Genomic DNA, 129,457 nt, shown 5'->3' on the forward strand with positions numbered 1-129,457 from the left:
CCTGTACAAGTGTTTACATAAACCGTTCCCTCTCGGTGAAAATGTAAACGATTTAGATGGGTGCTGTGTTATCTCACGTTGCCTCCTTGCCGGACATTTACAGTCGAAACAGCTACCAATAAAACTATTATTCAGACCTATAATATTGCTCTTGTGATGAATCAGTGAAGCAGAATTCAGCAAGTCTCTATACTGCAGCTGTAAAATGTTACGTGTGATGGGAATATTTAGAAGATTATTGATCAACCAAAATCTAACAATCTCCCATTTTATGTATGTAATTATTTGTTCATTCGTTATGGAAGTCAGCCTAATTTTGCACTTTGAAGGCGTCTGCAACAAGTGGCTTCAGGTATGATAAAAGGAGTTTCAGTCGGTTGATTTAAATGTGCTGTACCCAAGTGTCTGTGTTGGTGGTGTTGCAGGTATATCAAAAGACCTAGGTATCTCTTAGGTCCTAGATAACCATATTTAATCTTTCTGTTGCTTAGCTGTCCGTTTTGTTGCATAGAATGCATTTCAGCCTCAACTGTAGATGCATAAATGTTTGGTGACCAGAAAGGAGCTTGAAGTAGAATTACCTGGCACAGCCTCAAATCGAAGCCTGAATCCTTCCAAGGTTACAGAGCCATCGCTGATGAAAGTCACCACAACCAAGTTACTGCTGCTCGTAACAGACGGTGGAATCCAGCTGCCACAAATCCTTCCCCTGGAAGAGACCTAAGTATTACAGAGGTTATTCACCTTATTATGTGTATCAGTTATCCCTTGCATTGACTTTTTTACGTTTTTTTTCGTTTTTTCCGTATTTTAATTGTTATTCCATTGGATTTACCCTAATTCCTCATTTTCCTTTCTTAAAACAGTTCGTTCATTCTTCTTAGTAGAAAAGCCTGTATTTTTTCCTTTTTCTTTTTCGTATTGTATTGGTTCTTTTGTTTTGATCAGCTATTATCAGTAGAGCCTATTAGGCTGGAGTATTCTGTTTTGAATTTTGTTTTTACTTATTTCAATACCCTGATTGACTTACGTCAAGCTCTGTCCAGTTGCAAAGTCTGAGATATCGACATAGTCCCAGGGACATCCCGGACTAGGACCCTCGATATCAAAGAAGTCCCACGTGAAATGAATGAAGGACCCCTGGGGCACCTGGATCTCCCAGACACACTGTTCGTTATTGCTGTAGTTTCCATTCTGGGATCCTATTCCTATGACACCTGAGGACGCCAGCACTCGACCTGGTAGGAGAGATTTCGTAGGATTATCTTAATTCATGGTTAGGAGAGCATTAAGGATACACTTATGATTGTCTTTGCATTTTATTAGTTTTCGTTTGTTTTATTAATAAAAAATTATTTACCCAAAGATATTATTTAATGCGCAATAATTGCTTTTTCATAAATTCTATAGAAAAGCGTTGCTTCCAGAAAATGAAACATTCGTACGAACTATGATAATTAATTTATTGTGGTAGTGCGATTCTCTTTCTACCAAGTGAATATAACGAATACTTTTTTTAAGCAATTTTGCAGGCAATTGTGAACCACACTTGTGGCGGATTTTAAACAGACTATATTTACTTAATTGTTGATTTATTTATTTATTTATTTTACGAGATATTTGGACAGCCAATGAAGAAGTTCGAAGATTTTCACGAATAGAAGGCAGAAGTATGTGGATGGAAATGGGCTAAAAGAAAGGCTACGTCATCTTATAGGAAAAGTTATCTTAAGAGATGAAGTAGCAGGTATTTCAAGAGTACAGAAAAAGGAGTAAAAGAGGCAGCCTGGAACGAATATCAGTGACACTTGGAATGAATATCAGTGAGACTTGGATTGAATATCAGTGAGACTTCATATACTTGGAACAACATCGTGGATTAGTAGTGACATCCCAATTTGATAGTCCTCTTGATAATGAAGTTTATAGTCACAACAAAAAATCTGAGATCAGTTACCTGCATCGACACTGCATCTCCTCATGTAGGGTGGCTGAGTTGGTACATCCCAATCCGTTGATGGTACAGTTGTTTCATTTTGATCTGAAATGGTTTTTGCTTGTTATAGAGTCGATTCAGAAATAACCTGTGTTCAAAAAAACTTATTTTTATAAGTACGTTATTTTATGCATTTACATTTGCCTCAGTAGATCTTGAATATATTAGAGGTTTTGTCAATTAATGTAGATAAACACAAGCATGTGAACGAAGCTGTTTCGTGAAGAGAGCGATTTACTCTCTCTCCTGTACAAGTATCAAGGTGAAAGCCCAACCGCTCTCTCTTGGTGAAAAGGTAAAAGATTTAGATGGGTGCTGTGTTATCTCACGTTGCCTCCTTGCCGGACATTTACAGTCGAAACAGCTACCAATGAAACTATTATTCAGACCTGTAATATTGCTCTTGTGATGAATCAGTGAAGCAGAATTCAGCAACAGCCTCTACACTGCAGCTGTAAAATGTCACCTGTGATGGGAATATTTAGAAGATTATTGGTCAATCAAAATCTAATAATCTCCCATTTTATGTATGGAATTATTTGTTCATTCGTAATGGAAGTCAGCCTAATTTTGCACTTTGATGGCGTCTGCGACAACTGACTTCAGGTATGAGGAAAGAAGTTTCTAGCGGTTGATTTAAATATATTGTAATCGAAGTATCTGTGTTTGTGGTGTTGCAGGTATATGGAAAGACCTTGATTTCTCTTAGATCCTGGATAACCATATTTCATCTTTCTGTTGCTTGGCTGTCCGTTTTGTTGCATACAGTGCATTGACTCACCTGTAGATGTATTCATGTTTGGTGTCCAGAAAGGAGCTTGAAGTAGAATTACCTGACACAGCCTCAAATCGAAGCCTGAATCCTTCCAAGGTTATAATGTCATCGCTGATGAAAGTCACCACAGCCAAGTTACTGCTGCTTGTAACAGACGGTGGAATCCAGCTGCCACAAATCCTTCCCCTGGAGGAGACATTACCTTTACAGAGGTTATTCGTGATATTTTGAATAACAATTATGTAGATTAGTTAGCAAAATATTCATCTGGCTATAAGGTGTTTATTTTCGTCCACATCAGAAAACAGCTATAATAATGCTGTGCTTTCTTGTGCGTAGCCAATAGTTCCTTTAATATTTATTTTCATTTAATTGCACAAAGCCTTTCCCGTGAACAAGTGTTAAAATGTGAAATATCGTGAGATAATTCTAGAAATTGAGTTGATATATGTATATATACATATATGTATATGTGTGTAACGATTATCCCTTGCATTGACTTTCTTGCCGTAATTCCTCATTTCGCCTTTTTTAGAAACCTTTTTTCGTTCTTCTTAGTAGAAAAGCCTGTATTTTTTAGTTTTTCCTTTTCGTATTTTATTGTTTCTTTTGTTTTGATCAGCTATTATCATTAGAGCCTATTAGGCTGGAGTATTCTTTTTTTAATTATGGTTTTATTTATTTCAATATCCTGATCGACTTACGTTAAGCTCTGTCCAGTTGCAAAGTCTGAGATATCGACGTAGTCGTAGGGACATCCCGGACTAGGACCCTCGATATCAAAGAAGTCCCACGTGAAATGAATGAAGGACCCCTGGGGGACCTGGATCTCCCAGACACACTGTTCGTTATTTCTGTAGTTTCCGTTTAGGGATCCTATTGCTATTAAACCTGCGGACGCCACCACTTGACCTGGTAGGAGAGATTTCGTAGGATTATCTTAATTGAAGGTTAGGAGAGCATTAAGGATACACTTATGACTGTCTTTGTATTTTATTAGTTTTCGTTTGTTTTATTAATAAAGAATTATTTACCCAAAGATAACATTTAATGCGCAATAATTGCTACCTTCATAAATTCTATAGATTAGCATTACTTCTACAAAATGAAACATTCGTACGAACTATGATAATTAATTTATTCTACCAAGTGAATATAACGAATACTTTTTTCTTGAAAGAAATTTTGCAGGCAAATGTGAACTACTCTTGTGGCGGATTTTAAACAGACTATATTTACTTATTTGTTGATTGATTGATTTATTTATTTTACGAGATATTTGGACAGCCAATGAAGAAGTTCAAAGATATTTATGAATATAAGGCAGGAGTATGTGGATGGAAATGGGCTAAAAGAAAGGCTACATCAATTTACAGGAAAGGTTATCGTCAGAGATGAAGTAGCAGGTGTCTCAAGAGTACAGAAAAATAAGTAAAAGAGGCAGCCTGGAATGAATATCAGTGAGACTTGCAATGAATATTAATGAGACTTCATATACTTGGAACAACATCACGGAAGAGTAGTGTCATCCCAAATTAATAATCCTCTTGATAATGAAGATTAGAGTCACAACAAAAAATCTGAGATCAGTTACCTGCATCGAAACTGCAGCTCCTCATGTAGGGTGGCTGAGTTGGTACATCCCAATCCGTTGATGGTACAGTTGTTTCATACTGATCTGGAATGGTTTTTGCTTGTTATAAAATCGATTCAGAAATAACCTGTGTTCAAAAAAACTTATTTTTATATGTACGTTTTTTTTTATGCTATTACATTTGCCTCGGTAGATCTTCAATATATTAGAATTTTTGTTAAAGGAGGCTGCTAAAAATAAGATCACAACCACTCATTAATGTAGATAAACACAAGTATGTGAACGAAGCTGTGTCGTAAAGAGAGTGCTGTGTTATCTCACGTTGCCTCCTTGCCGGACATTTACAGTCGAAAAAGCGACCAATGAAACTATTATTCAGACTTGTAATATTGCTCTTGTGATGAATCAGTGAAGCAGAATTCAGCAACAGCCTCTATACTGCAGCTGTAAAATGTCACGTATGATGGGAATATTTAGAAGATTATTGATTAACCAAAATCTAACACTCTCCCATTTTATGAATGGAATTATTTGTTCATTCGTTATGGAAGTCAGCCTAATTTTGCACTTTGATGGCGTCTGCGACAGCTGGCTTCAGGTATGATAAAGGAAATTCCTAATGGTTGATTTAAATGTATTGCAACCCAAGTGCCATTGTTTGTGGTGTTGCAGGTAAATGAAAAGACCTTGATATCTCTTAGGTCCTAGATAACCATATTTAATCTTTCTGTTGCTTGGGTGTCCGTTTTGTTGCATATAATGTATAAATTTGATATACATTGCAACATGAATCTTGGACATATTTTATTTTGGTGTCCAGAAGGGAGCTTAAAGTAGAATTACCTGGCACAGCCTCAAATCGAAGCCTGAATCCTTCCAAGGTTACAGAGCCATCGCTGAGGAAAGTCACCACAGCCAAGTTACTGCTGCTTGTAAAAGACGATGGAATCCAGCTGCCACAAAACACTCTCCTGAAATAGACACTAACTTTACAGAGGTTATTCACCTTGCTTTGAGTAATATAATTAGGTATATTGATTAGGGAAATACTCATCTGGCTATAAGGTGTCTATTCTCGTCCATATCAGAAAACAGCTATGATAATGCTGTCCTTTCTTGTGTGTAACCAAGAGTTCCTCTAATATTTATTTTCATTTAGCTGCACGTAGCCTTTCCCGTGAATTATCAGTGTTAAAATGTGAAATATCGTGAGATAATTCTAGGAATTGAGTTGATATATACATATATATATATATATATACTGATATGTGTGTGTATCGTTTATCCTTTGCATTGACTTTCTTGCTTACTTTAACTGTCCTTCTATTGGCTATACCCCAATTACTCATTTTGCCTCTTTTAGAAACCTTTATTCATTCTTCTTAGTAGAAAAGCCTGTATTATTTACTTTTTCGTTTTCGTATTTTATTGTTTCTTTTGTTTTGATCAGCTTTATCGGCTGAGCCTGTTAGGCTGGAGTATTCTTTTTTTTATTCTGTTTGGAATTTGGTTTTTTATTTATTTCAATATCCTGATTAACTTACGTCAAGCTGTGTCCAGTTGCATTGTCTGAGATTATGACGTAGTCGAAGTGACATCCGGAACTCGAACTCTCCACATCCAAGTAGTCCCACGAGAAATGAATGACAGACCCCTGGGGCACCTGGATCTCCCAGACACACTGTTCGTTATTGCTGTAGTTTCCATTCAGGGATCCTATTCCTATGACACCTGAGGACGCCATCACTCGACCTGGTTAGGAGATCATTAAGGATACACTTATGATTGTCTTTGTATCTTATTAGTTTTCGTTTGTTTTATTTAGAAAAAATTATTTACTCAGAGATAACATTTAATAAGCATAAAGAATTCCTTAAAAATTCTTTAGGTGAGCATTACTTCCACAAACTATGATAGTTGATTTATTGTGGAAGGGCAACAAGAAATATGAGATCAGTTACCTGCATCGACACTGCAGCTCATCGTGTAGGGTGGTACAGTTGTTTCATACTGATCTGAAATGGTGTTCGCTTATTACAGAGTCGATTCAGATATAACCTGTGCTAAAAAAATTTAAAAGAAACTTATTTTTATATGTACGTTTTTCATGCGATTACATTTGCCTCATTAGAACATGAATATATTAGAGGTTTTGTCTAAGGAGACTGTAAAAATAAGATCATGACCAGTCTTAATGTAGATTAACACAAGCATGTGAACGAAGCAGTGTCGTAAAGAGAGTGATTTACTCTTTCCTGTACAAATGTTTATATAAAATCCCAACCTATCTCTCTTGGTGAAAATGTAAAAGATTTGGATGGCTGCTGTGGTATCTCACATTGCCTCCTTGCCGGACATGTACAGTCGAAACAGCTACCAATGAAACTATTATTCAGACTTGTAATATTGCTCCTGTGATGAATCAGTGAAGCAGAATTTAGCAACAGTCTCTACACTGCAGCTGTAAAATGTCACGTGTGATGGGAATATTTAGAAGATTATTGATCAACCAAAATCTAATAATCTTCCATTTTATGTATGGAATTATTTGTTCATTCGTTGTTGTGGAAGTCAGCCTAATTTTTCACTTTGATGGCGTCTGGGACAACTGACTTCAGGTATGATAAAAGAAGTTTCTAGCTGTTGATTTAAATGTGTTACATCCAAGTATCTGTGTTGGTAGTGTTGTAGGTATATGGAAAGACCTTGATATCTCTTAGGTCCTTGATAACTATATTTAATTTTTCTGTTGCTTGGTTGTCTGTTTTGTTGCATATTATGTATAAATTTGATATACATTTCAACATTAATCTTGGACGTATTTTATTTTAGTGTCCAGAAGGGAGCGCAAAACACTTAGCTAGTTTCTTATAAGATTCTCTGTACGGTACTTTCTACCTCATTATCTACGTATATGCTTGATTAATCCGACCTTAGTTGCAGTGTGTTAAAGTAGAATTACCTGGCACAGCCTCAAATCGAAGCCTGAATCCATGTAAGGTTATTACACTATCGCTGATGAAAGTCACCACAGCCAAGTTACTGCTGCTTGTAACAGACGGTGGAATCCAGCTGCCACAAATCCTTCCCCTGGAAGAGACCTAAGCATTACAGAGGTTATTCACCTTATTATGTGTATTGATTATCCCTTGCATTGACTGCATTGACTTTTTTGCTTTTTTTGCGTATTTTAGTTGTCATTCCATTGGATTTACCCTAATTCCTCATTTTTCCTTTCTTAAAACAGTTCGTTCATTCTTCTTAGTAGAAAACCCTGTATTTTTTGGTTCTTTTGTTTTGATCAGCTATTATCAGTGGAGCCTATTAGGCTGGAGTATTCTGTTTTGAATTTTGTTTTTACTTATTTCAATACCCTGTTTGACTTACGTCAAGCTCTGTCCAGTTGCGTAGTCTGAAATTTTGATGTAGTCGTAGGGACATCCCGGACTAGGACCCTCAATATCAAAGAAGTCCCACGTGAAATGAATGAAGGACCCCTGGGGCACCTGGATCTCCCAGACACACTGTTCGTTATTGCTGTAGTTTCCATTCAGGGATCCTATTCCTATTACACCTGAGGACGCTACCACTCGACCTGGTAGGAGAGATTTCGTAGGATTATTTGAATTCTTGGTAAGAGGAACATAAGGATATACTTAACATTGTCTTTGCATTTTATTAGTTTTATTTTGTTTTATTTAGAAAAATAATTTACCCAGAGATAACATTTAATGATCATAAAGAATTCTTTAGAAATTCTCTAGGTGAGCATTACTTCCACAAAATGAAACATACATACAAACTATGATAGTTAATTTATTGTGGAAGGGCAACAAGAAATCTGAGATCAGTTACCTGCATTGACACTGCAGCTCCTCATGTAGGGTGGTACAGTTGTTCCATATTGATCTGAAATGGTTTACGCTTGTTACAGAGTCGATTCAGAAATAACCTGTGTTAAAAAAAAAAAAACCTTATTTTCATATGTACGTTTGCCTCATTAGATCTTGAATATTTTAGAGGTTTTATCTAAGGAGACTGTAACAATAAGATCACAACCACTCATTAATGTAGATTAACACAAGCATGTGAACAAAGCTGTGTCGTGTAGCGAGTGATTTACTCTTTGCTGTACAAGTGTTTAGATAAATCCCAACCGCTCTCTCTCGTGAAAATGTAAACGATTTAGATGGGTGCTGTGTTATCTCACGTTGCCTCCTTGCCGGACATTTACAGTCGAAACAGCTACCAATGAAACTATTATTCAGACCGTTTATATTGCTCCTGTGATGAATCGGTGGAGCAGAATTCAGCAACAGCCTCTACACTGCAGGTGTAAAATGTCACTCTTTTATGGTGTCTGCAACAACTGGCTTCAGGTATGATGAAAGAAGTTTCTAGCGATTGATTCAAATGTGTTGCACCCCAAGTGTGTGTGTTTGTGGTGTTGCACGTATATGGAAAGACCTTCATAACTCTTAGATAACCATATTTAATCTTTCTGTTGCTTGGCTGTCCGTTTTGTTGCATACATTGCATTTCAGCCTCTACTGTAGATGCATAAATGTTTGGTGTCCAGAAGGGAGCTTAAAGTAGAATTACCTGGCACAGCCTCAAATCGAAGCCTGAATCCCTCCAAGGTTACAGAGCCATCGCTGATGAAAGTCACCACAACCAAGTTACTGTGGCTCATAACAGACGGTGGAATCCAGCTGCCACAAATCCTTCCCCTGGAAGAGACATTACCTTTACAGAGGTTATTCGTGATATTTTGAGTAATATAATTATGCATATTATATAGGAAAATAATGTTGTTTTGCTTATGTTTAGCCATGAGTACCTTTAATATTTATTTACATTTATTTGCGCTTTGGCTTTCCCGTGAACAATTCTGGACCATCAGTGTTAAAATGTGAGATATGAAATAATTCTAGAAACTAATTTTATATTATATATATACATATATGTGTATCGATTATCCCTTACATTGACTTTCTTGTTTATTTTAACTCTCATTTTATTGGATTTACCGTAATTCCTCATTTCATCTTTTTTAGAAACCTATATTTATTCTTCTTAGTAGAAAAGCCTGTAATTTTTTACTTTTTCTTTTTCGTATTTTATTGTTTCTTTTGTTTTGATGAGCTATTATCATTAGGACCTATTAGGCTGGAGTATTCTTTTTTGAATTTGGTTTTTACTTATTTCAATACCCTGATTGACTTACGTCAAGCTCTGTCCAGTTGCAAAGTCTGAGATATCGACGTAGTCATAGGGACATCCTGGAGTAGGACCCTCGATATCAAAGTTGTCCCACGTGAAATGAATGAAGGACCCCTGGGGCACCTGGATCTCCCAGACACAATGTTCGTTATTGCTGTAGTTTCCATTCAAGGATCCTATTCCTATTACACCTGAGGACGCCACCACTCGACCTGGTAGGAGAGATTTCGTAGGATTATTTGAATTCATGGTAAGAGGAACATTAAGGATATACTTAACATTGTCTTTGCATTTTATTAGTTTTCGTTTGTTTTATTTAGAAAAATAATTTACCCAGAGATAACATTTAATGATCATAAAGAATTCTTTAGAAATTCTCTAGGTGAGCATTACTTCCACAAAATGAAACATACATACAAACTATGATAGTTAATTTATTGTGGAAGGGCAACAAGAAATCTGAGATCAGTTACCTGCATCGACACTGCAGCTCCTCATGTAGGGTGGTACAGTTGTTTCATATTGATCTGAAATGGTTTTAGTTTGTTATAGAGTCGATTAAAAAAAAACTTGTTTTTGTATGTACGTTTGTTTATGTGATTACATTTGCCTCATTAGATATTGAATATATTAGAGGTTTTGTCTAAGGAGACTAAAAATAAGATCACGACCAGTCATTAATGTAGATTAACACAAGCATGTGAAGGAAGCTGTGTCGTGTAGAGAGTAATTTACTCTTTCCTGTACAAGTGTTTAGAACTTTAGATAAATAACAACCGCTCTCTCTTGGTGAAAATGTAAAAGATTTAGATGGGTGCTGTGGTATCTCACGTTGCCTCCTTGCCGAACATTTACAGTCGAAACAGCTACCAATGAAACTATTATTCAGACCTGTAATATTGCTCTTGTGATGAATCAGTGAAGCAGAATTCAGCAACAGCCTCTACACTGCAGCTGTAAAATGTCACGTGTGATGGGAATATTTAGAAGATTATTAATCAACCAAAATCTAACAATCTCCCATTTTATGTATGTACTTATTTGTTCGTTATTTAAGTCAGCTTAATTTTGCACTTTGATGGCGTCTGCAACAACTGGCTTCAGGTATGAGGAAAGAAGTTTCTAGCGGTTGATTTAAATATATTGTAACCGAAGTATCTGTGTTTGTGGTGTTGCAGGTGTATGGAAAGACCTTGATATCTCTTAGATAACCATATTTAATCTTTCTGTTGCTTAGCTGTCCGTTTTGTTGCATAGAATGCATTTCAGCCTCAAGTGTAGATGCAATCATGATTGGTGACCAGAAGGGAGCTGAAAGTAGAAATTACCTGGTACAGCCTCAATATAATGCTTGCAATGCTAGTTTGTTTGGCGGCCGCTGATTGGCTGGTACCGGGAGGTAGGCAGCTCCCAGCCAATCAGCGGCCACCAAACAAACGTCTCTTAGGCGTAAGGCTCACCCAGGAATCTACCTTCAGTGAACCAGCTATAGTTAACCCACATAACATTGCTGTCGCCCGTGCGTCAGTTTCACTCCACATGATATGCTAATATGCTTCTGCATCTCGAGTTGCGAAGCATTAGTGTTTAGGTTAAAGATGGCAACTTGAAATTGATATTACCTGATCTGGCTTTAAATTCCAGCCTGTATCCACGTGAGGTCACTGAAGCATCGGTGTTGAAAGTCACCACGGCCCAGTTGCTGTGGCTTGTGACGGGCGCTGGAATCTCACTGCCACAAAGCCTTCCGCTGGAAGTCCGAGAAAGAGAGGTTTGATGGGTGGGAATAATTACATGTGAGTGGTGGGTACAAGATATGGGAACTGGAAGAACCCACTGGTCAAGATGAGGAAACTTTAGAGGGGGGGGGGGGGGGGGGGGGGGGGGTGGGGGGGGGGGGGGGTACAGATCTCAGAAGAAGTGTTATAGTAGCAGCAAAAGTGTGAAGTAAGTTTGCTGCCAGTAACTACAACAGAAATTCAGCAGCTGAACTGGACATCTGAAATATGGACAGTGAGGTCATAAGTAAGAAGTGTAAATTACAAAGCCCAATTGGATAACATTTTAAAAGAGGTATTGCTAGTGTTTGTGTATATTGTTTATTATATGTAGATAACCATTTACTTACGTCAAGGTCTTTCCAGTTGCGCAGTCTGTAATGTCGAAAAAGTCGTAAGGGCAACTTGGACTTGGCCCCTCAACGTCAAAGAACTCCCATTTGAATTGAATTTTCAAACCTGCGGGTACTTTAATCTCATTGACGAAACGTAAGTTATTGGCGTAAGATCCATTCTGGGAATCCGACTCTATTATACCTGAACTCACCACCGGTTGATCTAATGGAAGAGATAAGGTTAGAAGAGCATTAGGATTAAGCTTACATGCGCCTCCGCATCTGTTCTCGGTTGCACTCGTTTTAATGTAACCGAAATATTTCGATCAAAGGGCTCATTTGAGAAAGTTATTTCGAATTCTTCATATCTCTCTTTTTATCGATTATTTGGGGAGTAAGCTTACAAACTACTTTTTAGGTTCTTCCTTAGATCTTTCCTACCCGCAACAGGAACAACAGCAACAAAGTAGTTTGTAGGCTTACTCCCTGTGTTAGAGAAAATATGAGATAGAGTACTTTTAATTTTGCCAGTAAACAGAAGCTGAAGGGAAGAGTCGGGGAAGGTTTGAAGTAAGGCTTTCAATTGAAGTGTTGATCTGCAGTGGGAAACATCAGCTAAGGTTTTGAGTGATTTCGGAAGTCAAGCATATTATGATATTGGGATGACGGTGAAGAAAATGAAGTGTTAACATCAAGAAAGTGTAATAACAGAACTTTAAAGCAGCAGCACTTCCTTGGGTCAAAGGAAGTATAACGGCATTTACTTATGACTAGTGTCTTTCCCGTAGGTGGTTAATGTCGTCAGCGTACCTCACGTGGTGCACTGTGGGTATTACTCAAAGTTCTTTACAGCGTTCTTTCGGCCCCTAGCCGCAACTCCTTTCATTCCCTTTACTGTACCTCCGTTCATATTCTCATTCTTACTTTCCACTCCCTCATAACATTTGTTTCACAGTGCATCTACGAGGTCTTCCTCTTGTTACACCTTTAAAACCTCCTTTGATCTCAATTTACCTTTCAGCGCTGATTGACCTCATAAGTCCCAGCGCTTGTGTTTTGGCCTAAATTGTACTATATTCCATTCCATTCTTGCGTTTGTGGAAGTATAACAGCACTTACTTGCATCCATGGTGCAGTTCCCCCGTGGCAGTATAGTTGATTCATACCACTCCTTTATTGTAGTTACTTGTGGTGGAGTTGATTCGTAGAAATCCGGTGTTGTAGTTATTGGTGGTGAAGCTGATTGGTGGTAATCTGGTGTTGTTGTATATGGTGTGAATGTTTCCCACCAGTATTTAAGAAGACCTTTTTTCTGTCGGAGTAAATAGGATACTATATAGATAAATATTCGCGTAGGGTATTATTTTGAATTTTGTCCAAAAGTATAGAGGCTAAAAATCGTTGGGTACACTGAATTTTTTTCAAGAGTATAGAGGCTAAAACTCGTTCGTAACACATCTTTACGATTACGGACGGATATTCAAATCAGTAACCTTACACGAAATGATAAAAAGTAACCCGGCATTAGAGAATATGATCATTACAAATAATCACGCAAATGAGCAATAGTACGTGCGTCAGACTTGTCTAAACAGGATGTTGAGTATTTGTGAATATATTAAGATCTTCCCCGGCCCTCAATCTTCAAGCGACCTTTACAAGTAGAGTGAATGAAGTGGTTCCATTAAACAGCGATAGCTGCGATACAGATAATGTATTGGAACAGAAAAATTTGCATCTTTGCATATATTCTGAAAAGGACGTATTTGGATTTTTTAATATATAAGGTTAGTGCTAATCGGGTACTGCCAAGTTGACGCTTAGTGATCAAGTCCTTATTTATATAATTTCTTCAAAAGATAAAAACGATTAATTAAAAGAGTCGTAGAGAGAAGTAAAGGCGTGATCCGAGCTCCAGCTTACTCGTGGAAGCGAGCTAAAATCTACAGTCAAGTAGAGCGTTGTTTCACCAACGAAAATTGAAATAAATATGCTACATTTTATTAGAAATCATTTTTCTGCACTGTTTAATATTCCCGTTATTTATTGTTTTACAATTTCGTTCTATTACATAAATCATATTTACTTTTTACAATTTCGTTCTAATAAATAAATCATAAATATCCTACCCTAAAATTCCTGTATCTTTAACTCAACGAAGCACCTTTTTCAGGCTTTCCTAACCTCCCAACAACAACAACAACAACAACAACAAAGAAGTCTGAAGGCTTACTCCCCGAGTAAGCGGAAATTCTTGAGCCGTGCAAGAAATGCTTACCTTGGCCTGTGGCTTCCCAGGTGCACACTCTGTGCCAGCCAGCATCAGCAACAGCATTGCTGTAGAGAGAAGCAGCGCCCTCCGAATCATGGCGAATTCGATTTCTTCATTCAGCGCTCCGGAATGAAACAGCTCTTAGACTGCAGTGATGTTGTGGTACCCTTTTCTTTTATAGAATGTCTCGGTGTCCGTGAAGCGTAAATCCAAATCCACGGGTCGTGAGTTTGCCAGGTGCGACCTACTACACTTGTCTCCTCTTGATTAGTATAATTTCTTCTTTTCGTCTATAACTCTATGACGTAGCCCGAATGGAATAGTTTTACAAGGGATGATAAATGTTTATTTGTGCATTTTTATAGCCTGTTCGCCTTCAAAGTGTCGTTTTATTGGTAATGCATTCATCATTATCATCTTCATTTCTGGAGGTTCTTTCGGCTCTCATTTGGGCCCCATTTGTTTCTCAATTACAGTTTAGAATTATTTTATGAATAAATAGGTCTTCATATAAATGGTTTTGAATAGACCTCATTAGTTACTTCTTAAATGTCTCTCTCGCATCACATTTTATTGGTGATATCTATACAGCTTTGCTTATGTTTATTTTTTGCTTAAAAAAAAAATACCCGGTGAAAGTCGGTAATAGGAATGAAAATGTGACTATACCCAGCAATTTCTTTTTCAGTATTTATTTGCTTCCTTCTTATATGAAAAACCTCAAGACTTGAACGTGTTATTCGGTGTACCTACCATTCAGGAACTGACACAATAGTCTAGTCTTGTGATCGCTAAGTTATGTACAAACAGTTTCTGCGTATCCGTGTTGAATTATATATATTTTTAAAGGCTGTGCTGCATGTCTCCGTTAACAGCTTTATATTTTCATTAGATATATATATATATATATATATATATATATATATATATATATATATATATATATATATATATATATATATATATATATATATATATATATATATATATATATATATATATATATATATATATATATATATATATATATATATATATATATATATATATATATATATATATATATATATATATATATATATATATATATTATATATATATATATATATATTATATATTGCTACTTTCAAAATGCATGTTTCCCCTCTTTGAAACGTAATGTAGAATTATGCAACATTTTTTCAGATTCCTAGATAGCTTAGAATAGGATGTTTTAAAATGTATGTTCAGATTTCGCATTACATTTTGTAAAAGAATAAATATATAACGTAAAAAAAGAGAGATTTTTTGTCTGTTCGAAACTACGAATGTTTAACTTTTATGTCAACACTTTGAGATTAGAGGAACTCAGAGATCTCCATTTGCTTCCCTAATCTGTCAACGCATGTGATAGCGAGAGAATTGAGTCTTGCGTTGTTATCAAAACATGTCAATCTTAATTGTCCCTCAGCCTCCGTTTCAATCGAGTAGAGTACGTCTTTCTTTTTTTTTAACCCTTAAACGCCGAAGCGGTAAATAAAAAAATGACTCCCGTGTGCCGGAGGGGTTTGAGAGTGAGCGCGGAAGCGGAAAAAATATTTTTTTCAAAAAATCACAGCTTTTCAAGATTAAGAGTTTATTTTTGGCTCCTTTTTTTGTCATTGCTTGAAGTTTAGTATGCAACCATCAGAAATGAAAAAAATTATCATTATCATATATAAATAATGCGATATATGATAGCGCAAAAACGAAATTTCATATATAATTGTATTCAAATCGCGCTGTGCGCCAAACGGTTAGAGGTAACAAATTACTTTTATCGTTTTACACATTGTAAAACGATAAAAGCAACACAGAGAAAATATTATCACAAAATGATGCATGAATTCTTAGCGCACGGACGTAAAAAAATAATTTTAAAAAAAATTCACCATAAATCGAAATATTGTTATAGACTTGCAATTTGTTTCAAAATGAAGGAAAATGATTGAATATTACGAAACTGTAAGAGTTTTAGCTTACAAATGCAGTTTTCGACCATTTCGAACGAGTTAAAGTTGACCAAATGTCGAATTTTTTTTTAAATTTTTTTTATATGCAAATATAAAAGAAATGATAAATGCTACAACCTTCCAATATTTTTTGTTATATTGTGCATGTTTTTGCGCACATTTCCATATATAAACCTCTAAAAAAAAGCGTAATATGAAAAGGCACAAATATTAGGAGAATGTGACCTACGCGTTTCGGAGATTTTCGGCCGAGAATCGTCGCGCGGAGGGGGAAAAAATATTTTTTTCAATAATTCACCATAAATCGAGATATTGTTCTAGAGACTTGCAATATGTTTTAAAGTGAAGATAAATGATTGAATATTACTAGACTGTAAGATTGTTATGTTATAAATGCGTTTTTTGACCTTTTCGGTTGAGTCAAAGTTGACCGATCGTAGTTTTTTTAATACTTATCGTACTTTATATGCAAATATTTATAAAATGAGAAATGCTACAACCTTCCAATATTTTTTGTTATATTGTGCATGTTTTTTCGCACATTTCCATATATAAACCTTTAAAATAAGCGTAATATGAAAAGGCTCACATATTAGGAGAATGTGACCTACGCGTTTCGGAGATTTTCGGACGAGGAATCGTCGCGCGGAGGGGAAAAAAATATTTTTTTCAAAAATTCACCATAAATTCGAGATATTGTTCTAGAGACTGCAATATGTTTTAAAATTAAGATAAACAATTGATGGATACTTACTAGACTGTAAGATTTTTATGTTACAAATGCGTTTTTTGACCTTTTCGGTTGAGTCAAAGTTGACCGATCGTAGTTTTTTTCGTACTTATCGTACTTTATATGCAAATATTTCAAAATTGAGAAATGCTACAACCTTCCAATATTTTTTGTTATATTGTGCATGTTTTTGCGCACATTTCCATATATAAACCTTTAAATAAAGCGTAATATGAAAAGGCTCAAATATTAGGAGAATGTGACCTACGCGTTTCGGAGATTTTCGGCCGAGAATCGTCGCGCGGAGGAGGGGAAAAAAATATTTTTTCAAAAAAATCACCATAAATCGAGATATTTGTTCTAGAGACTTGCAATATGTTTTAAAATGAAGATAAATGATTGAATATTACTAGACTGTAAGATGTTTATGTTTATAAATGAGTTTTTTTTTACCCTTTTCGGTTGAGTCGAAAGTTGACCGATCGTAGTTTTTTTCGTACTTATCGTACTTTATATGCAAATATTTCAAAAATGAGAAATGCTACAACCTTCCAATATTTTCTGTTATATTGTGCATGTTTTGCGCACATTTCCATATATAAACCTTTAAATAAAGCGTAATATGAAAAGGCTCAAATATTAGGAGAATGTGACCTACGCGTTTCGGAGAATTTTCGGCCGAGAATCGCGCGCGGAGGGGAAAAAAATATTTTTTTCAAAAATTCACCATAAATCGAGATATTGTTTCTAGAGACTTGCAATTTGTTTTAAAATGAAGATAAATGATTGAATATTACTTAGATATACATACCACCGGTCCCACGCACCTTAACCTGTTAAGATTGTTATGTTAAAAATGCGTTTTTTGACCTTTTCGGTTGAGTCAAAGTAGACTGATCGTAGTTTTTTCGTTCGTACTTATCGTACTTTATATGCAAATATTTCAAAAATGAGAAATGCTACAACCTTCCAATATTTTTTGTTATATTGTGCATGTTTTTGCGCACATTTCCATATATAAACCTTTAAAATAAGCGTAATATGAAAAGGCACAAATATTAGGAGAATGTGACCTACGCATTTCGGAGATTCGCTGCCGAGAATCGGCGCGCGGAGGGAATAAAAATATTTTTTTCAAATATTCACCATAAATCGAGATATTGTTCTAGAGACTTGCAATTTGTTTTAAAGTGAAGGTAAATGATTGAATATTACTAGACTGTAAGTAATTTGCTTACCCAAAAAAAGAAAATATTTATAATATATATATATATATATATATATATATATATATATATATATATATATATATATATATATATATATATATACATATATATATATTTATATTATATATATTAAATATCTATATATCCTTAATAAATATATATATATATGTATATATATATTTTATATATATATATATATATATATACGTAAAATATATATATTACATTCTTCGATTCTGGTACCAATACATAAATAAAAGGAATGCAGGTGACACTTCTCTTTTCGCATACAATGAAATGTCTTATTATTATTTTATCATGCACACATTCAGATATATAAAAAATTGTAATAAATATAAAACTAAATATAAAATAAATGCAGAATACTCACTCGTAATCCTGACTCTTCGTTCTATTCTTGTTTTCTCCCTCCTCCATTGAAGAGTCTTGCATTTTTTTCCACTCGACATGACGAGGTACAGGTGGAGGAGGGAGACGCGCGCCCTTACTGCTGATGGACCCAGCGGCCCCGTGCGCCCTCCGCTGTCGGTTTAGGGGGCGCGCTCCAATACATGACCTTAGTGTGGTACTTTCGGTCACACTCCCCTATCCTGCAAAGAGCAACTTTGCAGAGACGACAGAAGAACCGGGTGTCTCTCCTTCTGCCATTCATATGGCACACCCGGCACCGTTTCTGCCTTCGCCCTTGTAAGGCCTCCAGTATGTGTTCCCCTGGCTGCAGCCGACACGCAGGGTCCACTACCCGACGAGAAGCGGTGATGGCGGGGCCGGCAGCAAGAGGGGCGGCGGCAGCAGGGGCGGCGGCAGTAGGGGCGGCGGCAGCAGGGGCGGCGGCAGCAGGGGCGTCGTCAGCAGGGGCGTCGTCAGCAGGGGCGTCGTCAGCAGGGGCGGCGGCAGCAGGGGCGGCGGCAGGTCGAGCGAAGTTGGCCCTCCTATCTGCCCTTTCCTCTAGGGGCAGATCTGCAGCTCGGGGCAGGGGGTCAGTTATGGAAGGCCACTCATCGGGATCGAAGTTGATGAGGGCATTCCCGGCTACCTCTAGGAACTGTATGTGGGTCAACCTCGGAAGATTGTCACCGCGGTACCCACAGTACAGTATGTAGGCATTTTGGAGGGCCAACTGAAGGATGTATTTGAGGAGCTTCTGTGTCCACCTTCTGGTTCTCCTGGCGAAGGGATAGTACTGGATGAGCTGATCAAAGAGATCAACTCCTCCCATGTGCCTGTTGTAGTGCCCAATGACGGTAGGCCGCTCGGTACGAAACTCCTCAAACACAACTCGGCCCTGTCGACGTGTCTTCTTCCGCTGTACGATCTCTTCTTGGATGGGTTCATGACTCGTCGTAATCATGAGGACGAGTCGGACACCCTTCCAACAGATGACGAAGACAGCGCCCTTCCGCCGCCACTCTGTCTCTCCTCTTGCCAGGTGTTGCGGATGACTAGCGAACCTCTTGAGGACATTCGGGGCCCCACGCACCAACCGAAGGGTACCACTGACGTGAACACATGCTTCATACAGTTCCTGGGCCAGGGATACCGAGTTATAATAATTATCCATAAACAGGTGATATCCCTGGTTACGGAAACGTCCCACAAGGTTGAATACAGTGTCATGCAGCGTGGAGAAGACCCCGGTATACACTGAAAAGTCCACAACGTATCCAGTGTTGGCCTCGGTAATGAGAAAGAATTTCACACCATATTTCTTTGGCTTCTTGGGGTTATACACTTTTATACTAAGACGTCCTTTGTAAGGCATCATCCCCTCATCCAAAGACAGGTTCTTTCCAGGAATCACGAGATTACTACACCGCTCACGGATATAATCCAACACTGTACGCACTAAAATGAGGCGATCACTGTTATTCCGGGGTATGGCCCTTCGGTTGAAGGCGTTGAAGTACCTGTCCAACGCCAGGAAATTATCACGGGACATAACGCCAGGCACATTCGGCATACATAAAAATAATTTCTCCTCCAATATTGCCTGACGTCGACAGCAGGTGTCATACCAAAATAAATGTGGAGCCCCAAAAAATGCGCCATGTCAATGAGGTTGCAACCCCGCCAGTAATACGACAAGGTCGTCCTCAGCTCAAACCGGCAGTACCGAGCGTAGTCCACCGTCTCGTGTACCAGGTATTCCAGCAATTCCCGTGTCAGGAAAAGCTGGATGAACCCCAAAACAGTCAGGGGTACTGGTACGGTCATCCCAGGGGTTGCCGTGAAGGGGTGCATGTTAGGAGGGGTGGGGTCCTCCGTCCACCCCTCGTCACTCTCCGACGACCGACCTTCACCTTGGCTGGCGCGACGAGCCGACCTTCTACGTGCCCATGCGCGCGCACGCGCACGGGTGCGGGCACGATATTGCACACTACCCACCCCGTTGGCCCATCACCCTCACTTAGGCCCTCACTTTCTGTATCGTCCTCCTCTGCGATAAAACTTGAGCCCGTATCCCCACCCTCCCCCTCCTCAGATTCCCCCTCGTAAGCACTGAACCCACTGAATTCGAGCTCACTTTCGGGATGTGAGCCTCGAACGGACATTGGGGGCATATATTCATCCTCACTTTCATCGGGACTGATGTCCTCATCACTCGATGACCATCCGCCATCAAAATGAGGACTTGCGACATGTTCCCGATCAAGCTCCGAAAGATACTCGTCTATGTCCCTTGGTTGGAGGCCTCCCAAATGCCTACGAATGCCCCTAAGGACGCCCACATGCTTCCTAGGGGTAACCAAAGGCATACGATGTGTTCCTGAAACACTTTCAGCCACATGTGGCCGCACAGAACGGCCTTGAGGCGCGGGGTCATGCTGGGTGCTTGGCCCCTCGCCAGCATCTAGGTCCAAAACTTGCCTTACATGATCCCTTCCGACGGGTAAAACGCGCCTTTCACGGTTCACACGTCGTTGAGACATATCTATGAATGTCCTGTAGCAATACAAATGCTCAAAGTCTCGCACAAGTCCAGAAAAACACGCTTTTCACGAAAGATCGCTCTCGGATGGTGCGCTACTGATGCTGGCTGGAGCGAGAAGAAGGGATATCGCGCATGCGCACCTGGGTCACGCTTCAAAACAAAACAAGGCCTTGATCCGTGAACTCCCAGCATCCCCCAAGGCGCGTGATTCAAAAGTTTTAGGCTGGTAGGCCTATAAGTATTTTTCCGCGAATTTTTAAAAAAAACTTTTGTATGTCGACGTAAAATACGTCCAGTCGGCACCCGACAGACAATTTATCTCGACGTAAAATACGTCCAGTCGGCACCCGACAGACAATTTATCTCGACGTAAAATACGTCCAGTCGGCGTTTAAGGGTTAACAGACTCGTCTTGTACGTGTATGTCTTTGTCAAGTCCCACGTGGGAATTGCACATTTTGTATGTGAGATTGCATCAGATTCGAACTTTCTGGAAGCTTTCGTGCCAAAAACGTTTTTGACATCTGCCCTCTCCAGCTTCCGTCAAGGAAGTGATTTTCATTCTATCTTAAGACCTCGAGGCAGTCAGATCTCTCTCTCTCTCTCTCTCTCTCTCTCTCTCTCTCTCTCTCTCTCTCTCTCTCTCTCTCTCGACATCGAGATTATATTAACGTAACGTAAATTGGTCACTCGTAACTTGTGAAAATTTCATATTTGATATTTCTTGAAGTTTATTTAGTGTTATTTAATTTCTTTTGTGGAATCTGAACAAACATGATTTTCTAACGGCGCCTGGTTTTTGTGAGTGTGAATCAAGACTGCAGCAAATTAAGAAGTTGGTATACCAAAAAGGTAAAGTGTGTTATATTTTTATTAGTTGCAACTAATAATTAAATGTTAATGGGAAAAGTGTTTGGTTAACTAATAACTAATAACGGTTAGGTAATAACTAATAACGGATAGGAACTGTGGTTAACTAATAACAGATGGGAACTGTGGTTAACTTATAACAGATGGTTGTGAAGGTTTGGTAAAAACTGTTGGTTACAGAGTTTTGAGTGGAAAATATTTACACTTTTACACATTGCTGATTTTTTGTGTTTGTGATTGTTCCATTGTTTGTGCACTATTTCATTTTCTTATTGAAGTGTGTCTTTTTATTTTATATTTTCATTTGCATTCACAATTTAACTGACTTAGTTTTTTTTATTGCTTTATCATTGCACATTTAATTAAATTTAACACTTGTGAATTAATTTGCATTTACTTAGAATTCTTTTCAAGTTTTGTTGTTGTTTAGCACTTGTGAATTAATTTCTGATTTCAATTATTGCCTAACACTTTTGAATTTCAATTGAATTAATTTTCTTGAATTTTGTGATAAATTAATTTTGATTTAATTTTACTTAATTTGATTCAAGAATTAATTAAACTTTACTTTGTTTTCAAGTAACAGTAATTTTCCCTGATATTGTGAATTTCACTTATAAATTTTGAATTTAATAATAAATTTTTGTATTTAAAATTTTTATAAGTATTTTCATTTATACCAGTATATTTAATTATGATTATATTTATGTTAGGTAGAAACATTGAGTGGTAATCGATTTGCTTTCCTTCAATTTATTTGAAGTGACTTAGAACCAGGGAAGTACTTAGACTTCTGAAATCAGGGAAATACTTAGACTTTTAAAGTTGTTGATGGAGTGATGCCCTTTGATTAATTTAATTACTTACAAGATTACCTCACACCTGTTTTGATGAACTTAGTCTGATTTTCTGCAATACTGGTAAGTGTTAAGGGATCACTGTTACCTTTATAGAGTATTCAGTCGTTTAAACGTGTTATGAGGGTTCAGGTGTCTGGCTTTTGGTGAGGTATTATTTGATGCATGGTAACCAGATACTTGGCACTTCGTAACAATATATATATATACTAAATTATGCAAGTAAATGAAAACTAGGAAGATATGTAAATAAATTCCTGCATGGATATTGGGAGAAAGGAAACCTTTAGTGGTCACCGGTTTTTCAGAATAAATGGAGTATAATGGTAGGATACTGAAAGAGATGAGTCGCAGGATAAAAGAAGTAAGGAAGACACCCGGGGGATCAGTGGAAGCCAAATTTATAATCCATGAAGGGATTGCCGAGCGTCAACTTTAATGAAAGTGGAGTGTGAAGGTTATTATATTGGGGAAAAATATTGAAAAAAGTTAAAATTTTGGGGTTAGAAAATAAAAAAGCGAAAGTTGTAGCGCAGAAGTTTTGGGTAAAAAAGAAAGCTGAAGTTGTAGCGAAGAATTTTTTGGGTAAATTAAAAAGCTGAAGTTATAGCAAGAATTTTTTTGGGTAATAAAAAAGAAAAAGAAGCCCAGTTGTTCTCAGAAATTTCTTTGGGTAAATAAAGCTTAAGTTTTAGCGCAGAATTTTTTGGGTAATAAAAAATTTAAGAAAAGCTGAAGTTGTAGTGCACAGTTTTCTTGGGTAACAAAAAAATAAAGAAAAATAGCTGAAGTTGTAACGCAGTATTTTTTGTGTAAAAAATCAATGAAACAAGCTAAAGTTGTAGCGCAGAATTTTTTGGGTAACAAAAAATATGAAATAAACTAAAGTTGTAGCACAGAATTTTTTGGGTAACAACAAAAAATTTAAATAAGCTAAAGTTGCAGCGCAGAATTTTGGGTAACAAAAAAAATAGCTTAAGTTGTAGCGCAGAATTTTGTGTGTAACAAAAAATGAAATAACCTTAAGTTGTATCATAGAATTTTTTGGGTAAATAAAAAATGAACAAAATCTCAAGTTGTAGAGAAGCGTATGACTAGAGATTAGTAGTAGAAGTGGTGAAAATTTACCGTAGATGACAAGGTGGATCATATCACCTCCAGGGTTTGGTCATGTGGAATATTCATAGGATCGTAGGCTGATGAAAAGAGTGTATAATACGGCATTACTGGGATGAAGGCAGAGAAGTAGACCTAGAAATATCTGGATAGATGGAACGGAAGAGGCACTGGAGCGGTAATGACTTGATAGCTCTTTAGTGAGAGAGGTCTTGCACAATGAGGGTGTATAAGAAATTGATGATCTATAAGTTTTCCATTCCAAGAGATTCTGATATTCTGGAAGTTTTCCATACCAGAAGAATCTGATATTCTGGAAGTTCCCCACACCAGAACAATCTGTTATTCTGAAAGCTCTCTGCACCGTAAGAATCTGATATTCTAGATGTTTTCTACGCCAAAATGATCTGTTATTCTGGAAGCTTTCAGCACCAGAAGAATCTGATACTCTGGAAATTTTCCAAACCAGAAGAATCTGATATTCTAGATTTTTCCACACCAGAAGAATCTGATATTCTGGAAGTTTTCCACACCAGAAGAATCTGATATTCTGGAAATTTTCCGCACCCGAAGAATCTGATATTCTGGAAATTTTCCACACCAGAAGAATCTGATATTCTGGAAGTTTTCCACGCCAAAAGGATCTGGTATTCTGGAAGCTTTCTGCACCAGAAGGATCTGGTATTCTGGAAGTTTTCCACTCTAAAGGAATCTGATCTTCTGGAAGCTTTCAGCGCCAGAAGAATCCGATACTCTGGAAGTTTTCTGCTCCTGGGATTTACCCACGATTCAGATAGTAAACCTATGAACATTATAAGAAAATTAATGTAAATATGAATTCACATTGAGTTTCAGAAACAACCCCGTTGTTGATTTAGTAATGAAAAATGCAAGTGATTTAGAAAAATGACTGAAGCGGTAGTTCGCTAAAATTGATATGAATGTTCAGTTCAAATAATAAAGAATTTTGTGGCATTTGTTATCCTAGCCGATAAGATAAATCGAGTCCCTCTTAAGCACCAGAGCGAGCATAAGAAATGACCTAATCTGAATTCACATCAGGACTTGTGGTTATGACGGAGTTAATTTTAGGAGTTAGACTTTTGAACCCTGTGGATGAATTTATTTTATATTCATCTGCCTCTCTTTTCGAAAGAAGCGCCGATGCGATTTTAGAGAGTAAGGATGGCTATTCTGGGACTTGTGCTTGCATATAGACACGTGTGTCATCTGCTTTTGGTGTTTGAGTGAGTAAGGTATTCACGAGGGAACCTCATTAGTCCACATTCTGTTGGTCAAGTTCTCAACAGACCAGTGACAAGGTGCATCTGCAGTGCATACAGTCATTTTATATTTGCCATAAAAGTATGAATAGATAAGTTTATGATTCATTCGTGGGTCGATTAGTTTCGCATTTAATGTTTTCTACTAAGTGGCTTGTGTATGTGCTGAGTGCAAGAATAGCATATATAGCGTTATGGCCAAGATTTTTAGTTGGTCGAACTGATATCGTGTATTGTCAGTTGTATGTATGTTTGAAGGAAGGTATTTACCACAGTTTTGGTGTCTTTTCCATTTGCGGACTTCAGCTTCTCAAAATTACTATCCTTTTAAATTCTCAAGAGTGATAGAGAGACCGCAGTGATTTGCTTTTTTTTTTTTTCTCAAATCATTCGTGTCTTTAACGCTATATTTCACTACTAATAAAAAAACATGTTTCTGTTGCCAATTGATGTTTATGTAGATGCAATACTTAGAGTGTTTGATTTGCTATTAAAATGAAACACTAAATCAGGTTCTTATGAAATTTTACGTTTTCATCCCTCTAAATCAGGAAAAAAAAAAAAATAAATAACCGTGAACCAAGAACACTACCCTGTGGAACTCCTGACAAGATAGGTCTAGGTTTGCTAAAGATCCTATCAGCAGCAACTCACTGCTGCCTACTTGTAAGGAAATCTTGAAGTAATCCTGGAACATACCCACCCACTCCAAGATTTTGAAGATTATAAAGAAGTTCCATATGATTTACTAAATAGAATACAGCACTAAAATCTATTTGATTTAATCTGCACTCAGGGTCTTATCAAGGTTCCTTTGCAAATGGAATGTCAAGTCTAAAAGAGCCCTGCAGGTACTTACCTAACTGCTTCCTATATGCATAATGGCTATCAGTAAACAATCCTTTAAATTTCACATGCTTGTATAGTGGCTTAAAAATAAGTTTTTCTGCAACTTTTGAGAGCACAGGGAGATTAGAAGTTGGCCTGTAGTTACTGCAGTCTGCAGGTATTCCATTCTCTGGAACAGGCACTGTATTGCTAATCTTGCGTTCATCCACAAAGATCCTTAAGGACTTTAATGGGAATGCCATTTAGATTATCGAAGGAAAAAGTTGAGTCCTGATTTTATTTCATCCATCCCCACCTACTCCTCCTCATCATGAATTTTTGGATACAGGCCGTTCTAGGTATGTTTAAATTGTAAATATTAGGTTTGGCATTATCAGTAACTTCGTTATTTGATACCTGTTAGAACCAGGTCATAAAACCACCCTGTGGTAGGGGTGTAAGAATACTACCACCGTAGGTCCTGCGTGTCGTAAAAGGCGACGAAAAGGACAGCTGCTGCCTTGCAGTCTTACTTTTTTTTTTTTTTTTAGTAAAAGCTGGGCCTACCGCCAATAACTGAGGAAACTGCTGCCTTGCAGTCTTACGTTTTAGTAATATGCTAGGCCCACCGCCCTGTGGAAACTGCTGCCATACAGGTGGACTTTTCAGTCAAAGGCGAGTCCCACCTCCATAACTGTGCTTGATGGAAGCAAGGGCATGTGGTCGTAAAAACCCCAAAACACATAATTAACTATGCTTGATGTAAGAAAAGGCCGATCAGGCAACCGACCTGTTAGTGTAGGGATAACGGTGCGAAAGAAGAAGACAACCGGGTCATAAATTCCTCAAGTGCAGTTGATTATCCATTAATCATGCAGGACGACTTCAAATAGAATATAATTCCTGCCAAACCCTCCATTTATATCAGGTTCAGTGGATTAATCACTCCAACACTCCAAGGCTCAGAATAGCAAGTACCGGTAGCTCAGTTGCCGCAAGACTCCTTATGATATTCTGCTTTGGGAGCATTTCAATGAATGAGGCGATTCATGTATTGGGTGCTTTTCATAAATAAAGGAAAATAACACTTAAGAACAAAGACCAGGGTTTTTAAAAATCACACTTGCAATCTTTCACGAATAATCTTGTAAGTGAAAAATTGTATATACGCTTGTGACAAATAAGGTTATTATAGTAAGATAATTTTCAGTAACATTTTTATTTATTTATTTATTTATTTATTTACTTATTATTTTTTTGTGTAAGGTGGGCAGGTGTTTGCAATGAACCAGCAACATGATGTAGTAGATGCCATTAGCCGCTTACTTTGATAATGAACATTTATCAAGGTTTTGTAAGGGAAGATATGTATTAGGTGTTACAGATAGATTTCTAATATTTTGATTTAGAGCTCATAGTACTTTAGTCGATCTAACTTATGTTAACATACTAGTCATCTTATAAGTGTACTTTTATTCGGAATTGTTCAAGAGTAGGGACGTATATATGTGCTTAGGCCATATGTAACATGAAGATACCAGACAGAGCTTGGCAATGTTTCTCAGTGATTATACAAATTTTATACAAATTTCCAAGTAAGCCAAATAAACCTACGATTGAAATGTGACTCCATTAAGTTACTTTCAGCAAATGCGAGTCAAATATCCAGCATATAAATAAATCCAAGAGATGACCATGCCTTTATATTACGATAAAACAAAATATTCCTTCGTCAATTACTATGGTCGTAACGGCGCCAAATTACATAAGTCAGTTGATCAGTTCAGTAAGAATTTGTTCTTGGTATTTCTTCAGTTGTTAGATTCCTCTTGTGGTAGAGAGTTGGATGTGGTCATTGTTAGTGAATTTTCGTGTTCTAAGTCTTATACATGAAATGTAAACTTAGTCATTATAGTTCTTCAGGGATTATAATTCAAACTTAGTCATTATAGTTCTTCAGGGATTATAATTTAAACCTAGTCATTATAGTTCTTCAGGGATTATAATTTAAACTTAGTCATTATAGTTCTTCAGGGATTATAATTTAAACTAGTCATTATAGTTCTTCAGGGATTATAATTTGAACCAGTCATTATAGTTCTTCAGGGTGATTATAATTCAAACTATTTCCAGTATTATAGTTCTTCAGGGATTATAATTTAAACTTAGTCATTATAGTTCTTCAGGGATTATAATTTAAACCTAGCCATTATAGTTCTTCAGTGCATAATGGTTACACGAACCTATTGAAAATAAGGTGCCAGTGAAAGTTAAGCCGTCTTGAATCAAATCATTTCTTGTTATTTCAAGCAGCCATTGTATGCAGTAGCAGCTCAGGTGTGACGTCAGGCCTTAGAAAGGTGTTTTTCAGATCTCCAGTTGTTATGAGACCTCTCGCGTCCACCAGCTCCACCAAACGGTTTTTCTTGCTTGCTTTACTCGTGTGTCGACTTGTCAGGAACAGTTGACTTGGGAACTACAGTCTTTTTTTTCCGTTGCCTTACGACATTACAAATACACCACCTGTCACGAAACAAAACGGAAATTATTGTAATTATATCGAATATCCGACAGATCAGCAACGTACTTGTGTGAAATGATGACCAAACTTTAAATTTCTGTCATGCGTGTGCAGTTTAAGACGGCAATATAAAAGTAGACTTACCTAGAATAGCTTGGAAATTAAGTTTGAATCCCTGTAACGTCACAGAAGAATCGCTGCTGAAAGTCACCCTGACAATGTTACTGCTGCTTCTCAGAGACTCTGGAATACTGCTGCCACAAATCCTTCCGCTGGAAGAGACATTGATATAGTAGAATGATCCTCTGACTTCCCTTTAAATAGTGATTGCTCCCATTTTCTTCGTGCATAAGCTGTATCGAACCCAGTAAAGATATTGTGTTATCTAGTAAGATTGGTCTTGATGACTACGATTCATCTGCTGGAAAGTGAATTTCTGGAACAGCAGTTCGGTATAGATGAAATAGGAATAGTGCCAACAATAAGAACTTCCAATTTAATCATGCGAATACAAGTTGTGTACGTAGGTTGTATATTTATTAATGAGGACATTTGCTGAAATTAGCAAGTATGCCATCCACCTCAGTAGTTTACTTTTTATCATAATCAACAACCTTTTGCTGTAAAAATTTACAATGAACAGCGCTTAACGAAAAATTTTCTGTTAGAAATTTAGTCTCTTTCGATCAGGTCAGACATAATCATTCATATAAAGCTAAAGAAACAAACTTATTTAGATGAAAAATTGGTAGAGAAAGGAGCACAGCATCTATAGTTGCTTCCATTAACATAAACAGAGGCAAGTGTACCAGGAGCAACTATTTTTAACATTCATTGTGCCTCCTTCCTAGTTTCCATGTATTCCCATAACCTGTCAACGTGTTGCTCTTTCAAACATTCTTAAACTTACAAGTCTCTGCAATCTCGGTTCACTGTCCCGAATCATTAACATATCATCTGTAAAAATCAAACACGCTAAACTCCATATATCAAGTCTACTCTCCTTTCCTCTCTTTGGGTTGTTTCATTAATACGTCCATAAAATTGCTATAGATTACATAGTTTGTCCTTAATTCGGATATGCATTTCTTCGCCTTTTGCTTCTATGCAGTTCAAAGGGTCATTATCGTTACTTAAAAGTTATTTTTAGTCACTATCAGTAGTGTGTAAATTTTATTACTAGAACTGCTGTGTGCAGAGCCTGTTAGATAGATATTTTCTTGAGTTTCAGTATAGTTCTTTAATATAATGAAACATTTAACAGTGATATCGTTTCATTATTTGAATATGTGAGCTGGCTTTCATGAGTCAATTATATTTTAATGGGTGTTTCTTATTTGTTTTGGTTTATGATTTTCTTGTAAAATTGATATTTCATAAGTTTTTCTTTCTTTGGCTCAGGGATACTGGGCATGTAGCATTCGCCTTTTCCATCCTGGGTTCCATCATCTTTTAATAATAATAATATAAAACACCTAAAGATGAAAGGATACTATCAGGAAAGAAGATATGTAGAGATTTAAGGCGATACTCAAGTCAAAACTCAACACCGGAAACATGATGAAAGCCATAAAACACATGGGCAGTACCAATAATCAGATACAGTGTGGGAGTAGTTAAGTGGACGAAGGCTGAACTCCAAAGCATAAACCAGAAAACTAAGAAACACATGACAATACACACTACACTCAAGAGCAAATACAGAACTCTTGCAGAAGACCGTGCTGTTAGAACCAGTACACAAAGTGAGAAATGGACTCCCAAGGACCCAGGATGCAACCCGGAACCCTACACTATGAATACCACCCTGTCGAATAGGATGACTGCGATAGAAAAAAAATATATTATAATAACAATAAAGAACGTATACTTACGTCAAGCTCTCCCCAAATACAGACGACTCGGAAATGTCAACGTAATCATAAGGGCATCCGGGACTTGGACCCTCAACGTCGAAGTAATCCCACGTGAATTGAATTTCCATTCCCTCAGGAACCTCGATCTCCCAGACGCAATTTTCGTTATCGTTGTAGCTTCCTCCAACAGATCCAATCCCTATTTCACCTGAGGTCGCCACTATTCGACCTGATGGAAGAGATTTGGTATAGCGGCGATAGTTCTCGGATAGGTGAAGACTATGATAGATTGTTAATTGTGTCTGTTTATACATTTCCCCTTTCATTTGTGTCAACCAGAATTCAAACACGATGTTTTCAAACATGGGTATTAAATAAGAAAGTGTTATTTCCACAAATCAGAGCTAAATTATGGTATTTACAAACAAATTTTGTTTGGTATTCCAATTTCTTTTCATCTGTGTACGTTGTACATGTTTTTCTTTACCTTTATTCCTTTATAGAATCATTACAGGAAAGTCCCCAAGTTTTCTTTGTGACAACTTAAAAGATATCTCTTATCAAAAAGAGGAAGCTTATAAGAATTGGGATCACAGGGAAAACTATAGTGGAGTTTCACTCTCTAGGTAATTATTATGGCATATTTATGTCATAATGATTTTAGTGGAAAATTATTTTGAAATGAGCCTTACCATCACAGAGAAGTGTCACTCACATTCCAGGTGATGGAAATGAAGTCTATAAATGTTAATCAAGTCAAGCTTCAGATTGATCAAACTATATATATAGAGATATTAATATTTCGAATCTCTATAATAGCCTTTGGGAAAAATCCCTCCTCAGAAACTCAGTTATGTTAGGTATGATGAGTACTTGATGGCTACTTCAGGAGCAGTTTTGGTTGATGCAAGACTTTTCATGGTTTTTCAAAGTTCCACATGGAGTTAAGGTCATGAAACGTTTCCACATATTAAAACAACAATTGTATAAAGTTTCCAGAATTGTCAAAATAACAATATCTCGTTGTATCGCAGTGATAAATAACTTTATATCAAATCAACTAAACTAGATCTGAATAAGTGATGTTACTGCTTAACTGTAAATTACTTGACTACATACATGGTATGACGACTATTTGTATTCAATGTGCCAATGACAGTTATTCAAGAGCAACATTACTAAGTGATAATTTTGTAATTCAGGGTGACGTCGTTTGAAATATTCTGATGAGTTAGAAAATATAGCTGTGCTAATGACAATTCACAATAAGACATTGCAATTATTGTTTGAAAGATGGTCAGAGGGAAGAAATATTTAATTTAATGAGAAAAGGACAAGAGAGTAAATAAACGAATATAGACTAACTAATATAGAAATCACACATACTTGGCAATATTAGTATGTAATAGGAAGCAAAATTTACTTACAAGTGATTTTTTTAAAACGAATATATAGAAAATATTGACGTTTACCTGTTGAAAATATGAGAAAAACATCAGGAATTCTGATTACAGTGGTAGTGATCTGAACTAATTTCGTTCGGCAGTTACCTGTATCGACACTGCAGGTCATCTGTGGAAGTTGAGTTGATGTTGTCTCTGTTGTTTCGGTTGTTTCATATTGATCTGAAACGGTTGTTGCTGTCAATAGAGTTGATGCATAATGTGTACTTAAAGGTTATTTTTTTCATGTGCTCCTTTTCCTTTAAATACTCTTGCGGTAGTTTAGCTAGAATTTATCTCTGTAAAAAGTAACTACAGAAAATAAGAAGCTAGAATTTATCTCTGTCAAATGTAATTAAAAAAAATAAAATCATGGCCAGTCATCTATTTAGATAAACACATGCCGACAAAGATATCTCTTAATATGGTTTCTTGATTTATTCGGGTAAAACCCAACTTTCTGCCAACTAGCCTTTAGATCGATATCAAGTGATTTATTTTACCCTTTGTAGCCCATTCCATTTAGTCAAAATAGCTTCTAGCATGCACATTGTAATATAGTTCTACATTGAAAGGCAGGTAATCAGTATAAGAAACAGACTTTTCAACAAAATACACTTTGGGTAAAAAGCAATGTCACTGGGCTTACCATAGTAGAAAGGCTTAAGAAGTTGTATGAAATATTGTTATTCTTTGGACAACTGGCTCTCGTTGTCATTGCTTATGATTCTAATAAAATAAATTTCCAATTTAACCCTTAAACGCCGAAGCGGTAAAAATCAAAAACTCCCCCGAATGCCGGAGTCGGTTTTGAGTGAGCGCAGAAGCGGAAAAAATAGTTTTTTTAAAAAATCACAGCGCACTTAGTTTTTAAGATTAAGAGTTCATTTTTGGCTCCTTTTTTTGTCATTGCCTGAAGTTTAGTATGCAATCATCAGAAATGAAAAATGATATCATTATCATATGTAAATAATGCGATATATGGTAGCGAAAAAAAAAAATCATACATAATTGTATTAAAATCACGCTGTGCAAAAAACGGTAAAAGCTAACGAGTTTCTTTTTTTTCGTTGTATTGTTCACTAAATTGCAATCATTTTGATATATAATACATTGTAAAACAATAAAAGCAACACCAGAAAAATATTATCACAAAATGATGTACGAATTTGTAACACGCGGACGTAAAAAAATGTTTTTTTCAAAAATTCACCGTAAATCTAAATATTGTTCTAGAGACTTCCAATTTGTTTCAAAATGAATACAAATAATTGAATATTACGATACTGTAAGAGTTTTAGCTTACAATTGCGTTTTTCGACCATTTCGGTAGAGTCAAAGTTGACCAAACGTGGTTTTTTTTCTATTTATCGTGATTTATATGCAAATATTTCGAAAATGAGAAAAGCTAAAACCTTCAAATATTTTTCCTTTTATTTTACATGAAATTGCGCACATTTTCATATATAAAACTCTATGAAATGCCTAATATGAAACGGAGCAAATTTTCCGAGAATTCGATGTACGCAATTCGGAGATTTATGGCGGAGAATCCGCGCGCGAAGGGAAGGAAAGTTTTTTTCATAAATTCACCATAAATCGGAATATTGTGCTAGAGACTTCCAATTTGTTGCAAAATGAAGTTAAATGATTGAATATTACTAAAATATAAGAGTTTTAGCTTACAATTGCGTTTTTCGACCATTTTGGTAGAGTCAAAGTTGACCAAACGTGGTTTTTTTTCTATTTATCGTGGTTTATATGCAAATATTTCGAAAATGAGAAAAGCTACAACCTTCAATTATTTTTCGTTGTATTTTAAATGAAATTGCGCACATTTTCATATATAAAACTTTATGTAAAGGCTAATTTAAAATGGTGCAAAAATTACCACAATCGCACGTATGATTTTTTCGGAAGAGTTACCGCGCGGATGTAAGGAAAATGTTATTTTTTTCATAAATTCACCATAAATCGAAATATTGTGCTAGAGACTTCCAATTTGTTACAAAATGAAGGTAAATGATTGAATATTACTAAAATATAAGAGTTTTAGCTTACAATTGCGTTTTTCGACCATTTCGGTAGAGTCAAAATTGACCAAAGGTTGAAAATTTGTCACTTATCATTTTTTATATGAAAATATTTAAAAACTGATAAAAGCTACAACCATGGGTTGTTTTTAGTTGTATTGTGCATGAAATTGCGCACATTTCCATATATAAAACTTTATATAACGGCTAATTTTAAAATGGTGCAAACATTACCACAATCGCATGTATGATTTTTTTCGGAAGAGTTACCACGCGGACGTAAGGAAAAAGTTTTTTCATAAATTCACCATAAATCGAAATATTGTGCTAGAGACTTCCAATTTGTTGCAAATAGTTGAATATTACTACAATATAAGCGTTTTAGCTTACAATTGCGTTTTTCGACCATTTCGGTAGAGTCAAAGTTGACCGAAGGTTGAAATTTTGGCACTTATCGTTATTTATATGGAAATATTTAAAAATTGATAAAAGGTACAATCATAATTGTTCTTTTGTTGTATTTTAAATGAAATTGCGCACATTTTCATATATAATACTTCATGTAACGGATAATTTAAAACGGTGCAAAAATTATGTGACGAAATAATTTTTGAGATGTGTCACTGATACCTTTTAGTGCGATAAGAAAGAAATTCGCGCTTGCGCGCCTGCGTAACGATTGTAAACAAAACAACGCCTTGATCCGTGAACTCCCAGCATCCCCCAAGGCGCGTGATTCAAAAGTTTTCGGCTGGTAGGCCTATAAGTATTTTTCCGCGAATTTTAAAAAAAACTTTTTTGAGTCGACGTATGGTACGTCCATTCGGAAATCGGGGGAGATTTTGACTCGACGTTTAATACGTCCATTCGGCGTTTAAGGGTTAATCTATAAAGCCTTCTTGTTTCCTTTGAAAGGGAAAACTTGAAAATGGAATTACCTGACGTTCCTTCAAATTGAAGTCGGAATCCCTGTAACGTCACAGAAGAATCGCTGCTGAAAGTCACCCTGACAATGTTACTGCGGCTCCTCAGAGACTCTGGAATACTGCTGCCACAAATCCTTCCACTGGAAGAGACATTTATTTTGTAGATTGTTCCTCTGACTTTCTTATGAATATAGATTGTTCCCATTTTCTAGGTGTGTAAGCTCTATTGAACCCAGTAAAGATATTGTGTTATGTAGTGAGATTTTTCTTGATGACTACGATTCATCTGCTGGAAAGTGAATTTCTGGAACAGTAGTTCATTATAGACAAAATAGGACTAGTACCAACAATAAAGACCTCCATTATAATCATGCAGAAGTTTGGTAATCATTCATGTCGATTACAAGTTGTGTATTTAGGTTATTTACTTTTTAATGAGGACATTTGATGAAATTAATAGGAGTTTATATCTTCCACCTCAGTAGTTTACTTTTGATCGTTATCAACAACTTCTCTTGGTTGTAAAAATTCACAATGAAGAGTGCTTAACAAAATATATTCTGTTATAAATTTACAGTCTCTTGAGCAGGTCAGACATAATCGATCATATAAAGCTATAGGAACAAACTGATGAAGATGAAAAACTGGTAGAGAAAGGAGCACAACTCGCATAGTTGCTATTAGTAACACAATAAGGAGCAAGTGTACCAACAGCACCAATACTTAACATTCATTGTGCCTTCTTCCTAGCTTCCATGCACTACTCTAGTTCATGTTTAGTGTCAATTTGTTCCTCTTCCAAACATCCAGAAACTTCCTCACAAATCTCTGCAGTCTCTCTTCACTGTCCTGACTCAGTAATATATCATATGTAAATATCAAACACACCAAACTCCATTCATGATTCAGATGTAGAGGACGTGTTATGATACTTGAGTAATAACCGGGGCTGTTTTCGTCGACCAAACTGTGGCGTATGATACAGTTAACCACTGCCTCTTGTCACTAAAGTTAGCCAAAATCATTAAAAACTCTACAATAGTCCAAATAATCCAATCTCTTTTGACTATCAGATAGTTTTTTTGTCCAACTATATAGAAGGGAAAGAAGATGAAGATCGCAGAAAAACAGACTCCCACAAGGCTCCATGCTTGCACCCACCCTCTTCAGTATTTATACAAATGACCAACCTCATTTTTTAAAGATGCACTCCTTTTTATATACGCTGACAATCTCTACCTCGCTACTCAAGTCATTTGAAGTCATTGAACACCATCTTACCAATGTCCTTCATGGACTCTCAAGTCACTACAAATCCAATTTCCTGAATGCCAACCCAGGAAAAACACAAGTCTGCGTATTCCATCTTAAAAACCACCATGCACAATGAGAGCTGGAGATAATCAGGGAGGGTAAGTGGCTAGACAACAACCAGTACCCAGTTTACCTTGGTATCACTCTCGATTGGACTCCCTACTTCAAAGGGCATTTAGAGAAACTGAAGGAGAAACTGTCAAAGAGAAATAACCTCATAAAAGTGTTGGTGATTTTACAGTGGGAGACAGACCCATGTACATTGCGAGCATCAGCACTAGCACTTTGCTACACAATTGCTAAGTTCTGCTCCTTATTTTGGGAACAATCGTACCACGCAAGCAAGGTGGGCTCTGAAGTGAATGAGTCATGTCAATTCATCATAGTCCTGCTCAAGCCAACAATGCTATCGCTGGTCTATAGACTGGCAGGTATTGCACCACTGCACATCCACTGCCACTGGCAGTCAAGAATCCAGAAATACCCACTAGAAACTGATCAGACACCCGCTCTACCACCACCAATAAGTGATTAGAAGTCTCCAGTTGAGAAAAAGCTTCATGATGGCTAAAAGCCTGCAACCTAAGGATGCCATGAATTGCAGGGTAGATCAATGGAAGTCATACGACTAACTTCCAGAAGCTATCACCATCCAACAACCCTGCGAGTCATTGCCCTTAGGTACTAACTTACCAAGCTGGAGAACACTGAACTGGGCTCGCAGAGGCGTTGGGAGGACGAGGGATAACCTCCACAAGTGGGGCTACATTCTCTCACCCAATTGTCCTTATGGCCACCAAGTCCAAATCGTGACTCCCATCCGGACCAACTGTGGCTTTGGCCCAACACGCACTGTAGAAGAGCTGTACGATGCTAAGGAAGGACTGTTTTTCTAAATTGTCTTAAGTCTACATTCCTTACCTCTCTTTGAATTGTGTCATTACTCCTTCCATAAAACTGCTAAAGATTACATAATTTGTCCATAATTTGGATATGCACTTATTCGCCCTTTGCTTTTATGCAATTCAGATAAGCATTGTCTTCAATTAACAGTTTATTTTGTCACTGTCAGTAGTGTGTACGTTTTTATTAATGGTACTGCAGTTACTAGAAACTGTTAGGTAGATTTTCATTATAGTACTTCAGTATCCTCTTACATTAATATCGTTTCATTAATTGAATATGTGAGCAGTGGTTGATGAGTTTTTTATATTTTACTGGGTTTATCTTATTTGTTTTGGTTGTTTAGTTTCTTTTATATTTCATTTTTCATTTATGTATTTCTTTCTTAGGCTCAGGGATACTGGGTATGTAGCATTTGCCTTTTCCATCCTGGGTTGCAACATCTCTGAATAATAATAGTAATAATAATAATTATTATAGTAAAGGATACTTACGTCAAGCTCTCCCCAGATTCATACTCGGAAATGCTAACGTAATCATAAGCGCATCCGGGACTTGGACCCTCTACGTCTAAGTAATCCCATGTGAATCTAATTATCAGTCCCTCGGGAACCTCGATCTCCCAAACACAATACTCGTTATCGTTGTAGCTTCCTCCGATAGATCCTATCCCGATTTCACCTGAGGACGCCACTATTCGACCTGATGGAAGAGATTTGGTATGGTGGCAATATTTCTATTCAGAAGTAAAAAATAATTATGAGGGATTATGCGCAATAAGAAAAATTGCAGTTAGATTTTGAAAGATGGTCAGAGGTAGGAGATATTTCATTTGATGATCTATTTTGATGAGAAACGGACAAAGAAACTAGAATAGAATGATTAATAAGGAAACTCAAAGCCTTGGCAATATTAGTATGTTATGGGAAACAAAATCTTTTAATTACTTGTGATTATTTAAAGCGAATATATAGAAAATGTTGACGCTTAGCTGTTGAGAATACGAAAAAAACATCAGGAATTCCGATTGCAGTGGCAGTGATCTGAACTCATTTCATTCAGCAGTTACCTGTATCGACACTGCAGTTCATCTGTGGAGGTTGAGTTGTTTCATACCATTCCGTTGATGTTGTCTCTGTTGTTACGGTTGTTTCATATTGATCTGAAACGATTGTTGCTGTTAATAGAGTTGATTCATATGTACCTAAAAGATGTTATTTTCTTCACGTGTTCCTTTTTCCTTAAATACTTTTGGTAGTTTAGTTAGAATTTCTCTTTCAAATATAACTGCAAAAAATAAGTGGATGTCAAATGTAACAGCATAAAATAAGCTGATGGCCAATCATTCATGTAGTTAAACACATGCTTACAGTTATCTCCTAAACTTGATATCCTTTCTTGATTATCTAGATCGATATTAAGTGATTTATTTTACTCTTATTGCCCATTGTATTTAGTCAAAATAGTTCTATATTGATGGACGGGTAATCAATATAAAAAGCACTTTTGCAACAAAATGTACTTTAGGCACAAAACACTCTTATGTATTAATTTGTTCATTCAAATTAGAATTCAACCTTGGTTATTTCTTTTGATGTTCTCTGATATAAGAGGTTAACATATAATGAAAATTTTCTCCAATCATACATTTATATCAACTATGTCTGGGCTCTCCGTACCAGAGAGGCTTAAGTATTTGTGTGAAATGAAATTGGTAACCTTCTGCCATGTAGCCGTCAGTATCATTGCATAAAATTGTTACTAATATGCATTTCCAGTTTAATCAATAAACCATTCATGTTTGCTTTGGAAGTGAAAACTTGAAAATGGAATTACCTAACGTTTCTTCAAATTGAAGCCGGAATCCCTGTAACGTCACAGAAGAATCGCTGCTGAAAGTCACCCTGACAATGTTACTGCGGCTCCTCAGAGACTCTGGAATACTGCTGCCACAAATCCTTCCACTGGAAGAGACATTCATTTTGTAGATTGTTGCTCTGACCTTCTTATAAATAGAGATTGTTCACATTTTCTTGGTGCGTAAGATATATTGAACCCAGTAAAGATATTGTGTTCTAGTGAGATTTTACTTGATGACTAGGGTTCATCTGCTGGAAAGTGAATTTCTGGACCATTAGACCAGTAATTCAATATATAGATAAAATAAGGCTAGTGCCAACAATAAAGACCTCCATTTTAATCATGCAGAAGTTTGGTAATCATTCATGGCTTTTACATGTTGTGTATGTTGGATAATCACTAATTAATAAGGGCATTTCCTGAAATTAATAGGAGTGCCTTCCACATCAATAGTTTACTTTGATCAGTATCAGCAACTTGTTTATTTAAAAAAAAAATTGTTAGAAATTTACAGTCTCTTTCAAACAGGTCAGACGTAATCATTGGTATAAAGCTAAAGGAACAAACTGATTAAGAAGGGACAAGTTTACCAACAGCACCTATATTTAACGTTCATTGTGCCTTCCTCCTAGTTTCCATTTATTTTCATAACCTTACTCTAGTTCATGCATTTACTGTCACCTTGCTCCACTTGCAAATATTCTGAAACTTCCTCACAAGTCTCTGTAATCTCTCTTCACTGTCCTGAATCAGTAACATATCATCTGTAAATATCAAACACACCAAACTCCATTCCTGATTCAGATCGGGGAAGTCTTGATGTGGTCAGGTACTAAACCTGACACAGTTCATAGAGAACGGGTTATGAGACTCAATTGATATCCGGGGCTGTTTTTGTCGACCTAACTGGAGAGTGGGATACAGTTAATCATCGCCTTTTGTCACTAGAGTTAACCAGAATCATTAAAAACTCTACAATAGTCCAATTAGTCCAATCACTTTTGACTAACAGGCGGTTTTTTGTCCAACTAGGTGGGAGGGAAAGCAAATGGAGATCATAGAAAAACAGACTCCCACAAGGTTCCATGCTTGCTCCCACCCTCTTCATTATTTATACATAGGAAAAACTTCGTTTCGAGACTTACCAATGCCATCTTACCATTGCCCTTTACAAACTCTCAGGTTACTACAGATACTATTTCCTGAATCCCAACCCAGGAAAAACACAAGTCTGCATATTCCATCTTAAAAACTACCATGCGCAACGAGAGCTGCAGATAATCAGGGAGGGTAAGTGGCTAGACAACAACCAATAACTAGTTTACCTTGGTATCACTCTCGATTGGACTCCCTACTTCAAAGGGCATTTAGAGAAACTGAAGGAGAAACCGTCAAAGAGGAAAAACCTCTTAAGAGGGTTGGTAACTTCGTAGTGGGAGACAGACCCATGTACATTGCGAGCATCAGCACTAGCGCTTTGCTACACCACTGCTGAGTTCTGCTCCCCTGTTTTGGAAAGATCATACCATGTGAGCAAGGTGGACGCTGAGCTAAATGAGTCATGTCAACTCATCATAGGCTTGCTCAAGCCAGCACCGCAACTGCTGGTCTATAGACTGGCAGATATCACAGCACTGCACATCCGTCGCCGCCACTGGCAGTCAAGAACTCGGAAATACCTACGAGAAACTGACAACAGACACCCACTCTACCACCACCAATAAGTGGCAAGCCGTCTCCAGTTGAGAAAAAGCTTCATGACGGTTAAAAGCCTGCAACCTAAGGATGCCATGAAGTACAGGGTAGATAAATGGAAGTCATACGACTAACTTCCAGAAACTATTGCAATCCAACAACCCTGCAAGTCATTGCCCTTACCAAGGAAGGACTAGAGAACCCTGAACAGGGCTCGCAGGGGTGTTGGGAGGACGAGGGATAACCTCAACAAATGGGGCTACATTTTCTCACCCAATTGTGCGCCACCAAGTTCAAACCATAACTCCCATCCAGACCAACTGTGGATTGGGTCCAACATGCACCGTAGTAGAGCTCTACGATACTAATGAAGCTGCCCAAAGAGGTCTTATGTGCAAGCGCAAAAAGATATAAATGAATGAAGGACTCTTTTTCTAAATTTTCATATGAAGTTTAATTTCTTTACCTCTCGTTGAATTGTGTTATTAATCCTTCCATAAAAACACTAAAGATTACATAATGCATAAGTTTTTATTACTGGAACTGCAATTACTAGAAACTGTTCAGTGGATTTTCATTATATTACTTCAGTATCATAGAACATTTACATTAATTTCGTTTCATTATTTGAATATGTGAGCAGGGTTTCATGAGTTATTTATATTTTACTGGGTTTTCCTTATTTGGTTTGTTTTTTATTTCCTTTTATATTTCATTTTTTTTTTTTTTTGCATTTCTTTCTTTGGCTTTTCCATTCTGGGTTGCAATATCTCTGAATAATAATAATAATAATAATAATAATAATATAATAATAATAATAATAATAATAAAGGCTACTTACATCAAGCTCTCCCCAGATTCATACTCGGAAATGTCAACGTAATCATAAGGGCATCCGGGACTTGGACCCTCTACGTCGAAGTAATCCCATGTGAATCTAATTACCAGTCCCTCGGGAACCTCGATCTCCCAGACACAATACTCGTTATCGTTGTAGGTTCCTCCGATAGATCCTATCCCGATTTCACCTGAGGACGCCACTATTCGACCTGATGGAAGAGATTTGGTATGATGGCAATATTTCTTGAGTAGATGAACATTATGGTATATTCCTGTTTGTGCCTGTTTATCCATTTCCCCTTTCATTTGTGATAAGTTAACCAGAATTGTTGGACAAGAGTGCAATGCAAACACTATGTTTTCAACATGAGTATTATATAAATGCTGTTGAGAATATGAGAAAAGCATCAGAAATTCCGTTTACAGTGGCAATGATCTGAACTAATTTATTTCAGCAGTTACCTGTATCGACACTGCAGTTCATCTGTGGAAGTTGAGTTGTTTCATACCAGTCCGTTGATGATGTCTCTGTTGGTACGGTTGTTTCATTTTGATCTGAAACGGTTGTTGCTGTCAAAGAGTTGACTCATAATAGGTACCTGTACGATGTTATTTTCTTCATGTGTTCCTTTTTCCTTAAATACTTTTGTGGTAGTATAGTTAGAATTTATATCTTTCAAATATAACTGCAAAAAATAAATGGATGTTAAATGTAGCTGCATAAAATATGTTGATGACCAATCATTCATGTAGTTAAACTCATGCTTACAAGGTTATCTCCTAAAATGAATGTGCTCTTTTGATTTATTTAGATGAAATCAAACTTCCTAACAACTCGTGAAGGATGTAGATCGATAATAAATTATTTATTTTACTCTATTTGCCCATTGTATTAACTCAAAAAAGCTTCTAGCATGCACATTGTATAGTTCTATATTGATGGGCAGGTGATCAATATAAAAAAAGACTTTTGGAACACTCTTCATTGTAAAGTTGGTGAGCCCTTATTTCTATTGTTATTGGTTATGCATTTATTTGTTCCTGTTGGAATTCAACCTTGGTTTTTTTTGTGTGTGTTCTCCGAGATAATACCTAATATATGATGAAATGTTTCTCCAATCTTATATTTATCTCCACTATAATTAGACTTTCTGGAGCAGAAGGGCTGGAGTAGTTGTTTGAAATAATACTGGCACCATTTTTTTCCTGTGGCCGTCGTTATCATTGCATATATAGTTTTAATAATATGCATTTCCAGTTAAATCTATAAAACATTCATGTTTAATTTTAGAATAAAAACTTGAAAATAGAATTACCTGATGTTTCCTCAAACTGAAGCCGGAATCCCTGTAGTGTCACAGAAGAATCGCTGCTGAAAGTCACCCTGACAATGTTACTGCGGCTTCTTAGAGACTGTGGAATACTGCTGCCGCAAATCCTTCCGCTTTAAGAGACATTTATTTTGTAGATTGTTCCTCTGGTTTTCCTTTAAATAGTGATTGCTCCCAACTTATTCATACATAAATTCATTGAACCCAGTAATGATATTGTGTTATGTAGTGAGATTTTTCTGAAGGTAGCAGACCCTCATTCAAACAAGTCTTGTTGAAAAGGATGGGTGTATTTTGCAAATTTATCTTATACCGGATCTTTTTTATTTTCCATATAATTTACTTTTCAGTCTCAGTGATGTTGGTAGTAACTGGCCAATATTCATATTGGCAAAGGACAGTGTGGAATGCAGGAAATATTTTTACTGAAAATATTTAATTTAAAATACATACATTCCTTCATGGTCTCGTTCTGTGGTCTGGATTCTGGTTTTTCTCCTAGTTCATGTAGTGGTACTATTGACATGTTTCGATCAGCACGATGTTCATCCTCAGGACATGTTTGAGAAGGATCTAGAGAAACAAGGTGCTCAAATAGGTATTTATAGGTGGTCTTGTTTAGTGCTGAATTATGATTGGCTGCCTGGGTTGGGTCACCTCGGGCAAAGCCTGCTCTCTCCTGTGTTGATGTTCGGGGCTTGTCTTGTGTGAGAGCATCATTGTAGTGCTGGGGATTAGTAGGAGTATTTCGATCCTCAAATGCAGAATTTTGAGTCACTCGTTTGCTATGTGGGTAGCTCATTTGGGAGGAAAAAGGTTTCCTGTACAATGTTGAAGGTTGGTTTCTCCTTCCCATTGTGAAATGCTTCCAGGAGGCACAGCTGGTGATACTCCGAAGTCCAGTCAATTATTTCTATATTCAGGATTGTCTTTTCTTGTAATTCTTTGGTTATGGGAAGTCTTGGCATGGTTAAAGATGGCTCCTTCTTGTACATGGCAGGAAATACTCATGGGAAAACACATAGTGGTCCTGGTGAGGGGTGGCTGGATTGTTATGCATCACAAGGCTGTTTGTTTTTTTTACTTTTGTAGTAAATAACCAGATGAATATTCTTAATGGGATACATCTACGGGAACACCAAAATGTATAAGCGAGGCAACCCTCTGCACCCTATCATTAGTTAGAGTCCTCTCCTGAATTACCAGTTGGCCAGGAGGCTCATTGCCACTGTGACCCCTTAAGTCCAGGACAGCCACAGCCTGAAGTTGTCAGCAGAGTTCCTGGAGGCTTGTAATAGCGACACCCCTTGGAGGATTTATTGCTCTGATGGATGTGGAGTCCCTCTTCACCAGTGTCCCTATCAATGAGACCATCCAGATGATCTTGGACTGTGTGTACAAGGACCCCATCACCCCATCCCTGAGGTCCCTTACTCCAACCACCGTGGCCATATGTACCCCCAGATCGGTGGGGTGGCGATGGGTTCTCCCCTTGGAGTCCTCTTCACCAGTTTCTGTATGGGCACCATGGAGCAGAGTGGCTTCAAAAGCATTGACCAGCCAAGGATGTTCTTCCACTACATCAAAGCTACCTTCATCAGCACCAATTCACAAGAGGAAATCGAGAAGCTGAGGCGTGCTTTCCACATCTATAGCTGTCTCAGTATCACCATCGTACATAGTCAAGATTGCCGCCTCCCTTTCCTTGATGTCCTTGTTGAGCAAAAGGAGGTCCTGTTCTCCACAAAGGTCTACCTGAAACAGACGAATCTGGGCATGTGTATGAACTGAGCAAGCGAGTGACCTAAGAGGTATAAGTGCTCCACCATCAGTTCCCATGTCAAGAGGGCCCTCTCACACTGCTCCTCCTGGAATGACACATGCAAAGAACTGGAACGTGTAGCCCGGGTCCTTGTTGACAATGGATCTCCAAATCGGAATATAGAAGAGTCTATCAAGAGGAACATCTATAGATGGTACCGGCAGGAACCTCGCCCCAATGTCCCTGAATGCATAGAGCTCTTCTATAAAGGACAATTTCATAAAAAATATAAATAAGTTGAACATGCCCTCAAGAACGTCATTGAGGATAATGTCTGCCCTGCTGACTTCAACAAGAATATTCATCTGGTTATTTACTACAAAAGTAAAAAAGACAAGCAGCCTGGTGATGTGTAACAATCCCCTCAGCAGGACCCCTTGAAGGAAACCAGCGTAGTCTACCAGTACCCATGCCTCATCCGAGGATGCCTTGAATCATAAATCAGTATGACCACCATGTGTTTCTCCAAGGGGATTTCCTGCCATGCCCAAGAAGGAGCCGTCTTTAACCACACCAGGATTACCCATGACCAGAGAATTACAAGAAAAGACATAATCCCAAATATAGAAATAATTGACTGGATTACAGACCACTGTCGCCCGCACCTCCTGGAATCATTGCACATTGGGAAGGAGGAACCAACCCTCAACATTATGCAGGAAACCTTACTCCCCACAGCCAACAGGAGACCTATACGTAGCGCCCCCATAGTGAGCGAGCAAATCAAAATTCTGCATCTGAGGATCAAAATGCTACCTTTCATCCCCAGAACTATAATGACATTCGCATGCAAGAAGACCCCCGACCATCAACATGGGAGAGCAGGCTTCACCCGAGACGATCCACCCCATGCAGCCAATCATAATTCAGTACTGATAAATACCGACCCGAGCACCTTGCCTCTTCAGATCCTTCCCTACCACGTCCCAAGGATGACCATCAAGCTGGTCAAAACGTGTTGACGGTACCACAACCTGAACTTGCAGAAAAACCAGAACCCAGACCAACGAACGAGACTACAAAGATATCCACAGGTTTCTGATAAAATATATTTTAAACAAAAACATTTCACGCATTCCAAGCTGTCCTTTTCCAATATGGATATTGGCCAGTGACTGACCAACATCGCTGAGCCTGAAATGCGAATTATTATGAAAATAGAAAAGATCCTGTACAAGATAAATTCGCACATTACAGCCATCCTTTTTAACAACAATATAATAATAATAATAATGATAATAATAATAAAGTACATATACTTACGTCAAGCTCTCCCCAGATTCATAATCGAAAATGTTAACGTAATCATAGGGGCATCCGGGACTTGGACCCTCTATGTCTAAGTAATCCCATGTGAATTTAATTATCAGTCCCTCGGGAACCTGGATCTCCCAGACACAATACTCGTTATCGTTGTAGCTTCCTCCGATAGATCCTATCCCGATTTCACCTGAGGATGCCATTACTTGACCTGATGGAAGAGGTTTTGTTTGATGTTGACAGTTATTAGTTAGAAGAACATTAAGATTTCTTTTAAAATGTCTGTATATCAGTTTTCTTTTTCATTGCTTTCATGTAACGAAAATTGTTTGAGCAGAGCCTTCATTTTCAGGCTGATGTTCACTTATTGAGGTTTGTATAATAAAGTATTATTTTCACTAATTAAAGCAAAATTATGAAATTTACAAACTATTTGTCTAGGAGATTGCTTTCTCATTTCGTTACTGAAGGTTCAACACATTTGTAAGTAAACATAGCTGACAATCGGCGAGTTATAATGAAAATGTCTTGAGTTATATTGTAAATTGAACTCGAGAAGCCTTTAAGAAAGGGGATAACTGAATATAGGGAAGGGAGTTCCAGTTTTATGTTGTAAGGAAAAGAGACGAGTCGTTGTATTTGGACTCTTCAATTCCCAGAGTGCTTGTGAAAAGTTAGGCAGAAAAGTATTGCGTGTGAAAAAAGTTTTTCAAAGTTTGTTATAAGGCAGGAATTAGATTTTAGTTCGTAAAGATATTTAACTCTCAAAATTCAATAAGATTAGGAAAAAGACTTATGATGAAAAGTGGGAAGTATTTCACGGCCTTGTTGCAGAAAGATTCGTTTGGGTATGGCTAGTTTCCATACGAAGGAAATGAGCTATTGAATAGTTAGGTGATTTACAGTCATAAAACATGGACTAGGCATCAAGCGATAATTATGTAAAGTTTTAGGAATTGTGGTAATAATGTACTCGTCTGTTTTCAGACTTAGATATATAACATTAAGCAAAACGATCTGAACTAGTGATAGTTTTGTATTGCAAAGTACGATTTATCCCTTCGTATCTGCTTATTGTTTTGTGTTTTGTGGTAATTTTTCTATCGTCAGCTTTCATTCAACACCTTTAGAAGAACTCGTGTTCCTTAGTTTCGTATTGAATTATTCTCTGGCTTCAAGGTGTGTTGTTGGCCTAATGGAAGATTATAACCTCGAATGATACATTTAACGAATAAGAAATATGAGTATGAGAATAGAAATGTACCAAAATGAGGACTTCTTTAATATTTTTGAAAGATGAGCAGAGAGATGAAGGAAAACAGTGACTACTACTATGAGACAAATGGAACAATTGTTGATAAGTAAAGGAAGACGAAACTTCTGGTGTAAGTGACTTTGAATTTCAGTTTTGCCTAATGATAGTGAAGTGTAGATATTAAGATTAAATGGAAGAAAAACAAGCATATATGAAGTTCATAGGATGAAGAAAGAAGTACAATGTCACTTACCTGCGTTGACGACGCTGCAGTTCATTCCCTGTCGCTGTTGAGGTTTTTCGTGCCATTTCTCTGTTGTCTTTGGAGGGAAAGTAGATTCAATGTGGCCCGATGTCTCTGGATGTTTTTCCTATCATATGAAATGAAACAATTTGTAAGAAGGTGGTTATATAAACACTGATATTCTTCTATCATTATTTTCCCTGTTATGTAATGTAACTACAGATGCCAGGGTACGACAAAAGGAGAAAAGACACTAAACATAATCATGGAATGAGGTCTGTGGATTTTCAAATACATAACCTGCCAGTAACTGAAAAATGAACTTTCGTTGCTCAATGATAGTTCTTGGAAATAGTTTAGTGCTTTAAAGCATGTCGTACGAAAAGCCTCCTCAGAAACTTGGGGATTGACATTTTGTGAACAGTTCTTTAAGTCGCAGACGTAAATCTGAAGCACATAAGCTAAAAAAAGCTTCAGTCTCGAATGTTGAAAGATGAATAAGATTTTATACCAAAAATAATTTTTTTAATATTCAACTTAATACATGTCAAAACCTTATATACATTATGACGAATAGGGGATTAAGAATCAAGTTACCAAACTAAACCGCTGAAGATTAAATGAACCTACATTAGACATTTACAGGTGTAGAAAATGTATTCATAGTCAGTTTTTAGACACACAGGTATCGCCATTTGCATAAATTAACATATATTGCTATCATTGTCATGCTGCTCACATAGTATATGGTAAGTCAACTAGTACCATTAAAAGGTATCGTATATTCCTCAAAAATGGTATAATAAGACCAGAGCAGGAAACTGCTTCCTGACTTTTTCTTTTCAAAATGGCACGTGTATACTCTGGCCAGAAACTCATCGTTTACTAATATGGAAGCATTGGAAAGTTTACGAACTATTTTCCCTTGATATTTTTATTTGTTTACATATCTTCTTCCTGTTGCCACTAGATGTTAGGAAAGGACGTATTTGAGAATATAGTTAAGTTTCATAATTACATGCTTAGTAACTAGATGGCTTAGCGACAGCAACCCTCCCTAAAGGATGTGCATTCCACCCCCCAACCCTCCCTAAAGGATGTGCATTCCATCCCCCAACCCTTCCTAGAGGATATGCATTCCACCCCTCAACCCTCCTTGGAGGATGTGCATTCCACCCCCCAATCCTCCTTAGAGTATGTACATTCCACCCCCAACCCTAAAAATTACATTCCTAACTCTCGCGAAATCCAGTCTCTCGTTGTCATTTACGGCGTTTCGGAATTTTGGTCAGTTTTTCGTAAAAATCCCCAATGATGAAGGCCTTATAACAACTCATCGAGCAAAATAGTAAAATATAAATAATGAAATGCTAGGTTAATGATCGTGGTATAACAGCATGCTTGACAACAAGGAAATACGTAATCGGTGTCTACTATGTACTGTACAAGTTCCGTTTGGACGGCACATCTGAGTGTGAGAAATTCCCTGAAATGCTTACCGGTGCCTCTGTCGTCTTTGGAGCACACTCAATGCCAGCCAGCAGCAGAAGAACCAAAATGCCGGGTAAGGCAAGCAGCATCGTCATCCGAGTCATGATGATGAGTTCTGCCCAGAGCCTTGTGGACACGAACACTTCGTGGACTGTAATGACACCCGTTTCTTTTATAGAGGCACTGAATATCCTATAAGAGGAGTTCCACGTCTGCAGGTCAATGGGTAGCCAGGTGTGACCTGCACTTGTGTTGGCTTGACCTTTCAGTTTCTTACATAAATCCCTTTGGTTATGTGACCACTTGAATGGAAGAATCTTTTGATGGTGCCACGAAAGGTGTGTCGATTTTTGTACCTTTAATCTTCATGAGGGCCATTATAAAGCAGGCTTATCGCCCCAACTTTCACTTCGAGTAATTGGATGGGCCGAATGTAAATAGACTATTGATAGCAGGCTACAACTACTTGAATATATTACTAGGTTTCAATTAGTCTGATATCTCCTTTTCCAAGTATCAAAACATGAGCAACAAGTTTTGGACGAAATTTCCAAGGTTTTCATTTGAAAGTTTTTACTATATACGCATCCCTTTGTATTCACATATGTAATTTATTTTCACATAATTAATAGTTCGTTTGTTGCTATATTTTTTAACTCACTGCCTCTTTCGTCGTGGTTGATTTGTGTATGGACATCACATAAAATTATTTTTTCCGTCTAATGTTGGTCACAAGAAACCACGCTTGTTGATTAGGTATGAGTTTTCGTATCTGATGTTAATCATGATCTTAATTCATTTTTTTATATGGCCTTGAAATAATCCGATCGAAAACTGATGTTTGAAAAAGAATTATTGTGGTTTTCAAAAATAGGTCCTTCTTAATGAATCCAGCTGTAGTATAGTTAGAGTAGGATAAAGTTTTTTAACTTGAAAGTAAGTAATTTGCAGCATTATTCTAACCGAACTACTTCCATAAACAGTAAAAGATGATAAATTTTCAACTACTGAAGAGAAGCTTTATTTCACTGATTTTACCTATTAGCTTTCAACAGTAGCCAGATTTTTTGTTGCCGATGCACTTACCCCTACAACTCTCCTCTTACTGTAATTGGTTTTTTTTTTTTTTTTTTTTTTTTTTTGCATAATTGTTTAGTCTCTTTTTTTTACGCTTCTTGTAGTAATAAGTGTTCGATGTTCGCGGAGAGAATTGTTCATTGATCTTTATATTTTGGAAATTTCATCCTTTAGTCGTTTTTGTCATAAATCGGTCTTCAACACTGAAATATGAGCCCCTACTATACTCTGTTCTTTTCCATCTGTCCATCCGCCTGTGGTGTTTTTGTATGGTAACACTGCGTCCCGGGCTTTAGATAGTTACATTCAGCTAACATTCAACGATTATAATAATATCCTATTTCGAATATTAACGGTGTAATTCGCATACAGTAAATTATTAAAACACTTTTCAGTTGCAAATGTACACCCAGATTTCCTTTTATTTACCTAAAACTTACACATAGCTTAACTCTCTAAAGCCCGGGACGCAGTGTTACCATACAAAAACACCAGAGGCGGATGGACAGATGAAAAAAAACAGAGTATAGTAAATAGTAGGACTGGTCCCTACCAGCTGAGGGGAAAATGCTCATGAATTTTGGTTTGAAATGTGGCCATTATAAGTTAATACATCTGCATTCCACCTGATGGTATGTTGATGTCGTTGATCCTTCATCATTTAACTTTGACATTATGAAAGCTGAGATCAAATGCTTTTAACCAGAATTCAAAAAGTTCTGTAACATTTGCTGTCATTGGTGGTCCTTTCAGCAAAGTGCCCAATTTCAGTAAAGGGAATCATTTCATTATCAGAAAAATGTGTGTCCCTTATTTTAGAAAACTCAGTAAAAACCCAAGGTTTTGTTCAACCATTTAATTTTTGTATATTCTATACATTACGTCACAACAGCAGAAAAATTCTTATCCCTATTTGATAAAAAAAAAAAAAGAAATTTTGAGAGTTTTCTGAAGTTTTATCAATGTTGTGATATTTCCCATGTTATTCTGTCAGGTCACACCAATCTTTAGCTTTAGCGAAAGTTTATGGAATTGAGATCATTCAAATTTTGTTTGTCACTTCAATTAACATAGACCCTGTACTTTCAAAACCTGTTAATAATAGATTTCCACAGCTTCCACATTTTGATCTTGAACACTACTTATATGGAGGCTTTTCCTCTGGGAGGCTCATCTTCTGAGGAGAGCGAAGGAGGAGACACAAGGCATACCTCTTCTTATCAGAGGTAGAGCACCATGGATCCTGGTTCTTATGCGCTGAGGAGCAATTTTCAATATATGATTTCCAAACTGTTGAAAACTCTCTAGTGTTGTCACAATGAATTTCCAGAAAGCCTTTCCACAGGGCTATCAGGTCATGTAAGAGAGGACTTTATAGCTAATTGCTCAGCTTGTAATATTTCAAGTCAGTGGCCATGTTAGTCACATGGTCTGTGGAATGTTTTCCGTAATCCAGGATGTGAACCCTGCCTGTGCAAGTTTCATCAGTGCTTCATTGTAGCACTTGTAGTTCATTACAGCAATATTGGACTGATTGACACCAGGAACTCCACTTATGGACTCGGCTATGAGAATTCCATCATCTAGACAAGTCTTTTAGACCATCCTGAAGTCGCTTTCCTAGGACGACAATGCTGTAACATATGATGTAGAATAACCCTATCTCAAGAAGGTTGATGAAAGTACACTTTGTTTCCTAACAGTTTTGGTGACCTCTTCTAGGTGGTGGGTCCAAATCTGCCTCAGTTGTTTCTCTAGATGAAGACCCTTCCTGATTAGATCTGGTTGAATATTTTGAATATTACTGTCAGTTTTGTGACTGAAGAATTGAATATTGGCAAATACCCTAAAGGTATACTGAGATATTGGTTCTTGGTGTCTGGTGATGATATTAAAACCAGTCCAGCTTGATACTGTCTGATTCTCAAGATCTACTTTTGCCTTGTTGGTGTTCTCATCCAATTTAGGTTTCTAACTGAAGTATGGCAATAGGTTACGTGGTCTCCTAGCGGGTATTTCTTGGCTGTGAGAGGCAGCTGGCCCACACCAACACCTGCCACATATATTTTCAGTTCTTGGTCCTCAAAGGGATTTCAGTGTTTCAGTGGAAGATCAGCTCTTGAAGATGTGGCCCATGATAACTTCAAATGCTGCCATGTTACTATTTCAAGTGAGAGTTCCGCAAGTATGTCAGTGTTGCCTCATGCAAGATTGGTGAAGGTGAAGACAGGCTTGATGGAGTTTGGAAGTACAGTTCTTTGGTAGTAAGTTGCTATTAAGTTTTTGGCACTACATATAACAGTGTTGTCATACTAGCCTGTTGATTGTTTGGATGTTATCAGTATTTCCCATCAGTGTTGTTATTGCGTAAGGAAATAGGAAGTGCCTTCGTCTTTGATGCTGACAATGTGCCAACATATATCCTGGCCTAAACAAATGATTGAATAGAGCAATGGCCCTCAGTGTTGTATCAAGGTTTTGAATTTTCAGTGGACATTACAACAAATCAACCTTATCAATCCAATATGAAGGTACGAGCACTGTCTTCCACATTAGATGGATTGAATGGCCGTCCAATGAGTCACATTCATCTGTCCAATGCTTGATCTTATTATGTGCTGAAGTTTTGATGTATGATCGCATTGAGTGATTGTTTCAAAATACAACTTCTTTTATGATGCACTTTCAGGAACAGTCAACAATTTTCCTTTGTCGTATGGAAATGCTTTCGCTGCATTGCCCAGTCAGATTCCATTGTCCTGTGAATGTGCAAACCTGTAAAATCTGTAGGAGTGTAATTCCATCAATTGAAAATTTCATGACCAAAGGAGAACTTTTAATCTTTCTGATCTACTGCTAATGGTCTATATGATCCTCTTTTATCCCTTTTATTCCATTCTTACCTATCTGTCTCATCAACATTTTTTGCAGGCAGGTTTCTTTTTTTTTTTTTTTATTCTGGAAAAACTATCATATCATGAAATACGTCTGTTATTTATGCTAGAATATTCTCATCACTCTTTTGGGTTGCACATTCTCATACTGTTTAGTCAGCTGTAATAGTAGTCCTACACTTGAGCATCTGGTGATTATCTCATCCTTGACAATTTTGGATGTAAAAGTATTCTTTACAGCTTCATTACCAATGATTTCCTTTTCTGGTCCATTCCATCTGAAGTTTCATTCCATGTTGAAGTGTCTAGCGTTTGTTGTGACTTCTTTTCCACCAAGTTGTTTTGTAGCGTCTAAATGAGTGGCCTGGTTTCTCAGTTTAGCAGCCTCAAGTCATGTTTTCCAGAATGCATAGTCTGCATGGCCATGTAAAAGGTTATCATGTTTCCAATGTATGATACGCTGGTTCTCAATAAATTTCTTGCTCTTAAGGTCTTCATTCAGAATGAAAGGGATTCAAGTTCTCTAGCTATAAATCCACTCGACTCTTCTCTGTCCTCTAGTGTGCAGGACTATCCCACCACCAGAGTGCTTTACACACAAAAAATCGCAGTAACATTGCTTGTGAAAAAGCACTTGCTACAGAGAAGGTACTATGTGTATATATATATATATATATATATATATATATATATATATATATATATATACTATATATATATATATATATATATATATGTATACTATATATATATATCATATATATATATATATATATATATATATATATATATATATATATATATTTCTTCTGATTGAAAGTGATGCTGATAAATTTCAGCCTCATTAGCAGCTTTATGGATTTCATGAAGGAAGGGGTCCTGAATTTATTGCCTAACTGTCGATGCTATTAAACTCCCATCATAATATAGTACTGGATGTCGATGCTATTAAACTCCACGTTATCCCATCGTAATATAGTACTGGACTGGATGTTTCCAGTTGCTGTATATTGCATAATTTCACTGCCAAAGATAAAAACTGTAATTCATATTATGCATGACTTGCTCATAGCAATGATTAACTCGTGTGATTTGTAATGAATATAACCGTTGAGCTGCTGTTCCTTAATAGGTTGCAGATTAAAGAAACAAATGTTGACTTTGAGTATGAAGTGCAATATATGCAACAGAAAGATATTTAAGAAGAGTTGGTATCACGAAAATATAACATATTTTTTTTTATGTACCCCATCATCATACAGGGTATTATATATTTCCAGTTTATACTAACTTTTGAAGTCATGCATATTAAATCACTAGTTCTTGGCCCAAAACGACATACATTTTTCCATCTATCTGGTAATTGTTTTCTCACAAACATTTTTCTTCGCCTATATTTAGGCGTAGTTCAGGGAGGATTTAACAAGGATGACTTGAATTCACAGATTCTGTAGTTAGTGTTGTTAAAGGAATTGCGTGTAACCCAGCAATACAGCGGTAAAGGCAATGTGTTTATAACAGCGGTTCAATGGCGTGATCGGTATGGCCTTGGCCTGCCACCTCGGTGGCCGCGAGTTCGATTCTCGGCCATTCCATTGAGGGGTCAGAGACGTGTATTTCTGGTGGTAGAAGTCCACGCTCGACGTGGTTCGGAAGTCACGTAAAGCCGTTGGTCCTGTTGCTGAATAACCACTGGTTCCATGCAATGTAAAAACACAATACAAACAAACAATGTGTTTATAACTCCAGTTGCCCAAGATATGAATGAAACCTTAGAAATGAACCGACTATCTCCTCTTGTTGAAGAGGGTTCTGTGTTTCAAATAAGAATAAGAAAAAAATATTTACCTTTTTTTCTTGATAGATTTAATCAAAACCTAAACTTAATACTAATATCCAAACATATGATGACTTACAATATATAAAAGTGTATCTGTACAATACTTATTCAGGGAAGCGTTCATCAAAATTATCATTTCAAACCCATATTTCGTAACATCTGTGAATAAGTTTATTAGTCTTTTAGTGATATTAAGCTCAATAAAAAGAGCAATAAAATAGATTACTTGGCCTGAATTTCAAAAGCATTTTACGATACACATGGCATTTAATATTAATTTTTGAGTGTCGAAGTAATCCATAAGTCAGGACCCGAATTATGGGACGCCAATACCACCTGGCGGAATAATTCTTTTCGTGATATTTTCGAGTTATACAGCCAGTAGTCTGTGGTGGCATTTATAACCGCCCGCCAAAATTCACTTTTCAGAATTATACATCGTTCAAAACAAAACACTTCTACTTCCAATTAATTTCTCTCTCTTAATAATGACGTTTTGTCTGAAAAGTTGTAGATTTTAACATCTATGCAACAATGATCTATTTGGCAGTTTCGACACAATGACCATACATTACACAGGATGAAAATTTGTACCTTGATCGCCATTCATATATATGTGTGTGTGTGCGTGTGTATTACGTGGTCAAAATGACTGTTTAACTAAAAGGAGAGAATTCCTAATTTGGTAACGTGACCTACATTCGATGTTCGCATTGCCTTCCATCTCTGCGTAGCTGAAATCAATAATTAAATCTTAGGCTAATTCAAGCTCTTGAGATGCGAAAAACAGAGTTTATTTTCCCCAAAATTGCTAACATGAAAATTAAATAAAATGAGTCTAAAATCCCAAACCATGAGATACCATTAGTGTTCTGCGTAATCATATTGAATAGCACTATCACAACTTATTCTCACTGTCAAATAACCCCCATCATTCTTTCACAAATACAAGTCTAGAGAATTCGTTTTAGATAGTGACAATCCGAATCCATCAGAAAAAGAGACCACAGTTTATCAGAAAATGAAATGTTAAAGTTCGTCAATCCTGTTAAATGTGTCGCACCACACTTCCCCTTTCAGAACCTCTGAAATAAATGTCACTGTTCAAAGTTTCAACGTCTTTTTCTCTTCTACTTTACCTTATCTGATAGATCTCCAAGTGCCGTTCCGGCCTTGTTTCTCACTGAACGTCTGTCGTATAATTGCCCCATAAATTACCACACTAGAGATTTTCCACTCATTAGCTCTAACAGACATATGCACTTAGACATGCTAATGGATATACGAATGCAAGCACGCTAGTCTATTCTGATGTACGTGCGTTTTCCCAATGCTCATGTACACGTCCTATTTAGCGCACTGACGTCACAATCATCCAGGTCATTTGCGCTCAGCGCCTCAGTGGCGTGATTGGTATGGTGTTTGCGCCCCACCTCGGTGGTCGCGGGTTCGATTCTCGGCCATTCCATTGAGGAGTGAGAGGTGTATTTCTGGTGATAGAAGTTCACCCCCGACGTGGTTCGGAAGTCACGTAAAGCCGTTGGTCCTGTTGCTGAATAACCACTGGTTCCATGCAACGTAAAAACACCATGCAAAATCATTTGCGCTACCGCAATCTCGCCACTGCGATCGGAAATGTTATGTCTTTTGTCTCGTTTGAACATCCTGAGGAATTGTTTCTAAATTTTCTATAGTTCCAAAACCCTCGAGGCTGTCCTATTTTCGCATCAAACTGCTTGTCACTATAGTTATCGCCCTGATATTTGACTTATTGCCTGCCAGTGCCTTTAACTCGTACACAGACACTTACATATATATAATATATATATATATATATATATATATATATATATACTATATATTTGTGTGTGTGTGTGTATCCTTAAATCCACGGTAGAAATGTGAGCAAAAAAGTGAGGACTTGGCACAATTACTTTCGTAGTATATTCTACATTTTCAAGTTCACTCTGAAAATAATAGAAGTTGACAGACCTTTATAATACAAAAAAAGAAAGATGGGGCAGGGTTACAGTTTGTTAATCTGGGCGGCATGTTCTTTAAGCAAAATAGATGAGGAGAAGAGATCAAGGAACAATTCAGGATGGAGATTTGAAATCCTTGTTGACGTGGCTTCAATAAAGATAGATTCCACCAGATTTCTTTTGCGGTGATCTTTGACCCTGGAGATTATCAGTGAATCATTCCAGTTAATAACATGACCTGTCTTAAGCCAATGATCCCCAATGCCATTATTCGTTAAGCATCTTGATATGGCATATTTGTGCTGGGGGCATCTCCCCTTTAGATCTTTGGATGTTTGACCTATGTCAATTTTATTACATTCTTTACAAGGAATACTGTGTACAATATCGTTTGAATTTGATTGGCTATTTTTAATTAGTATATTTCTCAAAGTATTATTATATTCAAATATAAGTTAATATCAATAGTTTTTAAAATGGGTACAACAAGAATGAAATTAGATGAAATGATATAGTTGCCTCAAATTATTCCTTTGCCCCCTACCCGTTTGTTTCATGAACACGGTAGGGTAACACCGCAATGAAGCCTATTTGTCTTGTAATGACTGACGTTAATGGTCGAGCTCTTTGTATGCCAATGCTCATATTTTCTAAACATTGCTCTAGACAATATGGTTATGGCATAGTTCGCATTACAAATGAAATGAGTTATTGTTAAATAAATAAAAAAAATATTATAGTAAAGAATAATAGAAATAGCAATGTTAAAAATCATATTCAGTCCTGAATAATCATACATCGTCAACCTTCGTTACATTCAGGTGTGGCTGCTGCAGGCGTTTCCTGAAAACCAACTTAGTTCAAAGTAGAAATTTGGTGTCAATTTCAGAACATAATTATTTGAATGGAAATACGCTTCCGATTTACATAATCCATAAATTTTTTAAGTAATGAGATTATAAACCACAAATTTTAAGAACTTTAAATATAATTTCATAAAGGCAATTATGAGAGGTTATGAGACGGAAGGCTTGGGAGACGTTAGTAGACATCCAGATGTATAAAGGAACAACTATATCCAGTGTATTACTCATCTTTTTTTCTTTTTTTTTTAGTCGAGCCACGTCTCACCAGAGTAGCCTAGATGTCGATTTCTCGAGTCACCCGAGTAACAAGACAGCCCCCCTGATGGTCTTTTTATCAGTGGTAGAAATGGCTGCACGCTGATAAATTCAGTGCTTAGATATAATGAGAGATTGAACTATGGTTGGGTTTATTTCCAGTCATTTTCGTAGGTATTATTAAATAATACTGAATTGACCTTTTATACTACCTTGATAATGACAACAGGAACTCTATTAAAATTGTGTAACAGAACGATAGAGAGAGAGAGAGAGAGAGAGAGAGAGAGAGACTGAACTATTGTTGGGTATATTTCTTTCAATTTCGTTGGCATTATTAGACAATACTATATAGACCTTTTATGATACCTTGGGAATGACAACAAGGACTCGATAAAAGTTCTATAACTAAGAGAGAGAGAGATAGAGGCGGGGCTAGTTCAATTATTTTGTATTTCCACTTATAACTGAGAATATATGAACGTGTTTAATGTGTGTCCTTTTCATTTGATCCTTGTTGTTAGTATGAGTAGTACTAATTAAGAGTATCAATTACGAAGACCACTTCACGGTAAGTTAGTACTATAATGTCAGCAACTTATGCGTCAGTGATAAATCTTGCACGCGTCTAGAGTAAGCGGGAGGTCGGATCACCATTCCTTTTACTCCTTCAATAAATTCGACCACAAGAGAGTCTGTGCTGGATATCCTCCGCTTTGAATATTTGAAAGACAAACTCATTTATACTTTCTCTGTCTAGTGTTTTTTCATCCATTTGTGAATACTCAGTATTGTTTAATAATACCAACGAAACTGACTGGAAATAAACCCAACCATAGTTCAGTCTCTCATCATATCTAAGTACTGAATTTATCAGCGTGCAACCATATCTACCACTGATATATAGACCATCAGGGTGGCTGTGTTGTTACTCGGATGGCTCGAGAAATCGACATCTAGGCTACTCTGGTGAGACGTGATTCGAATAAAAAAAAGAAAGATGAGTGATACACTGGATATAGTTGTTCCTTTATACATCTGGATGTCTACTAATGTCTCCCCAAGCCTTCCGTCTCACAACCTCTCATAATTGCCTTTATGAAATTATATTTATAGTTCTTGAAATTTGTGGTTTATAATCTCGTTACTTTATAAACTGATGGATTATGTAAATCGGAAGCGTATTTCCATTCAAATAATTATGTTCTGAAATTGACACCAAATTTCTACTTTGAACTAAGTTGGATTTCAGCAAACGCCTGCAGCAGCCACACCTGAATGTAACGAAGGTTGACGATGTATGATTATTCAGGAATGAATATAATTTTTACTATTTTTCTATTTATTTAACAACAACTCATTTCATTTGTAATGCGAACTATTATTCGTATACCATTAACATGTTGTCTAGAGCAGTGTTTAGAAAATATGAGCATTGGCATACCAATAGCTCGACCATTCACGTCCGTTGTTACAAGAGGCAACTGTACCCAGAGAGTATTCTTAAGTTCTTTGTTAACACTGGTTGGATTGTAATATGTCTTTTTTTGCTTCATTTGTACAAGTTCAAAAAAAATATGGAGGGTAACATAGTGAATCTCCTATTTTACCAATAATTTTAAACTTATCTTCCAAACATTCAGGATTGCAAATTGTAAGAGCTCTAAGATGCATACTGGTAAATGTTGGCACCTTAATTTGTTTAGCATGGTTAGAGTAAAAATGGATATATGACAAATTATTCAAGGGTTTCCTATATACCTTAAAACAAAAATTGGTGTTATTTCTAATAACTATGACATCCAAAAATGGTATACAATTATTTTCTTCATATTCTATTGTGTATTATGGATGGTACAAGATTATTAATTGTATGCAAGAAATCAGGAATATTTACGTATTCTTTTACAATACAAAAACAGTCATCTACATATCTAACCCAAAACACCTAAGTTGTTAGCTTGGAATTCTTCCATTTTCTTGAAGTTCGTATTGTTCCTACTTAGCAAATAATTCAATGAATGTAATTCATCCACATAATGAACCAGTCTACATCTATTCAGGGCAGGAATACAAACAGGCAGTTCGGTTTGTTTTACCTTAGGTTTCGATGCTATAGCCTTCTATTTGCTACAGCAAGAGATGAGTGTTGCCAAGTAACTATAACCCACTATAGAAATAATTATCTATTCACGGGTTTTCTCGCTCTTGCCACGAGTCTTGTTTGTATACAGTGTGGCAAGCCGTAGCACAAACGCAGTCTTCCAGGCAAGGGGATAATTCCATACCCTGCTGGCCATTCTCCAATTTGTTGAAGCCTGCTATGCATTCCAGAGACCATGAAATACTGTTTTTCGTAAACAACTTTTAAACCTACGTATGGATTTCCATGATACTAAAAACCCTGAGTGTTTCTAACCTTTCCATAATTTATGATAGTACACTGAATTGACAGATGTGCTTAATTTAGACGTTTAGTCTTAGAAAAAAAAAAGACCAACTTCTTGACTTACTCAGACAGTTTCAAATAAGAGGTGCTCTATGACGTATATTATTTTTTAAAATTTATATTCATCGTACAATATATTAATTTGCTTTAAAAATAGGTAAAATAACATTTAACCATAAATGAAACAAGCATTTGATAAGGTATTATATAGTGGAGGTTATGCTATACCGATGTCACTGATACACGTCACCACTTTGCTGATGGTTGGGTGGGTAAGCACAGCTTCAACCTCATTTTCTCAAGTAAACAAAGTTAATGAAACGCATTTGGCAATGCACAGAACTTCCGAAAATTAGGACGAAGTTTGAAACAATCAGTGCTTTGGTGACGTGGAAATGCATAGTAACCTGTTATCGTTATTGACTTACTACCTACCTGGTCGATGGGCGGAGCCTCATGACGTCATATTATGTTTAAGTCACGAATTGTTTTAGAATCCTATTCAGTGATTTTCTCGGTGGCATATCATTTTTGGAGGAACAGGCAATTGAACATATCTGTGGTATAATTTCATTAAGCTTAGAAAGAGCTTATAATGAGGGTGTAAGAGAGATCTTGCTCTCCAGTGGTGATGACCGTAAGTGGTGGTCTACCCTCAAGTCGTCGCTTTTTGGAGTTAATTCAATTATACCTCCCCTTATAGGAACAGAGGTAACTGCTGTATATTGCCCTAAACAGAAGGCAGAATATTGGAACGAGTGTTTGTGAGCAAACAGTGTGGTGAGCCCTTGTGTTGACTCAGTCATATTCTCCAGGGCTTAAGTGTAGTGTTCAGTGGCCAGAAAAGTCAAAACATTGCTCTTGGGTCTTGACAGTTATGGCAACATAGACTCTATGGGATCTGTCCCATCTGTTTTGAAAAGAGAGTTGATTTCATTGCTCCTAGGATTACTACTCTTCTTAGAAGATTAGTTGGACTTGTAAGTTTTCCTGTTGTTTGGAGGAAGGCCAACATTACTTAAGGGACTAAGTCAGTCATCATACCCACTCTTATTTAAGGTTTTTGAGAAGCTGCTCTCTAAGAGCCTGTAGATTTCTTGAAGATAATAACATGTTGCCATCGTTACACTTTGGGCTTTGTAATCAGTTTGTAATTGTGATGTACTCATATCAATATCTATAATCTTGCACAGTGGTCTTGATGAGGGGGCAGAGGCATGTTTGGTCAGTCTAAATTTTAGTGCAGCCATGTGAATCATGCAATACTTACCTTCAAGCTCAAATTACTGGGAACTAGTGGATCTTTTATTAATATTTTGAGTGATTTTGTGATATGAAGAACCCATGGGGTCTGTGTTGATGCCAGTGTAGTAGCTTTAGTAATGTCATTGCGGGTTCTCCTCAGGGTAATATTCTTGGACCTTTACTAATAATTATCGATACCAGTGACATGTGGCAAGGCCTGGAGAACAAATTGATTGCATACACCAGTGATGCTACTTTTCTCCATACCAAAGGTCTGTTACATTCAAAAGAAACAAATTATAATGCTGAGTGGAAAATTTAGTGCTTCTGTGACAGAACCCAAGCAATTTTTGACAGACTACAAAATTGAGTGACATTAGTTTACCCCGTAGCAAAGAAATACCTGGGCGTCTATTCATTCATTTCAATGAGAATTCCTCGGACTGACTGACAAAATTCCCTGGTTTTCCATGAATTTCCTAAACAGCCAATTAATTTTCCTTGATTAAATTAGACATTCATATTAGGAAAAAATATAGAAGTACAGAATGTTGACAAATCTTGAACACTTATTTTGAAAGATGAAATGTCACGTAACAGTAGGACATGAAGACAACACCTTTAGGATAGTCTCTCTCAGAAATGGTAATATATGGCCTCTTTTGTTTAATTAGGAAAAAACGTTGAAAAGGTAACATTAAAGTATTCTCTGCAGTTAATTTATTCTCATTCTCAGAAATCATAATAAATGACTTTTTTGCTTAATTTCCATAAAATAAACATGAAATTGCCCCTTTCAGTTTGGTTATTTTCAACACTCACAGGTCTTACATTGCACACAAAATAGCACAGCTTTCCCAGTCACCCTCTTCCTTCGACCAAGATTTGAAGGCAGGATTTGTCAAGCAAGTTTATCAAAAATTTTGTTCAAATTTCATTTTTTCTTCTTAATGTTGCTCTTTATCCATTATCATAAGCATTTTCCTCATTACTGCTCTTATTTGTTGCCATCTGAAAAAAAAAAGAAAACCTGATAAATTTTTCACCATATTGCAAGAAAATATTACCATGTTCAGTTATATCATAGCAGTGCTCATTAACAATAAACTGAATCATATAGCTAATAGCATGGCTCAAATTATCCAAAAGATTCATATTTTATCAATAGTAATCGTGGCTGCTTCATTGCGTTTGGGATTACCTGGGATAGAGATTGGAGAAGTTACCTATAATAATTACAAAACCTTATCCTTTCTGAAAGAAGCAAAGACTAACTGGACTTTACACAGTCTATACATTGCTTTATTTTTGTGAAGTCTTAACATATCATAAAGAATAGCGGTTTCTTTGAATCACTGAATTTGGATTTTCTTGACACCTACGCTATTTAGTACTGATCCTAAATATTACGTTTTTCTCAACTACTGGGGTCCATGATTAGCATTACAATGGAATGGGGGCTATTATATCATCCATAGATAAAGTCAGTTTGAAGTGTTTGTCAATTTTATCGAAGTGAAAATCAGTTTTGCTCCGTAGCCTTAGTTTCTGTGTCTTCGTACGTATTGTACACACTCAATTTCACATAGGCTTACATTTATGGCTTGTAAAACAGGAAAACGGCACGTGAGTCTCGTTTTACCAACTGAGTTGCGTTATACGTGACCTACTTATCCAAATTCTTCTATCCTCCGATGGTACTCTCCACCTCTCCAACATTCCCTCCAGAACCTCCCTGCCCTTTGCACACAACAAAATGTCATCTGCATTATGAGAATAGTGAAAAATAAAAATTAAAATAATAATAAAGCTCTTGGTGCTCACCACTAAGTTGCTCCAACCATAATGATGACGATGACGATGACGATGACGATGCCGATGACCGATGAAGATGACTATTGGGACGATGACGATGACCGAGGACGATGACGATGACGATGACGACGACGATGATGATGGTAACGTGGAATAAGAATGAACAGGAACAGCTTCAAACTGAAGCCCGAACCCTTGGAAAGTTACAGAACCATCGCTGACGAAAATCACTTCAACCATGTTACCAGGGCTTATAACAGGCGGTGGAATCTCGCTGCCACAAAGCCTTCCGCTGAAAGAGACATTAGGAGGAATTCCGAGGTAATGTACGAAATTTTACGCAAAATAATGATGCATAAATTATAACAACTACAAAAATACTGGTCCTGCTTGGGTGTAGATATGCATACCATTATGAACAGGGTTTTTAGGTTGTGGTTTTCTTTGCTTTGAATTGTGTATATTTGTACTTTTTTCATTTACTGATGCATAATCATTCACTTACGTCAAGCTCTCTCCAGTTGCATAATCAAGAATTTCAACGTAGTCATAAGGGCACCAAGGACTTGGACCCTCTAGATCAAAGAACGCCCAAGTGAATCGAATTTCGCAGGTACATGGCACATGGATCACCCAGACATAATATTCGTTATCGTTGTAGCCTCCTCCAATGGATCCTATCCCAATTTCACCTGAGAACGCCACTATTCGACCTGATGGAAAGTGATTTGGTGTGATAGCATTTCCTGAATAGAGAAGCATTAGGAGTACCCTGATTTGTCTGTTTATCATTTCCCTTAAAATTTGTTTCAAGCTAACCAATGCTGTTTGACCGGAGGCGTATTCCTGAACTGTAACAGAGTACCGGTGCCTTCCCTGAAAAAAGCTGGACGCCATATCTGAAAAACTAACCATAGAATCCTCTTAAGAATAATCTCATCAGATTTCACACACCCAAATTAACTTATCCTAACTTTCCCTGAAAAAAGCGGGACGCCATATCTTAAAAACTAATCATAGAATCCTCTTGAAAATAATCTCATTGTGCTCCACACACCCAATTTCAATATAAGTTATGACGATGAACTAACCTAACCTAACCTAACTTAGGGGCATGGCAAAAAAACTGGGGCTGGTGCAGTACTAGTATACATTTCGGGAATTTGCTGACCGGAGACCGTATTAGACACGGCATTTACAGCCTTGAGCTACTGTATAATAAAGTTATATTCCCACAAATCGGTTATGGCTTTCTTTCCTTCTCTGTGGCATCTACTTGTTTCCCATCTTTATGGAATCATTATAGGAAGCCCCGAACTTGTGTGTGACAACTTTTTAACCTTTTTGGGGAGTTTTGACGTTTTTCAACGTCAGATCTTCCCAACATCAGAGAGTTTTGAGGCTTTTTTTATCACTGAATTTATCGTAAATTTAAAATTCATATCATCGCAAAGAAATTTTCGTGTGACGTCACGAAATGCAAGTTTGTGTAGCATATTGTGGATTGTACTTACGGCACAGGACATCCTATACATTTTGCAGAAACTCATGCCAGTCACGCAGGCAACCAGTTGATGCCCATATAAGCCTCAGTTCTTATAATAACCTTTATTGATTGTACAGTACAAGTACAAAGATTTAAAGTAACGTAATTGAACATTTTGTAGGTATGTATGTGCAGCATTAAAAAATGTGCATTTAGTCAGTCTGTGCCTTTATGAACCTCGATATTCTTATGATGATAACCGTCATCGGTTATGCATTACAAAACATAATAGAAAAAACTATTGAAGAGTATTTCATATAGCGCACAAATAAGAAAAAAATATTAAGTAACGTAAATAGACAATTTATGCTTGTAAATGTACTGGTCTGAAATAAAAAAAAAAAATTTGGGCTGAGAGCGATGTAACTAGTGTTATTTATTTTTACGTTTTTCGTCTTTTTACAAAGTGGACATTATGGCAAATTAAGGGGAAACGAACAGTGATAAAGGAGAGGAGGATGGTGGTGGTGGTGGTTCGTGTGTGTATGTGTGTGTGTGCGTGGGTGCTGGCCCATGCGCAGGCGCGCGGGCCTCATCTATTAGGTATATAGGAAAGTTTCTTGTGTGATATGAGAAGGACTCTCTCTTCTCTCTCTCTCTCTCTCTCTCTCTTTGACATAATATCTTAACAGTGAAATTCAAATAATGTATATTATTTGGAAAAATATTAAATACGTAGAAAATGAGATAATGAAATTGTAAAAAATTCCCCGTCACCCACCGTTATGGTTCTCCGACCATGACGATGACGATGATAACGATGACGAAGACGAAGACGAAGACGATGAGGATGACGATGATAATGCGATAGCTTCAAAATGAAGCCAGAATCCTTGGTAGACTACAGAAGAATCGCTGCTGAACGTCACCACAACCAAATTACTTCGGCTTCTTACAGACGGTGGAATCTCACTGCCACAAATCCTTCCGCTGGAAGAGACATTCGCATTGCAGAGTTATGAAGGACACTTTGCGTAATGTATTTATGTTTAATATTATAACAGCTACAGTAATACAGGGTGTCCATAAAGTCCCAGTACCATTCTAGGCAATAAATACTTTTAATGGTACTGGGACTTTATGGACACCAGGTAACCCGGTACCGCTCCTGCTTGGGTGTAGACAAGCAGACACTTCAATGTTTATTCCTATTTGTGTGTGTAATACTTTTTCCCGTGAACTGTTATTTTGCAGAAGAAGAAGATATTAACTATTAAAACAGGAAATCTTACGGGATGGTTGAGTTTTCTTTATTTTAATTTTGTATTTTGATATTTTGTAACTTAAATATATATATATATTATATATATATATATATATCTATATATAGATATATATATATATATACATATATATATATATATATATATATTAACTTACGTCAAGCTCTCTCCAGTTGCATATTCAGAAATGTCAACGTAGTCAAAAGGGCACGAAGAATCTGGGCCCTCTAGGTCGAAGTAATCCCAGGTGAATTGAATTACCAGCCCCTCAGGAACCTCGATCTCCCAGACACAATACTCGTTATCGTTGTAGGTTCCTCCAATAGATCCTATCCCTAGTTCACCAGAGAACGCCACTATTCGACCTGATGGGAGAGGTTTAGTTCGATGACGACTGTTCTTCGTCAGAAGACCATTAAGAGCGATCTTAAAATGTGCCAATATATCATATATCTGTTATTATTTCATCACGTTCAAATCGTTTTACCAGAGTACATTTCAGAATCTGCCAATATATCATATATTTGTTATCATTTCATCACGTAATTAAAATCGTTTTACCAGAGTACACTTCAGAATGTGCCAATATGTCATATATTTGTTTATATTTCATCACGTAATTAAAATTGTTTTACTACATAGTGCATTTCTTCAGAGTTAATGCTTGCTACCGTGAGGTATTGCGTAGTAAAGCTTAATTATGAATTTTACATTATTTTTGTATGTATATTGCTTTCTTGTTTCATCATTTTTGAAAATAAACATTACAATCAAACACCCATTTCTCATATTGAAAATTTCATAAGGCATTTCTTTCTGTTAATCAAATAAAACTTATATAAATTGAGTTTACAAACGAAAGCCAAAGAAATTCCAACCCTTTATTGAAAGGGAGAGGGAACCAATGTCACGGTCTGTCGACCTTTAGATTTCCAAAGCGCGTTTGTAAAAGTTTTGCTGAAATGGGCTTAATGAGACAGAAGTGATTTAATGTCATGAAACAATGCAGAAAGTTTGAAAACAGGATTTTCTAAACTTTTAAGAACTGTTGCATTTTAAGTCTGAGATATACAATATTAAACAAAAATAACTGAACTATAATTGAACAAGTATCTAACGGTACTGCTTAATGTTGCATGAAATGAATATTGCAGGTGCTTTAGACAAAAGAGGAACTATAAGGCTTCAGTGGATAGCACATCGCTACTTGTTACTGTAACGAACAGTTTTCATTGTGCCAAAGTCAGGTCTTGAGGCTGGAGCTTGCTTGGTGCGTGAAGGTTTTGTATCACAAAGTACAATTTATGGCTTCGTTTTCTTAACTTACCAATTTGAGGTTTTTTCTTCCATCAGGTTAATATATTTTCTTTAGGAGAAACTGCGTTTCTGAATTTCATATTTTATTCTTTGCCTTTCATCAAAAGTTGGTTACTCTACTCGCATTTATATTGAGATGCCTTAGTGCAGGTTATAACTTCGTTTGAAATATTTATATTAAGAATATGAGTATGCGAATAGAAATTTGCGAAAATGAGGACTTGATCAATATTTTTGAAATATAAGAGGTATGAAGAAGAGGACTTAGTAATACTGAGACAAAAGGAACAACAAGTGTTGACATTGAAAGGCAGACGAAAGATTCTGTTAGAAGTGACTTTTTTAATTCAGTTGCGCAGCTTAAAAGTGAAGTGAAGATATTGAGATGACAAAAAAGAAAACTATTCTCTGTTTTTTTCCATCTGTCCATCCGCCTGTGGTGTTTGTGTATGGTAACACTGCGTCCCGGGCTTTAAATAGTTACGGTATGTGTAAGTTTTAGGTAAATAAAAGGTTATCTGGGTGTACATTTGCAACTGAAAAGTGTTTTAATCATTTACTGTATGCGAAGTACACCGTTAATATTCGAAATAGGATATTATTATTATTGTTGAATGTAAGCTGAATGTAACTATCTAAAGCCCGGGATGCAGTGTTGCCATACGGAAACACCGCAGGCGGATGGACAGATGGAAAAAAACAGAGTATAGACGCAGATGAAGCTCTCGGGATGAACAAAGTACAACATCAGTTACCTGTGTCGACGCTGCAACTCATCAACTGTCGTAGTCGAGGTTTTTCGTACCATTTCTTTGTTGTCTGCGGTGGGAAAGTGGATTCATTGCGGTCCGGTGCCTTCGAAGAATTTTTGTATCATATCAAAAACTACAATTTGTTAGGTCATTACAGAAATATCATAATCCTGGTCATTATTTTCAGTATCTTACGTAATGTTACTACAGAGATGTGAGGGTATGACAAACCATAAGAGAAACAGGCATAGCCTGAGGTCTCTGCATTTTAAAATACATGACTTGCCAGTATCTGCAAAATACTCAGTTTTGACGAGAGATAAATTATTGCTTACTGACAGCTCTTGGAAATATTACAGCGCTTTAAAGCAAGTAAAACGCCGTGTTTGCATGTCGTATGAAAAACTTCCACTGAAACGAAGTGAATGACATTTTGAGAATATTTTTTTAAGCCTTGAAAATACATCAAGATTAACAAGATTTTTCTCAACATCCTGGAGCAAAATGTACCAGGGAGAGGGACTTCTTCAGCTGATTGCTTGGCTTCCGAAAGCTCGATGAAGCAGTTCAGCCTTTTCTTTAGGGATAGTACTTACAAATCCACCATCATCTACTATAGTAGAATCACATCAACCGTGCATTTGATGGCTAGGCCAGTCCCTTACGACGCTCCTGATTGGCTGTTGATAAGCCAATCACAGGGTTGGAAACTCTGTCTCTCTCTCGAGAGTTCATATAGGCAGGATGTATGTTCCACCTCTCCTGAGGGATACTTTTGAAAGACGTATTTTTCAAGAGAGGTGGAACATACATCATGCCTATGTGAATTCTCGACAGAGACTGAGTTTCCAACCCTGTGATTGGCTTATCAACAGCCAATCAGGAGCGTCGTAAGGGACTGGCCTAGACATCAAACGCACGCTTGATGTGATTCTACTATAGTAATGGTTGGATGAAAGATGAGCTTGGCCCTTAGATAAGTGATACCAATTTGGTCTACCACAGATGAAACTCAGTAATTTTTTTTTTCTTTTTTTATTTTTATAATTTCATCTCCATGTGTAGAATTTGGTCTGTTTTGTCATGGTACACTCATCTACATGTATTATCAAAACAATGGCTGGTCATTTGTCCTGATCTTGATGACCTTTCTAGGGATATAGTACCTTACTAAAATAGCCATCACCATTTCATTCAACTTCCTTTTAGGGTCTGGATCAAATATAGCATCTGGAACAGTAAGTGATCAGACTAACTTCAGTAATGTAATCTTAAATGACTCTATATTTGACCTGTTCCATTTTTTAGTGGTGGTATTAGGAATATACAGATTGGCATAAATGTCCAAATCAATGGAACAGTGATTGGGATTGCCTACATGCACACAGATCTTGGAATTGCACAGCTGGAAAATCTGTGAATATGAGTTCTAATGTATTACCAAAAATATGAGTGGGTTTCTCAGTGGTTCCTCTGTTGGCTGGACAAAATCAGAGAATACACAGACAGAAGTCGACGAGAGCCGACTGACCGTGTTGATCAGTGGAATTTGAATTAAGCTACTCACTGTTCTTTGCATTGCAGTCTCCACAAACAGTAAATGAAGCTTTTAATTCGCCTGATTGAACCGTACTGATCCTCTCAAAGAGACAGTCTTCAATATCTGGATTATAGTAAAGAGCAAATACATAATCATTGTAAAATTTACTGAAAATTTTCAAACAAATAACTTCATAGTAACTACACTCAAGGGTTTTCTGACGATAAATAGTTCATCCAGACCTAGTGTAAACAGCCATACCATGCTCATGTAGCATGTTACGAAGACAAATTCAGAGCCATCAAACTCTTGGATTAAAAATTCAATCTTCGGCTTGTTATTGCTTACATTCCAGATGGATTCCGGAATTATGAAAAGCTGAGAAGGAAACGATGAAGTTAAGAAAAAGTGCACTCCAGATATTCCAACTTTTGCTTTCTCATCAGCCTGCCCTACACACTTTTCGAAAGAACAAGAAAGTTATCAAAAACAAAAAAAAATGCCTGATTGTGCCCACGAGGAAGGGAACTCAAAGCCATGGAAGGCTGTGATATACAAGGTTATGGAGCAGTCCAAGGTTGGAGAACAAGGTTTTTATTCAAATTAACTTTCTCTTGATAGGGTTGCCTACCTACGCAGGCTGAAGGGTCCCTTCCACCTTATGGGTTGATTTCGGAGTGTCCTTCTCCTTGAAGAGTTGCCTGTCAAGGTAAAGTCTCTTCTACCCTAACTCCTGTAGGTCATCACACCTCAAATAAGTGTTCTTTAGGAAAAGATAATTGCATAAAGAAATGCTCCCTGGCCCATTTTTATATTTTTTAAGCGCGTGTATGCTCTCTCCAATCGCTCCCTGTTTATTATTATTGAAGCATTGGAAATTCTACGAGCTACGATGTGTTTGCCTATCATCTGTGTTTTCCACTAGATGTCTGGTAAAGACTGAATAGGCGGCAAAATTACTTGTATAGAAGTTGATCGTCAATCATACGATCATACGAATATGCTGCTCAGTTACATGCACAAGTTCCTCGTCGGACGAGTTGTTAACGTGCCCGGCGCCTGTTTCGGTAGTCGAAAGGTCGATTCCCCGCTCTGCCAACGTGGAATCAGAGGAATTTATTTCTGGTGATTAGAAATTAATTTCTCGATATAATGTGGTTCGGATCCCATAAGCTGTAGGTACCGTTGCTAGGTAACCAATTTGTTCCTAGCCACGTAAAAATATCTAATCCTTCGAGCCAGACCTATGAGAACTGTTAATCAGCTCAGAGGTCTAGTTAAAATAAGATATACTTAGTTACTGCCAGTAACAAGACGGTTTGGACATAGCATTCCACCCCATCCCCACCCCCAAAAGTTACATTTTTATCTCTTGCGAAATCTAAACTCTCGTTGTCACTCACGAAGCCTTTAGATTTTAATCTACAAATAGCCTTCTGAGGAAACTGAAAAATAACCTCTTCGGAAATAAAGTTTTTTTTTTTACCATCTCATCGAGCACAAAGAAGAAAGAAAATTTAATACGTAAATACTGAAATTACAGTGATGGTGACGAGATCGGACAACAGCGACGTATTAAAATATCACGTTCCATTCGGGCGACACAAACGGAGGGCGAGGAATACCCAGCAACGCTTACCGGTGCCTCTGTCGTCCTCGGAACACACTCGGTGCCAGCCAGCAGCAACAGCAGCAGGAGCCATATGCCGGGTAAGACAAGCAGCAGCGTCAAACGAGTCATGATGATGATGAGCTCTGCCTAGATCGTTCTGGACAGAAACACTTCGTGGGCTGTAATGACACCCGTCTCTTTTATGGAGGCACTGAATATCTCCGAAGAGGAATTCCACGTCTGCAGGTCATGGATGGCCATGCAAGTGTGACCTGCACTTGTGTCGGCTGGAACCTTTTAGTTTCGTAGATAAAACTCTGTGCAATAGCTCGAATGGAATCGTTTTATGATCCCACAAAATGTGTGTGTGTGACTTTTTAGCCTGTGCTCTTTTTAGAAGGCCGTTTTAAAGATATCATATCGCTCCACACTTACAAATTTTAGGTGATTCGATGTTTCGAAAGTAAATAAACGAATGGTAACTCTTCAAACGATTTTATTAGCTCTCCATGGGCTTTTTCTAGTACCTATTAGTTTCAGCGAATATCTTTCAAATTTTCACCTTTCACAGTTTGGTCTAATTTTTCCGTTTACAAATATCAGAATCTAAGGAACAAGTTTTTTTTATCAAATGTTTTCCTTCTTTTAAATATTACATTGTTGGAACGATTATATTTTTACTCTTATTTTCTATGGATTAATTTGATAGTTTTGAATATTCAGTTTCCCTTATTTTCATATGAATAATAGTTCGTTGGTTGCTGTTTTGGGGTTCACTGCTTCCTTCCCTTGTCATGGTTAATTTTTGTATGATAATAATATGATATCAGTTTTTTTTTCAATTACTGAATACAAGAATCAATGTGTATTGATTAGATAGGACTTCTGTTTTCTCATATTTGATGTATCATCATTTCGATTTATTTTTCAATGTTCGTTATGGCCTTGAAATAACTCCTTCGAAAAATGTTTGATGCACACAAAAAAGGCAGTTTTTAAGAATCCAGCTGTAGTACAACAGAGTAGGATACAGCTTTTTTAACTTTAAAGTAAGTTTCTTAACATCATTTTCATCGAAGTGCTTCCATTACTACGGTAATTGCTCAATAGTAATGGACTTAAATTTTGACATACTGCTGAGTAGATTTTTTTAACCGATTTTAGCTTCTAGCCCCTTAAGTTCTTGGTCCTCAAAGATGATTAGCCCTGTTTCAGTTTCTTTATGAGTGGAGACTTAGCTCTTGTAGATGTGGTCTGTAGTGACTTATAACTGCCATTTTACTCTTTTGTAATGAGTGTCCACAAGTGCATCTATTGCCCCATGCAAGATTGGTGAAGACAAAGGCTTGATGGAGGAGGTTGGAGGTTCACTTCTTTAGTAGGAAAGTGCTGCTAACCTTTGGATGCATATTGTAGTGTCCTTTTATTTTTAAGCGAAAATAGGACTCGCTGTGCTGAAGTTTGTTTAATGTTTGAGTGCATGCAGTATTACCCATCTGTGTTCGCATTGCTTAAGGAAGTAGTCAGTGCCTTGATCTCTGATGTTGATAACATATCAGCGTATAACCTGTCCTGAATAAATGACTGAACTGGGCAGTGGCCCTCTGTTCTGTGTTGCATTTTAGTGTTTAGATTTTCAGTGGGCATCCCGATAAGAAGCCACCCTAGTTAATCCAGTATGAAGGTACGAGCACTGTCTTTTACATAAGATGGATGGACTGCCGACCAGTTAGTCACGTCATGTGTCTGTTGAATTTGATATCTGATGAAGGTTTGACATACGGTCTTAAAATTGAACACTTAGGTTCTCCAGAGTCTTTAGAGTGTATTTTAAAAGAAAGCATCCTCTAATGATGCAGTTTCCCTTTAGTGGAAATATATTCAATGCATTGCCTATGCAGATTCCAGTTTTCTGTGAATGTGCTAACTTGCAAAAGCCAGTAGAAGTAACTCCATCAGTTACTATGAAAGATTATAGCTTTATGACCGAAGAAGGAATGGTAATTGTTCTGATATACCGAAAATTGTGTATATAGTCTTCTTTTAATCTTGTTTACAGTTCATAACAGTCTGTCTCTTCATAGTTCTCTTTGCACCAATGTTTCTTTTGTTTATTATGGAATAAACTTAATATTATGAACTCTGTTTCTTACTGGTAGAATACTTGCATCATACGCTCGTGCCTCTTATGAATATCTCTTCCTTGTCATTTTTTGTCAAAGTCTTCTCACCAGCTGCGTTACAGTGGCTTTCTTGCCTGCCCATTTAGTCTTAAGTATGTTTTCAAGGTAGAGTCTAGCATTTGCAATGATAGAAGATTCTTGGCACTTCTTTTAGATGAAGTTGTTTAAGAACATGTAATCATAGTTTTTTTACTTTGACAGGCTCGAATAAGGTTTTCCAAAATTCACACTCCTGAGGGCCATATAAGAATGTATGGGACACTGCTTATTAATAGAATCTTTATTCTCAAGGTCTTCATTCTGAAAAGCAAGTGTTTCAGCTACTCTGGTATCAAGTTGAATTGCTAGATACAAATCTACTGTACTTTTCTCTACCCTTTATTGTGAGGGACTATCGCGCTACCAGGATACATGATAAGAAAAATACAGCAACACTGCTTTTGAAAAAAGAAGCTATTGCAAAGAGTGTACTAAATACTAAAAGACAAGCTATAAATGTGAAACAGTGTGTGAACAAAAGTTTATCCTGTTTAATGTATAGTCAATGTATCGAAGTAGTCAGTAATGATAATATCTTTGCACAGATGCTAATTTGAACTTCTCTGAAAAGCATACTGACAGGGTTACAAGCGTCAGTGTTAAGAGAGAACCAACAGTTTGTAGTGTTTTGGCATCGGAACAAAACTGCTACCACGTATTTCCTGGCAGTATAGGATAGTTGTATTGCCCCCCACCCCACCCCCCCCCCCAAACAAAATATCCGTTAACAAATTATTTTCTCGGGTGGTGCTGATGTATCATAATTAGGATCCTGGCTCAAGGTCACTTCGTCTTTAAAAAATGAATATTAAATGCTATTTGTACCGTACGTTAAGCCTTGTAATATTCCGGCGAAACCTTGCTATCTGTTACTCTTTTTTTTATTATTGAGCTAAACGTCATAAAAATACCAATAAACATTTTTTTGACCTATAGATATCGCCAAATATGAGTTTGAAATGGCCTTTTTTAGGACCGATTTCCTGAAAAGGTTCTTGTGCAGAAGCGCGCGCGCACGTACACACACACACACACACACACACACACACATATATATATATTAGATATATATATATATATATATATATATATATCTATATATATATATATATAATATATATATATATATATATATGAGAGAGAGAGACAAAATCGTGTTATGTTTGGATTATTGATAATAAAGTTAAACTCTTATATATCAATGTTACAGCTTTACAAGAATTTTGTAAATGTGCCTGTTGAGAATAATGCAGAAGCAGACAATATTTCTTTATTTAACTCGTTTCCAACACTTGACATTCGTTTGCCTGTTAGTATATTTTGGACATTCGCCCGGATAAGGTTTCACTTTTAATGTTATTCTGCAGTTTGCATATCTGGATTGTATCATATGGACTGTTCATCAGATATCTCTAGGTCATTATGACAGCTTCTTAGCCACGAAGTAAAACTGTAAAACGTTTACGAGAGATCAGACACCACACAGATGGATGGGATTATGTATTTGGTTTTATGGTAGGATGATAAAAACAAAAATTGACATCTTGTCATAACACCCTTTATTACTAAGACTTTCTTTGACATATATCACACTTTCAACATTTGGTCTTTGAATATGCGACCTGATTAAGAAAAGCATCTTGACTGTTATATATGAGAATGGAATAAATCACAAGTAATGCATAATATGAATGACAATTTTCATCTAGGTGTACTACAGATTGAAAACATTCAATGTATCGCAACTGAAAAAAAAATATACATTATGATACAGTATTAGGATGGGATAGTGTGGATTTTATGGTGTTGACAGTCAGGACACAAAAAATTTCGAGCTTATCATTTAAATCTTCCCTCACTAACATAGCACTTCAGATTCATTAAAGCCAACTTCGGTTTTCTTTCACTTCTCCTGCTCTTTATTTTATTTTATTTATATTTATTTATTGCAATTTGGTCCTCTCAGCGCTCATTCTCTTATCTGATTCTTCCATGATAATGTCTTAAGTTCCTAAGAAAACGTTCACCGAATATTAACAAGGAAACGAAAGAAATTTGATCATCATAATACTTAAGAAACGTTCAAGGTATATTAACAAGAAACCAAAGAAATGACATCATCGTAGTTCCTAAAAAAATTTCAAGGTATATTAAAAAGAAACAAAAGAAATGGCATCATCGTAGTTCCTAAGAAAACGTTTCAAGGTTTATTAACAAGATACAAAAGAAATAACATCATCGTAGTTCCTAAGAAAACGTTTCAAGGTATATTAAAAAGAAACAAAAGAAATGACATCATTATAGTTCCTAAGAAAACGTTTCTAGGTATATTAAAAAGAAACATAAAAAAACACCATCATAGTTCCTAAGAAAACGTTTCAAGGTTTATTAACAAGATACAAAAGAAATAACATCATCGTAGTTTCTAAGAAAACGTTTCAAGGTATATTAAAAAGAAACAAAAGAAATGACATCATCATAGTTCCTAAGAAAACGTTTCAAGGTATATTAAACAAAAGAAATGACATCATCATAGTTCCTAAGAAAACATTTCAAGGTATAATAACAAGATACAAAAGAAATGACATCATCGTAGTTTCTAAGAAAACGTTTCAAGGTATATTAAAAAGAAACGAAAGAAATGACATCATCGTAGTTTCTAAGAAAACGTTTCAAGGTATAATAACAAGATACAAAAGAAATTACATCATCATAGTTCCTAAGAAAACATTTCAAGGTATATTAACAAGAAACCCAAGAAATTACATCATCATAGTTCCTAAGAAAACGTTTCAAGGTATATTAAAAAGAAACAAAAGAAATTACATCATCATAGTTCCTAAGAAAACGTTTCAAGGTATATAAAAAGAAACCGAAAGAAATGGCACATCATCAGTTCCTAAAGAAACGTTTCAAGGTATATTAAAAAGAAACGAAAGAAATGACATCGTCATAGTTCCTAAGAAAACGTTTCAAGGGTATATTAACAAGAAACAAAAGAAATGACATCATCATAGTTCCTAAGAAAACGTTTCAAGGTATATTAAAAAGAAACGAAAGAAATGACATCATCATAGTTCCTAAGAAAACGTTTCAAGGTATATTAACAAGAAACAAAAGAAATGACATCATCATAGTTCCTAAGAAAACGTTTCAAGGTATATTAAAAAGAAACAAAAAAAATGACATCATCATAGTTCCTAGAAAAACATTTCAAGTATATTCAAAAAGAAACGAAAAGAAATGACATCGTCATAGTTTCTAAGAAAACGTTTCAAGGGTATATAAAAAGAAAACGAAAGAAATGACATCATCATAGTTCCTAGGAAAACGTTTCAAGGTATATTAACAAGAAACAAAAGAAATGGCATCATCATAGTACCTAAGAAAACGTTCACCGTAAATTAACATGGCAACAAAGGACATTACATCATCATAGTTCCTAAGAAAACGTTTCAAGGTATCCTCCACCTAATTAAGAAAAGCGTCTTGACTCTTATGTTTATGAGAGTGGAATAAATCACAAAAGTTAATGATAGCCATGAACAAATATTGCATGATATGAAAACATGCAGTATACAGCAACTGAAACTAGACAGTATGTCACTGTATTATGAAGGGATAAAGGAGATTTTAATGGCATTGACAGTCAAGACATAGAAAATTTCGACACATTTTATCAGGACACCATTTATGCTTGTAAACTTTCCGCTCGCACATATTACACTTCAAAACCAGCGAAGCCTGTCTCAGTTCTCTTTCACGCCTATTTTTCCCTATTACACTTAGGACATATTTGGCCCTCTCCATCTTCATGTTTTCGTCTAATTCTTCCATAATAATGATATCTAAGTTGCCAAGAAAGGTTTTACCAAATATTAGAAAAAAAAGATGAATAAAAAATATATACGACATGGTCTGAGTGTCATCTTGACCAAAGTCTCCTTTCAGATTTCGTACGTTAGCATCGAGAACTAATTTGATTAAATACAATGCAACAGTCACAAGTATAGACCCATCAAAAAAACTGAGAATTCTTATGTAATCTCTTCCAAATAAAAAGCCATCGTCAATATGAGGAGGCAGTAGGCGGAGCGCTAAGGCTTCATTCAAGTCCTCAACAGTGGGAGTTATGAATACATTGCGGTAACTTCTGTCCGTTTTGAATTGTATTACTGAAGAACATGTAATAAGTATTAACAACGTTAACTGAAATTCTATGAAGAAAAACTTTAAAGATTCAAGCACACTTGGAATGTTATCAGCAAATGACAGAGACTTTTTTAAAAGTGACCTGACGTCTTTGAAAAATTTCTCATTGATGCCCAGTACATTACCTCCCTTTGTTTTGACTTCAAGTGGCGGCTCCGAGCTGTCTGCCTCTTTATTTGCCTCATATTTCTCTCTCTCCTTTGCAAAGGCTTCCACCTTATCTTTGTCTTCAGCATACCTTTTACACGGATCATTTTCTTCTGCCTCTTCTCGAACCTCAGAACAAACCATTTTTCTGCCCACTTTGACGGCCATATTTCCAGCAAAACGGTTGAGAGCTGCGTATTCCGCATTGACCCACTTTCCGGCGCCGTCAAAACCACTTACACAAAGTCCTACTAAATCATCAGTAAAGTTTTTACACATAATGTCAATTGATTCCAGTTGCCTTTGCTTGTACGGGTTATCGTCAAAGGCCTTTCTAAATGCTTCCGTTTTCATGAGTAAGTGCTCCAAGATATATCCCTCCTGCTCAATGAAACAATCTTGTACATTATTAATTTCTGAGCCAATGTCAGCGTGAGCCTCTTGCGATTTTCTTAAACCTTCTATCGATTTCAACAAAAATTTTGAACTGTGTATAACATTCTCCTCCATTATTATGCGTATGTCTGTGAAAATTGGAGTCACTATAAAAGTCAGGATGCAAAACTTGAAGAGTTTTGCTTCGGTTTCTCTACACAGTGTTCCAATACAAAGCAGGGGGATTGTTGGAACAATAACCCACAGTACAGTGAAAAAGATGCACTGCACGATGAAGATGTCCTGCACCTCGTACCCTAGTATGACGTTGACAGTCAGCAACAAAGCAATTATTGAAATTAAACTGACCATCGACAGAAACATCATCAGCCTCTTCTTCTTGAGCGTACCTGTCAAAAAATAAATGACATATGAATCACTTGTTAGCAGTACCGGTGGGTTGTAGTTCCTCGTTGGACGAGTGGTTTGCGTGCTCGCCCACCGATTCGGTAGGCTTGAATTCGATTCCCCGTTCTGCCAACGTGGAAGCAGAGGAATTTGTTTCTGGTTCCTATAGCTGCGGAATATATAACCCTTCGGGCCAGCCCTAGGAGAGCTGTTTATCAGCTCAGTGGTCTGGTTAGACTAAGATATACTTAACCTGTGAGTTGTTGACGTGTACTCAACCTGTCTGTGACGTGTGTGCATATGTGTGTGTGTGTGTGATTGATAAGTAATCGATGTGTGTTTAAGACCTGTTTTACTGCGATGCGGACGCATCCTAAGAGAAACCTAAGCAAGCATGTAGCCATCTATCTGGCTTTAATTATAGTATAGTTGGTAGTGTGTAGGCCTGGTAATCTCGGGGCCAGTGTTCGCTCCCCGTTAAGGAGCGAATAGTAGGACTGTCAGTATACTGGATAGTTACTGCCATGAGTGACGTCACGGTAAGGTTGAGGTTACCTGGCTGATGTCCGCCCGAGAGGCAGTAGCCTGTGGTAGGACTGAAACCACCAAACTTCAACTTTTAACTTTAAAACGATAGCCGACCTTCCCAGTGGGTGGAACCAAGGTATATAGAATAAGGGAGACTCCCTCATTCTATATACCTTGGGTGGAACCTCTTGAACAATCTGACTTCGGTCTCCTCTAAATGAGGAACAATAATGTTCCACACATAACAACAGGGACAAGCAAGATCACAAAACTAATTGATTTAGTTCTCACAGGGATGGCTAAGGTATTTGTCTTAAATAATGATAAGGTGTAAATTTTATCTATGAAATAAAGCTTTAGAAAATTTACAATTGGAAAATGGAGCCATACAAAACTTTCATTAACTGATTAGTTTCCAAAACTGGATATTCGCTGTCTATTATACGTATTTTAGACGTTCACACAAAAATGTTTTAACTGTTAGTGTTACTTCATATTCTATCTTGTAGTCTTTTCATCAAATACCCATGAGTTAAACGAGGGTGGCCAACTCCAAGACGAATCAAAATTACCTGTCCTTTTTTAGTTTTCTGTAAAAGAAAATTATTGAGACGGCTTTGTCTGTCGTCCGTCCGCATGTTTTCTGTCTCCCCTCAGATCTTCAAAAATACTGAGGCCAGAGGGCTGTAAATTGTTGTGTTGATCATCCACCTTCCATTCATGAAATTTGGCAAATTGCAACCCTCTGACCTCAGCAGTTTTTATTTTACTTAGGGTTACAGTTAGCCATAATCGTTCTTCTTACACCGCCATATGTATACCAGCAACACAGGCCACCACTGGACCCTGGCTGAGTTTCATAGGCTCTGGCTGAGACCACTTACGGACCTTGGCTGACTTTCATGGGCCGTAGATGTACAGAAAACTCAATTGCGCCCAAGAAACTTTGGCGCATTATTTACTTGTTATATGATGAATTCCATATTCAAACATTGGACCTGATTGGTTTAGTATTCTATGGTTTTGCCGTTTCATTACTAGTTTCTTTTTTTCTGGATCTTTCTTTTGAATTGTCTACAACATTGTATGTTTTTCTTTGTAAGTATATTAAAAGGTTGATACTCTGTATTTATACCAGGTTTACAGATGATCAAAATTTACTTTGTAACTATTGATGTGTAATATTTCACATGTCGATACTACTTAGAGCTGTCAAAGTGTTTTAGAGCATTATTATGAAAGTGGCAATGCTCTTGCATTGCAACAAGGCCTGAGGAAGCCACATTGCAACTAAAAGCAATGGCTCCTTTTGGGGGTAGAAAATGAGAATTAGCCTGGTCTTGGAGGACCCCACGCTAAACGTGCACTACCCCGAAAGACACAAAGCATACGAGAGCATACCTACAAGATGCAAAATTCAAAAGGAGTAATCTAACATTTCCTATTAGTAATTACTTTGGGACACTTGAAAGACCTTTATAAATGGTGCCCCTAAAGTTTGTCTTGCGCAGAGCGGTGTGCTAGGTTCTTGATAGCATCCATCTGACAGCTAGCTGCCTTACTTTCTGCTGTATTAACTTTTTGTTTTTTTTATCTCTTCCGACATACCTCTCGAATTCTCTGATTTATCCTAGCTCCTTTAGGTACAGTTCCTTTTCTAGAAATGTGACTCGGTGGTTTCATTAAACTAGCATTTGATAATGCAATAATAGTAACCATGGGATAAGTGAGCTACAGGTTGAGCACTGCTAACTAAATCCAAGTGTGGAACATTACTCAGTGAAGTCATATCAGGAATGGTGCTAAAACTTATGCCTTAGATGTTTAAGGTGTATAAGGTAAAAACAAAACATATTTTTCCATCTAAAAACAAAAAGAAAAATATAAATATATTGAAATGAACAGCCTTTAATTTACTCGCATGCAAGAGAGACTTAAAATAAAGTAAGAACCTTTAATCACAGTAATATGATAACGGTACTAAATAATCTGTTTTGTAATTTATTTAACCTAATTATCTAATATCTTAGCATCAGTACCAGTAAATTCCAGCCTGTCAGTCCTCTCATGAGCATTATCCTTTCCAGGCTGCACACATTTATATAGTAAATGATGAAATTTGATCTTGTCAGTATATGGCATGGAAAAATATTATGGATGACCGTTGTTACCTGACTAAATTGAGCTCATGATCACAAACCTGATGAAGAACTCCCTCCGAAAATTATGTATTTCGTTATGTTGATGAAGAAGTTGAGTATCTGGTGAAAGAATAAAGTATACATTAAAATAAGTTTACCACCGTGAATATTGTAGTCTCATTGTCAACAATTTACTTGGCCGATTCTTGAAAATATCTAGAACTCTTCCTTCAGCTGATAAAGTTTAACCAATAATTTGAAACAGTAATATATCTGTTACCTCCTGTGATTTATAAATACACGTACAAAATTAATGGCTTTTCAAATTATTTGTGCCATCAAAAGATTTCTGGATAGTAATAAAGGAAACCTCCATGTTTTCTCTGACCTCAGAAGCATCAACTAAGTCCAAGCTTTTACATGTTTTCATTTGCATATGACGAAAAACAAGACAGCAATCACAACCTCGCCCTTTTCATGCACCTACACAGAAAACTCACCAATAGCTCGTTAAAGCCCCTTCTATACGCCCAGTTGAACCATTCAAATCTGACTTGCCCACATTCTCACACTAATTGGATGCTGAGGTCCCTTCATCCCAAAACTTCACTTCCCAGGTCTTTTCTCCTCAGTCTCACAATAAATGTTCTTTCAAATGTATTCTTTTCTCACTCGTAAAATACTCCTCCTTTCCAAATAACCAAATTATCTAAACAATGATTTGTCCCGATTACTGAATGATAGATCATCAATATATCTGACTGTACCTCTGTTTATATCCAGCTTCTTCCATCTACTTTCCACCCTGCCCTAACAATTGTCATAGTGCAACTGCTTTGTTTTTATCTTGTTGCATCTTTAAAACCTTTTCACTCTCAATTTCCCTTTCAGCGCTGAATGACTTCATAGATCCCAGCACTTGGCCTTTGGCCCGAATTTTATATTCCATTCCATTAATATATCTGAAGGTGTTAACTGCCTTCAGTATGACTGAGTTAATATTTTTATGTATGAAAATACAAATGAATATATAATGGCAATATTATGACTTTAAGTAGCACTCATCAGAGTCAGACTGAGACTGTTCAGAAAATTTGTGCACTCTCTTGAAAATAAATCTCTGATTTGTGATAATCGGCAGCAAACAAGCATATAATCTTTCTTAGGATATTCTGAATACACATTTGGGATTTCTGTAAGTCTGACAACTCATTTATTTACAATTAGTAATCACAGTTTTTTCTAAATATTTATTGTGTAGTACAAACCCATCAGCTTATCTTTGCAATCAGCACTCCAGTTGATACACAGTTTAATGAAGAACAACAACACTTTTGCAATTGACCTGACGTCTGTGAGCCCTAGCGACACCTACAATTGACAGTCATTCCACTATGTTGTTTGTACCAGCTGCAACCCGTGAGAGAAAGAAATCGAGAGGAGGGCCTTTTATAAAGACTAGTGAGTTTATATTAAAAAAATTAATTTTGATGTTTCCACACAAAAATTTTATTCAACACAGATCCCAGTTTATGCAGGACTTAATAGCTATTTTGGAGGATGGTACACTGATGGATAGCAAATTTTTGTGTGAGGGCCCTGAAGAAGGTGAACTGCTGAGTAAATTTGATCCAGAGACACATTTTTCAGGATAACAAGAGTTCGTGTAGTTAAGAGGGCTGCACTCCCTTCAGAAGGCAATACTACATGGTATGTGGACACCTCAGGGCCAATGGAGTACCTCAGATATGAGCTAACTCTCTCAGGTAGAATTTTACAGTGGCTTCTATTAGGTAGAATTTTACAGTGGCTTCTATGTAGTGTTCCTCTTATAAGCTGATGATATAAAAATAGTTTGTCTCATAACCCCTAATTTTAACCTCAGATGCTTGATCTTCTGGTGTGTTCCTATATGCAGCCTAAATCATCTCTCCCAACTTAAAGGAAATTGTTTTTCTAGCAACTTCAGATTTTGAAGCAGCTGATGTTAAAAATAGTCCCAGACCTGATTTTCTTAAAGATGTATGTTCTTAAAGTCCTGAGCAGAAAGTTGATAAGATCTGCTTATATTTTTGCTTCCACTGACAAGGCATGTATAAAAAATAGTGGAGCAGCCAGCCACTGAAAGGAAGTCTCTTGAGTCTTGGCAGTGAACCTGGGAACCTGAATATGACATATCACTTTAGATAGTATGGATCTCGCATTCTTGAGGTGGTGCACGTGCAAGAGCACAGACATTGCACACAAGCAGTTTTTTGCTGGGAACAAGCATAGATAGTGTGCAAGTATGTGCAGCATACAGGCACAGGTAATGCACGCTTACAAGCAGCAAACAGAAAAAAGTAGTATGTGCATGGCACTAGCAAGGAAAGGACATGAGCATACGCATGCCACTGAGATTACTGTATGAATCGTAACTATTTTATAGAGAATCCAGATTGTAGCCTAAGAGATTCTAAACAATCTAAGGTATGCTCTCAAGGGAAGATCCACTAGGCCCTGTGATCCCAAGGGTATGCAAAGGAGGAGTAGTGACTGCTAGCATAATGACCAGTGTATTAGTGGAGTTCTGGCTCGTGGTCACAGGCTTTACTTTCTTGTCAGCAGAGGAAGAACTGACGACAGGAGGAAGGGAGAAGACGGAAATAAGATTTCCTACTGCATTCATCCCCCACGGAAGTGATGAATGTGTGGATGATAATAGCCACTAAAAGACTTTCTAAAAGGTGCCTTATTGACAGATAAACAAAAGGGATGGAGAGGAGCAAGGGAACAAGACCCTCTGTGAAACTGGGAGTAGCAGGGACAGGTGTTCTCAGACTGAAAACACACAAAGGAATGACTGGCAATCATAGGTCTTGCTGGAGTTCCCAGATGTGTGGCCAATCAAGGGAGTGTTGTTGATGTTTTTCATTGTATGGAGCGTCTCTTGGAGCACTGACTACAAAGATAGGCTCATGCTACCTGGTGGGATTTCTATTAAAACAAAATCACTTTACTGACCTTAACTATGAGAGCCACCACCAATAAGCCCAAGATAAAATATTTTAGTATTTCTTGCAGCCTGGGGAAGTTTTGAGCTGCTTGCCCATCCATCGCTGGAACTGTCATTTTTTTACTGCACTGTGCGCTAAACTCTACCTGCAAGAAGTAATGCATGAAATTAGTTTTTCTAAAACTTCCCTGGGGTCAACAATTATTGCACATAAAAATGTACAGAATTTTAAAGATGATTTTTATTTTTCTTAGATAAGCAAATCGGAGCCTTTTATATGGGAATATTCCTGATGCAAGCGGGAAATAGTTATTGAAGCTGTGGAGCAATGTGGTTATAATTGATGAAAGCAGGTGAGTGGCACGGCACAGCCAGTGTACATGTCTGTAACCTGTCATTTTTTGTTATTTGGCAAACAAGGACTCCTGCTGGGTTGGTTCAGGTGAGGTTGCAATCAGAAGACCTGGGCTGTTTCTCTAGGAAGAGTAACCAAAAGGTTTACAGTAATTTGTATTTTCGTAGGTGTACAAACGGGAGCCTTTTATGTGTGAGTATTCCTCAGTGGGAAGTCCCTGCTCATCAGCCGGCATGAGGCGCTTTTTCCCTCGGCATCAGTGACAAAATGGTGTTGGTTGAAGTGGGAAATATGATAACCAACTCTTAAACTATAAAGGTAAATTGCTCAATGGCCTGCTGCATTTTCTTGTGCTGTAAAATAACTTTGGGCGTTCTGGAGATTTTCACCATGCGAGTACCCTCTGCAATATGACATTAAGCAAAAAATGGAATACCTATATTATTAATGAACAAATGGGCTCTTGTAGATACACTTCCAACTTTAGACGATTTTAGTGTTCACGAATTTTCAGAGGTTGTAACTTCGCAAAGTCATGATGCGATTGAAACTGGGATAACGTGGCCCACATTAAATGTTGCTACCACTTGCGTAACCTAACGCAAGTGTGATCATGTAAGATTCATTTAATGCTTTGACATTTTTCATGTAATTACCTTACCAATGAGGTCTTGCAGTATCTCAGTAGTAAACATTTATTACATGAATCATTTATTGACATTTTTAAGAACTGAAATTCGAAAGTAAAAATTTATTAATATATAAATCAGAAGAAAAAATCCCTAAATAAAGCATTAGACTGCAAAGAATAGTTGCGTATCTCAAGAAGTATTTCAAAGTTAAAATATCCACCAGATGTGTCTCCCCATATGGTACCGTAAATGGCTGATATATTAACTAAACTTTTTTTAAAAATTACTTCAAGGTCACGTTCATCCTCACCCAATGGGGGATTCAGTGTGTCATAGGGAATAATCCACTAAGTAAAAATTTCAATTGCTTTCAGAGCTGAAATAAAATACATCAACAGTACTAATTCTCTATCCTGTAACTTGGAGGAGAGAGAGAGAGAGAGAGAGAGAGAGAGAGAGAGAGAGAGAGAGAGAGAGAGAGAGAAAGGTATTGTTTTAACTTAGGCACCTCGTTAAAGGGAGTGAAATCGGACTCCCAAGGGAACAAAACCAATAACTAGTACTACAAGGCCGCCAAAATCAACCATAGCAGCAACTATTCATTGATTTATCCCAACGTTTAGTTTAGGCCAAAGTGCAAATAAGACCCACCAGATGCTGGCTGATGCTTTGGAGGGAATGGTCCAAGAGGAGACATCATGAAAATGGCTCAACAAAACTTCCATCTTGAAAGGTTTGACAGTAGTTCTATCTTAAATGAAAAAGCCTACCAAAGGCTGAGACAGGAAATGGAGAAGGAAAGGGTATAAAAGCCAAGAAAAGAATATCAGTGTTTTAAAAAGACACTTGAGAGACTTTTGGTGAAAAGAAGCTCCTGAATACGGCATGCGTCAGGGATCGTAGTCTCATGGCTTGAGTGTGATTGCACAAAACATTGATAAGAAGAGATCTGATGTCAGTGGCAAAGAGACACACTGAGGCCGAAAGTCCAAGGAGTTAACTTGCAAAAGAAGTGTTTCGAATTGCATGAAAATTGCCTCCAAGCGCCTTCATTAATAGAACAGTGAATTGGGTCATTGATACAAAAATGTAATAAAAATACTAACAAATCATCCCACATTGATTAGTGAAAAGTAATGAGAAATTGAAAAAAATACATCAGTTAAACTAAAACCCGAAGGAAATATTCACCTTCTCCAAAAATAATTAGGAAGTAAGATTATCTTATCTGTTATGGTCTTAAAATTACTCTCGGGCACCTGTCGATCACAATCTTATATCTGTAATTTGGACCTGAACTCGTAAATGAACTCTTGACATTTCACTCAAACTGCCGTAACGGCTAACACCAACATTGCAAGTTTGTTATTCAAACATAGCAAACTGTAACAGTTAGCCATATTATATCAGACTTCCAAAAAGCCCTTTTGAAAATCTAAAACGTTATGCATTGTTGAAATTTGCAACAAACAGCAATGAGGTCATCATGAAATTTCTGTAAAGTGAATTTGAAGTTAAATCAATTTAGAAGACCCAGAGAGATTGTGAATAACGTCTCAACGAGTAAAAACATCCATTAAACTATTTGTGAAGATATTTGAAAAGGCTAAACATTTTCCGGTTTGATTTTCAAGAGCATCAGAAAGTTGTCGTCGAATGCATGATCAAACACCCTCAACGTCATGACAGTGATGTTACTAAGTCTAGGTCCTTTGGCAATTGAACGCTTGTGTATGCCTTCAAATAGATTAAATCTATATCAATACGTACAGAGAAGCGTGAAACCTACATAGATATATGCATATTAAGTCGGTTAAACCTAGTATATACAGAAGTGGGTGAAATCTGCTTCAATAATGTAAACACCCGTAAAAGAGATCGCCTGTCAGCCCTCAACTTTTCTTTGTATATGACGCCCTCCGTTATGTCAACCTTAAATTAACCTGTAATTAATCTTTTATATCCACTACTTTACTGGTAATGAATGAAAAGAATAATGAATGCAGTAGAATACCTAAGCCGAAGAAGATAATTAATACTTTTTAAAGAGAGAGAGAGAGAGAGAAGTGAACGAGGTACATTTACAGATGCCACGTTAGTACTAGGCCTAGTTCACAGTTCACACTTTCACACCTGTTGTCAATTGTATATCGATGTCTCATGTATGAATGTGTTGCAGTTGTTGTTGACTGAGATAGCCATATTCCAGCACAGGCTGTAGCTCCTGGAACGGCCAGTAGTGTAGTAGGCCTACGCCGTGGCAATAGGCTTGAACATATCCGATCTTTGCAAAGCGCCGGTATAGGCATAGGCAGTTTTGTTTATAACCTGGTTGACTTATATCGAAATTAAACAGTCTAAACATGCAAATTAACAAACAGACAAAAGCTAGTATAGAGGCATCAGGCATATATTCTTATAAAGTATAGTCAATTAACCATACCTCTGGTTTGGCGGTTCGAGATTCGGAACAAAAAGCACAACTTCCAAACCGCTCTCTTGTTAATTGATTTTTTGTCGTTAAATTATGATCTCCAGCTCAGTCTTCATATCGCCTACAACGTATTTAACAAATATCTGTTGCACTAACCTATGTAGCTTCACTTATTTGCGAAGAAATTAATCCACTTTTGTCCCTTAACTGATGCGATGTTTGCCCTGGCGCCAAATCCTCTCGAATGCAAACGGCTCGGAAAGAATCGATGACGTCATCATGACGTCACAACTGGCTGCTAAGTCTAATCTCTTCTATTAATGAAATTAAAGAATAATTGAAATTAAAGAAAAATAAGGAAGAGTCTGGTGACTGTAATATTAACATGAAACTCCCTTGGGACGTTTTTTTCCTAGTCTTTCGCTGAATTGAACGCCTAACTATAATACTTCGGACGCTCAGATCAGACTGAACATTATAGTCCTTTCGTTAAATGTTAAATTATTATTCTCTCTCTCTCTCTCAGTGCCTTCCATGGATACCTATCTATGGCCACAGAACGTACATCATTTTGCCATAAAGAACCCAAGAGTTTTCGCTGAAATATAGAGCAACTGTTTTATTTGTTGGCATTTGAAGCTGCTCTTATCTAAGATAGTAGTAGCTACGATTGATGCGAGCTGCTGCTGATTATTATTATTATTATTATTATTATTATTATTATTTATTATTTATTATTATTATTATTATTATTATTATTATTATTATTCAGAGCAAACTGACAATGATTGCCGATTTTGTTAATAATTTATCGAGGAGGATGTAGGAAGGAATGTAAGGCGGCAATAGGTCTATTATAAGATTGCCGAATTTTTGTTGTTGATAATAAGGTCTCCTGTCAGTCTGTCTCTTACTGTATCTCTTTGTCTATACGATGTTTCTATGGAAGCCTCTGTTCCCGTTCCTGTCATCTGTTTCTTATAAGCAGTAAATTTGCAAACCTAAATTTAGTGATTTGCTATGTTTGTGGTCAAATAAAGGCATTTATATTATGTGGAATATATGAACTTAGGTTTTTCTTAATTTATTATATAGAAAACAGCTCGTATTTATGGCGTGTCAAGGTCGTACACACACACACACACACCATTTTATTGCACATGAAACACTTAAACAAATCACTTGTTCTGCATTTAATTGTTAAAAATCAATTTAATCTTTTCAGATTCTTTATCAGATGAACAATTTTTCCCACTGTTTAGGATACTAGAATATTTTTTCTTATATTATTAACAGTAATAGTCTCTAGAAGTTTGACTTTAGACTTTCTCGTCCATTGTTTTCCTTTCAATAAACTGAATAGTTTCTTTCATCAACCACCTATATTAACTTGTGTCAGGTAAATTAACATGGTTGTATTTTACTTTATTAACAAATGAACGCGATTTTATTGTGTGTAAACGCAATACAGTTTTCAGTTACTATTTATTATTTCTTAGTTACTTTAACCGTCAATAGATGTCCATAGCGGCGTTGTCCGCATTTTAAAAGAATTAGAAAACTTAAGTACGAAAATGTTACCCGCCCTAAAGACTGTCAAACATGTATGACCAACATGTTTGTTCATACACTGCCATAGACTGATAATATGTATGATCAAACGTCAGTACATTTCATTGAGGCGTGGAGGCATGAGCAAAAGGAAAGCTTGTATAGCTATTCTGCTGGCGCTTGCCAGCGAAGAAGTCGACGATAAAAACAAAAAGAGACGATTGTGGATGAAAGAGTGGTACAAGAAGAGATGTGAACTGTCTCATCAAATGCCCTGGGTGTTTATGAGCTACTGGTATCATCACCTGAAGACTATAGAAATTACCTTCGAATGGATCACGACACATTTATGAACCTGCTGACGATGGTTTCACCAATAATTGAGAAAAAGACAACACAACTCAGAGATGCTATACCAGCAAGTCAACGATTGTTATGTACTCTCCGATTTCTTGCAACTGGAGATTCCTTCGAAGATCTGAAGTTTGCGTGCTGCATCTCTCCCAGAGTCTTGGTAACATTGTGATAGAGACGTGTGACGCTATAGTGTCATCACTAAAAGATGTAATAAAGGTAAGGTAAAAAAAACAAATTGATGAATGCGTTATTTTATCATTTGCTCTTTTACAGTTGCAGGAAGCAGCTTATGAAATTAAAATAATATTTACCACAGGTGTAAGCAAATGTCATTGCATATCAGAGAGAGAGAGAGAGAGAGAAAGAGAGATAGAGAAAGAGAGAGAGAGGGAGAGTTTAAACAAAAATATAACAGTACTGTTTACCGGTATATACATAAAAACATAGTGTATGTAATTAATTACATGAATGGTATGAGAAATAAAAAAAAATTTCACCTTATGTAGGCTACTTATATTTCAGTTACTGGTACTCAGTCATATTAACTAAATTGTGGATCATTTAATAGATCCTCTATGGACCTATGTTCCTTGACAACAGGATGAGTGATTACTCTTACAGTGTTCATATGATCTGATTTTTGTACTGATCGTAAGAGTTGTGGTTCATTAATTTTCACCGAGTTCATGTTGAGTCTCCCGAGTCGGCCCTCATATAATATATCATTAATAGCTTTTCTAGCGTAAATTTGCTGGTTTTCTTCTAATTTTTTTAACTTCCTCTGCCCACTCTGTCCTAATGGATCCACACCCTCGTCCTTTTCAAGGTGCTTACAAGCTAACTCTAGTAATTCTATTTTTTTCCCCTCAGCAGCAACTTTTCTTTTCTTTGTGGATTTTTTGTGTGCCACATCCAGAGGTCCCTGGTACCTAGAAAACACGGGGAATGGTTGAAAGTCAATTATTACATTATATATTGTGATAAACATCATATAAAATCTTAACATTACAGACAAATGTCTTGTGTCAAGAAATTAACTAAAGCACGGGTTTTCACTCTCGGGTTTCTGACAGGGACGGATCCATGGGGGGAGGGGGGGGTGGGGGGGGGGGGGTATGGGGGATGCATCCTCCCACTGGTCCAAAAAAAGATTGTACTGAAGACCGACCCAAACTAAGCTTAATTAAACAGTCAGTGAGGATGTGATCTCCCTGCCCTCAAGCAAAAAAAATAAAAAAAATAATAATATATATATATATATATATATATATATATATATATATATATATATATATGTGTGTGTGTGTGTGTGTGTGTGTGTGTGTGTGTGTGTGTGTGTATATATATATATATATATATATATATATATATATATATATATATTTAGAGATTTTGTTTGTGAATAAAAACAAAATATATATATAAATGGAAGATTTTCCTCCCCCCACCCCCTCCCACAAAAAAAATTCTGGATCCGTCCCTGGTTCGTGAACCCCCAGGGATTCACAACATTTCCATTGGCATTTAGATGACTGATGAAAAAAATATCAAAGTTAATTCTGCAGAGAAAGAGAGAGAAAAAGGGGCCGGATTGTGTGTGTGTTCCTTTGATGATATCTTTAGTAGTATCATTCTATAATGAATTTGTAACCAAATTAACATTTAAAGGTATTATTTGGAAGATATTTATGTATCCTATTAATATTCAGAGATACCAGAGAGCGAGGAGGAATGGATGTCAGTGTCTGAAGAGTTTGATCGGAAATGGGACTTTCCTCACTGCCTCGGAGCTATTGATGGAAAACATGTTAAAATTACAAAGCCATATAACTCTGGTTCTTACTACTATAATTATAAAGGTACTTTTAGTGTAGTTTTAATGGCTATAGTTAATGCCAAATGTCAGTTCCTTATGGTACATATAGGAACAAATGGAAGAGTCTCAGATGGGGGTGTTTATGGAAACAAGATTTAGTCAGGACTTAACAGAGGATAAACTACACATTCCTGCACCAAGCCTCTACCAGGAACAACTGATCCTGTTCCTTATGTTTTAATAGGGGATGATGCGTTCCCTCTGTTGGAGAATATCATGAAGCCATATAGTCATGCCAATCTTACTAAAGAACAACAGATATACAATTATAGGGTGTCACGAGCCAGAAATGTAGTGGAAAGGACCTATGGCATGTTGTCATCTAGGTTTCGTATTTTACACTCGACAATCAATCTATCCCCAACTAAAGTGTCCAAAATAATCCTTGCATGTTGCTACTTGCATAATTATATGAGTGGAGATGGAGAACAATATGTAGAAAGTATCAGTAGAAGGCAGCTCATTCCTTTTGAACCAACTGTTCAACAGTCTTCATTGTCAGCCAAGGATGTACGCAATAAGTATTGTCAGTATTTCAATGGCCCAGGATGGATGCCCTTGCAAGTATGTAGGATCACATGGAAGTTATAGCTGAACTAGAATTTATATAGCTTGATTACATATTGTTTAGGGTAGCTGTGCATTATGTTCTCGTACATGGTACTCTTGTGCTTTACAAATCTAGCAAATTAGCTAAACAGGTGTAATTATTTGTGCATTGTTGTAGACATACTGACAGTACATATATAATACATTCACGAAGTCTAATACACTGGAAGCTACATTAATAATTATGTAGACCGCAACCATGATTTATTTATTTTCATTATTTGATGTACTATCATTAAGATATGTGATTCTCTACACTGACAATTACCATTATCTCTTGATAACATCAGGTTTTATCAGATATAAATTGATACTACTTGGATATACTGAAAGTGTATCTGTATCTACAGAGTGTACAAAAAACTACCTAAATATATATACATTGCATTAAATGTGTTTGAATATTTCCTCACCTCTTCATCAATGTCTATTGTAGATATCCCTTCTTCCTGAATTTTCCTGGTCTCGGAGAAAAGTTTAGAGCACCGAAAAACCATAAGGAGGGTACATACATGTCTTCAGTTGCAGCACCAGATTTCTCACTTTGAACCACCTTTTTTAATTCTCTCCTGTAGCTAGTACGAAGAGAGTTAATTTTCTTTGGTATCATATCCTTGGTGGCATTTGGGATGTGTTCTCTCAATTTATCAAGCAATTTTTGCTGACACTTTGCCTTTTGTGTCCTATTTTTGTATTCCTCACTTTTAACCTTCCAAAGACATGGAAATGATTGATAGAGTTCAATGAACTCTATCCAAAATTCTTGGTTATCTTGTGTGTTCGCCATGGTTGATGGTGACCAAATGAGCATGTATGATCAAACACCACTACAGACTCGTCAAGCATGCTGGTCAAACGTCTTGTTGGACAAGCTAGCTTCAAACTGCTTGTTCAATCCTTCAAACAAGCCTCTACATTCTCAAATTGGATTGTCCAATGCCAATTTGATCATACATGTATGATAGTCTGTAGGGCGCTTTATGAAACCATGAAACAGACCAGATGATTAAAAGTTTTTATTATAAATATGAACTTGAAGTATAATAGAAACCACACAGAAAAGTTTAAATAATATTTCATCCATTTTTAGACGATTTCCCTTTTATTTGGTGTATCTAAATTGTTTATTCTTTGGACTTACTCCAAAATCACTGTATTAATTTACATTTAAAGAATTTCGGTTAAGATTGTTGATATGTCGTCACAACGAAAAAAATAATGTTTTTTAAGTCACGTGACTAAGCTTAGCCAATGCCTTGAGCCGATGGCGAGCTTGTGTCGTCATCGGCAGTTGGTGTAGTTGGGATACTTATTTGTTTTCCGTTATACCTGTACTAAATTTACTCATTAAGTCAGGAGCAGGTAAATAGTTAATTAATTAAGAATTGGGTTAAGATGCCGTGTAAATTTTACACTCCCAAAAAAGTGTCATAAACGTTTAAGTAAAGTCTGGTACATGTGTCATGTATTTCCATTAGGGAAAGAGAAAGCAAAAATTATAGAACAATCTGTTTTCCGGTATTTGTGGTGTGGAACTTACCAACCAATTAAAAGGGATTCCTTGTATCTGCCAAAAACAGAAGGTGGTATTGGGGTTATTAATGTGTTTTATAAAGCAGCAGCTATTTTAACAAGTACATTCTTGAATATTATGTTATCTGATAGTTATGGACGAGAATTAGCCTTATATTACACATGCATTAGAATAAATTTGTTGTGGGTTGTAGAAGATTGCCTTAATATGTCTTATGTTGCTACTCCTTTTTATAATATCATTATTGGTAATGTAAGGAAATTATTAAGAATGCCTAATTTTCCATACGTCAAAAGTAAGAATATTTATCAGTATTTGATGCCAACCCATAAGCCCATTGTAATTGAGAGATACCCGTTGCATAATTGGGGTAATATATGGAGTAACCTTGTATGCAAATTCGTTGACCCCTATCAAAGAAGTATTATGTATAGATTTTGTATGAATCTTTGGCTACTAAGGAAAGACTGAAGATATTGAATATTGCTGATAATAATTTTTGCAATAAATGTATGGAAAATGAAAATCATCTGCATATTGTCTATTTTTGTAAATATGTTAAAAATATTTGGATGTGGTTCCAGAATTTCATTGAAGAAGTATGTGATATAAAAGTTCAGTATCCAATAAAAGTATTGATGTTGGATTTCGATTATAAAGAAAAGAAGAAGAACAATACATTAAGTATACTTATTATTGAGTATGTAAATTGTTTGTGGTACAGCAGAGAAGAGGTGTTACAAAGTCAAATAATTTCAATATTAAAATGTAAAATAAAGTACACAAGATGGGTATTATCAAATGCATATGAACTTGGAAAACAATTCACAAGTAAGTATGTGAATAATATTTGAATTCATATAATTGATGTACTTAATATGTAATATTATTGATATAATTATGAAAATTTTGTAAATAATTAATTGATAATTGTAATAAGATTTTAATAAAAAAAAAAAATAGACTGATTACAGTTGCATTTTATACTATATATTGATGACAGTTACATTTTATACAATAGACTGATGACAGTTGCATTTTATACCATAGACTGATTACAGTTGCATTTTATACTATATATTGTTGACAGTTACATTTTATACAATAGACTGATGACAGTTGCATTTTATACAATAGACTGATGACAGCTGCATTTTATACTACAGACTGATGACAGCTGCATTTTATACTATAGATTGATGACAGTTACATTTTATACAATAGACTGACGACAGCGGCACTTTATACTATAGTGATGAGTGTTGCAGTTTACACTATAGATTGATGACAGTTGCGTTTTTTACTGTAGATTGATGACAGTTGCGTTTTGTACAATAGTCTGGTGACAACTGCATTTTTGACAGTAGGTTAATGCCAGTTGCATTATATACATATTAATGACAACTGCACTTTATACAATAGATTGACGACAAACGCATTTCACACAACTTCATATGCAATATACCATGATAAGTTTGACCTTCTAAAAAGCAGGCGATATTTATTTCTTTGTGGACGAGAGGCTTGGGCAGATAACTCAGGACTGATCCGTGTAGCAATATAAGTAACTATAAACAACGTATGTCTATGTATAATGAAATAGCAATGATAAAGGTAACAAATTATCGTTGAGGTTTCAAGAGTTTCCGTCCATTGTGTCAAGAATTATTTAATGAAGTAAGTTATGTATATCTCTATTTGTAAAAATTTATATATAATGTATAATGTTTTGAACATATATTCACAAATATTTAAGGAGTTGTGGGTGGCATGAACAGGCAGGCTCATATTCATTTTAAAGAATAATGTACCTTTTTCGCTCATTTGACACCCTGTTAGGTTGGAATTATATTTTGTTGCATAATCCAGAATCATATATTGTTTTCAAATGATCGGAAAAGTTTTTGTATAGAGAACTGTAGCTGTTAAGTGACTTGTATGTTTTCATGAGTCTTGTACACACATGCACTTATAAATGTGACTTATTTGATGTATGTGTACATTATTACATACTTCTATCTTTAGCTTCACAAGCACTTTTACTTGACTGGTTTGGTAGCCTGTCAGTGACATCGTTTTTAACCTTTGGCTTCCAGATTTGTTTGTTAAAATGTTTTTCTTTTTTCTTTGTTTTTTTTTTTTTTGTATGTATTGTTGTTGTTACGTTGCCTGGAACCAGCGGTTATTCAGCAACGGGACCAACGGCTTTACGTGACTTCCGAACCACGTCGAGAGTGAACTTCTTTCACCAGAAATACACCTCTCACTCTCCTCAAAGGAATACCCTAGCATCGAACTCGCGGCTACCGAGGTGGCACATCAACACCATACCGACCACGCCACCAAGGCACTAAAATGTTTTTCTTTCCTCATCATATTCATAATTTTGTAGTTATTCCCGATTTGAAAGCCTAATTGTAGTTACATTCTCGACTTTGAAGGACAGTATTTCTAGGCTTTCCTCCTTAACTCTGTTTTTGAGCATAGTTCCTCTATATTTTCATTTGGTTAGAGTGCAGGGTGGTGTCCTAGAAGTGTTCTTGGCTTTTATTCTAGGAGGAGAAGTGACCTTTCTTCCTCCTCATCTTTTTTCTCCTGTCAGGGAATTATGTCGCCCTCCGAGCGGTCTTTGTATCAAGAGGGATTTACATAGTCAAAAAAGTATCCATGTTACATGGTTAAAAAAAAAATGGGTGGAAAGAAAGTGTTCCTCTAAATCCAAAAACAAAATGGGTGGAAAGAAAGTGTTCCTCTAAATCCAAAAACAAAATGGGTGGAAAGAAAGTGTTCCTCTAAATCCAGACTCCAAATATGCAAGCGCTGCAAGCTTAAATTCGAAATGTCAGATATGTTTTGAACATGCCAAAAAGGATTTCATTATTTATTGTGCAAGCAAAGCCTTATTTTGCAAGCAAAGCCCTATTTCTCTCTGGTGATATTAGTTCACTCTCAACGTGGTTCGGAAGTCACATAAAGCCCTTGGCCCCGTTGCTGAATAACCACTGGTTCCATGCAACGTAAAAACACCATACAAACATACAAAAAAGCCCTTTTTCTGGTATCTCCTTCCTTGAAAAAATAAACTCGACTTTTGACAATAATTTCAGCGCGTTTAGTTGTCACCTTCCCACGCCTACCAAAGCAAATGTGCTCGAGAAAAGTTTATAATCTCTTGCCTGTGCCTGCGAGTCTCTGATGGATCTAATTATTCTCTATAGAACAAAAGTTCATGCTATGTGAAGTCTCGTACTTCCCTAGTCCAGCCAGAATGTGGTGATTGTTCTTGGTGGTTATTAAATGGTGCAACATTCTCTTGTATGTTTCTTTTTAAATATTTGCTGCATGACTTTTAACTTGGTTATTAGTGGTTATTAGGTATATATATATGATGACCTAATTTCTTTGGATCAAATTCCGTGGCAGTGATCAAAATTTTGGCAGTTTTCACATGTTCAGTCTGAAGATTATGTTGGGGGTTTGTTAATCTACTAAATCAGTGCTGCTGCTCTTGATAGTAAAGTTGATTGCTAAACTTGGCTTTGTTTTCTTCTTTGGGCCTTTAGTTTTGAGTTTTCAGGAAGGTCAACCATTTATTAGTACATACTGTTAAGTTTATTGTTAAAAGGGTTGCTATTCGCTGAATATAGATGGGGGGTTGCCAAAACTTTTGTTGACTGCACCAATATTGCAGTGGTGACTCGTGCTCTCATTCAAGTTCAGCAGCTTTAACCTAGTTGTACCAGTTCAACAGGAAACAGTTGTCTTTATGAAGTACAGTGAGGATTTACGTATATGTAAATTGCAGTGTGGTGGTTTATCCTGCAGATATTTAGGTTTTGGCAGTCTGACATCAGTTTTTTTTTTTAAACCTAATTTGAAGGTTATTCCTGAAATCTGTGTAAGAAAATTGCTATGAAATTTTCTCCCAATCTTTGTATCTTGTTTTTGTTTTAAAATTTTAACATTAAGAGCCATGGAGCACAGATCTGTTTGTAATTGGTTAAGGATAGATTACTAGTAATGAATATACACTGCTGAGGAGATAAATGCCATGCAAACTTAACCAAGTCGAAAAGCAGTAGATTTAGGAGTTGAAGAGTGAGAAAAGAACAACTAGAAGAACTGGAATTTCATGGAAAAGAGGATAGTACATGAAAACAGATCTTAAAGAAATTGCACCCGGCTAAAGAGTGAAACTAGATCCCATAAATAACATCTAACCCTGTCGAGGGGTTAGATGTTATTGTTGACTAGTGAATAGTATGAGAAACCTTTTGTGATTTGTGGTCCTGGACCAAGAGCAAAAGCTTAATTTTTATTTTTTCATCAATATTCAGCGAGAAAATTTGTTTTTAATCATTAATGTGATCTTAATAGCTGTGGTGCGAGTTGTGTAGATAGTAATTTTTGCTTTTTAGGTCAATTCTTGTTATTGTTACTCATTAGGGTCAAACAAGCAACACATATAATGACTTCAGTCAATTACGGAAATTACTAACTACCAGATTCGTTTAAGAGAACTCAAGACCCTTTCTCTACATAAAGAATTCATTGCGTTGTGTTACAAAGACATGAAAGGACATACTATATTCTATTGTGCTTTGCCCCCAAATTATTACTTACTAGTTTCATATGAAGTTCTTGCCGAGTTCGGATTACAATAGGCACGGGTAAACCACGATACCACTAATATATATTCAATTTTACCCAGTCACGGAATCCCACGCACAGATATGCATATCCCTAGCGATTTATCCCAATCAAGGCAAATTAAATAATATATGATATGATACTCATCCAAACTTCGGTAGTTAATCCATCCACTTCATTAAATGCTGGGAAGGAACGACATCGTTAACCGAAGTGAAATTCTATTCACTCTGATTAAGTTTTCCTGTTACCAAACCAATGTTAAGAAGCGACTGCCTCCGTTCTCTTTGCTCACTTCTGTGTCGAAAATAATACGTTCGCTCTCTCAGACTCTCACCCAAACCCGCAACTTCGGCCTCGTTCGCTCATGACAAAAGAAACAACAAAACGAACGAAGCCACCAAACCAACACGAACGGAACGAAACTATCAAACAACTTACATCGCATTGTTAACCAATTATACAAACTATTCACAGGACAATATTCCTTGGTAACAATGCTTATTACAATTAAATATAAATAAAACATTCATTTGTACACACACCTGGACATTTCCACTTAACGCCATGTAATATAAAGGAACATTTTCCATACACAACATGAACAGATATTAAAAAAGAATTGACTTTCCATGTCGTTATTGTAAGTAACGACACTTGTACTTAGTTATAGTTTAGATAAATCATCATAGATAATTTTGCATACGGAAAAATGGTGGTACTGAGATTTTAAAATGTTTTTTTTTCCCCTTTCAGAATGAAGTGTCCTATGCAACGAAGTCGCTCCATAACATGGTTGATGCTTTGAATCACATCCTGGTCATTGTTAAAGTTCCAGTGCCTGTCAAAGATTCTTGAGGGAATAGACTGCCTATTGACAGAGCTTATGAAATCATTAGGATAATTGAAGATTGCTGATGTTATGGAAACAGGCCTCAAGCCAGCACTGACCATTGCTCCTTAAACAATTCCTTTATGGCTTACCAGAAATGTAGTATCATTTTGCATGTATATTTACCAGTGCCTTGATAAATCTCCATGATAAGCAACTCTTGAATTCTTGAGACTTGAGTTGCATTGGTTATAATATTTGCAATACGTGTTACGGATAATTATGCCTTTACCCTCTGTGCTGGCAAAATTTGATTAACTCGAAATATTTCAGTCCAGTAATGAGGATGATAACAGCATCATATTGTTTGGAAATCCAACACAAGAGATTTTCTCTCCAACAGTAGTTTACAAATGGTCTTCAATCAAGTCTTCAGTTAGCAAATCTTGTCTGGACTATGCACTTTAAAAATCATTGCTAATGTGTTTGTGTACAAAAGTCTAATAGTACTTTATAACTGCTGATTCGTGATTTATAAAACTATGCAAGCCTTTATTAGTCCACCAGCATTGCATACATCCGTTGTAAGCTATGTATGGTACAGGATACAAAACAGTACATGGTAACAAAATGACACACAGGTCATTGTGGTTAACAGCAACCGTAGCTACATATGTTTGTTTAGACTGGCCTTGTCACATCCTCACATCCTTTGCTGTCGATTTCCATTGACGGACCTGTGTTTGTTTGTATGATGTTTTTCATTGCGTGGAACCAGTGGCTATTCTGCAACGGGACCAACGGCTTTACGTGACTTCTGAACCACGTCGAGAGTGAACTTCTATCACCAGAAATACACATCTCTCACTCCTCAATGGAATGGCCGAGAATCAAACCCGTAACCACTGAGGTGGGACGCCAGCACCATACTAACCATGCCACTGAGGCGCTCTGACGGACTTGTGTGCACATCCTCACATCCTTTTCTGTCGATTTCCATTGACGGACCTGTGTGCATACCTACATTCATGAGAAGTCCTCTGTTGAGAAACAAATATTCTTTAGGTTTCCTTAACATGCTATTAGCATTTTTCTCATTAAACCTCCGGTTTCCCATTTTCTTTGTTTTTTGCATTTCTGCTTGAATTCCCATCTGATTCCTTGCTCTTAAGAAGTTTACATGCTTCTCTGAATTGGTTGATAGTTTTGTACTTAGCACATAGTAGCTGTAGGTCTCGAAGATATGTGTTATTTTCTGCTTCTGTCTTGTGGTTGAGGTACAGTATTTTGCAGAAATTTAATCTTTTCATTTGAAGTTCATAGTGCAATTTCACCATCAAATATAGCACAGTTTGTGATGCACTCATGCACAGAAGCTGACATTTTTATCCAAGCTGTGGTCTTAGTTTTCATTGCCATTGGCCTAAATATCATTGGTGTTCCAGTGCAAATCATTGTTAAGATTATTCCTGTCACTTTTTAATGTGATCTTGCACCATAATCTGATTTAGGGTGAAAGTATATTTCTGATACATATAACAAAATTACAGACTTGATGCCTTCCATTTAAAACTGACAACACATAAAAGTGAGTGTGCGTTATTCATCATTACAAACCCCCCACCCCACCCTACACACATACAATCATAGTTTGTTTGTTTGTATGGAGTTTTTACGTTGCATGGAACCTGTGGTTATTCAGCAACGGGACCAACGGCTTTACGTGACTTCCGAACACGTCGAGAGAGAACTTCTATCGCCAGAAATACACACCTCTCTAACCCCTCAATGGAATGCCCGCGAATCGAACTTGCGACCACTGAGGTGGCAGGCCAAGACCGAACCAATCACGCCACTGAGGCGCTTACAATCATAGTATTCATTAAAGTTTATATGGAAGGGATTTCTTTTTGCTCACAATTTCATAACAATTACAATACTGAACCACACTTTGTTTTTTAACATTTCCTCATTCTTGGCAGTGTCCCTAAGGGGTATGTCTTTCCATCTTGCTGTGTTCTTTCAGTGCCAAAATGCATACCACTCCAATCGCCCCTTGGAAGAGCACCAGCATGCACTTGCTTTTTTATAAGCAGTGTTGGTGCACAGTGCAATGCCAAAGATTTCCATCCCATAACTATTAGATGATAGATTGATCTTCCTGTCAATGCTGATTGTCAGAAGTTAGAGGGGTTGTGATACTGCCTGTCTAGGACAGACTTATAAGCCCAGCTTATGTCTTCATACCGAACTTAATGAAGATTGCCTTTCTTTCAGCCATTTTTTCACCAAATTCATTATAGCGCTGAATAATCCAGCTGGATTCCAGTGCTTGGCTTCAAGCCTAAATTTCATATGTCAGTCCATTCCATTCAGCCATTTTTGCTGTTTTTACATAAATTTATGTTGGCTGTAATTAACAATTTTTTAATTAGTAGTAGTATTTTAGTGTTTTATGGTTTCTGTATCATATGCATTTCTGCCAGTCATCTGTGACTTCAGTGTGGCTTATTATCTATAACTTTTGTTGCTTGATACTTTAAAATAGTCTTTTCCATAGAGAGAAAAATTTTTCTCAAGTTATCGTGTTTCACAGATATAAATCAACTACATCTCACCTAGTCTGCAGAGACAAAGCATATAATTACAAGTAAGAATCCAAAAATGTGAGCTCTGATATGTGACCCTGCTAACTGCCAAATTTTTCACTACTTCAATGATACACATTTCTAGCATTAACAGAGAGAAGGGGTTACTTTGACTATGCACCATGAAAAGTATGATGGCCTTGTGACAGTTTTGACGAGAGCTTTAGTTGAAAATAAGAGCTGGGTTATTATACAACTGAAACAACTTGATTCAACTCGGCCTTGAAGAACCCTATCCATCCACATATACACGTATTCTACGATACTGTGGATGGAAAGTTTTCTTGAAGGTCGAGTTAGATCAAAGGCTGTCAGTTGTATAAATGATCCAGCTCTTACTTTCAACTTTCAGTTCTTGTCAAAACTGTCACAAGGTCGCCATGCTCTTCGTGGTGCATAGGTAAGGTGACCCCTTCTCTCTGTTAGTGCTAGAAACGTTTATAGTTGAGGTGAAGTAGTGAAAACATTTGGGAGTTACCAGGGTCACGTGTTCACATTTTTGGATTTTTACCAATAATTGTACTTTCTCCCTGCATACACCAACATGAAGGCCTTGGTGAGATGATGTTGTTTTGTATCTGTGGAACATGGTAACATTGAAAGAAATAAAATATAAGAGAAATTGCATTTCAATATATTCAAGTGTCTCCCTACCTGTGACATCATATACAGACAAACCCTTGTTTTTTTCAGCCATATTTGCTATGTGGTTTTGCATGAATTTCTACTGTTCATGATTAATCCTTAATTTATTTGTATTTAGTCTTATTGCTTTTACAATGTAAAAGCTATCTGTGACTTCAGTGTGGATTATGAATGTGTTAACTTGTTTATTTTCATGATACAGAGAGAATAAAATTTTACAAGTTCACACAATTCAACTACAGCTAACCAAGGCCTTTATGCTGGTCTATGCAGGAAGAAAGCAAACAATTACTGATAGAACACCAAAAATGTGAACACTGCTAACAACCAAATGCTTCCACTCCTTCACCTCACCTTACATGTCCTAGCACCAACGGATAGAAGGTGTCACCTTTTCTATGCACCATAAAGAGTATGGTGACCTTGTGACAGTTTTGAAGAGCCAAACGTTGACAATAAGAGCTGGGTCAGTTATACAACTGACAGCCTTTGATTTAGCTCAACCTTCAAGAAAACTTTCCATCCACATTATTGTCGTACTATATGTGGATAGAAAGGGTTCTTCAAGGTCGAGATAAATCAAAGTCTTTCAGTTTTATAACTGACCCAGCTCTTATTTTCAACTTTTCGCTCTCTTCAAAAGCGTCACAAGGTCACCATATTCTACATGGTGCATAGTCAAGGTGACTCCTCCTCTCTGTTAGTGCTAGAAACATATAAGTTGGAAGTGAAGACAAATAAAAAATACTGTATCATATAACTAAACAAGGAAACATGAGTTATCCACACTGAAGTCACTAATGGCTTGCAGATAGTAAAAACAAAATTAAGACTAAAATAGAAATAAATTAAGGATTAATTATGAACAGCATAAATAAAGTACAACCATAGCTATTATTAATGTAAAACCATATAGCAAATATGGCTGAAAAACCAAGGGGTTCATCTGATATGTGATGATGTCACAGGTAGGAAGACACTTGAATATATACAAAACAATTTGTCGTATGAGTCATAATTAATATGAGCAGCTTTATAATGATCATGACTGATGTAGTTTATTACATATTTGTAATTCAAATAAACCATGTACCGCAGTTCTTTTAAAAGGAAATAAAAACTTTAAAGCCCAGTTTTACCACTGTCTTTTATTTAAATCCAAGAAATGTTTATGAATTTTGAGGGTGGTTCTTTATTTGTAGTTACAAAAACACATTTTTACCACTTTGGAGCCAGCATTGCAATGCTGTTCGATACACAGCAATGCCATTATATATCCAGTCAGTCAGTCATGATCATCCTTTGAAGCTTAATCGAAAAGCTGCCTGTTTTTTAAGCAGACAACTTGATTACATACGTAATGAAAACCCTTTAATTACTTGCCTTGTGCTCTCCCAGATGAATTCCCATTATCCTTGTCACTGCTGGAATGGAATAGAAAATACAGTTCAGTCCAACTGGGAACTGAGGTCATTCAGCAGTAAGAAAATTAAGAGTGTAACGAGGAAATCCCAGTTACACTGAAATAATTGTTAGGAGAGGGCAATAACAAGAAGTCAGAAAGATAGTATGAAAGGAGGTACATTAAAAGGAATAAAAAGGTTGCAACTCTGGTCAACAGGATACTGCAAAGAACCTTTTGTAAAGCCTACAGTGCACCCCATGAAGTGCACTGACAACACTAGCCCCCTATGGGGATGGGGGGGGGGTTGTCACTGCTGGAGAATGTCAGACCCTTTTAAATGGAAAAGAAGACTTCTTATGTACAGAGGTAGAAGGTTAGGGGTATCCCACTAGGACAAGCCTTTGATGACGTCACTCTTATGGCTGAGTTGAGGAGTTTGTAAAAATCTCTGCCAGATGTTTTGTCTTATGAAAGGTGGAATGAAGATCCCGTAGAGTTATTTACTGCCAGAGTATCGTTCACGAGGAAGTATGGCCAGAAAAACCCAGTCACAATCTTATGGATATCAAGAAAATCTAGTTTAAACATTTTCGCCTTTACACTTTGTTTTCATTGTGATTTAACTTTTGCAGCTGACAGAATTCTCAACTATAGAACTTTAAAGGTCATTTAACCAGGATATCTGCAGATATCCTTATTTCAAGTGACATTTTATTTGGAAAACTGACTTAGTTTTCAATATATATATAGAATAAAATAATCTGGCATATTTCAGGTAGTAAAGAAGCCTTTTCCCGTAGTATATTCCAGTATTCTGCAATCAAAACTGACTTAAGAGAGTTGTCAATATTGCTCACTAAAGCAAAGCTTTAATACAATTCCTGTGGCTCTGTATTGACTGTTTGGAAAAGACCACTACGTTAATGCTGCTGACCAAACAAGTACGTAGTACTGTTTATGAGAAAACATCATGGAAAGTTTTATTGTTTTTGAGACATTAAAATCTCAAGACTCCTTTGAAAAACCACAAGTTTCCAGTTACTTTGTCATCTTTTTGGTCAGAATTCAAAATGTATTCTTTTTCATATAATTTTTTCCAATAACAATAACCTACTTCTTAAACACTTTTGAATAAACTGACACTTCAGACACCAAACTCTCCCAAACTGATACACCTTTTTGATACAAACACTAAAATCTGCCAAACTTTTAGGGTACTCTCTCCCATACTGACACACTTTATAAGAACAAAATTCCTCCAAACTGACACACTTTCTGAGTAAGCAACCTACAAAGTGACAGTTTTTGGGTATGAAACTCCCAAAAGTTCTCCAGAGGGACACATTTTGGCTACAAAACTCTCAATAACGGACACACTCTTTGGGTACATAACTCTCCCACAATTGACACACTTACATAGGTTGGAAACTCTTCCAAACTGACACACATTTGGTTATTAAACACACTCAAATTTACACATTTTTTTGGTACAAAACACTCCCAAACTGACACATTTTAGGTATAAAACTACCAGACTAACAATTTTTAGGTACAAAACTCTCCCACAATGGACATTCAGGTACAAAAATTATACTATACCGACACTTTTTAGATAGGAAACTCTCAAACAAATTTTTTGAGTGCAAAGCTCTCCTAAACTAACACTTTTTGGTTACATGGTGCTCCCAAAAGAGTATTTTTCCAGGGATGAAATACGCTATCAAACTGACATTTCCTAAGTAAAATAGCTGAAAACCTTTTGTGTATATATTCTTTAAGAAAAATGTTTTTCTTGATTGGAAAATCAAGTCTTCCCATCCAGAAAATTCACAAACAAATGGAATCCCCAATGAAAAAGGCTCCCTTTAATTAACAGTCTTTGCATTGAAACACCATTCAAAACTTACACACTTGGAAATATGTAAAGCTAAAATAATATTTAAATCTCTAGAAAAAAAATACCTAAACTAACTCTCCTCCATTTACATTCTCTCTAAGCAAGAAATCAGAATAAATACTCTCTCCTGAACCAAATACTTCTAGACACAACTAACACAATTCTACAGACTTTCAAGATGAAAAACTCATGAGCTATCAGAATTTCTCATAAAATAAATGATCTGTAGGGTTTCCTAAGTATAAACCGTACGATTAGACTTTCTGTTAAGAATAACACAAAGCTAATAGACACTAAGTAAAAACCAAACAAACTAACAAGCTTTCTGAGGAAAAAAAGGGACTACCTGTGCGCAAAAAAAAAAAAAAAAAAATCAATTAATATATTTTTTAAGCAGAATTTTACCAATTCTGACACCTTGGAAGCAATAGTATTGTCAGTTAACAAAATCATTCAAAATAATTAGACATATTTGGAGGTTTCCACCTAACATCTCATTTTAAAGAACGATGGCTTTACTGAATGTCTAGTCAATTTATCTTCTCTGATCATCATTATCAGTATTTCTATTACGTATTAAATTTCTCTCCCCAATCCATAAACCATACACTTAACTCTGGATCCATTTAGATTGAATAATGAGCATTCCTGCAATCCAATTTTGCCAGTGCTAATCTAGATCAAAGACTTTCCTTATCTTCCAAGAACTAAACCATAAGACTTAAGAGCCAAAATCTATACATGAGCCAAACCAAAAATATATTCATATCTTAAAGACCTTATCTAGAACATTCTATAAAAAGCTTGCTACTAAACTTCAAGAACATGAAATTTATTTAAAACACTCAAATGCATATGGTAATCAAATATTTCACAGTTCCTAAGATATACCACACAAAATATTATAATAACCATGGACCATAAACTAGTGCGAATGATATCTCCAGCTGCTTGAAGTGAAACACATGAAATAAATTGTCTTATTAAGTTTAAGCTATGACAATTCAAGGTCTTACTTGTACACCTTTAAGAAAAATTAATTTCAAATTAACAGTTTACAATTCACAAATTTCAAAAAGCTGTATACTATATGCCCTTTGACTGATGAAACTCCAAACAAGAGGCTGTCATTTACAAAATAATTCATACTTTGCATTAAAAAATACCTTAATTTAAACAATCCAAAATAATATGATGAAATGGATCAAAGTAGATCCACCAAATTTCATAAGCACACAGCCCTGTCAACTTTTTCTCCAAACATCTAACCTGAGCCTACATTCTGACTAAATCTGTCTGAACATCACTATTAGTATTTATATACAGTGGGCCCCCGTATTTGCGTTCTCTGGATTCGCGGACTCACACATTTGCGAATTTCTCTCGGGAACGTTTCCCTGCATTATTCGCGGAAAACCGGGCATTCGCTGTATTTTTCTATGAGAAATATCCACAAATTCCTGGTTTTTTTATCAATTTCATCATAAAATGCACTTTTTGTGATAAAACTATTAAAAATACCAAGTATGAAAATTTTTAGTGGTTTTTCTTGAGTTTTAACTAACAAAATAGGCTGTTTTAAGCGTTTTTATAGGGGTTCCAAACATTCGCGGGTTCTAACTATTCACGGGGGGTCTGGTACGCATCCCCCGCGAATACGGGGGGACCACTGTAGTTCTGATTTTTAAGTAAATTCAATAAGAATGTCCTAACCACCAACGGCAACCTTTCATAAGCATTCTTATGCTCAATGTAAAGGATATTTTAGTGTTGAAATGGCTTATTATTGTCAACCAAAACCAGATAAATCACCAAATCAATTCATCCAAAATTCAGATAATACAGATGAAAGTTAGTCATGTATAATACAGTATACATACCATGTTCCTAATATACTTCTAAAAAAAAACCATAGTAACTGACTTATCATGTTCATTTGCGCAAAACATTTTACAATTTTTAATCAGTGTTCATAGAAAATAAGGACATTACATACTGCTCCAGATTAAACTTATGCAGTCAATTAAAGGCAGTCTTTAATGACTACAACAAAAAAGTAAAATGGTTCTCTTTATAAATAAGCATTACCTTTAAATGCTCTGGATCCTAAGGACACAGGTCTTGGCCACTCAAGTGTAAGATGTACAGGGCTCCTTACATTTCAGTTCCTTTGTAGTCAGCCTAAAAGGAAAACATTACATCAGATCCTGATAATGTCAGCTCATGGCACTGCTATCTATATACTAGTACATATAGAAATCCATTTAAACAATTAAATTTATCTTAAAAGCTGTTGAACAAATACATGAAGATGCAATAAAAGAAAACTTAATACACTTTCAAATGACACTAACACTGACCCGTTACCTCGCCCTCAAATCATCTTTTTTTTTATGGAAGTCACTTATAGTTTATAGAAATCACTTACATTTTAAGTGTGTAGCTAACTATTGCAGTTTTTTTTAGTAGGATGAAACAGCCGAGAGATGTCACAGATCCCTAAAGCCATCCTTCTCTAGGAGGCTATGACTTACCTGGTATGTTCATATTTCACTACATCAAATTCATTAGTCCAACCTGCAAAGGCTAGCTGAACTACATAATGATAAATTAAACAATGAGTAAAGTAAACAATTACGAACTGGATATTGGTACGGCAGCCGTACCCAGATCGCGGTAGATACTATTGGTACGGCAGTGAATTATGCATGCGCGAACCCTTGTTTACCGCCTCAGGCATATCAGTGACAGCAAGAAAATGGCGACGGAACAGCATGAACCGGGGAATAATACGTTAGTTTTTGCCGAAAAACAGGTGTTTTCAGGCTTTAACGAACTGAGAAAAGCCATAGACATCTATGAAGACTCAAACTTTCAAAAATTGTATATATGTAGGTTACGAACGATCAAATCGGCCCTGAAAAGAACTCCGAAGAGGAGATTCAAAGAGGATTATATATAAATATATACACTACCATCGTACCTTTGGTGACTTTCTCGGCCTTTATTCTGCCTGACATCGGCAATTGCAAAGGGCCGCCTTTATCCACTTTATAATATTCTTTTGATTCACTTCATTGGGTATTGCAGCTGTCGGAAAAGACGATAGAATTTACCAGCTAGTGTAATGGCAAAATTAAATAACATTTCAGTACTATTCCATTAAAATTGCGATTTGTTTATGTAGCACACAAAAGTGGCACAAAATTCACAAAAGGGGTTGGGGGGGGGGGGACATTTTGCTAACTAAAAAAAGGGGGACATGTTAAAAAAGCGGGACTGTTCTGCCTAAAAGCCTAACTCTGGTCACATAATACAGTATGATTAGCAAACTGGTAAACGGATACAGCTAACTGCTGTACCTAAGCAAGTCAAGAGCGCAATATGGCACCACTGACAGAATCTGCCGTACCCCCACCACACTATGTTATTTGTACGGCAGGAAGTCTGAAATTAACACATGCGCAATTCACTGCCGTACCAATATCTACAGCGATCGGGATACAGCTGCCGTACCTATATCCTGTGCCAAACAATTAAGGCAATAAAGCTTTGCACCTCATAAACCATGTAGTCGTGTGCTGCCCCCAACTGTTTGGGGAGTGAGCGCTTAGGAACCAGGAACCCCAATGTAGTTAAAAGTCCAATTTGGAGTGAATTAAGTCCAAAACATGTATAATTACAATCAAATAAGCACTGTGGTGATGGCAGTAAGGATAAAACCACCGATTACAAAGTAAAAATGAATTTCAGTTCAAACTATGATCCCAGGAATAAGAAGTTTCATGCTTCCACTAATACAGGCAACAAAATGTTTTATTGTGCTGATTACAACTGCAATGTTGAGTAAGATCAATAAACGTTACATATACACGCTAATATTGTTCAAATGAGAGCTGGGAAGGAAGTTGGATCAATGCCGGTTACGAACGGCACCCCAGTCGGTGGACGCCATATTGGATTTAAAAACTGCCTTGACAACATATTTTACGAAGACCTCACGTTCATATGGCACTTTCATTTATCACATTATGTTGATGAAACTTCAATCTTTTGAATGGTATACTTAAAGATGTAATTGTATTCTTGTTTCACCAATGAAATATCGATTGAATAAGGCTGATCCACCCGATGACGATGGATCCACTGCGGCGTTTCCCCCTAATACTCATTTCATACTAGGTTCCTGGAAAAACAAATGTGTCTAACTGGACAAGGACAAGGATTCAAAGGTCTCAAAATTACTTCATAAGTAGTAGTCTTCAGTCTCACAAAAATTAACACCGACCTTGCATCAGTTAGTAGGCCTATCTAATGCCTGGGAGGATAACCTAACCTAAAACTGGATTCCAATAACGCCTCCGCCGGCGACTCGTAGACTTCAATCCACAATCTAGATAGAGGCCAACCTACTCTATTGTAAAATCTGGTTAATCTTTAATTGACACCAATACCGCATTGGAGACTTGACAATAGTACCTATACTTTACATTATATACCTAATATAATGTGCACTGAACATTTCTTAGCCTATGTACTGTCATTAGCAAAAGACCTAACAACCACACCTACCATACCTTAGCCTAGGGCACCAGTTCCATACCCTTAACGTTCTAGAGCATGTCATCATCAGTTAGAAGACATTTCATGAACTTGCCCGAATCCAAATGAGGCCTATCAAAGGGTTTAGCCTAAGTTGCTTCTATTTCGACCGTTTTCCCCCAACCAAAAACCTTCCATTCCTACGGTGAGCCCTGCATTGTAGGATTTAAGGGTAAGGTTCACCACCTTATAATTTCAAAATGTACTCTTTTTGCAGGGAAAACGAAACGTGCAAAACACATGACGAAACCGAAAAATTGGTAGATCTATTTATATTAAAAATGCTTTAAATACCAGCTTTTCAACTGATATTTACTTAAATATATCCATATTCTCCAATTGCCACCTAAAACCTGAATATTTCCCATGAAGACAAACTTGTCTTAGCATTTATAGGAAAGACTACGCTTATAGGCCTAGGGGCGTCAAGCAAATTCTCTATGACCGGTTAAATGATAGTAATATTGACTACGCTTTAAAATAAGGGCATTTACAATAATAGACTTTTGATATAAAGACAAGTATCGAGTCGAAAGCATATTTATTTTTACCTTAACTTTATTGATTAAAGCATCCCAGTTCTCATCTACCATTTCCTTATAATCATTGGTTATCAATATGCCTAATACCATACACTTATTTTTCTGTTGTATCCAATCAAGTGGCCATACATTTTTGTTCTTCCAATTACCTAAACCCATGACACAAGTCTTATCTCTATTTAGTTCTGCACCAGTAGCTAGCTCAAATTGCTTTATAATACTAAAAACTACTTTAATACTTCTTTCTTTACTAACAAAAACTGAGCTGTCATCAGCAAAACCTACAACAGAACACTGGAACCCATTAGGGAGGTTCACTGGCACAATTTCATTGCTTTGTTTAATTGTTCTGTATAAAGATTCTTGAAACAATATATAGCTATCATTGACATCGGACATCCTTGCCTTATGGATCTCTCAACAGGAAAAAGCCGCTAACAATCCCATTTACACAAACTGCACTTAAGCATCCAGTATATAACATTCTCATTTTCATGATAAACAAATCACTAAAACCCATCCGTGAGAGTGTTTTAAACATGAAACTCAAATTAACTTTATCGAACGCCTTACTCCAATCCAGGTTAATTAGAGCACAATCCAAATTATTTTCATTTGCATAATAAGTTACATCCCTAATTAGAGTATTACATTTCACTATTGATCTTCCCTTAACCGAACAAAATTGTTCTCGTGATATAACTTTATGAAGGACACTTTTTAATCTATTACGCCAAAATTTTTGGCAATGCATTTGTAATCGGTATTCAGTAAAGAAATAGGTCTCCAGTTTTTTAAACACACTAAATCACCACTTTTAGGTACTAATTTCAAGATACCCTTTTTTTGGCTTTTTCCTAATTCAAGGTCTAAATCTATCGCAAACTTAATCATTTCAGAGAACTCTGACTTAATTACATTCCATGTCTTTAAATAGAATTCCAGAGGAAGACCATCTTCACCACCGGGAGTTCCGCCTTTATTCATCATCTTTAACGTATTTAATACCTCATCGACAGATACCTTTCTACATAACATTTCATTGTCCTCATCAGTTATTGTGCTCCCTATACAATTAAGGAAACTATCTTGTAGCTGTTCATCAGTATTTATCTTTGTGAACAGTTTTTCATAGTGATCCTTTACATGACAGACTATCGCCTCTGTGTTGTCGAGCGTCACACCGCTTTCTAACCTCAGTTGCCTAATACTATTTCGCTTCCCTCTGAGTTTCTCTTTACTAATAAAATTTGCAGATAATCTCTCTCCTTTTATTCTCTCTTCTGTCCTTAACCTAACCTTTATACCTTCACATATTTCATCTTTTATTGATTTCATTCTATCTTTTATAGCCTTCATCTCTTCAAATTTATTGTAACCTACAGAGGCTTTACTTGATAAGTATTCAAGATAATTTTGTTTTGCAAAAATCTTAGAGTGCCATATTTCTCTTGTATAGCTTGTTTAGACAGCCTTATGAAAAACTCTTTTAATTTTGGTTTCACAAATGTATCCCACCATTCCATAATGTTGGAGTATTTAATTATTTCCTTTTTTAAAAAGTGCCATAATCTTTCAAATTTCTCCATGAAGTCGTCCCTCTCCAATAATGAAACATTTAACTTCCATATTCCTCTACCTATTTTACAACGATTATTAAGCAGAAATTCAGTTAATATCATATTATGTCTGTTAAAGATAATGGAATATTTTTACAATTCTTAATATTACTATACAAAAACTCAGTCACATACACTCGTCAATTCTTGAAGCATAATTACCTATAATGTACGTAGTATATTCGGGAATATTGTTCATTGAAAACCAAGCGTCTTTCAATCCCAAATGCTGTACTAAAGATTTAAGACCTTTTGATACATACCTCTCATTACCTGTACTAACATCTCTACCCGACAGTACGCAATTGAAGTCACCAGCAAAAATCAAATTTGATATGTTGTTCCTTAAATAATACAAAATATCCACAGAACAAGTTCTCCCTCTCTCTCTTTTTACTTGAGCCTGATGGTGCGTATACATTCAATAAGGAGAGGTTTATATCATTATACCGTATCCTTGTGAATAATATGTTTCCAGTGTCATCCTTTTCACTGTTAATTACTGAAATATTTGACTTTTTATTAAACAGAAAACACGTGCCACCTTTAAAGCTAGTAGGCATATTCATTACAACCTCAAAGTAGTCCTCTAAATAGTTTATCCTGTTCACATCTCTAATATTATGTTCTTGAAGAAATAATACATCAATTTTATATTGATCAACTAACATCTTTACTTTCAACTGCTTATTAAGCTCATTTAAACCACAAATATTTAATGAAGCAGTGACTAAAGCCATTTTTAAGGAAATATTAAAATAAATACATACCAATTATTTACCTATTTTAGCCAGTTTAGAACATTTATTTTTACCATTACTACTATCATCATCCTCATGTTTGTGTTTACCAGAGTTCTGATCACTAAATAGACCATGATCTAATACATTATCAACAAACATATCCTGGCTTTCATTTAAGGGGTTTGACAACTCAGAAAAAACGGAACATTCTCCTTCGCTATTATTCAATACTTTTAAGTTTTTCTGTCCATTGTCCTTTTTAATGTAATTTTTACACCTGAACTGTCGTTAACAGTTGCTTGCCATTTTTGTCGTACTGGTATTTGACTTTTATCTCCGTTCCTATTCTTATTGCCCTTTTCTTTAGTTGTATTGTTGCCTCTCTTTCCACTCCCTATTAAGGTTTCCTTAGGAATATTCCTCATAGACTCAACATCCATACCATTTTCACCTTCACCCTTTCCTTCTTTATGAAGTTTTTCCGTTGACATTCGCTCGTCTTCTTCACTGTTGACTATTTCTTCGGTTACGATTTGCATATTGTCTTCGTATTCCACCTTTCTTCCGTTTATAATTTCTTCCTTGTGCACATCTTCTCCTTCTGTTTCTACTTGCACAATGTCATCAGGAGATAACTGCAAAGGAGCATATATCTCGTCGCCACTGTCTTCACTCATTCGATAATCTTCATTCCCCTCCTCTAATCCTTCTTCCTTATTTATTTTTTTCCTTCTTGGTTTCCTGAGTATTTCCTCTTGGACCTTTGTCAGCTGCACTATTTGTGTATACATCGGTTTCATCTTCACTAATATCAATTCCTCTTTGGCTATCCTTTACCTCTTGTCCCTCAATGTTATTTCTTTCTCTTGTTTGTTCTCTGTTATCACCATTATCCTTCTCTGATTTATTATCATTTCTTTGCCTGCTTATGTCAGGAAAGTCTTTTTCATTCCACATACTAGTTCCTTCCATAATATCGATGTTACAATCTTTCACTAGATGGCCTTCTTGTCCGCATCTGTAACAGGTTCTTTCTGCCCATTAATATAATATACTTAAGTTTAAAAACCATACACTTATCGATGAAGGGATATTGTCTCTAATCTTCATCTTTATTGTTCGTATCCCCATTCAGCAGGCCTTTTCTCGGGGTCCCATACTGAATCTGTTGCTTCTTATTGAATCCACTTTTCCATACCTGCTCATAATGTTTATTATCAATTCATCAGACAATTCAAAGGGTGCATTCCTTATCGATACATATGTATACGAGGTACTTATATTTACAACTTCACGCTATCTACCTCACTTATCTTGATCTGCTTATCCTCAAATTGTCTTACTATTTCCAAGAATTTGTTCTCTGAGCTGAACTTAACTACTACTTTATTCCTGCTCACATTCTGTACACCCAAGATGTCAGCAATATCAAGTTTCAATTCTCTGAACTAACACAAATACATACATTTTCGATGGACATATAACCTCCCAGGAACTGTAAACCAATGGAGTCCTTTCTCCTTAAAAAGCTTGGAAACGAATCCATGTTGTTTTAGTACTGTATCTCATAAAACAACAAAGAGAACGGGTAAACTTTATCATAAAAAACGGACCTTCCCCAAGGCAAACGCCTTGGGGTATAAACAAACGTTTCCAAGTACCCCGTCTATTTTAATCTCTATTTCGCACTATTCCTGTACTTATAAACGTTTCCAATTAAGTCTGTGTACTCACATCACTTCACGATGCTCCATGCATTGTTATCAGTGCTTGAGTACATTACATCACCAAAAAATAAAGGCTAAAGTACAGAGCGAATGTAAACACGGTATCCTGTGACGATGCCTTCTTCTTCGTAATCAGTCTATAGTACAAAATGCAACTGTCATCAATCTGTTGTATAAAATGCAACTGTCATCAATCTATTGCATAAAATGCAACTGTATTCAATCTTATATATAAAATGCAACTGTCATTTGTCATCAGTCTTGTACAAAATGCAATCGCCATAAATCTAGAGATCGGGGTGAACTTATGATTCCTTGAAGAGAAGCGAGTTAGTCATAAAGCTCTGCGAATTTCCTCTCCTCTGTCCCTCACCTCTAGTGAGACATTGCAATAGTACCAACAAGCAAATTAATGCAGACTCACTCTCTCTCTCTCTCTCTCTCTCTCTCTCTCTCTCTCTCTCTCACTAGACTATGATGCGGCAAAAGATGCTTTGGCTCAAGGAAAGATATTACTAGTATTATTTCGAGGACTTTCCTCCTGCAGTTGGGCGAAATTTATTTTCGTTAAACGAAAAGTGTCGAATTTGTTGCAGGTGCAACTGGAAGAAGGTGGGCTAACTTGATCGTTTGATAAAATTTTACCATTTAATTTCAAGTACTGGTGTCATGGTTGCTGTTGCACGAGAACCAGTCTTCAAAATATCTCAGAATAAAAGAAACGGGAATTCACTACGGCAACACTTACATTGGTAGGTCATACAAACGCAACAGCACGAGGAAGTTCTGACACAAATAAATAGGAAAGAGAAGCGATAAGAATACGAAGCCGTCGAGGTTTCGCGTCATCCATTGAGATCCGATGTTCAGTCCCTTTAAACACTGCAGGACAAAACAGAGATGGGAGTTGTGGAGCGTCCTAGTTCTGTGCATTGTAAGTATACGAGTATCTCACGTACATAAATAGATTATTCAGTGAAATCTGGATAATTGTACATTTTCATTAGGCACTGACTTGCCAAAACGTCGAGCGATTTTTCCTCCTCAATAAGGTGATGCCACGAGAGGTTTTGTCGTTATTTGCCTGCATCCCGATCCGAAGGACAGTAAAGAAAGTGAGAGCTGCCATAACCGCCTAATACCGAAATAAAGGTCTTTGTTATCACATGCACGTCTGTGTTTTCTGCAGTTCATGAGAGTACTCGTAATTGATATATAACTATCGGTGAGTAAAAAGTGGGAGTGAAGTGACATAGATGATTCAATTTTCAAATACAATATACAAACTTGAAACTTCTCTGATATCAAGAGTTAACCAACGGAAAAGTTACGAAAGCTTAACAAACACCTGAGAAATATATATTACATATAAACTAAGTTCATTATCACTCCTTGGAAACCCCGAGAGGTTGGCGCTCGAAGCAAGCACAACAATTAAGTCTAAAGCAAGGTGTACACGTCAGCTCTTAGACAGAGAGAGAAATCGCCTGTGGCAGTAAGGAAGCTTTAGACTAATATACAAAATTCCAGACATGTGGTCACCGGAATTGTTAATCCGTATCCCTCTTTATGACAGAAATAAATCAAAGGCTCTTGGTGAAATTTAAAACAAATCCAAACTAGTATTTAAAGTTTTTACTGAACGATATTCTACATAATACTTCCTGCATAGCAAGCATGGGCAATCACTGACATCAGGCCTGTCCAATACGAGTCATTCAGATGTCACTGATGACGTGCCGAGTGCAATACAAAAACTCCCTAAAACTTCAAACGACTTAGTGGAGGGTTATAGCTCATTAACGTGAAAATGCTAAAAGTAATAGCCTACACTTCAAACACTACTTAGTGGTGAGTTGTAGCTCATTAACGTGGAAGTGAATTGCTTGAATTTTACCGTTATAGTTCACCCCATTTTGATTCGAACCAACTCATTTCTTAGGGAATTCTTCACAATAACCCCTTCTCAATGCTGCTCCTCGCAAGACACATGAATACTTTGTGCAACAGAATTTGTTTTCTATAAGTGCGACTAAAGACAAGAGCTTGGAGCTACGCCATATGGACACATATGTTCCTGCATCTTTTGCCATCTTTCTGTCGGCATATCAGGCAAGATCATTTTGCTGTGAGCACGAGCACCATATTTCTCTACCCTTTTTCTTCATCTTTTTGCAGCAGAAGCAAAGCTTGAGGTCGACCGTGGTCACTACTATTCCACCAAAGACTTCTACATTTGCGTTTACGAGAGATGAAAGGAAAGGGGGTAAAGCCCCTATTTCTAGCTGAAGTATAAATAACCAGACGACGCGACTTTTTCTTGCGCTAGTGCACGCCTCTTAAAATAAAATAAAATCCAGGTCTCCAAAGCGCCTCAGTGGCGTGGTTGGTATGGTGTTTGCTTCCCACCTCGGTGGTCGTGGGTTTGATTCTCGGCCATTCCATTGAGGAGTGAGAGATGTGTGTTTCTGGTGATAGAAGTTCACTCTCGACGTGGTTCGGAAGTCACGTAAAGCCGTTGGTCCCGTTGCTGAATAACCACCGGTTCCATGCAACGTAAAAACACCATACCATACAAACAAAAATACAGGTCTTAAGTTCAAAGACGCAAAAGGAACGTGACGTATTCTACAGGGTGTTAACACTTCAATTTTTGTTGGAGACTGTTGTCTGTGCATTACGTTTGAGCTTTGGTAATGATGTTGATCACGGACGAAAGATGAATGATACCTATGCGTTAAATATTACTCCAAGCAAATTTAACGTCACAAAAGACCATTATCCACGTATAGTCTTCTAAAAATTATCCAGTTTACGGATTCGCAAGAATGTCTGTAAAAAAGAAGTTTAAAAAAAACCCGGTGACGCAACAGGCCATTCCTGCTAAATGATGATTACAAACATTTCGTATGCTAAACCTATTTTGTTGTCAGTATGGAACTTCCATTGAGAACTGATGCATGATGTGTAATATTGCTAAATATGAAAAAAAATAATCAGCCTATGGATTAGTTAGGTGTTTGATTTAGGTTAAGCCAACCTCGTACTCAAACGGGCCCTAGCCCTTTTAAGTGCACAGTCAAACTGGACAGTCGACGTAATGCTCTACAATATCCCATGGCTACAGAAAAACAAGGCTAATGGAAAGTAGTAAGAAAGGCGTAAGCGTCAGGGATAAAATGTCACAAAGAGAATTCTAAAGATTGGGAAAGGCAATAAGAAATGTGGCATATTCTCGAATGTTTTTTCAATTTATCTGCTGCATTTATAAAGAAAAATGTATAACATATATTAATTATGCAAACCAATCGTTGCTTCTGAAAACCTTGAATTTACCAGTCTATCTGTCTATCTATCTATCTATCGATTTATCAAACTACTATATGCATATGTGTGTTATTTTTCTGTCAAAAGTTTCCTTATAGTAGTCGCAATACATGACATGTCCCTTACATGAGGAAAATACAAGTGTTACATTATGTAAGTATTTGTTGTTTGGCTTACGTTTTAGTACTAAATGCAGTAAAAATGTCGCTCTTATTATTTTCATCATAATGAGACACGAGTATTATTACTTAAAAAATTACTTCTTGGGCCACAAGCTTTAATTCATACTTTCACCCAAATATTCCTTACTTGTCATCAACATGAATGAAAAATGTTTTGTTGCAACGTTGTATCGAACTGTCGAATATCGTTGACTGATAATGCAATTTACATCATTCTTTCCCCCTCAAATGCAGGTCGTAGGCTCGTTGTACGCACTGTTCACCCGAATTAGTGAAGGCGACAATCTTTCGGAGCAGTTTCTGGAGAGGCGCCAAGACGATGATGATTTTTTTCAGCGCCGTATGGAAGGTCCTCTCTCCCCCAGCGACCCACGACTCCTTCAGTACACCAGAGAAAGGTTCGGAATGTACCGCATCACTAATTTTGTCTTCTGTTGTTGTTTTCTTGTACCTTATTTTTTTTATTAGTAACCATGAACTAAACCATCTTCCTTTTATGATTTTTTTATCCCTTAATCAAGTTATCTCAGAGTTAAAGTCATTCTTACAATATTTTTCGTGGTATTCGTTTGTAGTCTGATAGCTCTATGTAACGTTACTATATATATATATATATATATATATATATAATATATATATATATATATATATATATTAGAGCTTGTGCCTTGTATGATAAGGCGCCCTATGAGGTAATGTTAGACTTGCGATAATCTTACGCTAAGTCGGTTGGTATTGCACTTCCATCTTCAATGGAGTGTCTGGGGTTTTGTAGATCACTTACGAAGTCGGTATTATCTTGTTGGTTATTACGACGATGTGTTAAACTCATGGTTCGGTGAGGAGGTTCTTGTAGAAAACACGAAGTATAAAAATAAATATATTCTTCTGAAGTTTTACATGATGAAGATCAGGTATGATTGTACAAGTCTTCTAATAACGATAGCTTGATCGCTTCTGCCAATGATGATGGCTACTTCTGTTCTCTCTACATGATAAAGCTTAGGTAAAGAGATACAGGTCTTCTAATGACGATAGCTAACTCTGTTCTGCCTGTCTACCATCTCTGTTACAAGTTATGAAGGAACAGACAGTAGTTCGAACATATGAACATACATACAAATGACATAGTTTCATACGAACACACAATCAAAATGAGACACGCTACAGATCACGTAGGCGGTAGTTGTCTCAAGCAGGGAGCTTGGACTAATGTTTATAAACAATTGAATGACTACAGGTGACGGCATGTTATCTTAGCCTACATACTTATTGTATACGTCATCTTTAGCGTCTCTAGTCTGATCACATTCCTGCAAGCAATCTTTTATATATATGGACTAACATTCCATATTTTTATTATGTAAAACACTTACATATATATTATATATATATATATATATATATATTATATATATATATTTATATAAATAAATTTAAAAAATGTAATAATCGACTTACAATGTTCAACTTTTTAGGTATTCTTATTTCCACAGTTGGTTTTGGCAACCGAAATCTTTTCATGAGATGTACAGCATTTGCAGAAAAATCATTGATTAACTATATATATATATATATATATATATATATATATATAATATATATATATATATATATATATATATATATATATATATATATATATAAAGTCAATCAATGATTTTCTGCAAATGCTGTACATCTCATGAAAAGATTTCGGTTGGCAAAACCAACAACTGTGGAAATAAGACAAGTAAAGTTGAACATTGTAAGCCAATATTATCCTTATTCCAATATATATATATATATATATTATATATATATATATATATAGATATATATTAATGCATATTATAATATATAGATATATATATATCTATATATATATAGATATATATATATGTATGTAGTATGTATGTATGTATAAAGAAATAAACTTGGAGAAACCGTCGTCAAACATTTTGGCGATAGAAACTTCGTGTACATGTTGCCCATCACCACACAGATTCCTGATGCCACCAAGTACTGAGCCTACATGCTGGAGATCGAGAATGGCACGTCGATCGTTTACAGTCTGTACCGTACTGCTGTAATTAGCTGGATCTATTTAAACAATCTTATTAAGACTCTATTCCGCGAGGAGCCTCCTGGATTCTTTGTCGAGGCAGGAGCCCTCGATAGGCGAGTACATTTCCAACACCCTGGATCTGGAGAGATTGTATGGCTGGACTGGTCCTCCTGGTCGAGGTCGATCAGGAGTTGTTCACCAGACTCCCTTGAAAAAGAACAGGAAGGCTTGGGCCTCGAATACTGCCTGGCAACTTCGCCCTATCCTCACGAAGTAGGTGCAGAGTAAGCTCTCTCTCTCTCTCTTCTCTCTCTCTCTCTCTCTGCTCTCTCTCTCTCTCTCTCTCTCTCACGAAAGTAAAATATCAAAATACTTTAGATCGTGAAATAAGTAAAAAATAGTGTATACATAAATTTATATTCTTGCTAGGAAAATTAGTAAACGGAATGCATCTTCTTAGCATTCAGTTCCATAGCCATAAAACCTTTATCAAACATCTTTGAACAATTTATCAAACTTAATACAAGTCCTAGATAAAAGGAAAAAAAATACAACTTAAGTGAAGTTTCCATACGTTATGAGCATATACATTAATCCACACTCAGAACATGTTTCATCTAATTTCTCGAAGAATGACTATCTGAAGAAGGAATACAAACTGCTCTCTAAGGACGACGAAATTCTTATTATTTGCCGTTAGAGAAAAAAAATGAGTCGCAAAACATTTTTTATTAGCTAGTCTGATGCCAGTTCATGAAATATATACAATTTCTTTTCAATTTATTGCAGACAACTCTAGTCAAATTTGCAAATCAAGCTCACAGTCGACACGAATTTTCCCTTTACGCAAGAGTCTACAATGCCCTCATAGTGTCCAAAGACTTGCCTGAGAGGACCTCACACGGAATCCCGGTTTATCAAGAGTCACAGTGCCTGCCTTTGGAGACACTCCTTCTGGCTATCAATGTCACCCACGTCCACTTAGTGGTTCTTGATGTTGAAGGTATGTTTTTAATGACCTTTTTTTTTAGCATATAAAAATGTAGAATCCACTATGACTAAAATAAAGCTCGCTTCATTCACTGCTTAGAAATAATACACTGATGCTCTACCAGTAAATTCACCATTAATGAAGGGTCTCTGGTTGAGCCATTTCCTTCTCATTATATTTCTGAAGAAGAAAAGTAAAGTTAGGGATGCCCACTTATAAAGGGATTTATGCCTCTGCTGACCAGAAATTTTAAATTTGTTGAAATTTACTATTTCAACTTGTTTCAACTAAGCTTTTACATTACGGAGTTGAAATTATACTTAAAATGTTTCTGCAAGTTACCACGTAACTTTTTCTTTTTTTTTATTACAGGCGTGGAAGCAGATGTCTTGGATTCGTTTTTTGGCTCAAAATCAAGAAATGCCATGGTTGATGTATGGATTGTGGAACACAAGCACCCAGAGACCGTGTCAGGAGGTGGTGATCGAGTACACCTAGAATTTATATACTGGTATGATTTTAGTTTGCTATTTAACTAGGAAGAGAAACGCATATGTAGTCTTAGCTGATGGTCTCCATATTTTTGCTTTGCCTTCAATGCTACTCCCATCTGAGGTATTTATTCTTTACATTCTTTACCGGCATTCAAGAACACAGCTGGAAAGTTAATTTTAGCTAAAACCAATTACTATAAAAGTTTAGTATCTTCGGTTATATGACTAACATCATAGCAGTTTCTCACGCGAAATTTCGGTGCAGTCAGTACAAACCTGAACAATGAAATACACTATAGCATTTATATAACATTGATGTAGATATACTGCCCTGTACATTGACTTTCATTAATCATGAGTAACTTAACTGATGACTCTGACAGCGAAGATGAAAATGCACATGCTCTGGGTCGCATACGGAATTCGATTTATGGGCTGCTCCAAGAGCAAGAGCCCGTGCTGGCTTAAGCTTAAAACAAAAAGATCAGTAAAGCGATCTGCAGTATTTATCATCTTCATCACCTCCTAAGCAGTACTGTAAGGGGCAGAACCACGAGTTACATCTCACAAGTTACATCTCAAGTGGTGTAATGTGGGCATTACTAAAGTGTTTGCAGCGTCCCTTCAGCCTTTAGGTGCACCACTTTTTAACTACAGGCAGTCCCCGGGTTACGACGGGGGTTCCGTTCTTGAGACGCGTCGTAAGCCGAAAATCGTTGTAAGCCGGAACATCGTCAAAAATCCTAAGAAAACCTTACTTTTAATGCTTTAGGTGCATTGAAAACTATGTAAACTGCATTCTTATGGCATTTTTCATCAAAAAACCTTCAAATATTGATTATTTTGCATTTTTGGTGTCATTTCATCTCCCAGATGAGCGTTGTAGGCGTCGTAACCCTGGAACATACATCGTAACCCTGGAAATAACGTCTATTGACAAGCATCGTAACCTCGGAACGTCGTAAGCCGACACCGTCGTAACCCGGGGACTGCCTGTACTTATTTGCTGTCCACCCTCTCTTACTATTACTCCTTTGTACAACTGTAGGGTTTTTTTCCAGTTCCACCTTTACATATCCTTGTCCCGTCTCCTTTATTTTCTGGCTCTTATAATCTTGCTGCCCAAACGAACTCGCTCTTTTTTTCGTTGTCTTAAGCACTCAACGGCCAAGAGTATCCCAATGCTTAGCGATTTAAGGCCAATGAGGTCTACTGCTACCCTTATGAATGGCATCTTCCCTAGTGGTATTTTGTCGATACGGCCCTTCAAGTGTAGTCTTCTGGCAAATATTGCCTGACCAACAACATTTGGTGCCTTCTGCAACCACTTCCAGCAGTCCAATAAATAAGCTTCAGAAATCTTGCAGCGTCTTGCTTATTTCAACAGCATTGTCTGTTCATCCCACGTCTGTCAAATTTCGTTGCTCCAATATAAATCTTCTCTTCCATCTCCAACCACTTTCTTTCATTACGAAAGCTCTGAGAAGGGAAAACAAATAAGGTGAAATAAGAAGCCCTTGTAGCACACCTCTTTACTGAGAGTTCACTTGACAAGAACCCATTAACTTTGCATCTACTTCGTTCACGGATGATTTCAATTAACTTTACATACATGCTTAACAGGACCATCATAATGACGCTAGACCTACCACACTATTGGTCTGGGGATACTGTTAAATGTGTTCTCGTATTCAAGAGAGCCACCAACGGGGTTTTTAAATTTTATACACTGCTGCACATTATGTCTTAACACAAAGATGTGATCCGTGCAACGCCTGCCTTTAAAAAAAAAACAGAGGCTTATTCATCTCTTAAGCCTTTTAGAAATTTTTCTCTCCGTGCTATTGAGAATACACATCCTCAATATTTTCAGAAGTGTTAAAAATATCATTTATCAATGTAATAGTCATTTATACATCCGTAGATTTTATAATGGTAACAGATGGTTCCACCTCATTTCAAGTTTTTCTTAATTAACATGACTGCAATTATACCATGAATCTAGTTAATTATTCTTCAATATTTACTGCAATGAACATTCTTGGAGTCAATCCTGCATTTTGTTCGATGACTCACATTAGTATGTTATGTAGCAATTACGAAGAGATACTTCCGTCATTTCAGGTTCAATTCCATGGGCTACACCCTCTACACTGTCAGCAAGCACATCCCTACAGACTATACGTTCATCCGAAACGGATCCGACATTTACGAGAGGGCTTTCGCCTCCAGGCCTCCCGAGTTCGACTGGACGTTTGAAGAGTTTCACCACAAGGAAAACAGGCGATAAAACGTTATTCTTCGAACTGCAGAGGATTTCGCTTTTCGTCATGTGGTTATATATATATATATATATATATATATATATATATATATATATATATATATATATATATATATATATATATTCTTAGAGCCGGTAAGGAGGGAACAGACCGCCCAAAGCAACTCCAAACGTTCACTGGACTTTCGAGAATCCTGACCAAGAAAAAATTAAAGATAACAAATAAAATATTCCATTTCCTTAACCTAGTTTGCTTTTCCATCCATTGTTTTCATTGACAACATCGTCTAGTTACATAATAAAGTAGGAGATGTAAGTTTCAATGTAACAATACGGCGAGTATTATTACCTTATCGTGATTATCCAGTTTTGAATGTATAAATTCTGACGGAGCATTACTTCCATGTCTTAGTTTTATCTGTCTTTTCTCTCAACCTTTGCCGAGACCCACAACAATCGCCTAACAATTAGATACCGAGTATTACAAGGTTTAGGTTGCCAGAGGGATACTGGATTTTTTTTTTTAATACAGAACGGGAATGTCTGATTAGTCAACTGATCTGGGATTGACTGAAAAATGTTATCATCTGGGGTTACACCTCCGTACCAGGCGATAGCCTTTTCTAAATATTTTTTTTAACCTATTTCGGTACAATGAACGAAATTGACTAGCAAGAATGCGTCATCACAAACGTTTTTACATTTATGATAATATTTTCCCTTTACGGGGTTAGATAGACGTGAAGTGGGTTTTATAAACGTAAAAAAAGTGTCTGGTATTTCTTTTATTCTGCTGCATCCTGACCACCGAAATGAACACTGATTAGTACAAACAACGACTTAATTATGGCTACGGTCCATGACTATAAAAACATATGGCTGGATAACCTTCATCATACAAACAAACAAACAAACAAACAATGAGGCTGATTCCTAGGGCAATTTGTTTATTGCTGGATCTATACCAATGGCCAAGGTTCGAATCATGGATAAGGTAGATGGACTATAATTAATGACAATTACACTTTGGTGTAGGTTATCCTACGGTATAGAGAACTGGATATTAAACGATGATTGTCACTCAAAGTTTGAGAATATAAAGGTTAAGAGAGTATAAGTGACAAAGTTATATACAATTATATATATATATATATATATAATATATATATATATATATATATATTATACACATGTATAAATATACTACATACGTAGATACAGTATATACATAGTAATGAGATATATATATATATATATATATATATATATATATATATATATATATATATAATTTATAAACAGGCTACACACAGATACACAACGATTCAGTAAACCATAGCGGAAATCAAAGCTTGAGTGTACCATCGAAGAAGGCAACATACCAACCAATAATGTGTTCAGGATTCAAGGTACTTACAACTAAACTCATCCAAGGACATTAGGATGCTGTCCCAGGTATGCAACGCAGTTCCTAGTACTCCTTCACAAATCTGGCAGGTCTTGACCTAAAGGCTCTCTCATGTATACCTAGCCCATCCGTTCCTTATAAATGTGTAGTCGGTGGGGATGGGTGGCCCATACGTGTACAAGGTATAGCCCTTGGATTGAAACCTGTAATAAAATTTAACTCATAATTGCAGCTCTTTTCATGTTTCCTTACTTGCACTATTATGGTGTGTGTTATAGTTTATATATAGTATATATATTTATATATATATATATTATATGTATATTATATATATATATATATATATATTTTATGATATATATATATAATATATATATTATTATATATTAATAATTTTATATGAATTGATTTAATATATATATATATTATGATATATATATATATATATATATATATTATATTTATATATTAATATGTTTATATATTTTTATATATTTATCTATATATATTTTTTTAAATAAGATATTATAGTAATATCATATATATATTCATATATATCCACTCTAGATAGATATATATATATATATATATAATATATATGATATATATATATATATGATAACATACATACATACAATATATATATATATATATATAAATAACACAAACCATATATAATATATATATATATATATATATATATATATAAATATAATATATATTTTATATATATTATATATATTATATATATATATATATATAAAATAACACACACACACAATATATATATATATTATATATATATATATATAATATATTATATATATATAATATATATATATATATATATAATATATATATATATATATATAGACTGCCTTCAAATAGCATATCTCTGGCAAGTCCCTCAACTCATAAGAGGCAGTTAAAGACCAAAAATATCTTACGTGAAGATAAAACAGAAATGGAAAAAAAACTGGGTTGAATGATACTGGTACTACTTTGTTTGAACAGATTCTTACCAGTGTATGAAGCCTGGATGAACTTTGTCATTTGGTCCATCCATTCCTTCTGGATGCTTGTGCTCCACTATCCAAACGTCCACGGTTATGTTGCCTCCCAGGAAATTCTTCAAGATGTCCATTTCCACACCTGTAATAATAATAATAATTAATAATAATGCAAAGCACCACTTTTGAATTACTGACCGCTGATTTGCCAGGTCAAAATCCGTTAGGAGGTAGTTTTCTATTTCTAGGTAAAACTTACTGTAATAATAATAATAGCTACTGTTCGTCCATAACGATAACATCCAAAATGGGTTCTAATAAACTGATAAATATAGCAAGGATAAAAGGTAGAATGACGATGATAATCTTTGAATATACTCTAAAAAAAAAAACATGAAAAAAGTACCGCTTATTATCGATGTGTAGGTAACTAATATTAACACAAATAATAATAATAATTTTAATAAACTGACCTTGCTGCTCATAACAATGCTAAATATGATGATCTGGACGAAGGCAATAGCAATTAAAATTACATAATGATATCCTTGACGGTGACAAAATTAACAATTACAAGAATAAAAGTGGCACTGACTTTATAAATAACATTTAGAGACCACCACCTTGTTTTGAATCGTTATACATAACAATGAAATCAGCTCAGTAGGCCTGTATAATAACTAAAAAGCACAATATATGTCAGCTGGTGCACACGCACTGACGTTGTTTCTATGGAGGTGTGGAATATAATGAAAAATACATAAAGCTTTTTTTTAAATGGATTATCGAGGCTTGGAACACTTCATTTTGGGAATCTTACTGACAGTGAGAACACCTGAACGTCTGTCTGGTGTATAGTCAATTTGCAATTTGCTCTGATTTGATTTTTATGAAATTTAGGCTGCCAAACCAAGCACTGGGACACTTCCAGCCATTCGGCACTTGAGTGAAAAGAGGAAGTTGGAGTGGTTGTACAGCAAGACCAAGATATCCAGAAAATAAAGATAAGTCGACAAGAACCTAAAGGTGGAACTGACAGAAACTCCTACAGCTGCTATACGAAATAACACTGAAAATGTTGAACATCAATATTGAAGAAAGGCAAGGGGGAATGAAGGTTAAGTAGAATGCTGCAAGTACCCTCTAGTAGTGCCTACACTGCACGGCTACTTCCCACCCACCCACCCCGACCCCCCCACAACGGGTCCAGATTGCATTTTACAGAATTGATCTCTGTGAATCGGATCAAACCTTCAACGTCCAGCGAGATGAAGTTGACGTAGGTTACGTTGACTGCCCGAAGAAGAGTCTCTAGTGGAAAGCACTGCACTTTCTCGTAAAGTGGGTAACCAGCGATTTCCAGTCTGACGTTGAGGTCTTTGGTGTCAATAAGGGCGTTGAATCCTTTAATTGCCAATGCTAGTTTCTTGGGCTCCTTCAGGTGGTTCACAAATTTCACGAGAGTCGTCTGTAAAGGAAGATATGTTCTCTTTGAACTCTGCACATAAAAATTTCATTCGTGTTGACATTATGGTCAATTCAACCATTTCTTGGTTATTTGTTAGTTTCCAGACGAGGGTGCATTTTTAGTTTCAAGTTGACAGTTCTCACAACATTTTGTACAAAATGTCGTTAATAAACATATAATTCAAATTGTAAGTACAAAGGGATACATGACAGAGAAGACCATACGCATTTACTATTTTAATAAATAAATAAAAAAATGATATTGTTATGATACAATAAAGTTTTATGCATACTTACCTGGCAGGTATATATATAGCTTATCCTCTTGTCGCACTGGCAGAATTTTCAAAACTCGCGGCAACCGCAGTACACTGGTAGTTCAGGTAATGGCCACCCCGCCCCTTCCCGTGGCGCTGGTGCTCGGAACCATTCCCGTTTTCCTCGATTTTCTCTGACCCTGTCTCCTGAGGGGAGGAGGGTGGGAATTTAATTATATATACCTACCAGGTAAGTATGCATAAAACTTTATTGTATCATAACAATATCATTTTTATGCATGACACTTACCTGGCAGGTATATATATAGCTGATTGACACATTTGGAGGTGGGTCATAGACAGCAACATCGTCATAATTTAAAAATTAACTAATTTTTAAAATTACTATTAGGTTCCTTACCTGCTAAGGTAGCTGACTTCGTAGGTCCTGCCTCTTAGCCTGCTAAACCTTAGTAGCTCTCAACTAGGATGTGACCTGTTTGTTGAGAAAGATAATAACAAAGGGTTCTGACAACTGGACATGACCAATTTGCTGACAGAGAACCCTAGCCCTCATTTACCACGGGCATTCATGCTAGGAAAGTTAATCACCTGAACCACACACAAACACTATAACAAAACACTACACCAAAAAAACTGAGCAGGTAATAACCTTCTCAGACAACCATAAAAACACTATAACCTAATTAAAATAATAGCCTAGCATGTTAGTAGGTTATGGGGTGGAAACTCCTTTGCCCAGTACTGTACTGAGGATACGTACGGGCCTAACGTTTGACAATTATCAAAAGTTGTCTTCACGTCTCTTAGGTAATGCGAGGCAAATACGAATTTGTCCTCCCCCCCCAAAACGTAGAAGCTATAATGTCCTTGAGGGCTAAATTTTTTCTGAATGCCAAGGACGTAGCTACCCGCTCTCACCCCGTGAGCTTTAACTTTAAGCAATCCGAAGCATTCTTCTGGCAAAGCAAATGCGCTTCCTTAATGACTTCTCTTAAGAAAAAAGCCATAGCATTCTTAGACATAGGTCTAGTAGGATCTTTGACAGAACACCAGAGAGAACCTGAAGTCCCTCTAATGCTTCTTGTTCTTTCTACATAATAACGTAAAGCTCTTACTGGGCAAAGAAACCCTTTCCTGTTCTTGACCTACTAGATCAGCCAGTCCTGCAATCTCAAATGACCTTGGCCACGGATGCGAAGGATTCTCATTCTTGGCTAAGAATTCCTCTTGAAACGAACAAACTG

At 36.5% G+C, this 129,457-nt stretch overlaps 4 protein-coding genes, 1 long non-coding RNA gene and 1 pseudogene across 8 annotated transcripts in view; 1 reads left to right on the forward strand and 5 right to left on the reverse strand.

The window, feature by feature from the left end:
• Positions 1 to 14,135, reverse strand: part of LOC135223048 (cubilin-like) — a 36,055-nt gene extending 21,920 nt beyond the window's left edge. Inside the window, exons 1-19 of the mRNA XM_064261556.1 lie at positions 13,980 to 14,135; positions 12,821 to 13,013; positions 11,717 to 11,924; positions 11,211 to 11,338; positions 10,062 to 10,115; positions 9,593 to 9,800; positions 8,968 to 9,095; positions 8,221 to 8,274; positions 7,753 to 7,960; positions 7,328 to 7,455; positions 6,327 to 6,380; positions 5,910 to 6,117; positions 5,209 to 5,336; positions 4,366 to 4,449; positions 3,476 to 3,683; positions 2,830 to 2,957; positions 1,958 to 2,041; positions 1,031 to 1,238; positions 582 to 709 (exon numbers count right to left, since the gene is read on the reverse strand). Of these exons, the coding sequence (XP_064117626.1) occupies positions 582 to 709; positions 1,031 to 1,238; positions 1,958 to 2,041; positions 2,830 to 2,957; positions 3,476 to 3,683; positions 4,366 to 4,449; positions 5,209 to 5,336; positions 5,910 to 6,117; positions 6,327 to 6,380; positions 7,328 to 7,455; positions 7,753 to 7,960; positions 8,221 to 8,274; positions 8,968 to 9,095; positions 9,593 to 9,800; positions 10,062 to 10,115; positions 11,211 to 11,338; positions 11,717 to 11,924; positions 12,821 to 13,013; positions 13,980 to 14,069 (2,629 nt within the window). The 5' untranslated portion in view covers positions 14,070 to 14,135. The remainder of the gene's footprint in view (positions 1 to 581; positions 710 to 1,030; positions 1,239 to 1,957; positions 2,042 to 2,829; positions 2,958 to 3,475; positions 3,684 to 4,365; positions 4,450 to 5,208; positions 5,337 to 5,909; positions 6,118 to 6,326; positions 6,381 to 7,327; positions 7,456 to 7,752; positions 7,961 to 8,220; positions 8,275 to 8,967; positions 9,096 to 9,592; positions 9,801 to 10,061; positions 10,116 to 11,210; positions 11,339 to 11,716; positions 11,925 to 12,820; positions 13,014 to 13,979) is intronic.
• Positions 14,136 to 27,970: 13,835 nt separating this feature from the next.
• On the reverse strand, positions 27,971 to 71,288 carry LOC135223049 (cubilin-like). The gene is made up of 21 exons (XM_064261557.1): positions 71,064 to 71,288; positions 67,888 to 67,987; positions 65,973 to 66,180; positions 65,314 to 65,522; positions 63,552 to 63,759; positions 63,153 to 63,338; positions 63,056 to 63,087; positions 48,632 to 48,774; positions 47,142 to 47,259; positions 45,637 to 45,844; positions 42,537 to 42,664; positions 41,683 to 41,775; positions 41,222 to 41,429; positions 38,662 to 38,789; positions 37,895 to 37,987; positions 37,320 to 37,527; positions 34,621 to 34,748; positions 31,758 to 31,832; positions 30,226 to 30,436; positions 28,496 to 28,623; positions 27,971 to 28,353 (listed from the first exon to the last, which is right to left on the reverse strand). The coding sequence occupies exons 1-21, from the start codon at positions 71,163 to 71,165 to the stop codon at positions 28,331 to 28,333; spliced, it is 2,937 nt and encodes a 978-aa protein (XP_064117627.1). The 5' UTR covers positions 71,166 to 71,288; the 3' UTR covers positions 27,971 to 28,330.
• A 5,255-nt stretch (positions 71,289 to 76,543) lies between these two features.
• On the reverse strand, positions 76,544 to 87,788 carry LOC135222677 (uncharacterized). 4 transcript variants are annotated; one of them, XM_064260838.1, is made up of 4 exons: positions 87,642 to 87,788; positions 84,073 to 84,210; positions 81,129 to 81,189; positions 76,544 to 78,402 (listed from the first exon to the last, which is right to left on the reverse strand). In XM_064260838.1, the coding sequence occupies exons 2-4, from the start codon at positions 84,178 to 84,180 to the stop codon at positions 76,892 to 76,894; spliced, it is 1,680 nt and encodes a 559-aa protein (XP_064116908.1). In that variant the 5' UTR covers positions 84,181 to 84,210; positions 87,642 to 87,788; the 3' UTR covers positions 76,544 to 76,891. The 4 variants fall into 4 exon arrangements, with proteins under 4 accessions (XP_064116908.1, XP_064116910.1, XP_064116909.1 ...); XM_064260840.1 differs by having other exon boundaries at positions 81,100 to 81,189; XM_064260839.1 differs by lacking the exon at positions 87,642 to 87,788 and adding an exon at positions 87,495 to 87,635.
• Positions 87,789 to 103,370: 15,582 nt separating this feature from the next.
• On the reverse strand, positions 103,371 to 108,208 carry LOC135223244 (uncharacterized). Its single transcript, XR_010316439.1, has 3 exons — positions 108,024 to 108,208; positions 107,578 to 107,670; positions 103,371 to 103,611 (listed from the first exon to the last, which is right to left on the reverse strand). It is a non-coding gene; the product is annotated as an uncharacterized LOC135223244 (long non-coding RNA).
• A 7,331-nt stretch (positions 108,209 to 115,539) lies between these two features.
• LOC135223050 (uncharacterized) lies at positions 115,540 to 124,095 on the forward strand (annotated as a pseudogene).
• A 1,245-nt stretch (positions 124,096 to 125,340) lies between these two features.
• Positions 125,341 to 128,779, reverse strand: LOC135223051 (uncharacterized). Its single transcript, XM_064261559.1, has 4 exons — positions 128,771 to 128,779; positions 127,717 to 127,933; positions 126,478 to 126,607; positions 125,341 to 125,658 (listed from the first exon to the last, which is right to left on the reverse strand). The coding sequence occupies exons 1-4, from the start codon at positions 128,777 to 128,779 to the stop codon at positions 125,565 to 125,567; spliced, it is 450 nt and encodes a 149-aa protein (XP_064117629.1). The 3' UTR covers positions 125,341 to 125,564.
• Between the last annotated feature and the right edge of the window lie 678 nt (positions 128,780 to 129,457).

The sequence above is a fragment of the Macrobrachium nipponense genome, chromosome 8 (assembly GCF_015104395.2).
Source record: "Macrobrachium nipponense isolate FS-2020 chromosome 8, ASM1510439v2, whole genome shotgun sequence".
NCBI classification, from domain to species: Eukaryota; Metazoa; Arthropoda; class Malacostraca; order Decapoda; family Palaemonidae; genus Macrobrachium; species Macrobrachium nipponense.

What these genes read in the sequence shown, in the direction of transcription:
- LOC135223049 (XM_064261557.1), bottom strand. Translation starts at nt 71,165, where the DNA reads ATGACTCGTTTGACGCTGCTGCTTGTCTTACCCGGCATATGGCTCCTG. An exon ending in ATGGTTGGAGCAACTTAGTG is followed by an intron (nt 48,775 to 63,055) that starts GTGAGCACCAAG and finishes GTGTCATTACAG; the next exon opens with TCCACGAAGTGTTCGTGTCC. An exon ending in CTGCAGCGTCGTCAACGCAG is followed by an intron (nt 45,845 to 47,141) that starts GTAAGTGACATT and finishes CTCTTCCATCAG; the next exon opens with GTCAAGTAATGGCATCCTCA.
- LOC135222677 (XM_064260838.1), bottom strand. Translation starts at nt 84,180, where the DNA reads ATGACAGTTCCAGCGATGGATGGGCAAGCAGCTCAAAACTTCCCCAGG. An exon ending in TGGTGGCTCTCATAGTTAAG is followed by an intron (nt 81,190 to 84,072) that starts GTCAGTAAAGTG and finishes TTCTTTCACCAG; the next exon opens with ATACTCAACTTCTTCATCAA. An exon ending in CGGAGGGAGTTCTTCATCAG is followed by an intron (nt 78,403 to 81,128) that starts GTTTGTGATCAT and finishes ATTTTTTGACAG; the next exon opens with GTACGCTCAAGAAGAAGAGG.
- LOC135223051 (XM_064261559.1), bottom strand. An exon ending in CATCTCGCTGGACGTTGAAG is followed by an intron (nt 126,608 to 127,716) that starts GTTTGATCCGAT and finishes TTATTATTACAG; the next exon opens with GTGTGGAAATGGACATCTTG. An exon ending in CATCCAGGCTTCATACACTG is followed by an intron (nt 125,659 to 126,477) that starts GTAAGAATCTGT and finishes ATTTTATTACAG; the next exon opens with GTTTCAATCCAAGGGCTATA.